Source organism: Saccopteryx leptura, chromosome 3 (genome assembly GCF_036850995.1).
Source record: "Saccopteryx leptura isolate mSacLep1 chromosome 3, mSacLep1_pri_phased_curated, whole genome shotgun sequence".
In the NCBI taxonomy this organism is placed as follows: Eukaryota; Metazoa; Chordata; class Mammalia; order Chiroptera; family Emballonuridae; genus Saccopteryx; species Saccopteryx leptura.
Genome location: NC_089505.1, coordinates 323,865,953 through 324,010,131, shown reverse-complemented (window position 1 = coordinate 324,010,131; position 144,179 = coordinate 323,865,953). Strand labels below are relative to the sequence as shown.

Here is a 144,179-nt window from a genome sequence, read left to right as displayed (position 1 = left end):
TATTTATGCACCTAATATGGAAGCACCTAAGTATATAAAACAGATTTTGATGGACACAAAGGGTGAGATAAACAGCAATACTATAATAGTAGGGGATTTTAATAACCCACTAACATCAATGGATATATCTTCCAGTCAGAAAATTAATAAAGAAGCAGCAACCTTAAATGACACACTAGATCAACTGGATTTAATTGACATCTTTACAACTTTCACTCCGAAGCAGCAGAATATACAGTCTTTTCAAGTGCTCATGATACATTCTCTAGAATAGACCACATGTTAGGGCACAATATGAGTCTCAATATAATTAAGAAGATTGAAATCATATCAAGCATCTTCTCTGATCACAATGGCAAGAAATTAGAAATCAACTGCAATAGAAAAAGTGAAAAACATTCACTTAGCAGCTGAATGACATACTATTAAATAATAAATGGGTTAACAACAAGATCAAGGAATAAATAAAAAATTTTCTTGAAACAAATGAAAATGAACAAACAACAAATCATAATTTATGGGACACAGCAAAGGCAGTCCTGAGAGGGAAGTTTCTAGCATTACAGGCATACCTTAAGAAGCAAGAAAAACTCAAATAAACAACTAATCCCTGCTCTAAAAGAACTAGAAAAAGAACAACAAATAAAGCCTTGAGAAAGTAGAGGGAAGAAAATAAAAACCAGAGCTGAAATAAATGACAGAGAGGCTACAAAACAATACAAAAGATCAATGAAACCAAGAACTGGTTCTTTAAAAAGATAAACAAGATTGCTGAACCTTTAACCAAACTCATCAAAAAAAAAAAAAAAGAGAGAGAGAGAGAGGACTCAAAAAAATAAAATTAGAAATGAAAATGGAGAAATAACAACTGACACTGCAAAAATACAAAGGATTGTAAGAAAATACTATGACGATCTATATGTCAAAAAATTGGACAACCTAGGTGAAATGGATAAATTCCTAGAAACATACAATCTTCCAAAAGTCATTCTGGAAGAATCAGAAAACCTAAACAGACCATTTACAACAAATGAAATTGAAATAGTTATCAAAAGACTCCCAGCAAAGAGAAGTCCTGGACTGAATGGCTTCACAGGCGAATATTACCAAACATTCAAAGTAGAACTAACACCTATCCCTCTCAAGCTGTTTCAAAAAATTTAAGAAGGAAGACTCACATGCTCATTTTATAAGGTAGGCATTCTCCTCATTTCAAAACCAAGTAAAGACACTACAAAAGAAGAAAACTATAGGCCAATATCCTTGATAAACATAGATCCTAAAATTCTCAACAAAATATTAGAAAACTGAATCTAGCAAATACATAAAAAAGATTGTAAATCATGATCAAGTGGGATTTATTCTGGGGAAGCAAGTCTGGTACAACATTTACAAATCAATAAATATAATTCATCACGTAAACAAAAGGAAGGATAAAAATCACATGATTATATCAATAGATGCAGAAAAAGCATTTGATAAAACCCAGCACCCATTTATGATCAAAACTCTCAGCAAAGTGTGAATACAGGGAACATACCTCAACATGATAAAGGTTAAATATGACAAACCCACAGCCAACATCATACTTTGTGGGCAAAAATTAAAAGCAATTTTCTTAAGATCAAGAACAAGGTAGGGTTGCCCTCTTTCATCACTCTTTTTTTTTGGGGGGGGTCTTTTTCTGAGGTGAGAAACTGGGAGACAGAGAGATGGATTCCCACATGCTCCAAACCAAGATTTATCTGGCAAACCCATGAGGTGGTGATGCTCTGCCTATCTGGGGCATTTCTCCATTGCAACTGAAGCCATTCTAGTGCCTGAGGCAGGGACTATGGTGTGATTTTAGCACCCAGGCAAACTTTGCACCAACTCAGCCTTGGCTGTGGGAGAGAAAGAAAGAGATAAAGAGGGGGAAAGGTGGAGAAGCAGATGGGCACTTCTCTTGTGTGCCTGGCTGGGAATTGTACCCGGGACTTCCACACACCTGGCTGACACTCTACCAGTGAGCCAACTGGCCAGGGCCCCTTTCACCAGTCTTATTTAACATAGTTCTGTAAGTGCTTGCCACAGCAATCAAACAACAAGAAGAAATAAAAAGCATCCAAATTGGAAAAGAAGTAAAACTATTATTATTTCCTGATGACATGATACTATACATAGAAAACCCTAAAGTCTCAGTCAAAAAACTACAAGACCTGATAAATGAATTTGGCAAGGTGGCAGCACATAAAATTAATATTCAGAAGTCATTGGCATTTTTATACACCAACAATAAACTGTCTGAAAGAGAAATTAAGAAAATAATCCCTTTTACTATTGCAACAACCAAAAAATAAAGTACCTAGGAGTAAATTTAACCAAGGAGGTAAAAGACTTGTACTCAGAAAATTGTAAGACATTGAAAAAAGAAATCAAGGAATATACGAACAAGTGGAAGTATATACCATGTTCATGGATAGAAAGAATAAACATCTTTAAAATATCTATACTACCCAAAGCAATCTGTAAATTCAATGCAGTTCCTATCAAGATACAAATGTCCTACTTCAAAGATATAAAACAAATATTCAAAAATTTATATGGAACCGAAAAAGAACATGAATAGTCTCAGCAATTTTGAAAATAAAGAATAAAGTGATATGTATCACACTTCCTGACATCAAATTATACTACAAGGACATTGTAATCAAAACAGCCTGATACTGGCATAAGAACAGGCATACAGATCAATGAAACAGTACAGAGAACCCAGAAATAAATTCACTCCTTTAAGGTCAATTCATATTTGACAAAGAACAAGAACATAAGAGCATACAATGGAGTAAAGACAGTCTCTTTAATAATAAATGGTGTTGGAAAAATTGAACAGGTACATGCAAAAAAAATAAAACTAGCTCACCAACTTACACCATTCTCAAAAATAAACTCAAAATGGATAAAAAACTTAAATGTAAGTTGCAAAACCAAAAACATCTTGGAAGAATACATAGGCAGTAAACTCTCTAATATCTCTTGTAGGATATTTTTGCTTATTTATCTCCATGGGCAAGTTAAATAAAGAACAAGATAAACAAACGAGACTATATCAAACTAAAAAGCTTTTGCATAGCAAAAGAAACCATTAACAAAATAGAAAGACAACGTATACAATGGGAGAATGTATTTGCCAAGATTCCAACACATCTGATAAGGGGTTAATAACCAAAATTTATAAAGAACTTTTGAAACTCAACATCAGGAAGGTAAACAATCCAATCAAAAATTGAGCAAAAGAACTGAATAGATGCTTCTCCAAAGAGGACATACAAAGGACCAATAGGCATATGAAAAACTGTTCAATGTCACCAATCATCAGAGAAATGCAAATTAAAACCACAATGAGATACCACCTCACACCTGTCAGAATGGCACTCATTAACAAATCAACACACGGTAAGTGTTGGCGAGAGTGTGGAGAAAAGGAAACCCTCCTGCACTGCTGGTGGGAATGCAGACTTGTGCAGTCACTGTGGAAAACGATATGGAGTTTCCTCAAAAAATTAAAAGTAAAACTATCTTTTGACCCAGCTATCCCACTTTTAGCAATATATCCTAAGAATATAAAATCACTGCTTCAGAAGAAGATATGCACTCCCATGTTTATTGCAGCATTGTTTACAATAGCCAATATTTGGAAATAGCCCAAGTGTCCGTCAGTGGATGAGTGGAATAAATAGCTGTGGTACATATACATGATGGAATACTATGTAGCCATGAAAAAGAAGGAAATTTTCTTTTTGCAATGGCATGGATGGACCTGGAGTTTATTATGCTAAGTGAAATAAGTCAGACAGAGAAAGACAAATATCAAATGACTTCACTTATATGTGGAATCTAATGAACAAAGTAAATTGAGGAATGGAATATAGGCAAAGGCGGGGTCACAGGGAGCAGAGGGACAGCTGTCAGAGGGAAGGGAATGTGGGGAAGGGATCAGAGAAGGTGAAGGGATTAGTGAAAATATATATCCATAATTCAGATACAGATAACAGGACAGGAAATCCCAGAGGGAAGGGGGGAGGGAGTTAGAGGCAGGAGGGCAAAATGGTGTAATGGGAGACATGAGGGTGTTATATTAAGTGAGACACTTGAATCCATGTTAACACAATAAATTAAAATTTTTTTTAATTTATTTATTCATTTTTAGAGAGGACAGAGAGAGGGAGAGAGAGAGACAGAGAGAGAGAGAGAGAAAGGGGGAGGAGCTGGAAGCATCAACTCCCATATGTGCCTTGACCAGGCAAGCCCAGGGTTTCAAACCGGCGACCTCAGCATTTCCAGGTCAACGTGATTTTATCCACTGCGCCACCACAGGTCAGGCCAATAAATTAAAATTAATAAAAAAAAATTTTAAAGTCTTCAGATTTAGCAAAATATAATCCTGAAGATTCAAGGAGTTGGGCAGATTTCAAACAGGATAAACCCAAAGAAATTTGTACCAAAAGACCTTATCGTCCAGTACTAAAATGTAAGGATACAGAAAAAGAAATCTTGAAAATAGCAATTGAAAAAGAATACTTTTTTTCTAGGGATAGACAGTTTAAATAAGAGTGAAATTATCTTCAGAAAATAGAGAATTCACAATAATTTTCCAAGGTCAAAAATAAGAACTATTAACTCAGAGTCCTAAGTCAAAAATTACCCTTCAATGAAGAGAGTTCAGTACATATCAGTTGAAGAAAAAGAACTTGCTACCAGAGAAACCTAGAAGAATGTATAAAAAAAATCTCTAAATAGAAAGGAAATGCTAAAAGAAGGAAACTTGGAACATCAGGAAATAAGAATGAACAATAGAAGAAGTAAAAATACATACATAGACAATATATTTTCCTTCTCCACCTGTTGAGTTTTCCAAATTATATTTAATGATTGAAACAAAATCATAACACTTTCTGATGCATATCCAAAGTATGTAGAGAACATATTTCATACAATTATATTTTAAACAAGGTTAAAAATAGCATATAAAGAAGGTGAAGTTTCTGTTAGTGAAACTAGAACATACTGATATTAATAGACTGATTTAAAAAGGAAAGCTTTAGAAAGAGGTACATTAAAAAACAGTCTTAAATCAAAATCAAACCAAAAATTTTAAGTAACTCACAGAAAGCCATAAAAGAAGAGAAATGAAAAATGGATTCAATATAAAAAGATAAAATGGTACACTTAATAATTTAATAATTACATTAAATTCAGTGGTCTAAATTGATTACTTAAAAGACAAAGACTGGCATAGTGATTTGACTGTCATGATACATCTATATATTGCTTAAAACAAACTCATTTCAAATGTGATGTCATAGATAAGTAGAAAGAAAAAAGATAAGAAAAGCTATGTCATTCAAACAATAATCAAAAGACAGGATGAAGGCTATCTTAATACGGGATAAAGTAGACTTCAGTGACAAAGAGTAAAAGTACATAACAATTAAAGGCTCAAGCCAACAAGAAGATATACAGTCACAAAGGAATATGCAGCAAACAACAGGGTTTATATTATATAAAGTAAAACCTGATATAACTAAAAAGAGAAATAGCAAATCCACTTGAATTTACATCTTTAATATCCCTGTCTCTGCACTTGATAGACAGAAAACCACCAAAAGAATATGGAAGAACTGAGCAACACCATTAACCAGTAGGATCTAGTCAACATATTATGCAACACCATATTCTGGCTGAGAAAACAAAACTAACAAATTTAAAAGAATTGAAATTATGCAGAATGTATTTACTACCCTCAATGGAATCAAACTAGAAATGCAAACTAAAAAAAATTTCTAAACCATTGGAAACTAACCAATGCACTTTTATTCCATTGGTGAAGGAGAAAATCTCAGGAGAAATAAAATAATATACATTGAACCTAATAAAAATTAAAATAAAACGTATAAAAATTTGTGGGGCCTGGCTAAAATGCTCAGAGGGAAACTTAGAGTACTAAATGTTTAAATCAGGAAAGAGAAAAATGTTCAAGTAAAAAACCTCAGTATCCACCTCAGTAAGTAGACAAGTAAACACAAAGAAAACCAAGGAAGGAAAATAATAAAAAAAGAATAGAAATAAAGAAATAGAGAAAAATTAACTGAAATTTGAAAAGGCCAAGAAAACTGGCATACCTCTAGCAAGACATAAAGAAAAAAAAGAGAAAGAAAAAACACAAATTACCAATTTCAGGAATAAAACAGAGGATATTACTATAAATCCTACAGATAACAAAATTATTATAAAGAAATAAAATGGACAATTAGACTCACAAATTAGTTAATTTAGTTAAAATAGAAAAATATGTTGAAAAGCACAAACTAACAAAATTTATACATTATAAGATATGTAATTTGAATAGCATTTTAACTAGTAAAGCAAACATCTGAAAAAATATAATCTCCAGACACAAATTGTTTCCAGGAAGAATGCTACCAAATCTTTAAGGAATAATTAACATTAACTGTATAAAATATGTATAAGAAAATAGAAGCTCCAAGTTACCCCTGCAGAGGAGAGGGAACAGCAAAGTCTAAGCAAATGTCAGGCCCATGAAGACACAGTTCTTTCTGAGTCTTATAGCTTCAGGAAACACTATGCTAAGGGATTTTGCATAACAGAAACTAATCTCAGTGTTTATTGAAAAAGACAGGTAAAAAGAAATTTAAGTAATATAGAATCTGATAAACATTTTTTAAAATTTTATTTATAAAATTAAATTTAACAGTGTGACATTGATCAATAAGAGTACATAGATTTTTGGTAAACATTTCCATAACATTTGAACTGTTGCTGTTGTACACCCATCACCCAAAGTCAAATCATTTTCTGTCACCACATATTTGTTCATCTTTACATCCTTCCCTCTAATCCCTTCCCCCAAATTCCCCTCTTCCTGGTAACCACTTCACTTTTATCTATGTCCGTGAGTCTCAGTTTTATATGCCACTTATGTGTGAAATCATATAGTTCTTAGCTATTCCTGATTTACTTATTTACTCAGTAAAATGTTCTCAAGGTCCATCATGTTGTTATAAATGTCATTATGTCATCATTTCTTATGGCTGAGGAGTACTTTGTTATAGTTAGGTACAATAACTGTTTTATCCAGTCCTTTATCAAGGGACCATTTGATGGTTTCCATGTCTTGGCCACTGTGAATAAGTTGTGATGAATGTAGGGGTGCATGTGTCTTTACATACCAATGTTTTTGAGTTTTGGGGGTAGAAACCCAGTAGAGGGATTGCTGAGTCATATGGTAGTTCTCTTCCTAATGTTTTGTGGAGTCACCATGCTTTCTTCCACAATGGTTGTAATAGCTAGCATTCTCAATAGCGGAAAATGAGGGTACCTTTTTTTCCACAACCTCTTTAACACCTGTTATTACCTGTCTTGTTGATAACAGGCAATCTAACAAGTATGAGGTAGTATCTCTGTAGTTTGATTTGCATTTCTCAAATAACTAGTGAAGATGAGCAACTTTTAATATATGTTGGCCATTTGTATGTACTCTTGGGAGAAATGTCTGTTCCCGTCCTCTCCCCATTTTCTTTTTGTATTTTTCTAAAGCTGGAAATGGGGAGGCAGTCAGACAGACTCCTGCATGCGCCCAACCGGGATCCACCCGGCATGCCCACCAGGGGTGATGCTCTGCCCCTCTGGGGCATCGCTCTGTTGCATCCAGAGCCATCCTAGCTCCTGAGGCAGAGGCCACAGAGCCATTCTCAGCGCCCGGCCATCTTTGCTCCAATGGAGCCTCGGCTGCGGGAGGGGAAGAGAGAGACAGAGAGGAAGGAGAGGGGGAGGGGTGGAGAAGCAGATGGGCACTTCTCCTGTGTGCCCTGGCTGGGAATCGAACCCTGGAGTCCTGCATGCCAGGCCGACACTCTACCACTGAGCCAACCGGCTAGGGCAGCCTCTCCCCATTTTTTAATTGTATTATTTGCCTGCTTGTTGCTGAGCTTTGTGTGTTCTTTATATATTTTGGATATTAACCCTTAATTGAAGCTGTTGTTAGCAAATTTTATCTCCCATTTAGTTGATTGCTTATTTGTTTGTTGTCAGTTTCTTTTGCTGTGCAGAAGCTTTTTAGTTTGATATAGTCTTATTCATTTATTATTGCCTTTACTTCCCTTGCATTGAGGTCAAATTCATAAATTGTTTTCTACAGCAAGGTCCATGAGTTTAGTACCTATGTTTTCTTCTATGTAATTTATTGTTTTTGATCTTATTCTCTTTTGATTCATTCTGAATTAATTTTTATGAAGGAAAACAAACTGTAATCATGTTTAATTCTTTTGCATGTGACTTCCCAATTTTCCCAGCACCATTTATTGAAGAGGCTTTCTTTTCTCATTGTTGTTTTTGGCTCCTTGTTGAAGATTATTTGTACATATATATGTGGTTTTATTTCTGGGTTCTCAATTCTGTTTCATTGGTCTTCCTTCTGTTTCTCTGCCAACACCATGCTGTTTTGATTATCATGACTCTATGGCAGGGGTCCCCAAACTTTTTAAATAGGAGGCCAGTTCACTGTCCCTCAGACCATTGGAGGGCCGGACTATAAAAAAACAACAACTATGAACAAATCCCTATGCACACTGCACATATCTTATTTTAAAGTAAAAAAACAAAACAGGAACAAATACAATATTTAAAATAAAGAACAAGTAAATTTAAATCAACAAACTGACCAGTATTTCAATGGGAACTACGCTCCTCTCACTGACCACCAATGAAAGAGGTGCCCCTTCCGGAAATGCAGCGGGGGCGGTTTCAGGGGTTTTTATGGTTCCATACAAACCTGGTGATTTTTAAATTTTTTTTAATGACATTGGGATTTTGATGGAGATTGCATTAAATTTGTATATTGCTTTGGGCAATATGGTCATTTTAACTATGTTTATATATACTTACGATCCATGAACATGAACTATTTTTTCATTTCATTTTGGTTTTTTAAAAATTTTTTTCAATAATGTTTAGTATTTTTAAGTATATGTGTCCTTTCCGTTCTTTGTTAATTTTATTCCTAAGTATTTTTGTTGTTGCAATTTTAAAGAAATTGTCGTTTTGAGTTAGTTTTTGAAGTTTCATCACTGGCATATAGGAAAGAAATAGATTTTTTTATATTGATTTTGTAGCCTGAAATTTTACTGTTTTGGTTTATTGTTTCTAAGAGATTTTTGGCAGCATCTTTTGGGTTTTCTATGTACAGAATCATGTCATCTGAAAAAAGTGATACTTTTTCTTTCCCAATTGGATGCCTTTTATTTCTTTCTCTTGACTGATTGCTCTAGCAAAAACCAACAGAAATGTGTTGAATGAGAGTGGAGAGAGTGGGCAGCTTTGTCTCATTCCTGATTTTAGAGAAAAAGCCATCATTACTTTTCACCATTTAATGTGATATTAGCTGGTGGTTTGTCATATGTGGCCTTTATTATGTTGAGGTACTTTCCTTCTATTCTGATTTTATTGAGTGTTTTAAACATCAAGGGATGTTGTGTCTAATCAATTGCCTTTTCTGCATCTATTGATTTGCTCATATGATTTTTGTTTTTTGTTTTGTCGATGTAATGTATTATGTTGATCAATTTACATATGTTGAACCATTCTTGTTCTCTTGGAATGAATCCCACTTGATTGTGATGTGTTAGTTTTTAATGTGTTATTGTATTTGATTTGCTAGTATTTTGTTTAGAATTTTTGCATCTGTGTTCTCCTTGCCAGGTTTTGGTATCAGGGTTATGTTGACCTCATAAAATATGCTAGGGGCTATTGCTTCTTCTATATTTTGGAAGACTTTGAGAAGGATAGGTACCAAATCTTCTTTCAGTGTTGGATAGCATTTGCTAGTGTAGTCATCTGGTCCAGGACTTCCATTCTGGGGGAGATTTCTGATACTTGTTTCTATTTCCTTTCTTCTATGTGTCTATTTAAGTTTTCCTCTTCTTTGTGACAGTCTAGAAAGATTGTATCATTCTAGGAATTTATCCATTTTAAAGTGAGTATATGAATGATACTAATGGGGACATAGCAGGTAAGGATAAGTTCTGGAATAGAAAACATTCTGGATTATAATAAATTTTAAACAATTTTAGTGTCTGTTCTTTTAAGTAATTTCACATGTAATAATTTGAACTGTTTAAATGTTGAATAATGTTAATGAATAAACAGCTCATATTGTCATTAACATTAATTTGCATATAAATATGTACTAAAGAACCAGAGACATTGTCCTTAATATACTCTATATAAGCCCCAAACCCTGTTTGTTTTATTCATTTTAAACAAAAAATTATTCATGCATATTACAAATTTTAATTGTAGCCAAGCTAAGATAAGATATGTGATATTGTGAAGTCTGACTTGATGAGGTTTTGCTATAAACAAATGATTTTTGGCTGTTTCAAAGAAGATGACTTCTTGTGATCAAGTGTAGTCAAGTCTAATACATAATATACTATGATGAAGCATACAAAGTATTAAAGTAAGCTCATATACAGGGATGTGAACAAATATAGATTTATTTCTCAGTTACCTAGGTTTTACTCTTCACCTTTAACTTATCTTTGCAGAAATAAGTCTGCTTTCTATTATATATAATATTATTCTGCTCACAAAAATTTAAAGATATTTTATTGCTTCATATTCATTTTGAAATATCCCCTAATTTTTGTGAGCAGTATATAAACTAAATCTGTTCCTGAGACAAGAAGTCAAATCAGTCTACAAAGCAGACTCATGCAGAATCTGGTGCTCAAATCACAACATATCCAAATCTGCTGAAAACACTCAGCAGTGAGGCCTGTGACAATTGAACATTCCCTATCCCCTTAAAGCACTGTCCACACCCATCTTCCAAGAGAAATAGCTTTCTAAGTACTGCAGGATGATAAGAAATGGTAAGTGATAAATTAAGCACTAGTGTCAAAAATAAATAACTCCATGAGGTTGGGAAAGCAAATTAAATTTTAACAAGAGTTATGCAGGCAAATGATACCTGCCAAAATCATAACACATACACACACATATGTGCAGACATATATGCACAATTATGCATATACATAAGCATACATGTACACATGCACTCACTTGTGGCACAGAAACAACCAACAGTCCACTTGGAAAGAAAACTAAAGCCCCTCTTAAGTTTAACCCTACCCTTTGGTTTACAATACTGAGCAACTTTTAAAAAATTCTCTGAGCATTAATTTTCTCAAATAAAGAAGAGAGAAAATAATATTGCCTAATTCATAAGAATCACATTAAGCTAGATGTTTTAATATATGTAAAATTTTAAGATTTACCTAGCATATAATAATTTTAACTTATTCTTACAAAACAAGATGTAGATTTTTCATCGCCTCCTTTCTGGTGTCCACACTGTACCTCCAAATTCTACCTGTTAAACAAGCACTCCTGATTTAAAAGCTGGTAAATTTTAAATAGGAAAGCTCAAAATTTGTTCTTAGGACAAATCTTTATCCTTAATGAACTTGTTCAGTCATTTTAGCTGTGTTTTTAGATGCTTACTTAACACTAGCAATTCCAACTTAAGGAAATAAAAGGGAAAACCCTCCCTTCCTCCAGATCTCTTTGTTCCCTCTAGCTCCAGGCATAAATATCTAGGCACCAACAGGAATAAGGAAACTCTTTCCTGGCAGTTTCAGAGATCAGCAGGCCAGGTCCTGCATTCTACAGGTTCTAGGATAGTAGCTTGCCTCTCTCCCAGCCTGCAGGAGCAATGCATCTTAGGCATGAGGTGAATGTCTAACAGGTCCAAGTCTCCCCTTGGAAAAGCATCAGCTATTTTTGAAACAAAGTACTTCCTCAAAACCAAAGAAGTCCATATTAGTAAAAAACACTGAGGAAGTGCCTCTCTGTTTCTTCCTTTAGAATCTCTCTACTGGTTATTTATAGTAGTTCCTTTCTCCCCAACCAAATTGTAAAAAGTGAGGAAGTAGAGAGTATTCCCAGGGTAATACCTCTGACTTCACAATTTCTGGTAGCTCAGAGTCATGACAGGATTTCAGTGGTCACAGATCACAATGGAAAGCTCAGACTCTATAGTCTGATAGGTGTGAAGATCTCAGCTTTGCCACCTGTGCCATCTTAGGAAAGTAACTTATCCTCTCTGGACATTGGTGTACACACCAATGAAGTGACATAATGAATAAAAGGTCTTAATTCAGTGCCAGTAAGTCCTAAATATAGGTTATATATTTAGTAGTAGCAGCAGTCATAGTGGTAGTATTCTGCTTGGCTAATAGATAGTTTCCAGTTATATAATACTTATTTAAGCACTCTATTTCTAATGATAGTTGGCCAAAATCTGAAGTATAAAGTATATCTTGACAAAGTCAGTAGAACCTACAAGATCCACATGATCAGGCCCCAGTTACTTTTTAAAAAAAAAAAAAAAATTATAATTTACTTTATTTATTTATTTGTTTGTTTGTTTATTTGTTTGTTTACTTAGAGAGGAGAGAGAGAGAGAGAGAGAAGGAGGGGGGTTGGACCAGGAAACATCAACTCCCATATGTGCTTAACCTGGGCAAGCCCAGGGTTTCAAACCAGCAACCTCAGCATTCCAGGTCGACGCTTGATCCGCTGTACCACCACAGGCCAGGCAAGCCCCACTTATTTTTAACCTTGTCTTTCTTAATTACCCTTGCAACGGAAAACTTGTATAGATGGCCACAATGATTACTCCAACCGCTCTAAAATGTTCTTTGTAGTATGACTTGGCCATACCTCCTAAAAAGAGCTGCAACTCACTTCTCCAGTCCTTGAGTTTGTACTGGCTTAGTGACTTGCTGATAGTAGAAAGTGGCAAAGGAGTGCGAGAGGTTGCACGGTAATGGCTTCGGGTAGCTGGCAGCAACCACACTAACTCTTTCTGTTGCTGGTGATGTTTGTGCCAAGAAATCACCTTCCTTGAAGGTGAGAGACCACCTGATGAGAGAGACCCAGCAAACAGCCAGTCCCAGTCCCAGAGTAAAACCATTTTAGACTATCTCATTTCTTCTGAGCCATCAGTTCCCATAAGACTGTTCAGCTGAGCCAAGCCCACATTGCTAAACCACAGAATTGAGAGCTAACAATTAATTATGGTTTCAGGCCAATAAGATTTGGAGTAATTTATTCCATAAAAACAGACAGCTATTGACTTCCTCCTACTTTCTCAGGCATGTCAGTCTTGGTCTTAACTAAGGCCTTTGCATTGGCTGTTCCTTGTCCCATTTACAGATATATATATAGTAAAAAAGAGAATATATCGAGAAAAAAAGAACAACAACAAAAAACAAACAAACAAACAAACAACAAATATATCCAAGCAGTCTCAACAAATCGGGACAGGAAGGGAGTCAGCTGCAGTGAAGCTCCCTTCAGGGAAGTTTAGATTGTCCTTGGCGGTTCTCATTAAATAACAGTTTTTCAGCACTGTTAAGGGAATAATCCCCAAACTGATTCCAAATATATTTGTTTAAATGAAATTTCAAATTTTACTACTAAAGTTGGCATTATATTTATTTTTATTGTTTTGGAGCTTTTTTGTGACAGAGACAGAGACAGACAGACAGGAAGGGAGAGAGACAAGAAGCATCAATTCTTCGTTGTGGCACCTTAGTTGCTCATTGATTGCTTTCTCATATGTGCCTTGATCAGGAGGCTACAGCAGACTGAGTAACCCCTTGCTCAAGCCAGCGACCTTGGGCTCAAGCTGCTGAGCCTTGCTCAAACCAGATGAGCCCATGCTCAAGCCAGCAACCTTGGAGTTTCAAACCTGGGTCCTCCATGTCCCAATCCGACGCTCTATCCACTGTGCACCTCCTGGTTAGGCAGCTGGCATTATATTTAAAATGAAGCCTTACAAAAGATTTTATGTGAAGCCCAAAGCAGAAAATGAGAATACTTTCATTATATACTGTTAGGAGAAACAACATCAGCCTGTGTACATTGACCTATTTTTTTTTTCCTAATGTGACTTTTGAACAGCCATGTATATGCAATCATAATTTTAATAAGAGACACTTAAATTTGCAAAAGAAAAAACTTTGTCTTAATCAACAACTGATTTCACAGGGATGAATAAAGAAGAAAAATGTATTCAATTCTCTCTAAGCTCTCTCTAAATAAAACAAAGTCAAGTGTGTAAAATCAATACTTTATTAAATTAAAGAAGCTCTTGGCTTTAAATCTTCAAGTGTAGCTAAACTGTGAATGGAAGCAGAAGGCCAGTAACACTACTTCTATTCATTGTAAAATTCAATATTCAATGAAAAAGAGAAAGTGAAGATCTGGCTAAACTTGAGGCTGAATTGCCACTGGGGCTTATGGAATAGATGATGAACAGTCAGAAACTGTAAGAAATTAATTATTTACAAATTCAAACCAAACTTTGTCATGTCAAATGATGTTATTATAACTAAAGGTCTAATTGGGTTTTTATTGTTTAACATTATATCTCTTTAGCACAAGATATGATATCACCTAGTCAAGTACAATACAATTCAAAGCAAGCAGATTCTCAAAAACAATAGAATTTTAAAAACAGGAAATTTATTTCCTAAGTCTCAAAGACATCATTGAAAAGTACATTGAATATGAGCTAAAAACTAAAAGAAACTTAATGTATTTTTTTGGAAATATTATTAAGATTACTCTTTCTGTCAGGGAGAAATCACTTCTTCCACTAAAATAGGGAAGGATGGTAGATGGAGTTGCTCAGGATAGGAGGAAACAATTAGCAATTTAGATGCTTCAAATAGGATGGCCTGCATTTTCTGTCTAAAGCAGAAGACAAGGCTATGAGCTTAAGGGTGTGATGCCTACAGGGTATTGTGATGGATAAACAAATGTAGCAATAGATCTCACAAATTACCAAGATTAAGAATTTCCTTACCATGGATTTTTAATTTAGAATGAGGGTTTTTTGTTTTGTTTTCTTTTGTTTTTGCTATGAAGTGCATTGTAAGTCAGGCTCTCAAAATAATGTATTTTCTTCTTCCTAGAATACTGTAAAGCCAGTAGCCACGGCCGCCATCACAGCCACCTGGCTTTTGCAGTTTCACATTTAATTCGGGCAGATGGTAATGAAACTGTGAAGCCAAGAACTGGTGGTCTATTACCTTTATTCCTAGCTTGGATTCGGCAAGTGAGTAAATACAAACACACTGGGCTCCAAAACCCACTCATTCAGCACTCACAAAGCTACTGGCACATCCGAGTTTTCCTAGAATCAAAGGCCCCCACCAGTCTTATCCCCTCCGGTTCCTCATTTCCCTTCTCCTCTCTGCACAAACTGGCTTAGCCTTCAGCACCCGGCCATCTTAACCACCTCCTCTCCTCCAACCACGTGGCCTCTCTCCTCTCTACAATAGCGTGGTCACCTCTTCCTCAAAATGGCCTCCTAGCTCCTCCTTTTAAAATTTTTCTGTGGGACAACCCCTTCCTCCAGCACACATTAGCATAACCAAACCTCTTCCCATCATAAAGGTAATTAATATTATCACCTAGGCCAGAGTTCGGGAACCTATGGCTCGCGAGCCACATGTAGCTCTTTTGATGGCTGCATCTGTCTCGCAGACAAACCTTTAATAAAAAAAATAATAACGTTAAAAATATAAAACATTCTCATGTATTACAATCCATTCATTTCCTACTGCTTATGTTCATGATTGCGGGTGGCTGGAGCCAATCACAGCTGTCCTCCGGGACAACACCAAATTTTTATTGGATAATGCATAACATACACTGGTCGTTGTATGGCTCTCACGGAATTACATTTTAAAATATGTGGCGTTCATGGCTCTCTCAGCCAAAAAGTTTCACAACCTCTGACCTAGGCAATGGACATTCACATGGGTAGCACCATTTTTAACAATCAAAGTGAGCAAAACCAAATAGCACAAATTTTACAAATTATTTGCCCAACAGTCATAAATGTATCCTAAGATCAGTATTCTGAGAAAGTGTGGGAGGTGATGGTAACCTCTTCACCTATTTATTTGTTTTCAGACTGTAATGAGTAATGCAGTTAACATGTGTTCAGTTAAGTGGATTTACAAATTAAATTACCTGGTTTTACTAAACTATCCTTGAACAAAAAGGACAAGTAGGTTAAAAGCATTCCTTCACAAAAAACCTGAATTCAGGGTTACACTAATACAGAAGGCACAAGCCAACAAGAGAATTGCATGGCCCTGGCTGGCTGGCTCAGTGGTAGATCTTGCCCTACGCGTGGAAGTTCCTGGTTCAATTCCTGGTCAGGACGCATAGAAGAAGTGACCATCTGCCTCTCCACCATTTCCCCACCCCTTCTCTTTTCAATGTTTCTTTCTCCTTCCCTTCTGCAACCATGGGTAGGATGGTTGAAGCAAAGTTGGCCCCAGGCACTGAGAATGGCTCCAGGGCCTCACCTCAGGCGCTAAAATAGCTCAGTTGCCAAGCAACGGAGTAGCGGCCCCGATGGGCAGAGCATTGCCGGGGGCTTGCCAGGTGGGTTCTGGTTTGAACTCATATGGGCAGTTGTCTCTATTTCCCTGCTTCTCATTTAATAAAAAGAAAGAGAGAGAGCTGCTCCTTCTTCCTCTCCTGTTAACCTCTCCCATCAACAATACAATGTACAGTCAGAGATAATCTAGTCATATCTGAAAGAAGATGGCTTCCAAAATTAAATTATTAATTAAAAAGATTAGTTGATATATGAGATTACAAATGAATCTTTTTTTTGTTACTTTTAATGAGGTGACATTGATTAATCAAGGTACATGGGTTCAGAGAAAACATCTCCAGGTTATTATTTTTTTTAATAATTTTATTTTTTTAATGGGGTGACATCGATAAATCAGGATACATATATTCAAAGATAACAAGTCCAGGTTATCTTGTCATTCAATTACGTTGCATACCCATCACCCAAAGTCAGATTGTCCTCTGTCACCTTCTATCTAGTTTTCTTTGTGCCCCTCCTCCTCCCCCTTTCCCTCTCCCTCTCCCCCCTCCCCCCCCCCCCCGTAACCACCACACTCCTATCAATGTCTCTTAGTCTCACTTTTATGTCCCACCTACATATGGAATAATGCAGTTCCTGTTTTTTTCTGATTTACTTATTTCACTTCGTATAATGTTATCAAGATCTCACCATTTTGCTGTAAATAATCTAATGTCATCATTTCTTTTTTTTGTGTATTTTTCTGAAGCTGGAAACGGGGAGAGACAGTCAGACAGACTCCCGCATGCGCCCGACCGGGATCCACCCGGCTCGCCCACCAGGGGGCGATGCTCTGCCCCTCCGGGGCGTTGCTCTCCCGCGACCAGAGCCACTCTAGTGCCTGGGGCAGAGGCCAAGGAGCCATCCCCAGCGCCCCGGCCATCTTTGCTCCAATAGAGCCTTGGCTGCGGGAGGGGAAGAGAGAGACAGAGAGGAAGGAGGGGGAGGGGGGTGGAGAAGCAAATGGGCACTTCTCCTATGTGCCCTGGCCAGGAATCGAACCCGGGTCCCCCACATGCCAGGCCGACGCTCTACCGCTGAGCCAACCGGCCAGGGCTGATATCATCATTTCTTATGGCTGAGTAGTATTCCATAGTGCAGGGGTCCCTAAACTTTTTACACAGGGGGCCAGTTCACTGTCCCTCAGACCGTTGGAGGGCTGGACTATAAAAAAAACTATGAACAAATCCCTATGCATACTGCACATATCTTATTTTAAAGTAAAAAAACAAAACGGGAACAAATACAAATATTTAAAATAAAGAACAAGTAAATTTAAATCAACAAACTGACCAGTATTTCAGTGGGAACTACGGGCCTGCTTTTGGCTAATGAGATGGTCAATGTGCTCCTCTCACTGACCACCAATGAAAGAGGTGCCCCTTCTGGAAGTGCGGTGGGGGCCAGATAAATGGCCTCAGGGGGCCGCATGCGGCCCGCGGGCCGTAGTTTGGGGACCCTTGCCATAGGGTACATGTGCCACATCTTCCTTATCCAGTCATCTATTGACGGGCTTTTTGGTTGTTTCCATGTCCTGGCCACTGTGAACAATGCTGCAATAAACATGGGGCTGCATGTGTCTTTACATATCAACGTTTCTGAGTTTTTAGGGTATATACCCGGTAGAAGGATTGCTGAGTCATAAGGTAGTTCTATTTTCAGTTTTTTGAGGAACCACTATACTTTCTTCCATAATGGTTGTACTACTTTACATTCCCACCAACAGTATATGAGGGTTCCTTTTTCTCCACAGCCTCTCCAACATTTGCTATTACCTGTCTTGTTAATAATCGCTAATCTAACAGGTGTGAGGTGGTATCTCATTGCAGTTTTGATTTGCATTTCTCTAATAACTAATGAAGATAAGCATCTTTTCATTTATCTGTTGGCCATTTGTATTTCTTCCTTCTCCAGGTTATTTTGACATTTGATTATGTTGCATACCCATCACCCAAAGTCATATAGTCTTCTGTCACATTCTATCTGGTTTCCTTTGTGCCCCTCTTCTGCCCCTACCTCCTCTCTTCCCCTCCCCCTCTCATAATCACCACACTCTTGTCCATGTCCCTGAGTCTCATTTTTATGTCCCACCTATGTATGGAATCATATAGTTCTTAGTTTTTTCAGATTAACTTATTTCACTCAGTATAATGTTATCAAGGTCCATCCATGTTGTTGTAAATGATCTAATATTATCATTTCTTATGGCTGAGTAGTATTCCATATGTACCACATCTTTTTTATCCAATCATCTATTAAAGGGCTTTTTGGTTGTTTCCATGTCTTGGCCACTGTGAACAATGCTGCAATGAACATGGGGCTGCATGTGTCATTACGTAGCAGTGTTTTTGAGTTATGGGGGTATATTCCCAGTAGAGGGATTGCTGGGTCATATGATAGTTCTATTTTTAATTTTTTGAAGAACCACCATACTATCTTCCATGCTGGTTATACTACTTTACATTCCCACCAACAGTGGATGAGGGTTCCTTTTTCTCCACAGCCTCTCCAACATTTGTTATTACCTGTCTTGTTGATAATAGCTCATCTACAGGTATCTCATTGTAGTTTTGATTTGCATTTCTCTAATAACTAATGAAGATGAGCATCTTTTCATATATCTGTTAGCCATTTGTATTTCTTCCCAGGAGAAGTGTCAGTTATGTCATCTTCCCATTTTTTTATTGGATTGTTTGCTTGTTTGTTGTTGAGTTTTATGAGTTCTTTGTACATTTTGGATATTAGGCCCTTATCTGTGCTATTGTTTGAAAATATCATATCCCATTTAATTGGCTGTCTGTTTGTTTTGTTGTCAGTTTCTTTTGCTGTGCAAAAACTTCTTAGTCTGATGTAGTCCCATTCATTTATCTTTGCCTTCACTTCCCTTGCCTTTGGAGTAAAATTCATAAACTGCTTTTTGTAACCAAGGTCCATGAGTTTAGTATCTATGTTTTCTTCTATGTAATTTATTGGTTCAGGTCTTATATTTAGGCCTTTGATCCATTTTGGATTAATTTTAGTACAAGGGGACAAACTGTAGTCAAGTTTCATTCTTTTGCATGTGGCTTTCCAATTTACCCAGCACCAACAAATGAATCTTTGAAGAGAAAATTTGAACATTGTACTGTGACTTGAAATATAAATTAATGATAACATGATTAGTAATATGAATAAAATAAATATGTAGAATATGAAAAAATATTTACAATTTTCAAAAAACAACTTTAAAACTATGAATATTCAATAAAGTACTTTATAAATTTAATGAACTTAATGAGAAATATTTATGTCTTGTTTGTGGCCTCTTCCTTAATAGTAAAAAAAAGAAGCTAAAGAGCTTTGAGAATATACTTCTTATACTGTAAAAACTGTTGAAGTCATACATGAAAACAAATATGTCAACAATATATGCAACATTCATTCTTTAGCAAGTGCTACTAGAAGATGAATAAAAATAGTTATGTTCATTTAAACTTCAAAAGAGAAAGTCAATCTTATTACATAAGTGAGAGATTCATGACATCATTTTGCTATATAGATAAGTGTTAGTAAGGATAAGCAATCTTTAAAGTACAACCTCCATTTCCCAATGTTGTAAAGTAAAGATCTATTTCTTACTCATCCAATGTCCACCAAAGGTCCTATTGACCAGAACACTCTACTGAATAGCTGTCATTCAATAATTAATTGCAGAGACTCAGACTCCCTAACATCATGTGCCTTTATCATACAAAGCCCTTTGCTTCCAGCTTCACAAGGGAGCTACCACATAGAAGATTATGTGAGATACTGTGCAGCCAGGCCTAGATGCAGCTCCTATCACTTCCATGTTCCACTGGCCAGAGCCCAGTTATGTGGTCTCATCTTGATGCAAAGGGCAGAGAAGTGTAGTCTCTTTGTGTGATTAGGATGAAAATTAAAGGTTTGTTTCAAACTGTTATGATAGTATTTCTAACAAATTTAAGCTATGGTATTTAATCAATTCAGTTTTATAAATAAAATTTTGTGAGCTTCTAAAGAGCAAAGATGCATGCATTCTAACACAAGATAAAGAAGTAAATAAAAGTATTTTATTGAAATACTGTGAAGCTTTGACTCTAATAAAAAGAGCAATCCACTGAGGAAGGCTAAAGAGATAGCACCAGACATAAAATGAATTTTTTACAATTCATAGGCAAAGTATTTGCATAAGAAAGTTATATTTAAAGTGAAAAAAGTCAGTAATATAATTGATTTTATAAAAACATCAGATGTTTATTATGAAACCTTGATAATAGTTTATAATGAGTGGGGAGAGTGATTTGAACCCTCTGTGCTACATTGTTATTTACTGATCAAAAGGTGTCAGATTTCAGCATGAGCTATGAATTATTTCTTTTTACTAAAAATACAAGAATTTCTAATCTGTTGATGTTTTCTGTGATATGTAGCTCTCATCTAATAGATATTTGTGCCACTGTCAGCAATGGTGAATGAGGAAAAAAAACAACAATCCATTGCTAATAAAAACTGTTAGAAAATTTGGTATATAAGACAACTTATTAATCTGATATAAAACATTTATAAAAAATCTACAGGCAACATCATAATTAAAGGTGAAATACTGGTCACATTCTCTCTAACACAAGGCACAAAGCAAAGATATCTACTTTACCAATTCTCTTCAGCAATACACGGAAATAGTGAAAGTGGAAATCCTTGCTTTGTTTCTAATTAAATTTCATGTACTATCAGATGACAACTGCAAATTTATATTACATTCATATTAGTATAGAAATACTTATGAACACATGGGACAAAAGATGCTCAGATATGTACACTTAAAACCTCAAATCATTGCTAAAATAACCTAATGAAGAAATTAAATGAATGGAAAGATATATGATGTCTGTGGCTCAAAAAAATCAATATTTTTAATATGTCAATTCTAGCCAAATTGCTATATAAGTATGATACAATCCCAATCAAAATCTCAGCAAGAGTGTTGTGAACACACACTTTTACATTGTGTAGTGAACAATCTGGAGTGCAAAGCTCAACAAAATATCATTAATGATCTTCACTGCATCATTCATCACTGTGTTCAATTTAGAGAAAAGTTTCTTCGCAACTCAATAGCTAAAGTAATCCTGAGAAAAAAGAATGGAACCAGAGGTATCACACCACCTGACTTCAAATTATACTTTAGAGCCACAATAATCAAAACAGCATGATATTGGCAGCAAAACAGACAGAAAGACCAATGGAACAGAATCGAGAGCCCAGTAAAACCACATATAAATGGACAGATAATCTTCAAAAAAGGAGTAAAATATACACTATGGAGAAAAGAAAGCCTCTGATAAGTGGTGCTGGGAAAATGGGAAAGCCACATAGAATAGAATGAAACTTGACAACAGTGTTTCTTGCTGTATAAAAATTAATTCAAAATGAATAAAAGACCTAAATATAATACCTGAAACTATAAATTACATAGAAGAAAACATAGGTACAAAACTCATGGACCTTGTTCATAATAAACATTTTATGAATTTGACCCCAATGCAAGGGAAGTAAAGGCAAAAATAAATGAATGGGACTATATCAAACTAAAAAGCTTTTGCACAGCAAAAGAAACTAATGACAAAACAAATAGGTAGCCAACTAAATGGGAGATGATATTCACAAACAACAGCTCCAATAAGGTGTTAATATCCAAAATATATAAGGAACACACAGAGCACAGCAACAAACAAGCAAAAAGTCCAATTAAAAAATGGGGAGAGGACCTGAATAGACACTTCTCCCAAGAAGACATACAAATGGCCAACAGATACATGAAAAGATGCTCATATTCACTAGCTATTATAGAAATGCCAATCAAAACTATGAGATACCACCTCACACTTGTTAGATTGGCTGTTATCAACAAGACAGGTAATAACAAGTGGTAGAGATGCTGTGGAGAAAAAGGAACACTTACTCAGTACTAGTGGAATGCAAACTAGTACAACCATTATGGAAGAAGTTTTGGTGGTTCCTCAAAAAATTAAGACTAGAACTACCATATGACCCAGCAACCCCTCTACTGGGTATCTATCCCCCAAACTCAAAAACATTGATACATAAAGACACATGCACTCCCATGTTCATCATAACTACTCACAGTGGCCAAGACATGGAAACCACGAAAGTGTCATTTGACAGAAGATAGGTTAAAGAAGATGTGATATACACACACACACACAATGAAATACTACTCAGCCATAAGAAATGATGACATTTACAACTACCCGGATAGACCTTGAGAACATTATACTGAGTGAAATAAGAAAATCAGGAATAGCTAAACACTGTATAATTTCACACATAAGTGGGATATAAAACTGAGACTCATGGACATAGATAAAAGTGAAGTGGTTTCCAGGGAAAGGGGCATGTGGGGAAGGGTGGAAGGAAGGGAGTAAAGAGGGACAAATATACAAAATCATTTAAATTTGAGTGATGGGTAAACAACATAATAGCACTGGGAAACATTTTTTTTCTGTTGCATGAGTTTTTTGAACTGTTTTTATGTATTTCTCCATCACTGTTTCCAAATCTAAAATCCGTTTTTTGGTGCATGCTCTAGTTTTTATGCAATTTTAATTTCTTTTTGTTACAGTTAATGGCTTGCATTAGTTTTTAAATTGGAGTTAAAGGGCAATGACTCTTGGATTGAACATAAGGCAATTAATGTTTTACAAACATCACTTTTACATAATTGTAGTTGTTTTTAAATGTAAAAAATTATTACCTGATAAAAAACGCCCTCTTATTTTGTTTTAAAATTGAATCATGACTTCTTTGAGTCGGTGTAAATGTAAGAATAGTCCTGACAACTTCTGTTATATATATGGCTGTTACACACTTCAACGTCAAAGGCACAATATTTTATAATTTATAACACGTGCATATATTGCCTATTTTTAGTGGTTCCAATTGGTTATTCAACTCATCTTCGAGAAGATTATAATGACATAAAAATTGTCCTCGACTTTCTGAAGTATGAAGAGCATAACTGGATCATTTGTGTGGATCTTAAAATGGTAAATTTCCTGCTAGGACAACACAGAGGTTTCACGAAGTATCCTTGCTTTCTGTGTTTGTAGAACAGCTGAGCTCGGGAGAAACACTGGACATAGAAAGAGTGGCCGAAACGTGAAGCTCTGGAAGTAGGGATGCCAAATATTATGAATGAACCTCCATAGTTAGTTAATCGAGACAGGATCATTTTTTCTTCACTTCACATCAAACTTGGCTTAATGAAGCAGTTTGTTCAGGCTTTGAATAGAGAAAGTGAATGCCTTCAACATATTATTTCTGCTTTTCCTGCCTTGTCTTTCAAGAAGAAAAAAACAGGTGTATTCGATGGACCTCAAATTTGAACCCTGACACATGATGAAGAATTTGCCAGGAAGGTAATAAGGAGGAAAAAGCAGCATAGCAGTCTTTTGTGGCAGTTACAAAGAACATTTTAAGCAATAAAAAAGCAGAAAACTATGAACTTCTGGTTCAAAGGATGCTGTTGGCTTTCTGAGACATTGGATGTCACCTGAGCATTAAGATTCACTTCCTGAACAGTCACCTTGATAAGTTTCCCAAAAATCTTGGAGCTGTTAGTAATGAGCAGACTACTGCTGGAGCATCAAACGAGATTGTCCTCAACAAGTACACGAACGCAAGAGCTACAAACACAAATTTTTGCCTGAATAGAATTTAAATAAGTTTTGCTCAAATTTTATGATTAAAATAAGAGTTTTTAATATGTTCTATTTTAAAATTGTAGACAAATTCTGATGCTATCATATCTTTTAGTGTATTAGTACATTTACTGCATTATATAAATTATTATATTTTCACAAAGATGATGCCAAAAAGACATTCTACTTCATTATGTTAAACTAAATGCTGAAAATTTTACAATAAGATGAAAACCTAAAATCTTGAATTGCAAAAAAAACTGTAGCTTACAGAGAAAAACTAATGACATATTTGATATCAGCACACTAAAATTAGGTAAGAACAAGTGTTTTTGTGGATACAATAAAAATTTTGTTCCCTAGTGTAGTTCAAATACTATAGAAACATTTACCTGAAATCTATATACCCTTATTGATCAATTTCACCCATTTAAATTTTATTTTCTAAATAATATAAATAAATAAATAAATAAATAAATGCTGCTAGTCAATCATACAATGTATGTACAACATTTCCAGATGTGAAACATACTTTATTTTTACAATTACCCCCAGGTGACATCCAGTCTTGTTCACAGCATCATCCATACATACTTCGACACACATTCTCCATTTAAACCCTCTCCTTGAAAGTACTCACTAAGACCTTTAAATATCTCTGAACTAGTGTTTTGACCAGGTATATCAATACAGTAATGTAATTCTCTAAATTCTCTACCATCATTATAACTCAAGAAGCAAATTAGAATATCACCGTTACCCTCATCGGTTGATTCATAGAGTTGAATGGCAAAACATTTCAATTTCTCTATCCACACTACAATTTGTTTTTAAATATCATTGGCTGTATCAACAATTCTTCTCTGAATAGTATTGTCTAAAAGCGGTATAGCCTCAACTTCTTTTTGTGTTTTGTTTTAAGTGAAACGACAAAAGATAGACAGACTCCCAGATGTGCCCTGACCAGGATCTACGCTGCAAACCCTTTCTGAGGCTGAAGCTCTGCCCATCTGGGGCCATGCTCAGAACTGAGTAACTTTTAGCACCTGAGATGGAGGCTCCACAGAGCCATCCTCAGGTTTTGGGCTGATGCTCTCAAAGCAATCTAACCATGGCTGTGGGAGGGGGGAGAGAGAGAGACAAGGAGAGAGTGATAGAGAGAGAGAGAAAGAGAGAGAAAAGGGAGAGGAAGGATGGAGAAACAAATTATTGCTTTTCCTGTGTGCCCTGACCTGGAATTGAAGCTGGGGCATCCATACACCAGACTGATGTTCTAACACTGAGCAAATAAGCCAAGGCAGTCTCAAGTTTTTACGCAGCTTGAGAACCCAAAATTTCTCAAGTGACATCTAAGATTCAGAGCTTCATTAATTTTTCAATAATAGTGAATAATTTTTTCATTTTTGATATTCAAAAAGCAGCTAAATAAGATGCTCAAAGCAACAATTTGTTGCTAGTCATTATTATATTCATTTGAATTTTCTGACTTTTCTTTTGGTTTTCTGATCTTTCAAAAAGAAATTCAGTGGCTTCTCAATAAGATCCCTGTGTTTTGAATGCAAATAAAGAGTAAGTCTGGTGAAGGTTTCATTGCATCATTTGACAAAATTTTAGAACAAACTACACACACGGCTGTGGTGATAATTTACTACCAAGCAAAGTTTCCTTTAATTTTTCCGGTTTCTATTGCACCTTCCAAATTATCAACATGTTTCTTTTTCACTGTTTCTTTTAAACTTGAAACACTAGTGCTTGGTTTAAATTTTGATGTCATCACTATGTTTATTTTGACTGTTTTTTTTTTTTTTTTTTTTTTTTTTTTTTTGCTTTTGAAGAATATTAAAATGTTTTCTTCTTCTGCTGGCTAGTTCAGTGAAAAAAGCATTGGCCAGAAAATGTAGATGTTCCAGGTTGATCCCTGGTCAGGGCACACATGAGAAGCAACCATCTGCTTCTCTTCTTCTCCCTCTCCCTTTTCTCTTCCTCTCTTCCCCTCTCACAGTCAGTGATTCGATTGGTTCAAGTTTTTGCTCCAGGTGCCAAGGATAGCATGTCAGCCTCAGGCACTAAAAATAACTCCGTTGATTAGAGCATCAGCCACAGACAGTGGTTGTCGGGTGGATCCCGGTAGGGTTGCATGCAAGAGTCTGTCTTTCTGTATCCCTCCTCTCACTTAGAAAAAAAATGTTTTCTTGTTTCTTTCTTTCCATTTTGTAGACCTTAAAATTTACAGCAGAATGACACTAAAACACACACTATTTTTTTTTTTTGCAAACAATATGGATATGTTCTGAACAAACAAGTACATACATGACTATTTGTGCCAGCATGAAAAATAATCTTATCACTGAGAGAGCGAGCAGGCTGGAAACAGAAACACACAACAGATAAAGTTTTATTATACTGAACACGACAGTGTGTATGGTGCAAGCTGGTATTTGGTTTCTGAATACCACATGTATGATTCATTGAACACTACATAACTTTGTCAGAACACTATTTGCACAAGTGTGAAAAAAATGTACAGAGAGAGGGGGTAGGAGTTTGAGCCTGTGCATAATCTAGCAGCTAGAAATGAAAATACCTAACAAATAAAGTTTTAATTTACCGCTCATAACAGTGCAACACAGTACAAGCTGGTGCTTGATTTCTGAACTCCACACGTATGATGCATTGAATACTACATAAGTTTGTCTGAATGCTTTTTGTCTATTGTTCATGATTTGTAAATGCTCCACATAGTATAAAAGGTTGCTCAAATGAGGCTACAAGTTCAAATATATCTAAGATAACTTCAATAGTATTTTCATCAATAATACAAGCTGATAAGTCACAATCACCCTGAACATAAGCAACTTTAACTAAGATCATTGGGTCTAAAATCTTCATACAACATCAGGGTGATTAACTCATTCACAGACCAGCCCAAAATTTCTGGCAGAAGGTTACCAGTCTGTGCACCAGTGGTTGAAAAACATTGTTCTATAGCATGGTTATTGTGGATAGTTACATAAACGTGTCCATTTCAAAACTCATCAAATTATATACTTATGATTGGTGACCTTTATTTTAAGTAAATTATATCTCAGTAAAACTTTTCAATATTTCTGAGATTTGAATTTTATTATTACCATATCTGTTGATGTTTTTAAAAATAAAACTGATGGTATATTTATTTTTGATTGCTCTGATAAAAATTACCCAAAACTTAACAACTTAAAACAATAACAATAAGTTCTACTGGGTTCTCTATTCACAGTCTAATGGGCAGAAATGAAGGTGATGGCTAATGGCTCTGGGGAATGATCTGCCTCCAGGCTCAGTTAGGTTATTAGTAATATTAATTCCTTCATAGTACCTGATCTGTGGTAGGGCAGCGGATAAAGTGTCGACCTGGAATCCTGAAGTAACTGGTTCAAAACCCTAGGCTTGCCTGTTCAAAACACATATGAGAAGCAACAACCAGTTGATACTTCCCACTCCTCCCCCACCTTTCTTTCTTTTTCTCCTCTCTCTAAAATCAATAAATAAAATATTTTTTAAAAAATTTCATCATGGTTGTAGGACTGAGTTTCTCCTTTCCCTGACATGTAGCCCCCTTCATCCTCAAGCCAACAATGGCATGTGCAGTACTTCCTGAGCTTTGAATCTCTCATCTTCCCCTTGTGCTTTTAGGGGCTCATGTTATTATGTTCAACGTTCCTGAATAATCCAAGATAATCTTAGTTTAAGGTCAACTGGTATTAGTAACCTTAATGACATCTGCAATGCCTCTTTTACCATCTAAAATATCATATACACAGTCCTGGGGACTGGGGTATGAATTATCTTGGGGACCATAATATTGTCCCTACAGATATTCTACCACCACTGGTAGTGATAACAGCTAACAGGTATTGAGTGTAGCCTGCTGTGTGCCAGAAAGTGAGCTACATGCTTCAAAGTCAATGCCGAAGTTTATCTTCTCAATTGCTGTACAAGGTGTGCACCATTTCATTGGCCATTCACTGTTCAATGTGGAAAATGAACATGGAACAGTTTACAAATTGCCAGTATCACTTGGCTAGTTAATGATAGGGTAGTTACTATATTTGTATCTACCTGGTTGCAAAGCACTAAACTGATGGTGATTATATTTTGGTCACTATGGTATTGTTGTTAGTTAATTTTAATCAAAAGTAACTACCGCCTCTCACCAGCCTCTCATTCAGAATTGCTTGAATTTTTCTCTCACATATATTTAACAGCTTGTAGCTACCTGCTTTTTCAGTTATTTAATTAGCATCTGTCTTTTCACTAAATGACAACTGCCCTGAGGGGGATCATATATATATCTGCTCAGTTTGTATGTCAGTATCCCAGCTGATGTTTGCCTCATGGTAAGGGCTAAAAACATATAGTTGTTAACTGACTGAGTGAATGAAAGAATAAATAAATGAGCAAGTGAATAGCAGATAAGTATACACCCCTCTTCTGTTAATCTCTTCAAAGGCTGATCATTACACCCTGCTTTTAAGACAATGATAACAATGAAAGTATGATGCAAGCTTAAAGAATGCACTTATGTCCCAGACCTGCTGCCCCCCAGATTAAATGGGATATTTTATCAATGCACCCCTGGAAAGGATTGCTGGAAACTATAACCTCTCTCTTATTCTCACTTTAGCAGAGAGGCAATTCTTTTATAATAATTCACATTATATATATTTTACCTCATCATCATATTTGAATAAGTGAGCAAATTGAGCCCTCTCCCACTCTAGATATTAGGAAGAATTGCCTGGACATAAGAGTCCCAGGAACTAAATTTCTTTAAGGTACAACAGAGCTCAAAGTACAGTCTTCTCAGATGAGCACACACACCACTTTACCACATGACTTTATGCCAGGGATGGTCAGAGCCCATCATTATGGGGCATAATACATGGGTACATAATGTCACTCACTTGACATATAGCGAGCACCCATAATATTGGTATAATAAATAAACTAATGCAACCAGTGTGCCACATGCAAACTGATCCCATGACTTCCCTGGGATTTGTAATCTTAAAAATTTTCCTCTCTAAAGCAGAATAAAAGCATATCTGTAAATATAAATATAACAATGTTGAGCAAATCCTTTCTACAATTTTGAATGTGAAATCACCTTCTTGACTTGGCTGTGTTTCTAGTACTTCAACATCTCTAAGAAACCTCCTGTGTATAACCCCCTTTTAATGATTATATGTGAGCAGGAAGGATTTTCTTTAAGCATAGATACTTCCTCAAGTGTTAGACAAAGTGTGCTCTGAGTGGCTTTGTTGGCAATATTAATTTTAAGGAAAGGCCAGAAAGCACATCAATAGAGTTTTCTCCATTAATCATCCCTGAGCAGTGAGAACAGAGCAGCACCTGCTCCAGATACAAACTGTTCTGGGGCAGCCATTATGTATATTCCCTACCAATGTGAGGGACACTTGAAAGAAAAATATCCTAGATTCCTTTCTATAGCGTACCACAAATCTACAGTGGGAATCACAGGAAATTTGAATGACTGAAAGATAATGTTGCCACTTTAAATTTTCAGATGAAATCTTGGCTTTGCTTAGATAATTAGGAATATTGTCAAATATGAAAGGATCTCATGATATATTAGGTTGATATGGGATTGCAGTTTTTTGTCAGTCAGAAATGGTCAACTGCTGGTATTTTCATAAGGTTCGACCTAGTAAAGGAGCCATGGGAGTAGATGGTTATTATACAAAATTTAGCTTTGTTTTGAAGAATCACACCAGGGGAGGGGGTTGTGGTGAAGCATTGGGGGAAGGGGAGTAAAAAGGGACAAATATAGTGACCGAAAATAACTTTGATGATTTTGAGTGATAAATACACAACACAATCAAGAGTTCAAATGTTAAAGAAATACCTAAAACCTATGTACTCTTATTAACCAATGTCACCCCATTAAACTTAATTTTCTAAATAAAGTTTAGAAAGTAATCACAAAGCTAGAAGGACTAAAAAATAAGCTCAATTTTCACATTTTAAAGATTGAGTTAGTAAGATTAAGTGTAACTGAAAGTAATTCAAAACCCTCAAATATCAATGAGATAAATGAGATAGAAGCTTATTTCACATCCTTATGAAGGAGTGCTTGGATATGTAAGAGAAACAGTACTTTTTATTTTACCCCTCCACTCTGAATGGCTCCAAGTCCTCAGTGAACCTCATGGTCTAAGATGGCTGCAGGAGCTCCAGCCATTAAGTAAACAGGAACTGGATAAAGAAGAGCCTTAAAAGCCAGTCAGCGGCCAGTCATAGAGAACTGTGGAAGCTATGCTAAAAGGCTTGGATTTATATTTGCAAACTTGAAGAAGACATTTCAATATTAAGCAGAAGAAAGACACGGTTGACTTTGTGTTTTAGCTACATGACTTTGGCAGTCCTTTGGATTGTTTAAAGAAGCATCAGATGGAAGACAGTGAGTTAATGCCAGGAGCTAAGCAAGGACAAATGGATGGGTAAAACAGGAGGTGCAGTAGTGGAGGCAGAAGCATGCATATACTTTTTGAGAAGGTAGATGAGAAGAAAGGATAGAGCTAATACAATACTGAAATGGTGATACAAGATCAAGAGAATTTTAACTTCCTCCTGGTTATGATTGAATAATTATGAGAAAATAGGTACTCTTTTCTGTGGAGTATCTGCAGAACAGCAGTATCTTTAGGGTAAAAGCAGGCTCCAGAGAAGTAAAATGTAAAGACGTTCTGTGCAAAGATGAATCATGTAAAGTAAATGTTCAATATTGAAAAGGAATTTGTTGGGTATAGTTGAAAGGGGTTAGAGAAATGTAGACTAAGAAATAAAATCTCATAATTGGGTAAAATTATTGGAGAAAGGCAGTTCTGGGAACTTTCCTTTGTCTGGGTAATCAAAATGATGAAGGTGAGGAATGTGGTTAGGAGGTCCTGATATCAACTATTTGGACTGGTACATGTTCTTTTCTGGTTAGCATTAACTCAGGGGTATAGGCAGCGCCAGGTCTTGTCTAAGAGGATAGGCCTGGTCCAGTTTTGTATAGGAGTTATGTGATGGCTGCAGAGGACAATCATTAGTGCCAGAATGCTGCCAAGAGCTTTGGGCTCCCTTGGAAAGGGATAGGTGTCTATTGTCCCTGTAGTAGTTATGCAAATAAGACAGTTGTCATGACCTAATTCTAGATGCCCATGACTCAGTGGGAAGGAGTCCAGAGGGCCTTGTAGAATTTCTTGGTCAGCTCCTTGAGGCCTGGAAGATCAGCTTCCTTACTCAACCTGCCAACATCATTGCCATCACACTAATTACTTTTCACATGCCACATTAATTTGCATATTACATGTAAGCTATAAGAATCCAATCCTTTGTAACCTTAGGAATTTATTTACCTTACCAGCCACTTGATTAAGGTTTTAATAAAAAAATTATATAAAAATCTGTTAACACCAGTTAATATTGAGGGTATATTTTGGGAAAGACTCTTCTTTAGTATCCAGCCCCTTTTAAAGGCTCTGCTATGTATTCACAGGACTTTCCACAATGGGGTGCTGTGTGGGAGTCATCCTTGCTCAGGCGATTTCTCTAACTACTGTTTCTTAAAACAGACAACAGAAAGTAGACTGTGCTGTCAAACTTCAGAGGAATAGAAAGACAAGTGATAGACACAGGGATACAAATAGACATAAGCATAGGATGAGAGAGAATGTGAGCAAGAGAGAGAGCAGAGAGCAAGAGAGAGAACATGTAATTGACAGTCTAGTGGGGAGGAGAGATCAGAGAAAGAAATTCATCACTCACTGTGGCAAACAGAGAAAGAAAGTGGTCTTGAGGCAGAGAAAGACTATGGGATATGGAGAGATTCACTTTACATGGGAAGTCAAAAACTCTTGTAAGAGTTTTCTCTGGAGATGAGTAAAGAATATGAAGATGTCATGGGAGTGAGACAGGTAGGTGGTTGGAGGTACTGAAGCAGATTGTCATTTCAGTGTAGCAGCCAGTCAAAGGAGAAAGTGGTAAAGGAGAGCAGTGGAGCTTCAACCACCCAAATAATTGGCTAAAATCACCTTTCAATTTTTAAGTGCTATTTCTACAAAATAAAATTGGTAAAATTAAAATTAAATATGTAAACAATTAATCTTTCTATTTATCTTTTATTAAGTAATTTCATCATAGATTTATAATACACTTGGAAATCAATTCTATGATGTCATTTCCTAAACAGCTTGCAAATGCCTTTATCACAAAAGATCCACATTAAATAAAACACTTTCATCAATTCAACTTCCAAATTATTTATCATGGCAAGATTCAAATTAATCATGAGTCAAAAGAAAAACTGTTTTGCATACAAAATTAAAGGAAACATTTATAGCTTTAATAGTCACTTTTATGTACTTGTTATATATAAAAGTATCTATCTCAAAGTTGCTTGAATTTTGGAAAGTTCTATAATCATTTCATGCACAGTGAAAATGTGTACAGTACAAATTAAATATAGTTTTTATTATTCCATTGTTGATTAATGTGATATGAGGTAACTGTTCTGACTTAATTACCTTACTCTGAAAAAGCCCTTAGGGGAAAGTAATCCTATTTCTCCTTAACACAAACAACTAGAAACCCCAAATAAAAATTTCAATTTGCTTTGAAATGTGATTAGCTGACTCTACCAGTCCTACACCATGCTGATAAAGTATAAAAATACTAAATTTTAAAACTTCACAAAAATGTAAGGAATGCTCTAAACTTTATCAATATGCTGACAAACATGCCCTTAATAAATTCTTTGTTTTTTCTGAGAAAGATTTTCAAGATCTTAAAGGAAGGTTAACTCTGTAGGCCACTCTCTCAAAGAAGTGAGTTTTATACAACAATGTGTTTGGAAATTTTCTGCTGAAAGAATAAGAATAGAATGGAAGAATAAACCTGTGAATGAGGAGGAATGAAAAGAGGGTAACTCACATTTTCTTGTCAGATTAAATAATTTTTGCCTGTTAGAACAGATTTGACTCTTAATTTCAACCTTTTGTGGTATTGTCTTTATTTTTTCCACTTTAAGATAGCATAGTTGATGAGTCCTAGGCCTGAAGCTTATGAATTAAGAACTGTTTAGTTCATACATAGGTGTTCCCCCAACAAGCTACCAGTGTATCTACAAAGATGCCTAGACAGGCCCATCAAGGAAGTCCCCACCAGTGGTATCCAGCTCCCCACTATGTGCCAGCAGGCCTAGGAGAAGGTTCTTAATAGACCTCCCAGCAGACACATGTGGGGCCCATGGCTTCTCTTATTAACTACTGACAACCACATATTTCAGTGAGCACTGAAACAATTTCTATAAACAAAATATTTGCTAAAATTTTGTCATCTATCAAAAGCCACTAGGGTTTCACAGGAGAGTATAATTAGACTGTGTCCAGTCCCTCCCACTAGTTCTCTACACTCTCATTAAAAATGTCACAGCTGCTAGACAAGAAGACATATAGGAATACTATTCAACAAGAAAACTGTCAGAAACTCATAAATACTATCATTTTATAGTGGTTAACTATTCTCAGAAAGTTTTCTTGTGGATAATACAGTCCCTGCTTTCACCAAGCATCCCTGACTCTGGTTTCAAACATCATCCTAATTCTTTATTTAACAAACAAATGAAACAAAGAACATCAGAGACCTCAACACTGAAACTATTCTTTTTATTGGATTATTACTCATGGTTGGCAGAATCTTTTTGTTTTCAGCCTAATAACGACAATGTATATACTATAAAATAATTTTATTCAAAGGTATTTTCTCCTCTAAAGTTAAATAAGTAGACACATTAGAGAATACTGTAGGTTTTGTACTCCCAGCTGAGCTAACCCATTTTATTGTTGTCCTAATTCAAATAAGATGTCCCTTTTGTGGTTAAAAAAAAAAAATCTTCACACATTAAAGATGTAAGAACTATTCTTTGTTTCCAATCACCACAGGATCTATCTTTCAAGTAAGTTAAGGATAACTTTTACTTAAAGAGATATTTTTCAGAAAAGCAAGGTTGAGTTATACCCTACAGCCAAGTGGCAGCTGTTAGCGTATTAATTAGGAAGGCTGCCTCTTTAGCTTAAAAATTACCAGTGGCTTTTCCTAGATTCTACTGACAATCCCACTCCAACACCCACGAATGAATTGAAGGGAGGAGGAAGAGTTCTTCTCTCCCTTCTGTACCTCATAAAACAATCAATAGTCTGGATAACACACCTACTAATTGTCGAAGCTCCTCCAAGTTCCCCCAAATATCCCTGAAGATCTTAAACTTCCCTGGGTGCAACATTCAGCAATCCAAACACTTTTCATATAGCGTACACTCTTTACATAGCGTGCACAACATAATTTTAGAGTTTGATGCTTCACATTGCAGTCCATCAAAAAAGGGGCTTTATTTATTTATTTGCTTATTTATTTATTTATTTATTTATTTATTTATTTATTTATTGGTGAACCCAAAAGACAGCAATAACTGAAAAATTAGAATTCCGTCGTCAACCGGACACAGTTTTCAATGTGCTTCTCCGGTATCCTCCAAGCGTGACTGTGTGCTTGATCCCAGGAGTGAATCCGCGGCTGACCCAGCTGTTGCCATGGTCACGTTGTGTGCTAGGACAGCGCACGCACGCCGCGCGCCCGGGAACCAATCAGCGGCCGGCCATGGCGTTGCCATGGCCACTTTGTATATTAGGGTGGAGCACGCACTGGGAGATGGAGACTAGGCCGCTTTCCCCAAGCCCAGGGCTTGCTAGGGTCCCGGCAGCCGCGCGCTCAAGAAACCCACCGCTGTCCAATTCTCCCAGCGCCCGGCATGAACCGCAAGAAGCTGCAGAAGTTGACGGAAACCTTAACTAAAAACTCCAAGCATTGTAAGTAAGACTCAAGTGCTGGACTAGTAGTGGCACCTGGTCCAAGTCTTGTGTCCTACCCGGTACTAAAATTCCCTTCTCAACCCACTTTCTACCTTTGAGCCTTAGGGCTATTTGAGGTCCCTCCACCCCAACCCCTAAAGAGAAGTCTGGAAGGGAATACCAGGGTGTTAGCTTTTGGGGGCAGGCATCCACACCTGTCAGTAATCTTAAGGACCAGTATCCAGGTGTCCAGACATCTAGTACTGCATTCCCACAAATATATTTATTTGCTTGTCAAGCACTTTTCTTAATTTATCTTTACATTATAGAAATATAATTTATATACCCATGAGACATGTGGTTTTACCCTCAGACATAGGTGTAAAATAAGTACTAAACACCATGGACCAAAGAAAAGTAGCACAACCAACACACACCTGCATTCTAGCTTTCTAGAGCAAATTAACTGGTAAAGTTCAAGTTCTGGAACCTTAACAAGATCCATATGGGGAAATGGTTATCAACAAATGAACACTCTTAGGAAAAACAACCTGTATCAGAGCAGGGAAGAAAGTGAAACCAAAGAGCTCATTAAAGCTGAACATATGGTAAAAAATGCTCCCAGCTCTAGACTTCTACTTTTCAGTTGCTGGTGGTCTTGCAAGGTAAAAAAGACTTTGCAGGTGACAAGATGAGCACTTATCAATGGTATTGACTCCAATAGCACATTCTCAAAGTGGTCCTAGCATTTCATTGGTAACTTTAGAATCTTATTCAGACTGAAGAACTAAACTGTACCTGAAACAAGAAGCTAAGACTATGGTTTAAGTGAAAATGTTGTTAAATGAGCAAGCTTATAAATTGCAAAACTACTGGCCACTTGAGGAAATAGAAGCTATAATCACAAGACCCCCCCCAGATATGCAAAGAAAGAAAAACAAACATGTTTTAATGTATTTCTAGAGATGATAAGATCTATTGCCTTTTAATTATTTAGTATCTAATGCAATAAGTGACAAGAAAGACTCTCTTAATAAAGCGGTGCTGTGAATAAAAGTTAGGGTGTGTATAAGCATCTTAAACTTCTTAGAAAATAAAGTCATCCTCTAGTTTAAGGCATTATTATGGTTATTCTATAATCTAATAGGAGCTTATTTTTTTAATACCTAAAATTCTGGAAAAAGATTTTCTAATAACCATCTAGTAAACATATTGAATAAAAATAACATCATGCCTGACCAGGCAGTAGCACAGTGGATAGATAGAGCATTGAACTAGAACACAGAGGACCCAGGTTCGAAACCCCAAGGTCGCTGGCTTGAGCAGGGCTCATCCAGCTTGAGCACGGGCTCACCAGCTTGAGTGTAGGATCATAGACATGACCCCATGGTCGCTGGCTTGAGCCCAAAGGTCACTGACTTGAAGCCCAAGGTTGCTGGCTTGACCAAGGGGGTCACTCATTATGCTCTAGCCCCCTGGTCCAGGCACATATGAGAAAGCAGTCAATGAACAACTAAGGTGCCACAATGAAGTGATGCTCTCATCTCTCTCCCTTTCTGTCTATCTGTCTCTGTCTCTCTTTCTGTCATTCTCTTTCTCAGTCTCTATCATGCACACACACACAAATACAATAACTTCAATATACAATGCTGAATTTAATTTACTCTCTGCTCAATAAGTTTACAATGTATTGTAAACATATTCTGTGAATAGTCAAAAGGAGAATGTATTAAAAGATAAGTGAATACATGGGAGAGGAAACTTTTGCTTTTTGTACTTACATACAAATTCTAAAGTGAGCCTTTAAAACCTTGATGATTACTAGTTAAATTCTACAGCAATAGTTACAATTCATGGTCATTATAATAATTTAAAATTTCTTTAAGCAGAGAACCTTTCACCTAAAGTCATGTTTTCTTTTAGTTGCCAGATAATAATCCCACTAGAATGAAATGGATAAATATTGTAGAATCAGAGAAGAGGAAATTACCTTAAGTGATTATCTAGTTAATCCACCATTCTACAGATATGATCTGAAAAACAAACCAATCAAAAAAATGAAAAGCCATCATTGAATTTTTCTTATTCTTTTTAGTATTGTATTCTAGAATTTAAGAAAAAATTCACCAAGACAAGTTTTCTTATCGTTAATCATGAATCCTGTTGTTAATAAATTAAGCTAATATTTTTTAATTTTTATTTCAGCCGAGATAGAAAAGATGAAACATAAAAATCTACAAAGGAAATGTTCAGTAGTCATTCTTTTTGTACACTTTCCTTCCCAACCAACTAAGTTTATTCAGATTGTTGCACAACTCTTACCACCATTCGCCTCCAGAACATTTTCGTATTTATCAACTAAAACTCTATACCCATTATAGAATAATTCCCCATTTCCCCCACCCCAAACCCATGGCAACTATAATTCTATTTTCTGTCTCTATGAATTTTACCACTCTAGTTACATTATATAAGTGAAATCATACAATATTGGTCCTTTTTTGTTTGGCTTGTTTTACTCATCATAATGTTTTCAGGGTTCATCCATATTATAACATGTGTCAAAACTTCTTTTTAAAGCTAAATAATATTCCATAGTATGCATATACTGTATTTTGTTTATCCATTCATTCATCCATCAGTGGACAATTGTTTGCTTCCACTTTTGACTACTATGAATAATGTTGCTATGAGCATTTTTGTACAAGTAATCTGAGTTCCTGCTTTCAATTCTTTTGAGTATACAGCCAAAATTGGCATCATTAGATTACATAGTATTTCTGTGTTTATTTTTTTTTCTACAAACTGACATTACCTTTTTCTAGAGCAACTAACAGCTCTTTGAAAAATTATAATCATTATATTCTTGTCTACTATTTTTTTTACTAAGTCATTTGTTTTTCAAGGTTTTCAATATTCTTCTTACATTCTGGTACCCCAAACCAGAAGTTATGTGAAGCGTGTTCTGATCTATAACATTAGATGTGATTACTCTATTTCTATGTTCTGTCTTTTTTTTTTTTTACATGCACACAGGTTTCATTCTTGTTTTTAAAAACACTCTCTCATGTTTTGAAATAAAGTCATCCCTATCTTCCACCTATAATTTGTATTTAAACTCCCTTTTATTTTCTTAATTCTAGATAATAACCCTTCCACTTACATATCTAAAATGGAGATCAGAACACAAACAATTAACTCGGTGTTGCCCTGGCCGGATAAGTTAGTTGGTTAGAGTGTCACTCTGAAACACAGAGGTTGCCCTTTTGAACCCCAGTCAGGGAACATACTGGAGCAGATCAATGTTCCTGTTTCTCTCTCTCGCTTCCTCTTTCTCTAAAATCAATAAATAATATTGATAATAATAAGCTCAGTATTTATAAATACCACCCTTTATACAGTCATGTGTGTGGACAGATATGAATATGTCTGCATATCTTTTCAATAAAAATTGCTTTTATCCAAAGTGCTGTTGAATAGTTTCATGTTAATTGTTATATCATCTGCAACAAGAACCAAAAAAGCCTAACCAGGCAGTGGCACAGTGGATAGAGTGTCGAACTGGGATGCGGAGGACCCAGGTTCGAGACCCTGAGGTCACCAGCTTGAGCGCGGGCTCATCTGGTTTGAGCAAAGCTCACCAGCTTGGACCCGAGGTCACTGGCGTGAGCAAGGAGTTACTCGGTCTGCTGTAGCCCAACGGTCAAGGCACATATGAGAAAGCAATCAATGAACAACTAAAGCACCACAGCAAAAAATTGATGATTGATGCTTCTCATCTCTCTCCATTCCTGTCTGTCCCTATCTATCCCTCCCTCTCTCTGTCTCTGTAAAAAAAAAAAAAAAAGAACAAGAACAAGAACCACAAGAATGCTAAAATATGCTTAAACACTTTATTTTATTGGAAAATAAGTGATTTTAATTTTTAAAATCTGGCTTATGGCTTTACTAAGGCTAATATGAAATGAAAATGGTTTCCTGACTTTCAGGAACCTGGTATCTGTTTTCAGGAAAAGGCTGAGTTACAAATCTCTTCACTGCCTATAATTAAAATGCTGGAGGAAAAGTTACCATTCTTAAACATTACCAAACTTACTTTGAATCATATGTTTACGGCCTGTAAAGTTTAGGATCTGACCCCATAATCATTATTCAGCTAACTTGGCTAATATGATCATCTTTTTTCCTAAGTGTGACGGAACTTGCATCTGTTTAATATTAGAGGGAAAGCTGTTTCTTGCGTTTTAGTGGAAACTCCCCTGTAGTAGCTATCCTCTCTTAAAGGTCATGAATCCCAAAACAGGATTGTTTTCTACTGATAACTATATATTTGATGTTTTTGATAGTGTTTGTCTATAAATTCATTAGTGAGAATTTAAGTTAGAAATTAAAAATGAAAATACATTTTGCTATATCTTAATTTTATTCTTTCACAGTTAATAAATTTGAAGTGAAATGTCTTATAAAGCTTTTTTACAACTTGGTGGGAGATGTAACAGAGCGTCAAGGTGTGGTCAATGGACTGGATCGTAATGCATTTCGAAACATCTTGCATGTGACATTTGGAATGACAGATGACATGATTATGGACAGAGGTAAGAAGACATACAAAGCTAGCCATAACTGGAAAAACAAAAGTGTTTGTAGTTTGGATAACTATTGGTAAAAAGTTTAATATTTTGTATTCTCAATTGCACAAAAATGTAAAATTTAAATTTTTATATTTAAGAAAAAGATAATAAGGACAAAAATAGCATTCATTCTGCTTTGTGTATTTAAGAAGAGGACAAATCTGAATGATGGTGGCATAGTAGGTAAAACATCAACCTGGGATGCTGAGGTCCCAGGTTCAAAATCCCAAGGTCACCAGCTTAAGCAGTGGCTCATCACCTTGTGCTCAGGGTCACTGGCTCAAGCATGGGATCATCAACATCATTCCAAGATCGCTGGCTTGAGCAAGGAGTCACTGGCTTAGCTTGAGCCCCCGGTCAAGGCACATAAGGGAAGCAATCAGTGAACAACTAAAATACTGCAACTGCGAGTTGATGCTTCTCATCTCTCTCCTCCCTCTCTCTTTCCCTCCTCCACCACCCCCCTCAAAAACACACACACACACAAGAAGTCACCATACTTTATATCAGAAAACCTAAGATATTTCTATTTTTACTTAGTAAATATAATAATAAAAAGCTTTATTTTTTAATTTTAAACTTTTAAAATTAGATTTATTGGGTTGACACTAGTTACCATAATTATACAGGTTTCAGCTACCCAATTCCACGATACATCTCTGTACACTGTATTGTGTATTCTCCTCCTCAAGTCAAGTCTTTGTCCATCACCATTTATACCCTCTTCCACCACACTGTTGTCTGTGTTCATGAGTATTTTCTTTTGTTTTTGTCCTTTTTTTCTCAATCCATCCACTCCACCTTACCCAGTCCTCTGCCACCAGACAGCTATGAGCTCTATGTATGAATCTGTCTCTATAATATTTTGCTTGATAGTTCATTTTGTTCATTATATTCCATAAAAGAGTGAAATCATATGGTTCTTATCTTTTTCTAACTGGTTTATTTTACTTATCATAATGCTCTCCATGTCCATCTATGCTGTCACAAAAGGTAAGATTTCCTTCTTTTATATTGCTGTGTAGTATTCTATTATGTAAATGTACCACCGCTTTTTTATCCACTCATCTACTGATGGACACTTGGACTGTTTCCAGGTCTTGGTCAGTGCAGTGAGCAGAGGTTGCATATATTCTTTCAAATTAATATTTCAAGATTCTTAATATATATTCTCAGAAGTGGGATTGCTGGGTCAAAAAGCACTTCTATTTTTAATTTTATGAGGTAACTCCATACTGCTTTTCAAAGTGGCTGTACCAATCTATATTCCCACCAACAATAAACAAGGGTTTCTTTTCTCCACACCATTGCCAACGCTTGTTTTTTTGTTGATTATATTGATGATATACATTCCAACAGGTGTGTGGTGATAGCACATTGCGGTTTTAATTTGCATTTCTCTGATGATTAGTTACAGTATCTTTTAATATGACTGTTGGCCATCTGCATGTCCTCTTTATAAAAGTGTCTATTCAGGTCTTTTGCCCATCTTTTAATTGAATTGTTTTTTGATGTTGAGTTTTATAAGTTTTTTTTATAAATTTTAGATATTAATACCTTATTAGATGTATGACCAAACATGTTCTACCATTCAGTGGATTATGTTTTCATTGTGTTGCTGGTTTCTTTGGCTGTGCAAAAACTTTTTAGTTTCATATAGTACCAGTTTGATATAGTACCTTTTATTTTCTTTCCTTTACCCAAGGCGATAAGAGGGGGAAAATACTGCTTATGAGAAATGTCTGAGATTTTACTATTTATGTTTTCTTATAAGATTCTCAGGATTTTGGTTCTAATACTTAAGTCTTTAATCCATTTTACATTCTTGTGTATGGTGTGACAAGGTGGTCTAGTTTCATTTTTTTGCACATATCTGTCTAATTTTCCCAACACCATTGATTGAATATCTTTATTCCCTTTTATGTTCCTGCCTCCCTTGTCAAATATTAATTGATCACGTATGCATGGGTTGATTTCTGAGTTCTCTGTTCTGTTTGGTAGCTCTATATGCAAATACCATGCTATTTTAATTACAATGGCCATGTAGTTAATTTGTTTGGAATATTTGTTTTATTTCTATGAAATACACCATTGGTATCTTGATAAGAATTGTTTTGAATCTATAGATTGCTTTGGGTAATGTGGACATTGTAATGATTTAATTCTTCCTCTCCATGAACATGTTATATGCTTCCACTTATTTGTATCTTCTCAATTTCTTTCCTCCTTGTTGTTTACATCTTTGATTAAATTTATTCCTAGATATTTTACACTTTTTGAAGCAATTGTGAATGGTATTTTGTTGTAGTTTCCCTTTCTGGTATATCATTATTGGTGTATAAATATGCAACTTATTTCTGGATATTTACTTTGCATCCTGCTACTTTATTGAATTCATTTACTAGTTCTGGAAGTTTATTGATGGAATCCTTAGGGTTTTCTATATCCGGTATTATGTTCTGTGTAAATAATGGCAGCTTAACTTCTTCCTTTCCAATTTGAATGCCTTTTAATTCTACTTCTTTTCTGATTGCTGTGGCTAGAACTTCCAGTACTATATTGAAAAAGAGTGAGTGGTGACAGTGGACATCCTGATCTTAAGGGAGGTGCTTGTAGTTTTGGCCCATTTAGTATGATGTTGGCTATGGGTTTATCATAAAGGACCTTTATTACATTGAGGTATGTTCCCTCTATTCCCGCTTAGCTGAGAGTTTTTAACATAAGTGGGTGCTGGATTTTATCAAATGCTTTTTCTGCACCTATTGATGTGATTGTGATTTTTATTCTTTATTTTGTTTATGTAATGTATCATGCTTATTGATTTGTGACTGCATCCCTGAAATAAATTTCACATGATCATGGTGTATGATCTTTTTAATGTATTGATGAATGTGGTTTGCTAATATATTTTTTTTGATGATTTTAGCATCTATTTTCATCAGGGATATTGGCATATAATTTTTTTTCTTGTGTCTTTATCTGGTTTTGAAATTAGGATAATGCTGGAGTGAAATGAGCTTTGGAGTCTTTCCTCCTCTAGACATTTTAGAATAGTTGAGAAGGATACTTGTTAATTCTTCTTTGACTGGTTGGTAAAATTCACTGGTGAAGTTACTTGCCCCAGGACTCTTGTTTGTTGAGAGTTTTTTGATTACTGCTTCAATTTTACTGGCTGTAATCTATTGATTCAAATTCTCTGATTCCTCCTAATTTAGTTTTAGAAGATTATATATTTCCAGGATTTATCCATTTTGTCCAGAGTATCTAATTTGTTGGCATATAGTTGCTCATAATTTTCTTAGAATTCTTTGTATTTTTTTGGTGTTTGTTGTCACTTCTCTTTTCTTTCTAATTTTATTTATTTGGGTCCTCTTTCTCTTGATCATTCTGGTTAAAGGTTTGTCGATCTTGTTTATCTTTTCAAAGAACCAGCTCTTAATTTCATTGATCTTTTGTACTGATTTTTAAAGTCTATTTTATTTATTTCTGATCTGATCTTTATTTTTTTCCCTTCTATTACTTTGGGTTTTATTTGTTATTTTTCAAGTTTCTTTAAGTATAATGTTAAATTGTTCACTTCAGATTAATTTTTATTATTTCTTGAGGTAGACCTCTTAGGATTGCTTTTGCCTTTCCCCATAGATTTTGGATTATTGTGTTCTCATTTTCATTAGTTTCAAGGCATATTTTTATTTGTTCCTTTATCTCATTGTTAACCCATTTATTGTTTAGTAACATACTATTTAGCCTCGTTGTCTTTTTTTTTCCTTGAGATTGATTTCTAGTTTCACACACTTATGGTCAGAGAAGATGCTTGATATGATTTCAATCATCTAAAAGAATAATTTTAATTTTTTTTCAATTTTTATTTTTTTATTTATTCATTTTAGAGAGGAGAGAGAGGGAAATAGAGAGAGACAGAGAGAGAGGAGAGACAGAGAGAGAGAGAAGGGGGGAGTAGCTGGAAGCATCAACTCCCATATATGCCTTGACCAGGCAAGCCCAGGGTTTCAAACCAGTGACCTCAGCATTTCCAGGTCAACGCTTTATCCACTGCGCCACCACAAGTCAGGCTAATAGAATAATTTTAAAAGGAAATTTATGTTTCCTTCCATCACTGGAAGTATTTCAATAAGAATTAATATATAATCTTGTCTATCATGTAAGCACATTACATGTTGAGTAACAAAAGTGTAAAATTATATATTTATGTTTATATATCAATATATTTAATATAGAAACATATTTGTATGTTAATAATTAATGATTAATATATTTAGATATTCAGAATTTACTTTGTTCCCAGAAAATCTGAAGTAAAATTTTGATAGTGTAAATAAACACTTTTCCAATGTTATGATGTCTTAGTTTCTTCCTTTGTCAAAAGAGAATATTGGACCATATATTCTGAAGTTTTGTTAAATTATAAAAGTGAGTAGAAACAGTGTAGTTATATTACTGAGACTAAAAATGCAGCACAAGTATTATATTGCACTTTTTCTTTCTTTCTTTCTTTTTTTAGTATTCCGAGGTTTTGATAAAGATAACGATGGTTGGGTAAGCGTATCAGAGTGGGTTTATGGATTATCACTGTTTCTTCGAGGAACTTTGGAAGAAAAAATTAAATGTAAGATTTCAGGTTATGCTTCTGGTTTGTACATTATATTAACATATCTAAGGAATTTAAATTGATATACTCCAGCCCAAACTGTGAAGTTAGTTGTCTATTGGTTGTTTGCTTTGAATGCCCATTAGCCTCTTTCATGGAGCAATTCAAGTCAATTTTAAAGGTTGAAAAAATTAATTAAAAGGAAAATCAAAATATTTTGAAGAGTAATTAATGTCAAGCAAGACATCAGAGGCATATACTACACATGCTAATCATGTACATATGCATTTACATATTGAGGTATTATTTTACACATTTAATTACTTGAATTGTAACCATAACTAGGGAATATTGATTCTAGTGTTCTGATTCTCAGTTAATTCTCAATTTTGATGAACTCTGTTTAAGAATTACTTTTTAATCAGTTTTCTAAAAATTTCAAGTTGAAAATGTTTAACTTATTGTTTCTTGTCATGCTTTTCCATAGCTGAATGTAATGAAACTTTTTCTAAGTATTTTTGTATATATTCAACAGGTGTATATTAAGCATTTATTATGGGAAGTAGATTGTGTTAAGGCCTGAAACATTGATAAGAATATCAATGATATAAACATTGACCCTGAAATTTTTATCAAAAAAAATGTTACCTTAATGATAATATCAAATTCATAATTGGCTATTTTTTTAAAAGATTGCTTTGAAGTGTTTGATATGAATGGTGATGGATTCATTTCAAAAGAGGAAATGTTCCACATGTTGAAAAACAGCCTTCTCAAACAGCCATCTGAAGAAGATCCTGATGAAGGAATTAAAGATTTGGTTGAAATAACACTTAAGAAAATGGTAAATATGTGTAATTTAGGAAATTTATATTAAAATTTATAAGCTAGATGTGATATGAAAATAATAATTTAAATTATAGTAACTATTAGTTTCCTGCTTGGTGTAATCAAACACTCAGATGATGCTCTTCTATTATAATACTGTATTAAAAGTTCTTTTCAATGACACTGCTTAGTCTCATTTTTATAACACCTTTTTTGACCATGAAAAGGCAGTTGTGTTTGTGATAATTATTTGACATGTTGACTAACATAAAGCTGATCTACCCTAGGATCGTGACCATGATGGGAAACTGTCCTTCTCAGATTATGAAAAATCTGTGAGAGAAGAGACGCTTTTACTGGAAGCTTTTGGACCATGTCTACCTGATCCAAAGGTAAGGAAAGATATTATTTGCATTGAACAGTGACCAAAATGTAATGTAGAATCAACAACCCAAGACATGGTTTAGTGAGTGATGGATTGGATGAATCAACTTCACCCACAGAGAAGAACTTCCACAAAGAGAAAGTCTGCTAAGAAGAACCTGATAGTTCTTTTTATAGTACTGTTTTAGCCCAATGCTATTTTTTTCACTCATTAATGCATTCACTTATGTAAGAAGCAATTATTGAAGCTCAATGGGGGCCAGAAGTGCAGATGAAAGGATTAATGAAAGCACTCAAAGCTTTTTTTAAGGAAAAATCAACATGAAAATATTCAAGAGGTTGATAAGTATTAGTATAATAATAGTTAATGACTTGTACAGTGCTTTTTCTATGCCAGACACTGTTATCAGCACTATGCCCCATATCAGCTCATTTAATTACCCTAACAATCCTATGAAGTAGGTAGTATTATTATTATCATTTTACAGATGAGGAAACTGAGGTTTGGAGAGTTTAAGCAACTTGTTTAAGCTCATGCAACAATTATGGAATACCCTGGGGCAGTCTGGTTCTCGAGTCCACAGATATATGTGTAGAATACTGTGGTAGTCATGAAGAGGGCATCAAAACCAGCCATATTAAATGACTGGTTAATGTCTGGTAGGACAAGAAAGACTAGACTTTAAGGACCCAATAGTCAGTCAGCTATGTCAAAATGGAAAAAATAATGGGTAATCTAAGCAAAGGGAATGACATAATGAGAGAAGAAGAGGGAGAGAGAAATATCTTTATTAAAGAGTATTTGGGGCCCTGGCCGGTTGGCTCAGTGGTAGAGCATTGGCCTGGTGTGCAGAAGTCCCGGTTTCTATTCCCGGCCAGGGCACACAGGAGAGGCGCCCATCTGCTTCTCCACCCCTCCCCCTCTCCTTCCTCTCTGTTTCATTCTTCCCCTCCTGCAGCCAAAGCTCCAATGGAGCAAAAGATGGCCTGGGCACTGGGGATGGCTCCATGCCCTCTGCTCCAGGCGCTAGAGTGGCTCTGGTTGCAACAGAGCGATGCCCCGGATGGGCAGAGCATCGCCCCCTGGTGGGCGTGCCGGGTGGATCCCGGTCGGGCACATGCAGGAGTCTGTCTGACTGCTTCCCAGTTTCCAGCTTCAGAAAAAAAAAAAAAAAGAAAAAAAAAAAGAGCATTTGGTGTGGTATGAAACTGATGATGAGTGATGAGGCTAGAGATGCATAGAAGTGCCAAGCCCAAGGGAGGTTAGAGCTTGGATTTTGTCTTGAAGGTCATGAGGATTCATTTTAAGCAAGTAGAATGATTTGATATATAAATATTACTATATACCTACCCCCCAAATCTAGTCCAGATCTCTAGATGCCTACCCAACATATCCAGTAGATAATCTCAATAAATTTTTGGTTTTCCCCTCAAATTCTTCCACCTTCCTGTTTTCTCTATCTCAATAAATGACATGCCCACACTCAGTTATTCAGTCAAAAACCTAGGAATCATCTTTTTCTTTTATAGTACCATTAGCTGTTCCTTTGAAATATATCCTTTAACATAACCTCTTTTTTCCACATGACTACTCACCACAAAACTAAATCAAACTGCTATCATTTGTCACCTACTCTAGATCATTAGCTTTCTTGCTTCCACCATTGTCCCTGTAAATATACAATATCCAGTATATTTTAAAATATAAATTCTATCATACCCCTCCTTGGCTCAAAACCCCTCAGTGGATTCTGAAGTCTGTACAGTGGACCCTTTCCTTCTCTCCAACCACCCCTCCTAATATAGTATATCCCAATTTATCTTAAGCCTGAGCTACTCCAACCACCTTGCTGTTTCTCCCTAGTTGTTCCATTACCACTTACCTCTGTCTAGAATGTCCTTTCCCCAGACCTTCTCATGCCTAAATCTCTCATCTCATTCAATCTCTAGTCCTCATTCTACTCAAATGTCATTGACCATATTAACTACTACACCCCTTCATCCTGTAACCTTGCTTCTTTTTTCTTCATAGTTTTCATCACTACAGAGACCATATTTACTCATTTACTTATTGTTTCTCTCACCATATAAATATAAATTCTCTGAGGGTGGGAACTTGGTCTTTTTTCCACCATAATTCTCCATATACTGTGCATAGCACAAGATAGATTCCCAGCCAATGTTGAGTGAATGGATGAATAGATGGATGGGTGGAAGGATTGATCTCAGAAGTACATAATGGAAAGTTTTGGGTCTATCCCCTTATATCTCAAAAATTACTCATCATTAACCTTTATTTTTACCTTATATCTTCAACCTTTTCTCTCACTATTAAAACCTTCTCATCAGGACTTAAGCAGATCTAAACCAGTGCCATCTGACAAAAGAATAAAAAAGAGAAGGAGAAAGATGGAGGAAAGGAAAAAAAGAAGGAAGGAAGGAAAGAAAGAAAAGAGAGATCTCACCTTAATTCCACAGATGTCCATTTCCTGTACAATGGCTTTCTTTTTTACAATCAAGTGTCTTCAAAGAATTATGAATAGTTGCAACCTATACTACCATCACTTCTTCCTGTCTGCTCTTGAAACTGCTCATTCTGAGGTCACTATACCCTCCTTGTTAATAAATCTTGAGTGTTCAGCTTTTGAGTTCTTATCTTACTGGACCACATTCCTTCTCTATTCCCTAGCTACTGGGTCACCATCTCCAGCTTTAGGAAGCATCTTTGTTACGTGTTACATCTTGGCTGTGACATAATTAGTCCTCCTGGCCTCCCCGAGTCTACTGCTCATCTGTTTCTGGCCAGTCTCTGCAAGTAGGCTAAAGGCTCCTGGAGAGTTCATCTTTGTGATCCATACCAATTATTGTTCTTGGAATATATTCTGTATTGTTGCCATCTGTGAGTGAAAAGACACATGCATCAGCATCACAAATTCTTGATTCCCTATGTTATTTTGTATCTTTTCAAAGGATATATACAGAATATTTTTCTTTGTTTTATCTTTTTTTGGAAGTCTTCACTAATTTGAGTATTTTAATTTTATAGAGCCAGATGGAATTTGAAGCCCACACTTTCAAAGATCCAAATGAATTCAATGATATATGAATATCTAAATGTCTGTGCTATCTCAAGTGAGTAAAAAAAGGAGGTGTATAAGTATTGCATATTTTTTTTTCTACTTAGCTCAGAAGATAATGTTGAATTGTGTGTTTGAGGTGGTGGATAGTATTCACTTCATATATCATTCAACTTTGGTGTAAGAACCAAGAAAAATAGATGAAAAACAAGGTCTTTCTTATTAGATGTTGCTGAGTTTGGCAAAACAAGTTAACATTGCTAGAGGTATTTTCTATTTAGACATCTGTTGAAACACTAAACTGTCATAAAATATTTGTATTAATGAAGTGAAATTAGTGAAATTAGTGAAAGCTAAGAATGATATGATTTCACACATAGGTGGGATATAAAAATGAGACTCATAGACATAGACGAAAGTGAAATGGTTACCAGAGGGAGGGGTTGGAGGAGGGGGAAGCAGAGTAAAGTTAGACAAATATATGGTGATAAAAAATTATTTGATTTTGGGTGATGGGAGCACAACACAATCAATGATTCTAATGCTATAGAAATGTTCACCTGAAACCTATGTGCCCTTATTATCAATGTCACCCTATTAAATTTAATTTTCTAAATAAAGAGTAAAAAAAGAAATGAGTAACAAGATTATATAATCATGAATTATTAAGACAAATAGTCTTCATGTCAGAAAAATTCTGGGTACAATAAATTTAAAAATCATTGAAAATACTGAATATTCTTTGGAACAATAAATAATTAAGATGGCATCAAATGATACTGGTATTTAGCATTAAAATACCTTCCTGCTAGGCACTAAGGGAGATTTAGAGAGATGAAAGAAACATGTAACCTATTTTAATATGATCTATATTATTGTTTGAGTCATAATATATCTGTCACAACAGTTAATACAATCCTTTGCACAGAATGGGCTCTCAATAAATACCCTTGATTGAAAAGTACAAAGTACAACAAAGTAAATCCAAACTCTTGGCAAGCAGAGGAAGAGGAAAGTGTTGTTTCTTAGTTTAATAAATGATGTAGAGGCACAGCTTTTAATTTACCTCTGGAATCACCCCTGTTGCCCCCCTCCCCTGTCATTGTACTCAGCTGGAAAGACTGTTCTGACTCTGTTTTGCTGCCACATCTCCACTCTTTGTCCCCATAAAAGTGTGTACCCCAGTGGCATCCCTCCACTGCCTAGGGTTCCCCTTCTGTACACCCTTATAAGAGACCTAACTTCTCCTCTGCCCCCACTATCCAGCAGGTGTTTGTGAGCATTGGAGGGAAGCATGAGAAAGATGGGGCCTTGTTACGTTTATGAGTTGCTGTCTATCTCTTTAGTAAGCATGTGCAAGCAGCTGATATCTTTTCTGTCAGTATACAAATATGTATATTTAGAACCTACTTGGATATTAAATACCTTTTACTATATATACACTGCTCACAAAATTTAAGGGATATTTCAAAATGAATATGAAGTGATAAGAAAAACAAGCATTTGATTCTTTTTTATCAAACAAGAACATCAGAAAAGCAAACGACAAGTCAAAAAAAGTTGTTCAATCAAGCAAATGAGATGCAAAGCCAACTTGTATTTCATTGGTGAAAATGCACTATACAGAAGGCTGAAAGTACTGGAGTATCTGCATGTTCCTTGATCTTGAAAGTGCACATCCTGCAATTTTTCAGCCTTTGCAATGCCCCTGCAACACAATTTGCCCAAATGTGAAGCCTGGAGAGGCATAGGACGTCTTGAAGCTGGTCAAACACAGATGACTGGCAAGAGTACTTGGAACATTCCAATGTGTGATTAGCAAACTGTAGAATTGCTTTCAAGAGACTGGCACAGTACGAAGAAGACAAGGGCAGGGTCACCCATCTGCCATAATAGCAAGAAATGACTGCTACCTGAGTTTATTGGCAAGAAGGAACAGGTACAGTAAAGCAACAGAGCTGTGGGGACAGTTTCTTGCTGCCACTAGATGACGAATATGCACCCAGACCATACAAAATTAGCTCCATCATGTTGGACTGCACACCCAGCAACCTATGATATGCATTCCATTATCTGCTGAGCATTGTAGAACCTGTAGAAGGTGGGCTGATGAGCATCATCACTGGACCCATGATGAGTGGTCAACTGTCCTCTTCTCTGATGAGTCACAGTTCAGTCTGCAGCCTGACAATCATCGTGTCCTGATCTGGCATGAACAAGGAACATGGGAGAAGCCATGTTTCATGTGAGAAAGGGACTCCTTTGGTGGTGGTGGAATCATGGTGTGGGCTGGCATCAGCATTGGTGGTTATACCTACCTCCACGTCATCAGAAACAGATCACTGACTGCTGTCAGATATCAAGATGAGGTCCTGCACCCTATAGTGGTACCCTATGCTGGAGCAGTTGGAAACAACTTTCTTTTCATGGACAATAATGCAAGGCCCCAAGATGTGCATCTCATCAACAATATGCTTCAGGAGGCAGGAATTGAACACATAGACTGGCCTTCATGTTCTCCAGACCTGAATCCCATTAAACATGCTTAGAATGCACTGGGAAGATGTCTAGCAAACCGTCCAATGCCTCCCACAATACTTCTTGAGCTGGAAGTTGCCCTGGAGCAAGTGTGGCAGAGGATCCCACAAGAGCTGCTGGACAATTTGATCCTGTCCATGCCCCATCGCTGTCAGTGTGGTTTGGCAGTGTTGGGTGACCATATACCATACTGAACAGTCAGTGTGTGGCACTCTTGTCCAGTTTGACATGCTTCTGTTCACACCCACCGAAATGTCACTTGCTACTCAATCACAATAATTGAGCTTGCATCTCATTTGCATAATAGAACAACTTTCTTTGACTTGTAATTTGTTTTTCTGATGTTCTTGTTTAATAAAAAAATCAAATACTTCTTTTTTACTGACTCATATTCATTTTGAAATATCCCCTAATTTTTGTAAGCAGTATATTTATACCCTTTAAGCAACTGCTCCCTATTTCCCCTACTTTCCCATTTTCTACAACCACTTTTTTACTTTCTATGATAAAGTCTTAAAATGGAAGGAAAATAATCCATGAGATGCAAACAAATTGAATAGTTGTTTTCAGATAAAGTATAAGAAACAGTTATGTTTAGAGACTTTATATTGTTAATAAAATAGAAATTTCTGTTTACTAAGAATAAACTTCTCCAACTTTATGTATTTTTTAAACTATCAGCCATCATTTGCTATTATAAACCCCATAAATTTGGGAAGGGCTGGTAAATATAATCCACCAGCTAAAATTGCATTATAATAATATAAACATTACATTGTACTATATTTTTTAAAAGATATAGGCCCTGGCCGGTTGGCTCAGGCGGTAGAGCGTCAGCCTGGCGTGCGAGGGACCCGGGTTCGACTCCCCGCCAGGGCACATAGGAGAAGCGCCCATTTGCTTCTCCACCCCCCACCCTCCCCTCCTTCCTCTCAGTCTCTCTCTTTCCCTCCCGCAGCCAAGGCTCCATTGGAGCAAAGATGGCCCGGGTGCTGGGGATGGCTCCTTGGCCTCTGCCCCAGGCACTAGAGTGGCTCTGGTCGCGGCAGAGCGACGCCCCGGAGGGGCAGAGCATCGCCCCCTGGTGGGCATGCCGGGTGGATCCTGGTCAGGCGCATGCGGGAGTCTGTCTGACTGTCTCTCCCCGTTTCCAGCTTCAGAAAAATACAAAAAAAAAAAGAAAAAAAAAAGATATAGATAGAGCCAGGACTTGAACCTAGATCTATTACTGTCTTTATTGCAATACAACCCATTGCCTTTCTCAGTCAACATATTGTAACAAATTGTTCTACTCAAAATAAATGACCAGTTTCAGATTGTGAATGTTTTCTGGTAGATTGCCTTAGAGATCCTGGTCTATACTCAATATTCTGCCCACCTCAGCTTCTTGACACCTCTTGCCCACCATGAAAAACATCCAGCCATTAGAGCCCGTGTCCCCCCACTGCTGCTTTTTGGTGCTAAATCCTGTCCACAGCATGTTCTCAATTACTATTGCTCTGCTTAATAACCAGTTGGCACACAATTCTAAAGTAAATTACAATTAAATGAAAGGCACTCAATGTTTAATGTAAGCTTTATATTTGCCTATACTGGATATATAAAACTTACTGTAAATTTGAGGTTCTGAATTATTTTTTAAACTAGTAAAAAATTGCTAGTTAACCAAAAGGTATTTAATAGAAATTGTAAGAATGGATCTGATGCTATAGATTGGCTTAACCTGAAGTTAAATGTACTGCTTGAATTGAATCATTAACTACTATGGACCACAATGACAATCTGTGAAAAGACACAATGGATGGTGACTTTTTAATCAAGTTAGTGGCAAAAACAAAAATCAAAAAACATCTATATCCAAAAAATGGGAGAAAAATACCAAATTTCTCAGAGTAATTGGTGCAATGAAATTTTGCAGAACAATTCTAGGATCCCTGCCTCAGATATTTTGAAGTAAAACAGTAGGAAAACTATCTTTTAACTTTTTAAATAATTTTGAGGCAAATAATTTATGGATTAATATATATAATATATATTTAGCTATAAGACAAAGAGGATCTGAAGATCTAATGTATAACATGATAACACTGTATTTTATAATTGAAATTTACTAATAGAGTGGAACTTAAATGTTTTCATCAATAAATAAATAAAATAAAAAGTATAAAAAGGTGATGTGGTGGATATGTTAAAGTGGGGGGAATACTCTCACAATGTGTACACATAGAGGGTACTTGGGTTATGACAAAGTTCCATTCCTATGACAGTGAATTTTGGTATAAGTCAAATAGCACCCTAGCCTATGTCATTTACTTATCCTAACATAATTGTAAAATCCTCTGAAGTTTTGTTTTCTGTGGACAGAGCCAAAGTAGCAAGCACTGGGAAACAGACAAGCACTGGGAACCCTTGCCAGAGAAGGCCTCTCTTAGCCCATCACTCAGTCCAAACATTGACGGAAAACCTGTTTCTTTGCCACTTCTTCCTCTCTCTGTTTTCAAGCTCTGTGTTAAGTACTTCTTATGTTCTTCCTTCTTTAATTCAAGAAGTTTTCACCATTTGTTACTTTCTACACTTATTTTTCTACTGACTTTTATCTCCTGGACTCAGTAATATGAGTATAGAAAATAGAAGAAAGAGCACATGTAAAGATTTTACAAACATCATTTACTTAAAAAACAAACCCTCAGAATATAACGTACTTTGCTGTTACTGTAAAAGTTTGTGATACAGTCAATTGATATTATTTAATTTATAAGATTTTAATTAATTAATAGATTGTTTTTTAAAATTTAGACCCCTTGATGGCTTATGTGATTATGGGAGATTGCTCAAGAAAATAGTAATAGATTAACTTTAAAATACTGTGTAAGGTTCTTTTGGTAAAAGCTCAGTAAATGCTACCAAGCATGGTATCCTTTGGTGGTGTTTAAATGCCTGTGCACTCAAATATATATTTTCTACTGTGCAACAGAAGAAATACTTGAAAATTCACATTTAATTTGAAGGGGGACTACAAAATGGAAATTATATATAACAGTTGCTCTTATGCAACCATAAAGGTTTTGGATCACTATTTCATAACGTTCTATTTTTTGGGTCCAGAATACAGTCTCTGGTAAGGGAATCATAAAATAAAAAACAACATAAAGTCGATGTGTTTATTTTTGTGTAATACAATAAGTTCAACAATAATTCTTAACCACTGTGTAAAATGTGTCTAGTATTTACTTCTTCTCCAAGTCTTCACTTTAGGAGCTGTGCTTCTTATCCAGCTGATAATTTTATATACTGAAAGACTTTTGGTGAGTAATCACATATTCTTTGGAATGTTCTAATTCACTCAGACTTTGACTGACTTGTTCATGCATTTGTGTACCCTTTGTGCACCCAAGTAGTAGCCAGGAGGCAGGGAGAGCCCTGTTCTTTGCAACCTCCACCCCTACCCCCAGAACAGTTTCTCGTGCACCAAGAGTTTCCTTAGCATTTCCTCAATCCTGTAATTTAATCAAGGAGCTTTGTGAACATGCTATAGTTACAGTTACTTGTTCAGTCTAAATCAAAAAGGCTTTCCACATCCTGTCATCTCTGTATTCCCCTTTGGAAACTCTTCGGCCTCGCCCAGCCTCAAGCTTTCTTGAATGGCCTGACAATAAACTGTTAGCTGGGCTGCCTCTCCTGGATATGATTTGTGCAGCAGCCTGCTGGCAAGGTTCATTTAAAGCCAAAGTCTTAATACTAGAGTGTGGTCTTACGTAAAGCTCTTGCCTGAAAGATGCAGGGAGCAGGCATCTGAGCAGGCAGAGTTACTGGATATTCATTCTACTCATCTCTTAAAATAAAAAGACCCATTTGGAATATTCAGACTGCATGAATTTTTGCTGGAATAAGATCTAGTAAGTTGATAGAAACTCTCAGTATAGAGTTTTGATTTTTAGTGTGGCTTGATGAAGAGAAAGGAGTTGTCCAATCTAGGCAGATTGTGAAAGGACAGTGTCAAGTGCTGGCAGCCCTAAGGGCTGGGATCTAACTGCCTGAGGGTGGAAGAAAGCTGCCTCTACCCTGAGGCATGAGAAGAGAGGGCAGTCAACCAAGGGGGGTAGCTCTGAACATAAATGGGATAACTTCGTGATGTTTCTCTAGGCCTCCTGGTGTTCTCAGGATTGATCTACCTCCCCAGAGCCCCACCCACCTAGCAGATAAAATTTATGAGCTATAGTAAGAATTCAATGTTTGCATTTGAGGACTGCATTAAGCGTTTTTTAAGCCATGATGTTTGTCTTTCAAAGGCTAAATAGCAAAGAGAACCTATGGCATGAATAGAATGTAACACTGCTTCACAGAGACTGTGGAATCTAAGTGATTTGCCAATGTCAGGGGGAAAATATTGTAGCTAAATGAGAAATGCACAAAGATTTGCCTGTGGAGCTCTGTTACAGTGAGGAAGCAAATTTATTTCATGCTCTTAATTCCTCATTTTACTGTAGTACCTCTTCTCCTTGCCCCATGATGATAAGATCTAGTCATAGTTATGTTTTCCTAGCATATCAGTGCTTGGAGTGAAATTACACATAGTATTACATGGAAACTGTAGATTTTTCATTTGATAAACTTCGACTTATAAGAAAGACTATTATTTTGCTGAAAAAGCTAGATAATTTCTGAAATACTGTCTTTTCTGTCCTAATCAGAGGCAATTGGTCTTTAGGAAGATACAAGAGACATCAATAAGTTTTATTCACCAGATAGGGCTGAGCAGTATTCAACGATTTCATGTCTTGGCAGCTATATTTGCATCTTAGCTTGTGTAAAACCAGTATTACTTTTCATGCCACAGCTCTTTTCTAAGTCAGTGTTATTATTGACTTCCATCCAGCTTCATAATCGTGCTGCTAATTTTAAAGAAACATCCATTTTGGAAATAATGCATTTGAAAACTTAGAAGTCAAAGAAAATGTGCAAAAGATAAAGCAGCTGATTTGGATTTTTCTAAGAAAAACATTATACTCTGTTGATGAGAATATCCAGTGTTGTAATCATAATATGGACAAAGACTTTGATTCCAAGATTTAAAATATAAATTGCATATTCTGAATCTAACAGCAGACATTTAATCTGAATTTAGACTTGTCTAACAGGCCAACAACTGCATGTCTAAATTTACTATTGCCAATATATTATCCTGTCTTTCAAGAGACAAGTATGTGTGCATTCTTTTCATTTGTGGAAGCTACAGAATAAGTCTTCATTTTTTTTTTTTTGGAGATTTACAAATAAAAAAAGTAGGGTTTCTCTCCTTGTCACAGAAAAACACTGCCAACATAAGACTTTTAGAAGTTGGATTCAGTACAATTAACAGAGGTAAAATGAATTAAACTGAAAGATTTTTTGGCCTTTATCCCACCTGAGCAATTAAAACATTTTTTTCTAATATTAACAATAATCCACTAACTACATGAAAATTCAACCAGTTATAAGATTTATGGAATTGTTAGAAAACAAATACATCATATCCCTTCTTCAATGTTATCTCACTTCCAGAGTCTTTTGTTTTTAATGATTTTTTATAGATTTTTATTTATTCATTTTTAGAGAAACAGGAGAGAAAGTGTGTGTGTGTGTGTGTGACAGAGAGAGGCGGGGAGGGAGAGAGAAAAGGGGGAGGAGTAGGAAGCATCAACTCCCATATGTGCCTTGACTAGGCAAGTCCAGGGTTTCGACCTGGTGACCTCAGTGTTCCAGGTTGACGCTTTTTTCATTGTGCCACTACAGGCCAGAATTTTTTTTTCTTTCAAAGGAGACTTCTGAGTGACCCATACAAATATATTTGCACTTTCTTATATTGCATGCAGTCTCTTCTCCAGCTCTTAGCCTTGTGGAACATTATAATTCACTTTCAAATGCAATACATTATAATTTTTCTCTTATTAAAATTTTATTTACCTTTTGCAATTTTACTGTGTTGTGTCTCTGATATTTCTAGCATTTCTCAAATTAATACTCTTAGAAAACAGCTTGCATATAAACTTATTTAATATCACAGTTATATTTCTACTTTAAATGGAACTCTTATCCATTGAAACATCTCTATCTCCTCTGGAGAGAAAACTTGAAAATCTATGGGTCTGTATAAAATAGGAAACCTAGTGCTAAACATTTACGTATGAGTCTTTAGTAAAAATACCTCAAAGAAGAATCTCTCAAAGCTCTTTATAACATTACAAAAATCATTTATTTAAGTCACTAAGGCAAATTGTGTTCAAAGTTCCTCATAATTATTATAGACAAGAAAAATCTCTTTAATAGCTATGGAGGGAAACTCACACAGAGGACTCTGATTGGAAAGAACTCTCATTTGGAAAGACTCAATAAAAGATTGACAGCATAAATCTGGTTATATGGTGAAATTCAGCAGGAAATGTATGCCAGCTTTGTCTGTGTACCTTTCATCCATCTATCCATGTGCCCTATTATGTTTGTTTAATAATATATTTTTTGTTAGCCCATATGGAATAACAAAAGTAATGAGGAGGACTTTACCAATATGGTAAAGCAGGTACAGAAGAGTCTAAGAAGTTGGCTGCTTATGTCCAGTTACATTAAACATTATGTTTTAGTCCTTGTAAGACTGGACTCTTGGCTGAAGTCACAATGATTACAGAAACATAATGAAACCAGTGATGATGACAAAATTGAGACCCTCCCTTGACATCCATCAACATCCACAGCAGAAACAGAACTCTGAGTTGATTTATTTTTTAATTTTATTTATTTTTTATTAAGTGAGAGGTGGGGAAGCAGAGAGACAGATACCAGCATGCACCCCAACCAGGATCTACCCTGCAAACCCCCTACCAGTGGATGCTCTGCCCAACTGCTGATCCGTTGCTTGGCAACTGAGCTATTTTAGTACACCAGGCAAGGCCATTGAGCCATCCTCAATGCCCTGGGGCCAACTTGCTCAAACCATTCAAGCCATGGCTGCACCAAGATAAGAGAGAAAGAGACAGAGAAAGAGAGAGAAGGGCGAGTGATGGGGTGGAGAAGCCTCTCCTGTGTGCCCTGACCAGAATCAAACCCAGGACTTCCACATGCCAGCAGAGGCTCTACCACTGTGATAACCAGCCAGGGTCAGAGTTGATTTTTCAGCTCTCACCGTTTCATATCTTAAGAATTTTTGAACAAAGACTGAGAGAAAAGTGTGATCAACATTTATTTTGCTTTTCCCCACGAAGGTTTTTCTTGTTTTTTCGCATTGTGTATTTAATTCAGGGGAAGTATATGTAAAACTTTTATGAGATATTTTATTATATAATATGCCAATAAATCATATATTCTTTTCTGGTTAAAGTGCTTACATAGCCCACAATTATTTTAAGAGTTTACAACTAATGTATCTATAACTACATAGTTTTAAATATGTATATATGCATGTGTACTTATCATGTCGACATATTATTTCAAAGAAAAACACTTTCTAATCACATTTGCAAATTAAAGTCAGTAAAAGAACATAACCTAGCTAAGTTATCAGAGTATCTTGCTCCTGATGTAGAGATCACTTTAGAAGTATTTATTGAAAGAATACATAAAATCGTTGGTGGAGATGTAACTATTAGCATTTCTGTTCTCAATTGAAATTATTTCATGATATTTATTTGATAACATAGGAAAGCTTTTATACTAGAATAAACAGTTAAGGCATATATTTGCAGAAAGAAAAACTACTTATTAAAAAGATTTTCAAGGATCTGGAATTTCACAGTGTGACATAAGATAAAATATGCAGACCCAAACACTTTTTCTAAACAGCTGATTTTTGATCTTAGAACAAAAGAAAGCAGCACTCTTCAGAAAAAAAAAATTGAAAGGCAAGGAGAGAACTAAAAACTGATCTATTACTTAAGAAACTATTTCTGTGTATCCATTTTAGTGTACTTCCACTGAGATTTGATTGCCAATGACAAAAATTAGAGGCAATTTAATTGCCTTCTTGGTATAACTTTTACAAATGTACTATTTTTATTGAAATCTAAAATTTTTGCACAAAAAAGTTTAAAATGTGAAAGAGAAGGTTTGACATTGGAAGCACGTCTGGCAAAATGCTTAGTGCCTTCAAGCATTAATTAAATATTTTCCAAGTGAATAAACGAACGGCCACATTGCCAGGCCATTGCATCTCAATGCCGTCCATCCACAGTATACTTCTGAAACCGAGCAGTCATTTTTGTCACCTTCTGCATCCTTACACCCTCTACCCAATATGCCACTTTGTAAATTTCTCCAGCATTTTCCTCTCCTTAGATCACTTAACCAATTTCAGGAGCTCCTAAACACTTTGCTTTTTCTTCTTAGCTCTTGAAGCTTCATAGCACAGATCACATTTTATAAAAATATACTGTTTTTTATATTATTTGAATAATGACATTTTACTAGAGTATAAGTTCCATGAAAGTGTCAAAAAAAATAATAGTGGAGCCACTTTAAAATGGAGCTGGAGCTAACATGTCAGAGAAGAACTGCCTTACATGTCTTATGCCTAAAACCTTTGGAATGTTAAACAGGACAGAATGACCTTTGAACTGGGCGTAAAGCAGCATTGTGCCCCGAAGAACTGTGGATAACAAGAAAGCTGTTATGATTAGTGAACTGATGACTATAGGACTCAAAACTGAAAAGCAGAATTATGTTATCTACACCAATAGAAATAAATACCTTCCTTCTTTTAATGTAATTGTTCCCCTTCCCATAAATACCCATTGCCTTTCTCTCCAAACCCAAACATTATTTGGGTTTCTGTTTGCATTAATTATTCTCAAATAGCTATTCTTATTGATCTCAGTAAATATTTGTTGCCTCAGTTTGAAAGGCTTTAATTTTTTAGGTTAACAAGGGAAAATTTGATTTGCTCATTATTATATCTCTAGCACATGAGATTATGGTAAAACATTTACATTATGCTAAGTACCTAGTTTAAAATGGGTGAATGAATAAAATCATTGCAACATCAATGGTCAAACTAGAGTGGCTCTTGGCTCTTACTTCCTCAGGCCACTTCTAGAGATGCCTAAGCTCAAAGGACTGCCTCTGGTGGGTCTCAGCCCTCTCTAGTCAGCACAGAAAACCCTGCACCCACACATATTTGCCACACTTTGTCTTCCCATCATAGCTGCAGGAGGGCACGTTAGCCTTTCACTGTTTTGTAGGACTCATGGTGAAAAAGCAAGCCTGATGTCAAGGACAGTACTTCCCGATATTCTTCAACTGCAGGTAGATACTGTACTAATGAAGGAGTCCCTCTCCCCACTCTGCATACACTGAATCTGCTTTTGCCCAGAAACAAATCTTCTTTCAGACAATTTCTTTGCTGATTAGATGTAAACCCAATCTCACAGCTGTTATCATCACACTCTCTTTTATTTTTTTATTATTAGGAAAAAATAATAGTAGAAAAACGTCCTCCTTCTATAACAACAACAACAACAACAAAAACAACTCCACATTCATGTCCATGTTTATAAACTGACCCCAGAGAACCTGCTTCTCATTCATTCTAGTTTTTTAAACCATCACATAAATGATAATGCCACACTGAATTTTGATGTAGGCCCAGCTGAAGTACACTGTAACTCCAGTAAGATAGGCAAAATTCCATCACATTTTTTGATTGTTAACTCCGTCTCCACATTCTCCAAGTACTAAGTGAAATAGTTGAAGCCAAGCATTGGCTGAAGAAGCTTTGCATATTTCCCTATTTACTATCTGGTGAACAATATTAATGTCATTTCACTGTCTATGAATTGTGACATATTTCTATCTTGTTCCTGTTTTTTGTTTGTTTGTTTGTAAATGCAGTGCAGTAGAGAGGAGATATTAAAGTTAGAACTATTTCTGCTAGTGAAAGAGTTAATAACCGTCATCCTTAGTTATTGTGAGGATTCAGTCCTGTTGCACAGGGAAAGAATATGGCACATGGCAGGCCCTCAATGTCCCACGATAATCAGTGAGCAGCCTTCTTTTCCTTAATTGATATTTTTGGAAAATTTATGCAGCATCTTCTCCAAAATTTCCTTGAGCTTTATGCCTTTCTTTTTTATTATATCTATATGTCCATTTTAAATACCATTCTTTATTTCTTTAGTAAAATTAAGAAACCAATTTATTGTATGAAAAAAAAACTACTTTCTAAGAATCCTAAATTGTATGCCTCTTTATGTCAGGCTATTAAAGATACATGGACTAGGTATAGACAATATCAGATCAATACCATATAAAATGTTAAAAATATAGTCTGCTTTTAAAATTTGGTACCTTCCTCCAAAGCCAGTACAAGTATGCTACCTGACGATAGCTATCACTGTCTTATTATCTCGTCCCAGAAACCAGATCATACCAGGGCAGATCTGAGGAGAAAACGCAGAAACTTTGGAAAAGGGTATTTTTGAGTAGTTCTTTCCATCTTGGCTCATCTCCCCATTCGGTAGCAGAAGAGCTATTGATATGAAAGGACAGCATGACATTGTTTTGGGTGGAAGAGGCCACATAAACTTATTTACAAGGTTGGTTTATTCAATCTAAAGGACAAATAGACATTTCTTAATAGCTAACAAAGTGACCTGAAATTACTTTACTTTTAAAGACTGTGAAAATAAATGCTTATAGTCTATCTCTTGTTCTGATGACCCAAAATGATAGAAAAAAATTTTATTTACTTTAAAAAAGGTAATCTGATGTTCTAGCTTTTTAAGATTCTAAGAATTGGGGAATATAATGTTTATCTTTCATCAGAGAAGATAATGATGTTAACACACTGAATTTCTAAGTCATTAAATTAGAGTGATTTTTTGCTAAAATTTCAAAACAGGTGCTAATTTTAATGAAACTTCATGAGGTAGTCTAGAGTTGAGAGTTCTATTTCTGCTAATGTTGGAGAATATTACAGACTGATGTCTCTCTGGAACATAGATGCAATAATTCTAAACAAAAATAAGAAAATGAGACTAGCAATATAACAACAGGATAGTACATTATATGACTAAGCTGGGTTTACTCCAAAAATGCAGAGTTGGTTTATATTTAAATATTAATCAGTATAATGTATCATACTAACAGATTAAATAAAAAAATTATATGTTCAGACCTGTACATATAGAAAAATTATTCATTAAAATGTATAATAATTCATAATAAAAATATTCTGTATACTAAGAATAGAAACTTCTTTAATCTTTAAAAAATATGGACTACAAAAAAGTACAGCTAATACAATACTTAATGGTGAAATAATAAACACCTTTCTTCAAAGACCAAGACCAACATGATATTCACTCTTATTACATTTGCTCAATATATAACTGGAGGTTTTAGCCAGTGAAATAAGGTAACAGATATACATAAAAGCCATAGTGATTGGAAAAAAAGTAAAATTATAATATTTGTAGATAGTGTGAGGATTTATATAAATATGTTAAGACATTTCCAAAGCAATTGTTTGAACTTGTAGTAAATTCAGCAAGGCCACAGGATACATGGTTATATCTATATACTAGTAGGAAATAATTAGAAAAAAAATATTTTATCACAAACACAAAATAAAATACTTAAGTTTTGAAAAAGGTATGCAAGCCTACTGCACTGAAAACTATAAAATATAGATGAGATTTCAGAAGCTCTAAATAAGTGGAGAATAATAATCATGCTCAAGAATTAGAGGACACACTATTGCCAATGTGTTGATTTTTCTTAATTGATTTATTGATTCAATGTAATTTTAATAAAAATTCCAGTGCACAATTTTTAAAAGAAATAAGACATAAAATTTTAAAATATGTTTGGGGAAGCAAAGCATAAAAACAAAACAAAACAATACAATGCTAAAAAATGTAGGAAGGCTTAAAATATATATTTTTTGACAGTTTCATGAAGTGTTTGTCAAAATTTTTTAATGATGTTTCTCTTTAGAGATGTTTGATGTTTTTCTCGTGATTACATTGGGATTTTGATATTAAATACAAAAGCCACAGCAGTTCCATTTTCATTAGATAATATTAAAGGTCCATACTACCAACATGACATCATTGCTAATGTTAACCTTCATTCCACAGCTAAGGTAGTGTTTGTTATTTTTTTACACTACAAAGTTTCACTTTTTCTTCCTTTGCAAACTGTATTCTCTGTGGAAAAAATTACTATGCATAGCCCACACTTAAGGATGAGGAATTATGCTTCCCTTTCTTAACAGGGTTTGTCAGCATAAATTTTTAGGAATTATTGTGCATTGGAGATTTGTCTATCCCCCTCCTCACCTTGTTCCTCCTATTTATTTTATTTATTAACTAGGTTCTTTATTTATATAAATGTGCACCCATGGATATTTATTTTATATTCCCTGTTTGATACTAATTTTTTCATAGATCTGCATTAGTCATAATAAGGTGGTATTGGTTTTAGAATATACATCTAAATCAGTGGAAAAGTATAGCAAGTTTAGAAATAGACTACAAACCCATGTGTTGTTAATTTATTTTTTATTTTTTAAGTATTAATTTTTTATTTTAAAAATTCTCTTTATACATGTCGTCTAAACAATTGAGTAAATGGAAATCGCAGCAAGAATCCTTCCTCTAACTTTTTATTTATTCTCTTTTTTAATGCTGTCTCATTTTTATTTTTTGTTAATTTTCAAGTTTTATTGCAATATAGTTGACATATAGCTTAATGATCTGACGTTTATTGTGAAATGATTACCACAATGTATTTAATTAACATGTATCATCTTGAATACATACAAAGAAAAATAAGGTTTTTTTTCCTTGTGATGAGAACTCTTAGGATTTGCGCTCCTAAAACATTTCAAATACGCCGTGCAATAGTGTTAATCATAGTCATCATGTTGTATATTATACCCCTTATACTTAAACAGTTTAAAACTGGAAGTTTGTACTTTTTGACTACCTTCGTCTAATTTCCCCTCCACCAACTTTTCATTTCTGGTAATCACAAATCTTATTGCTTTTCTATAAATTTAGGTTTTTAAAGATTTCTTTTTTAAGATCACACATATAAATTAAATCACAGTATTTTCTTTCTCTGTGTGACTTATTTCATTTAGTGTAATGCCTTCAAGATTCATCAATGCTATTGTAAATTCCAGGATTTTTTTTTTGTTTTTTAATGACTGAATAATATCACACATCTTCTTTATCCACTCATCCACTGATGAACACTTAGGTTGTTTTCATATCTTGGCTATTGTAAACAATACTGCTATTAACTTGGGGCACAGATATCTTTTCACCATAGTGTTTTCATTTCCTTTGGATATATTTCCAGAAGTAGACTTGCTGGAACTTATGGTAATTCTATTTTTAATTTTTTTGACAGAAGTTTTAAGGCTATTCAGTGGTGGAAATAAAAATCTTGTCATCAAAATATGCAAAACATCTTTTAAGCTATATAAATATATGGAAAAAATGACTCAACTTTTATCATTCATAAACACTCAAAATTAATTTGAGACATGTAGTTTTAATTATAAAATCTAAGAACCTACAACTTATAAAGATAATAATGAAAAATATCTTTGTAACTTTGAAGTCCACAAATGTTTTTAGGGAAGACAGAAAGGCACTAAATAAAGTAAAAAAATAAATTAGCTTTTATCAAAGTTAAAAGAGACCATTAGAAACACGCAAACACAGCCGCAAATTAAAAGAAAGCTATTTACAATATATATTGTAAATATATATATATATACACAAAAGCTGTAAAAATATATATACACAAAAGCTCTATATAAAATGATAATAATCAGAAAAAATAGGCCAAAGACTTGAACAGATATTTCACTGAAATTGTATTCTTGTAATCCTTGAATTATACTGTATGTACATTTACATCAATAAAATAAAAACATGACATTGGAAGTTTAAATTTGATAAATTGATCTTCAGTGTTTGCTTCAATAGAAATCAGAGCTCTGAATTCTCAAGCAAAAGTGAGAAAACAAATCCCAACGGACACGTGATGTGCTGTTGGGAAAGGATGTTCTCCTGGATGAAAGGTTCTATTTTTCTCTCTTTTCCAAATTTACTCCTACTTGCCTTTTCTTACTCATTCTAATTATCTGGCCTGTTTTTGAGGTTTTGGATGAGGTAAGTAAGCATTAAAGGAGGCAAATTGAAATATCAGACTAATTTTATCTTTTTCTTTCTATTTTGATGAAATGTTGATAATCATTTTATCAGGATCAAAAGAAACCAGGACATGTTGCTACTGTTTTTTTTTTTTAATTTTTAATAATATTAATTAGATTTAAAAACTTTTCAGTTATGTATCTAACTCTATCTGTAGAAATAGATATAGATAGATATAGATATAGCTAGATATGCATTTGATCTATACTATATGTGTACATCTCATGTAGTTCCATAACTCTTTTTGCTCAGCATTTTTTATCCTGCTTTCCCCTTAAAAAACTATTTTAAATCTAAATACAACTCAAAGTATCATGTTTGTCAAACCCACTTAATTAGAAGGCAAGAATCTGTATCTATTGCTTACTACTTTGCTTCTAGTACCTCAAACAGAGCCTGACACACAGAAGGTGGTAAATAACTCCTTCCCACATTTACTCATTCATTCATTCAGTCATTTATTCATTCAGTTATTTTATACTCATTATTGCAGGTTGAGAAATATCAAAACAGACCATCCAAACCTGCTTGGACCTAACTTTCTAGGCAGAGTTAATTGTTCTACCCTTTCTATTCACATAGCACAGTCATTACTTATTTACCTGTGTGTGTGTGTGTGTTTTCCCTTTGTGAAATCGAATCTTCCTGAGAGTAGTCCGAGCCTTGACTATTTTTTGTTGGAATAGTACGTACAATGCCTGTCACAGTACAACCACAACAAATTTTCATTGAAGCAAAGAAGAAAGAAAGGAAGGAAAATTGTACTCACAAGAAGCCAATAGCAGTGACTTTTAGAAAAGTTACAGCGTCTTACCATGTGTATTTGAAATGTGTTGTCCCTCTTTTGCATCTTTTAGAGATAGCACTTTATTATTTTGAAAGGATGGAGATTCATCATTGCATGTCACATTCACTTGGGAGAATGGCATAGCATTGGTCTCTAAGTGGAGCTGGTACACTCTGTCCAGCTCAGGGAAGATGGAAGTTGACTCAGTAGGAGGGTGGTCTCTTTCACCTGAAGCACACTAGTAGATCTGACATGACTTCGGCCATTCTCATGTGATGTAGGCCAGTTCCAGGGTTCTTGGGGGAACAGTGGCAGAATCTATGGTAAGCCCATGAACCTAATATGATGTGAACTATTTTTCCAGAAGTAAATGCCAACTGTGTGTGTCACATTGAGATTAGCTTGACATCCTGGGTGGGGAGAAAAGTGGTGCTGATCACCAGCCACCTTTTAGGTAGCACAGAGAATAGTTGGTGTTGAGCAAATAAGTTTGTAAAATCTATAAATCTATATTTTCTGGGTTTTCTCACTTTTATTGTTAAAAATGGCCGCTTCCCATGTAAATTGTGCTGCCAGGTGAAACTGCTAATTACCTTCCTGCTTGGGAAGGCGCTTTGTTATGCTAATGTCCTAGAGGAGGGGTTTCTCACCACAAATTTTTAAGAAAGGAGAAAAAGAAGGAGGCCATTTTTTTTTTTTTTTTACAGTAAAGGCAGTCAAGATGGAGGGGAAGGAGAAAGAAGCCAGTTTGTGCAGAGTAAAAAAACATTTTGGCCTGACCAGGTGGAGTGTCAGACTGGGATGCGGAAGACCCAGGTTCGAAACCCTGAGATCGCCAGCTTGAGCATGGGCTTATCAGCTTTGAGCAAAGCTCACCACCTTGGACCCAGGGTCGCTGGCTCCAGCAAGGTGTTACTCGGTCTGCTGAAGGCTCGTGGTCAAGGCACATATGAGAAAACAATCAATGAACAACTAAGGTGTTGCTACAAAAAACTGATGATTGATGCTTCTCATCTCTCTCTGTTCCTGTCTGTCTGTCCCTATCTATCCCTCTCTCTGACTCTCTCTGTCTCTGTAAAAAACAAAATAAAAACAAAAACAAAAAATAAACAAAAAAAAACCATTTTGGCAGATAGGGAACCAGAGGTGACTGAGCTGATAGAGGCCTTTGATTCTAAGAAAAAGTGGAAAAGATTCTCCTGGTTGTGGAACCAGAGAATGTGTGAGTGGGTTTTGGTGCCCTCTGTGTTTGTGTTTTTACTCACCTGCCAGTTGTGAGGCTAGAATAAAGAGATGGCCCACCAGTTTTCAGCTCCACTGTTACCCTCTGCCTGAATTCAATGAGAACTTGCATGTGAATGGCCACAATGGCGGCAGCCCCTGGCCTTGCAGTTGGTAAGGATTGACTAGGTAAGAAAGAAGTTAGCAAGCATTTGGTAGCAAGCTAAGCTAACATCTTGTGAGATGCCAATGAAAACTTTTAAAAAAACAATGGAATTTTTCAAGAAGATTTGGTGACACATGTAGCCTATTAGATTGGACCACATAAAATGAGGATATTTGCTCATTTTTGACTTACCAAATATGTACCTTTGGGAGTACTAATCTGTTTTAAGATTTAAGGAGTATGATTTCCTTCATCTTAAAAGAAAGAGAACAACAGAAATAAAAAAAAAATAGAGAAAGAGGTAAATCATAAAAACAAAAAGTGAGTTTTATTACATGTGATTAAGAGAGAGTTATAAGCATGAAACACATGCTTATATGTGTAACTTTTATGATGTATGAATTAAAACACAGACTTAAAAATTTCTGAGTGCTTGTAGATGTCCTTCCCCTTTTCTTGCTTTCCTTCCAGGCACTCTAGCAGTCCTATTTTTATATCTAAACTCTTTTATTTCTAAATTATTTCCTTGAGTCAAACTGATCATCACAGCATGGAAGCTAGGAGTGGTAAGAAGTGAGAGGCTCAGCCAGGAAAAGTCTCTTAGTCACTGCGTGTTGGAAAAACCCCGGAGTGTGCCTGGAGTGTTCACTTGAGTGACTTCCAAGACAAAGGTGGGCAGATGCATGACAGACAGGTCTGATCACAGCAGGTTACAATGAACTGTGTCATCCCAGCACACCAGGCAATTTCCTTTTTGAGTCATATTTTACCTCTCAATGAAACTTCAGCCTTGCTTTCCTGTGGCCCAAGTGAGAGAAAGACAATTTCTCCGTGGAGAATGAATTCCAGCAAAGGAGCTTTATAATATGCAGTCTCTGCCTCAGTGAGCAAGGATCTGCAGGAGAATTCCCTGTCCCTGTGTAATAGGACTCCATTTAGGCTCAGGGGTGGTCAATTGAAATCCTTCCAGGGCCTGGGGCCTGGAGGTAGTGCATGGGAAGTGAGAGGCCCAGCAAGTCCATTTGCTAACAGAGGAATGCACTTTCCTTTTCTGTTTGGGAAAAAAAAAAGTCAGAAGCTTGTGTTCTGAGGTTTCAGGAAAGGAGAAATTTTAGTGTCACTGGGTCCTTGGGTTTGTGCTCTATCGTCAGAAAAAGAAGATATACCTAAAATCACTGGTCACTGGGTTTGACTATAAGAACTTCTGAAAGGCTTTTCATCTTTCTCACAGTTTTTGTAAAGCATGTACTTACCCAGAATTTGGCATTGAGTTTTGTTGTTTCCAGCTTCCTTCTTCTTTTTTCTCTCTTTCTTTTCTTTTTTACTTACAGACAATGGTCAAAAATTAAATCACTATTTCTGCAAGGGAATTGAAGAAAGCATGAGCAACAGACCTGGAAACTCCACAACAGACCTGAAAACAACACCTGAGGGTGGTGTAAGGAAGTGAAGGCAGATGGTCCTTACTCATTCCTCCTCCTTTGAGGCCTGCAGAGCTCCTAGATCAGAATAGGCTTTTGCAGCTCCACTCTTACAAGAACTTCCAAAACTGAGCCTTGCTAGAAGCAGAAAAGCTGCAACCTCAATCCTGAGAAAAATATATGATTAATTGGATTTAAAAGCTGGTGCCTGTAACTTGTTTTCAGGCCAGTTTAAGTGCCTTTTGAGTCACTGCTAAAAGGGAAGCATTTTTCTTGTACCCATTCTCCTTCACTTTCTCCTTCAGGTCACTACATCTGCATCTGGAGGGAGGCCTCCTGTGCAGTTTCTCTCTGTGACATACTGAAGGACTGGGCAGGGGCCACAGATAACACGGTCTTCAATACCCCACCCATCATTCCTTCCACTGCACCAGTGTTCTTTTGGGTCTTAGGATATTTTAGTTTTTAGGAGTCTGCGATTTAAAGTATCTTTAAAATAGATTAATACACTACTTCAGGAGGGGTTGTTTGCATTAGAGTGAGGAGGGTTATAGCAAATGGAGGAATAAGGGAGCAAATGAACTGAAAATTGACATGGAAAAGCCCAGTAGCAAAACATTTGGGACCTCAGAGACTCTTGTTCACTCACCCATGCTGCCAAATCTTCTTTCCATACAGTGTCCAGAATTACCTTGAGCATCTCACTCTCTTGCTCAGACATTTTCAGTCACTTTCCATTGCTGGAAAAACAAAGTCCAAACTCATTAGCTTGGTGGTTGAGGTGTCCACAATCCACCTTTCTTCTGCTTTTACAAACTATAATTCACTCTATTCTTGTCCCTTAATGTATCTGGGCTCAACCTTACTCTTTGTTATATCCAGAACACAACCTGCACAGCCTCACTTCTCCTTTGCTGAATTTATTCTTTTAGCCTACGATTGTCTTTCTGGTTATTTCTATTTTTTTCTTTCCTTTAGCAGTTTTTTGAAATTTTAATAATTTTTCAAAAACCATATACTTAACACAACTGTCCCCAGTCACTTAAATCAGTATAAATCTCATATTTATTTATTTTCCTGTTTTTCTCATGCTTACAATATCTAACACATGTACCACAGTCAGTTATTTGAGTTAAGGCCCTGAGTAGTCACCTTTGAATAATGTCTGGAACATTAACAGAACTCAATAAATGAGCATCAGAATGTTGGTTCAGGTTGCAATATTCCCCAATATTAATCTAAGAAGTGAGTACATTTTTAATTATTTTTTATCTTCTTAAATTTATTGGGATGACATGCTTTGCCAAACCATACAGGTTACAAGTGTACAACCCAATATAATATAATCTACATTCCACATCGTGTGCTCTTCATCCCAACAAAGTTCCTTTATGTCCTCTTTTCCCCTCCTTTGCCTTCATCCTCTTACCTTTTGGCTAACCCTTTTACTTTATTTAATCCAATCCTGTCTCAGCCCTCCCACACAACAGCTTTTCATCGATTTCATGTGTCGATGCTTCTGTTTATATTTTGTTTAGCAGTTTATCATGCTCATTAGATTCCACATATAAATGGAAGCATATGGTATTTTTCTTTCTCTGACTGGCTTATTTCACTTAACATAATAATCTTCAAGTCCATCCATGCTGTCACAAAAAGTAAGATTTCCTTCTTTTTTTTTTACAGCCATGTAATATTCCACTATGAAAATGTATCACAGCTTTTTAATCACTCACACACTGATGGACATTTGGGCTATTTCTAGATCTTGGCTATTGTAAATAATACTGCTGTGAACATAGGGGTACATATATTCTTAAGAGAACAATCCAACAGGAGGATATAACCGTTGTAAACATTTATGTACCCAATGTAGAACACCTAAATACTTAAAGCAGTTATTAATGAATATAAATAGAGAGATCAATAGCAATACAGTCATAGTAGGGGATTTTAACACACCATTGACATTAATAAATATATCTTTTAGACAGAAATTTAACAATAAAATGACAGCCTTAAATCGCTTGATTTAATTGATATCATCAGAGCATTTCACCCCCAAATAGCAGAACATACTTTTTTCAAGTGCACATAGAATAATTACTAGGGAAGACCACATATTAGAACATAAAACAAGTCTCAATAAATTTAAGAAGACTGAAATCATCAAGCGTCTTCTCTGACCACAGTGATATGAAATTGGAAATCAACTACAGTAAAAAAAATATTCAAACACATGGCAGTTAAAAAGCATATTATTAAACAACAAATGGGTTAACAGTGAGATCAAGGAAGAAATCAAAAGTTATCTTGAAACAAATGAAAGTAAACATACAACAATCTTAAATCTATGGGATACAGCAAAGGCAGTCCTGAGAGAGACATTCATAGCATGACAAGTTTATCTCAAGAAGCAAGAAAAATCTTAATTAATCTAACCCTGAAACTAAAAGACTAAAAAAACAACAAACAAAAAAGTCTTAAGTAAGTAGAAGGAAGGAAATAATAAAGATCAGAGTGGATATAAATAACATAGAATCTAGGAAAAAACAATACAAAAGATTAATGAATCCAAGCTGGTTCTTTGAAAAGATAAACAAAACTGATGAACCTTTAATCAGATTCACTCAGAAGAAAAGAGAGAGGATACAAATAAATAAAATTAGAAATAAAAGAGAAGTAAAAAGTGACATCATAGAAATACAAAGGATTGAAAGAAAATACTATGAAGAACTATATGCCAACAAATTGGACAATTTGGGTGAAATAAATTCCTAAAACCATGCAATCTTTCAAAACTGAATCCCGTAGAGTCAGAAAACCAGAAGAAACAGACCAAATACAACCAACAAAATCATATATCATTAAAACAACAAACAAATAAACAGAAAAAAAAAAAACACTCCTAGCAAACAAAGTTCTGGACCAGATGGCTTTACAGGAAAGTTTTATCAAACATTCAAAGAAGAATTAACACCTATACTTCTCAAACTATTCCAAAAATTCAAGAGCAAAGATGTTTATACTCATTTTACGAGACAATCATTATCCTAATTTCAAAACCAGGTAAAGACACTACAAAGAAAGAAAATTATAGGCCAATATTCTTGATGAACATAGATGATAAAACCATAAAATATTAGCAAATTGGATCCAGCAATACATTAAAAAGATTCAGCCCTGGCTGGTTGGCTCAGTGGTAGAGCATCGGCCTGGCGTGCGGAAGTCCCGGGTTCGATTCCCGGCCAGGACACACAGGAGAGGTGCCCATCTGCTTCTCCACTCCTCCCCTTCTCCTTCCTCTCTGTCTCTTTCTTCTCCTCCTGCAGCCGAGGCTCCATTGGAGCAAAAGATGGCCTGGGCACTGGGGATGGCTCCATGGCCTCTGCCCCAGGTGCTAGAGTGACTCTGGTCGCAACAGAGCGACGCCCCTGATGGGCAGAGCATCGCCCCCTGGTGGGCATGCTGGGTGGATCCTGGTCAGGGGCATGCAGGAGTCTGTCTGACTGCCTCCCCATTTCCAGCTTTAGAAAAATACAAAAAAAAAAAAAAGATTACACATCGTGATTAAGGGGAATTTATTCTGGGAATGCAAGGCTGGTACAATATACACAAATCAATAAATGTGATTCATCACATAAACAAAATAACAGCTAAAAATCACATGATTATATCAGTAGATGCAAGAAAAGCATTTGATAAAATCCAGCACCGCTTTATGATAAAAACCACCAGCAAAGTGGAAATAGAGGGAACATACCTCAACATAATAAAGGTCATATATGACAAGCCTACAACCAACATCATACTCAATGGGAAAAAACTAAAAACATTTTCTTTTAGGTTAGGAACAAGACAGAGATGTTCACTTATACCACTCCTATTTGACACAGTACTGAAAATTCTCACCACAGCAATCAGACAAGAATAAAAAATAAAAGGCATTCAAATTGGAAAGGAGAAAATAGAACTATTATTTGCAAATGACCTGATACTATATAGAGAACCCTAAAGATTTTACCAATAACTACTAGAACTCATGAATGAATTCAATAAACCAGCAAGATACAAAATTAATATTCAGAAATTAGTGGAAATTTTATATACCAATAATGATCTATCAGAAAGAGATATTAAGGAAACAATCCAATTTACTATTGGAACAACAAAAATATAAAATATCTAGCCATAAATTTAACCAAGGAGTTAAAGGACTTGTACTTGGAAAATTACAGAACATTGGAAAAAGAAATTGAGAAAGGTACAAATAAGTGGAAGCATATACTGTATTCATGGATTGGAAGAATTTACATCATTAAAATATTGAAACTACCCAAAGAAATTTATAGATTTAATGCAATTCCTATTAAAATATCAATGACATACTTCACAAATCTAAAATAAATATTCTAAAAATTTATATGGAATCAAAAAAGAATCCAAAGAACTTCAGCAATCTTGAGAATGAAGAACAACATGGAGAATATCACATTACTTGATATGAAACTATTCTACAAGTCTATTGTATTCAAAACAACCTGATACTGGCATAAGAACTGGTATATAGATCAATGGAATGGGACAGAGAATCCAGAGATAAACCCACATTTGTGTGTTTTAATATTTGACAAAAGAGGCAAAAGCATACAATGCAATAAAGACAGTTTCTTCAATAAATGGTGTTGGAATAATTGGACAGCTACATCTATAAATAACCAGGTTTTTAATCATTGAACAGAAACCCAGAAGTAAAATAGACTTTATGGTACTAATAGAAAGGTTCAAGGTGGCATTTGATAACATTACAACATCTTCCTCTTGGCCAGAGGTGGAGAGCTTGGTTTCTGTGGAAAAAAGAACTCAGAGATGAGTCCATACATGACTGTCTTGAGCTGCTTTGTAGAAAATGAAGAAGTAGTCATTATTCAGATAGTTTTCAGTCCATGAGCATTAGACAAAACCTACTAGTGATCTCATATATGGACCGAGGGATGACACTTTACTAATCCAACATTTACTTAGTTTTAGAATAGCAGAATTTTAAGAGTTGTAGAAGACTATGGATTTTATATTTTTTATTTTCTAACCAATTCATCCCATTCATTCTTCTGGGGTCCGTCCTGTAATCTTTGCAGTCAATTGTCTTCCAAAGAGGGGCCTATATACATAGGAGGTAACAAGATTATATCCCTTGCCCCTCAGCAGCCCTCATGCACTAGGGCCTTGCAGAGAATGTGAAGGGAACTTTCACATGTGAAATCCTATGAGAGGCATGAAAATAGTCATACAACTTGGTAAAGGCACTCTAAAAACATCCCTGCACCAGTCAGTATATTTGTTCTTAAGAAATGGCTAAAATGCTAGAAACCATGCATCAAGACTCAAAAATGACTAAAAATGTAAAGCAACCTTAATTTATGTTGCCATTCCAAAAAAAATTTTGGGATCTTCAATTTTCTCATCAATAACCTTGGGTTAAAAATTTTCAATCAGACTACTGGAAGTTTAACATATGGTTAAACATACATAGTAGTTTATGTCAATGCAAGAGCATATAGAATTTAAAGAATTACTTCTTGATGATCCTGTGGTTGACTGAGGTGCTTTTCACACAGAGGAGGATCGATGAAGAAAGATCTTTACAATGAGAGGGTGAAGTCAGCACATCCTAGTGTTATTTGTTTATTGGCATTAAAAACTGATCTAGCACTCAAATATAACCAATTCATCAGGAAATCATAATGATAATGTCTTTTTAAAAATGTAATATTACCCTTTGATATAAATATATTCATTGAGTATATACTGTATATTGAGTTTTCAGAGAATTTAAGTAAGACATTTTTCAAATATTTTTGTTTTAGGAGACCTGACCACTATTTATAATTCCTTAGTGAGAAATAAAGGAGATTGTTATGATTAACTTTTAGACTATGGAATCCTTATTCTATCTCTCCTACATCATGAGGTCAGATATCAAAGCAGACACCTTGTATGTGTGAATCCTTGCAGAATTCTTTGAGCCCTTGATTCTGACTATTAATTGCCACTTCAATCAGGTTGCTAAGAACCCTCATGATAAAGCTCACAATAAAAACAAAATGTATATCAAACTAAGCATACAGGCAGGCGGAATTGTGTTTATAAGGGAAGGCACAAATGTTGAACTGAACAGCACCTGCTCTGTATGACCTGTGATCTGCCATTTGTTTTGGAGGGGGCAATGAGAATGAGGCCTGAGTCACTGAACTTTTGGAGAACTCCAAAGAACTGGGGCATCTGGTAGAACAAAAAACCTCCTGGCATATGTGAGGGCTGTATTTTTTCAACTGAGTATCATATTCTGCCCACAGCATAATATACAAATGCCAAGCCAGATGAAGAGATACAATCTACTCAATCTGATGCATCTGTACCTGGATCATGTGATGGCAGCATATGCTGATTCAATATGGATGCAGGTGCAGAAAAAAGGGAAAAAGGCCTAAACACTGAAGCAAAGTCCTACAAAAGTTAGAGCCTCTAAGTGAGGCTCGGTTATCATGTTAATGCTTTGAATATTTATGTGGCAAAAATTTTTGTCTATGTGGTACTGTGTTGAGACTTTCAGGCAGAGGAAGCCTGAGAGTACCTTTTATACCTGGAAACTAAAGGTTTCTAAAGGAACACTAATCTTTTTACTCTTCTCTTCATGACATGGAATGGAAGTTTCTCCATTTCTTGAAGTCGTGTTCACCCTCGATGATGGAACTAATCTTGATGCTGCTAGCTGTGCCTGGAAAGATCATGAGAGGCAGGGTTGCTGAGCTTGTTACTTCTTGCCTGTCTCACAAGCACAGAAAATTTGATATTGCATATTAAGGAAGTCATGCCTGTGTCAAACAAAAGGTTTAATGCTCTACCATTATCTTTGAGAGAGCTCAATGTCAACAATACTGAATAATTATTGAAATCAGAGTTCAAATTTTCTAATTATGTCTCTAGCTGTTTTTATTAACTTATTTATTGGGGCTCTTTTTAGTTTTAATTTTTTATTGTGAAATTAAATTTAATGAGGTGACATTGATCAATGATAGTACATAGGTTTCTGGTGAACATTTCTATACTATTTGAATTGTTGATTGCCTGTGCGCCCATCACCCAAAGTCAAATTATTTTTTGTCACCATATCTTTGTCACTCGTTACTCCCCTCTCCCTAACTCCTTCCTCCATATAACCATTTCACTTTTATCTATGTTCATGAATCTCTGTTTTATATCTCACCTATGTGTGGAATCATACATTCTTAGCTCTTTCTAATTTACTTATTTCATTCAGTATATTGTTTTCAAGGTCCATTCAAGTTGTCATAAATGGCCATATGTCTTCATTTATTATGACTATTATTCCATTGTATATATGTACGACATCTTCATTGTCCTATCCACTGTCAAAGGATGCTTTTGTTGTTACCATGCCATGGCCACTATGAATAATGCTGCAATAAACATGGGGATGTATGTGTCTTTACATACCAGCGTTTTTGAATTTTGGTGGTAGATACCCAGTACAGGGATTGCTGGGTCACATGGCAGTTCTATTTTTGGTTTTTTGAGAACCCATCATACTTTCTTGCATAATGGCTGTACCATCATACTCCAGGGCTTTTCTTATTTCAGGAAAGAAATTACACCTGCTACTTCTTTGAGGTTTAATACAATCTGCATATCAATATTTAGGCTTCTATTGATATAGCAAGAGATCTCAATTAAGTCAAAGTTATAGCTGTCACTCTGGAAAGAAAATCTATGGGTCTGTGATGCATTATATAACCACACCAACTTACATAACAAACCTATCCTGACCCTTAACAGGGATTTATTAAGAAATTAGTTGGGTTTTGTTCTGGGAATTGTCAGATTTTAACTGAATGGTCATGTTCAAGAATTCCAGACATTAGCCAAGATTAAAAAATAAATTTACTCTACACGGTCTTGAGTTCATTTACAGGAATGTGTCACTTGTGTTTTTAGATTTTTTTAAAGTCACATCAAGGATATGGTGCTCTTCCCTCCCATACACACTGGTTATAATAACCCTGCTTACTCTGTCCTGACAACAAGGACAATTATTTTTCTTCTTTTCACTATGCCTTTCTGTTATCATCATTGACCCATATCTTGTACATTATAAAAAGACAAGAGGAAAGACAAAAAACCACCACACACTGCCCAGGTGTTAACAGGGAGAACATGAGCCTAAAGAGCTAGAATTGACCTGACAGACTCTGGCTTTCAGTGAGTACATACTTGTCATCATGCTACAAAGAAAGCCATTTTCAGAAAAGCCTTGTAGGAATATGATTCCTGCAACCTTAGTTACTAAATTTATGATGATAGAATCTCAGCAATATACACAGTCATAAAGTGGCATGAAGTTTAGAACAAATGTTTGCTATGGATATTATTCATGTACAAGTCCTAAATTCCTTAATCAGTGTGAAAGAGCAGCAGATAGTTTGTAAATCTCTAAAATTCGTACGTGCTTCACCTCTCTACCCCAAGAAGATGTCAGCTTTCATAAGTTAAATCCAATTTTCTGGAGTTTGTCTTCTATCCAAAATTCTAAATGATCAAAGGCAAGTACAGTAAATCAGGAAACATCAAGAAAAGATCTTTAATGTTCAGCATCTTGATTTGTGTCAAATCTTCCTAGATTACATGATCATGAAATAAAATAAAATGAAAAAGAAAAAGGGGACTTTGTTTCAAGTCCAAGAGCTACTTGTCATTGCAATTGTATTTCCTTTCTGTGGTTGGGTGAATCACAACACTTTACAAGGTTTTCAAATGGATTTCCCTAAAAAAAATTAAAATGAGGTTATAATACTATTTTCTTTGGAAAATGTCAAGTTAGGAGTTCTAGTCAACTCCAGTTATTTTCCTTAAACAAGAGATATGCATTCTATTTTGCAAGAGATCCTTGCCTTTAGCAAAGCCAGCAATATCTTCTAATTAATATATAACTGTTTTCATTTTCTCTGAAAATCTATGATCGAATTCAATCATTTTGACATAATTGACTATACAACTGATTTTCTTAACCTTTTTTAAAAAAGAAATTTAAATTGTTTGCCCTATGGTGACACAGTGGATAAAGCATTGACCTGGAATCCTCAGGCCACTGGTTCAAAACCCCAGGCTTGCCCAGTCAAGGCACATAGTAGAAGCAACTACTGTAAGTTGATGCTTCCTGCTCCCCCTGTATATCTCTCTCTCTCTAAAATCAATAAGTAAACTCTTAAAAATAAATAAAAATAAGTTTAAATTAAGCAGCCAATTTTGAAAAGTAAAATCCATCAATTAAACAATTAGAACTTGTTTGTACATGGGACCAAGCCTCAGTGTTAGCAAAGAAATTTTATGCATGGATTTTTTTCTTACTTTATTCACAAGGGACTTAGAATATCAATTAAAATGTTACTTTAAATTCCTTCAAAAATAGATGATTCTGGGCCCAAAAATGCTCTTTAAGGCCAATTTAAATAACTTGAGAGGTAATCTGAATGGCTTGTGTCTCCCAACATTAACTAAATGTCAGTTTTTGAATGTGTATTTATAGAAATTCCAGTAAGCTACTCCTGCATTTTAGTTCTCTACTTCAAGCAATGGCAGTTAGCTTACCTCTCAGTTCGTTTGCTTGTCTATGCTTGCTCATCTTGTGCGTGTATAAACTAAAAATGGTTAGTTAAAAATGAACACATCATCCCAGAAAACATTTAATATTTTTTTGAATGTTGCTTAATTGTGGCTTTCAGAAATATCTATTTCATAAAGTTAAATGATATGAAATTTGTCTTTCTCTGTCTGACTCATATCACTTAACATAATACCCTCTAGCTCCATCCATACCATTGCAAGTGATAAGATTTCATTTTCTATGGTTGAGTAATATTTTGTTGATTATATTTATCGCCTTTTCTTTATCCACTAGTGCATGGATGGGCACTTGTGTTGTTTCTATATCTTGGCTGTTGAAAATAACACTGTAATGATCATAGGTGTGTACTTATTCTTTTGAATTAGCGCTTTGTATTTCTTCTAATACATACCCAGATGTGGAACTGCTGGGTTGCAAGGCAGTTCCATTTTTTAACTTTTTTGAAGAACCTCCACACTGTTTTCCATGTGGCTGTACCAATCTGCATTCCCAAAAATATATTTAGTTTCCCTTTTCTCCACATCTGGAATTTACACTTCTTGACTTACTGATTGATGATAGCTAATCTCACAAGTTATGAGGTGATATCTTTTGTGGCTTTACTTTGTATTTTGCTGATGAATAGTGACATTGACATTTTTTCATGTCTATTGACCATCTTTAGGTTCTCTTTGGAGAAATGTCTATTCAGGTCCTCTGCCCACTTTGTGATTGGATTATTTTTATTTGGTGTTAAGTTGTACAAGCTCTTTATAAATTTAGATATTAATCCCTTATTATATTTATCATTTATGGATAATTTCTCCCATTCAATGGCTTTTCTTTTTGTTTTGTTGATGGTTTGCTGTGTAAAAACATTTTAGTAAGCTCATTTGTTTTTTTTTTCTTTTATTTCCCTAGCCAGAGAGGATATGTCAAGAAACTATTGCTTAGAGTAATGTCAAAGATTTAACTGCTTATGATTTGACTGCTTCAAGAAGTTTTATAGTTTGACTCTTACATGTAGGTCTTCAATTTATTTTTTAGTTTATTCTTATATATGATATAAGAAGGTAGGCTAGTTTTATTTTTATTTTTTGCATGTATCTGTTCAGTTTTTCCAACAACACTTATTGAATAGACTGTCTTTACTTCACTGCACCTTTTTGCATTTTTGTCATATGTAAATTGACCAAAAATGTGGGTATATTCCTAGACCTTCTATTCTGTTTCATTGATCTCTGTGTTTGTTTTATTCTTCCTTCTTTTTTCCTTCCTTCCTTCCTTCCTTCCTTCCTTCCTTCCTTCCTTCCTTCCTTCCTTCCTTCCTTCCTTCCTTCCTTCCTTCCTTCCATCCTTCCTTCCTTCCTTCCTTCTTTCCTTCCTTCCTTCCTTCCTTCCTTCCTTCCTTCCTTCCTTCCTTCCTTCCTTCCTTCCTTCCTTCCTTCCTTCCTTCCTTCCTTCCTTCCTTCCTTCCTCCCTTCCCTTCCCTTCCCTTCCCTTCCCTTCCCTTCCCTTCCTTCTTGGTATCATGTAGCATAATAGTTCAAGTTTGATCTTTTTTTCAAGATTGTTGTGGCTTTTTGGGCTTTTGTGGTTACATATAAACTTTAAGCATTATTTGCTCTAGCTCTGTAAAAAATGCCATTAATATTTTGATAAGAATTGCACTGACCCTAAATTTCTATGTATAGTATGGACATTTAAAAAATGTTAATTCTATTTATGAGCATGGTATATGCTTCCATTTACTTGCATCTCTTTTTCAATTTCTTTTTTTGATGTCTTATAATTTTCTGTGTACAAGTCTTTTACTTTCTTAGTTAAATTTATCTATATGCATTTTTTGATGCAAGAGTAAATGAATTTTTTTTTAGTTTCTTTTTTTGACATTTAAGTATTGGCATATAATATGCAACTGATTCCTGACTGTTTATTTGGTATTCTGCTACTTTATTGAATTCATTTATCAGTCTTAGTAGTTTTTTGGTGGAATTTTTAGAGTTCTCTGTATAGTATCATGTCATCTATAATGACAGTTTTCCTTCTTCCTTTCCAATTTGGATATCTTTTTTCTGTCTGATTGCTGTGTCTAGGACTTCTAGTACTATGTTGAGTAAGAGTGTTAAAAGTGAACATTCCTCTCTTTTTCTTGATCTTCAGGGAAACACCTTTAATTTTTCTCCATTGAGTATAATAATAGTTATGGTTTTGTCATACATGACCTTAATTGTGTTGAACTACATTCTCCCAATTTCCATTTTGCTGAGAGTTTTTAAATCATAAATAGGTGCTAGATTTTGTCATATGTTTTGCATCTATTGATATCATCATGTAATTTTTATTTTTTAAATTTTGTTTATGTGGTCCACCACATTAATTAATTTGTGGATATAGCACCTTCTTTGCACTTCAGAAATAAATCCCACTTAACCATGGTGTATAATCTTATTAGTGTTTTGATGAATTAATTTTGCTAATATTTTGTTGAAGATTTTTGTATCTCTGTTCATCAAGGATATTGAGATATAATTTTTTTTGTAGTGTCTTTACCTGGTTTTGGAATCAGGATAATGCTGACCAAATAAAAGGAGCTTGGGAGTCTTCCTTCTTCTTGAGGTTTTCTAAAATACTTTGAGAAGAATAAGTGTTAGTTATACTTTTAATATTTGGTAAGTTTCACCTGTAAAGCCATACAGTCAAGAACTTTTGTTTATGGAGAGTTTTGGGTTACTGCTTAAATTTAATTGTTATAATTAGGCTGTTTAGATACTTTATTTCTTCTAGATTCAGTCTTGGAAGATGTATATTTCTAGAAATTTAACTACTTTTTTGATTACCCAATTTGTTAACAAATTACTTGTATTTTCATGGTGATAGTTTTTATTTCTCCTCTATCATTTATGATTTTACTTGTTTGAATCCTCTCTTTTTCTTGGTGAGTGTAGTTAAAGGTTTGTCAATCTTGTTTTTATTTTCAAAGTACCAGCTCTTGGTTTAATTGATTTTTTTGTATTGTTAGTTTTAGACTCTATTTTTGTTCATTTCTGTTCTGAGCTTAATTATTTTCTCCCTTCTACTCACTTTGGCCTTTTATTGTCCTCCCCCCTTTTTTTCCATGTGTAAGGTTAAACTATTTATTTAAGATTTTTCTTGTTTCTTGAGGTACATTTGCCCTGGTATGAATTTCTCTATTAGGATTGTTTTTGTATTTTCATTTGTCTCAAAATATTTTGATTTTATTCTTAATTTTTTAAACCATTAATTGTTCAGTAACATGTTATTTAGCTTCCATGTGTTCATGTATCTTTATTTTTATTTTATTTCTTAATTGATTTTAAAGAGAGAATAGAGAGAGAGAGAGACATAAATTTGTTGTTCCACTTATTTTTGCACTCATTGGTTGTTTCTTATATGTGTCCAGACCAAGAACAAAACCCACAACCATGGTATGTTAAGATGACTTTGCAACAAACTGAGGTATTTGGCTAGGACTTGTTTGTGCATTTTTTTAGTATTTCCCTTATAATTGATTTCTAGTTATTACTATTGTGGCCAGAGAAGATGCTTGAAATGATTTCAATCTGAAATTTATTGAGATTTGTTTTAATATGTGTTCTATCCTAAAAATTGTTCCTTGTGCACTTGAAAAGAATGTATATTCTGCTGTTTCTTTAGGTAAAACATTCTGAAAATATAAATTCCATCTGGTCTAATATGTCATTTAAAGACACTGCACTGTTTCCTTAAATTTTAGACCATAATATCTGTACATTGATGTCAAGGGGGTGTTAAAGTCTCCTACTATTACTCTATTACAACTTACTTCTCTTTTTATGTCCATCAATACTTTCTTTATATATTTAAGTGTTTCTATGTTAAGTGTACAGATTTTTACAAGGGTTATATCCTCTTTTGGGTTGATCCTTTTATCATTATATAAGGTCATTCTTTGTTTCTTATTATAGCTTTGTTTAAAGATTATTTTATCTGACATAGGTAGACTCATTATTTTTCATTCCATTTGCATAAAATATATTTTTTCATTTCTTAACTTTTAGTCTGTATATATTTTTCAATCTGAAATGGGTCTTTTGTAGAAAAAATATATGTAGGTCTTGTTTTCTTATCCGAATGTGGTTATCCTTTGGATTAGAACACTTAATCAGTTTACTTTTTAAATTATTTTTGATATGTAGATATTCATTGCCAATTTTTTATTTATATTTGTTTCTTTTTTTCTTTCTTTTTCTAAAGAAGTCCCTTTGACATTTCTTGTAATAATATCTTGATGATGATGAATCTCTTTAACTTTAAAATGTTTAATTTTAATTTCTAAATAAAAAAAAAGATAAATTTTTCAGGTACCAGAAGGTATTGGCAGGAAATATTCAAAGTCACATAAAACAAGAACCAACAACCAAAACTGCTCCACACAGCAAGGCTAGCATTTAAAATTAAAAAGAAAATAAAGAACTTCCCAGACAAGAAAAAGTTAAAAGATTTCATCACCATTTAAATAGTGCAGAGACTCAAGGAGTCATAGTGAGACTATTATTGTTCATTAAGCTAAAACAGATTAGGATTTGGCTACTGTGGAGAAAAAGCTTTGTACATGAACTCTGGTGTCTGTCAGTATGCGGGGAAAAATGGCTCTCGACCTAAAGTCACAACGCCGTCTCTTCCTGTGTATCTCTGGCACATACTGAGCTTGCCCAGAATTTTCAAAAAATTTTCAAGAAAAGTTGCAATACAGGCCCAGGCAGGCTGTAGCTAGCAGATTCTTCTACTAAGTGTAAGCTTAGCAGGGAGGGGCCTCAAGGACTCAGCAAAATGTGGCTAATGTGTCTCCCCAGACTAATGCCATATGGAGGGGAGTGCTCAGCCCACATAAAACAGCAGCTGTGGGTAGTGTGGGAGAGGGACTCAGTTAAGAAACAATTGGAAAAATGGTGAGATATGAGCTGAAGAATATGGGTCCCAAAGAATGGTGAATGAGGTAAAGATCAATTTAGAGAGCAGTTTCAAATATAAACTTAGGCCTGTCCTTATCTGGGCCCAGTACCCCTTTTATCTCAAGAAAAAATGTATCAAATTACTGAGCTATGAGAAGCTAGTTGGATACTGAACCCTAAGGATAGCAATATAAAGATATCAAAGAACTTAAATATCCAGAATAATTTAATAATTAAACTTTAACACAAATTAATATAATATTTTACATTTGGTTAAAATTTTGAAAACAATAAAATTGGAATGGAAGGAAATTACCTCAACATAATAAAGTCCATTTATGACAAACCATCAGTTAATATCATACTAAATGGTGGAAAAATAAAGGCATTTCCTCTAAAATCAGGAACAAGACAAGGCTGCCCACTCTCTCCATTCTTAACATAATTCTGGAAGTTTTAGCCAGAGTAATCAGGGAAGAGAAAGAAATAAAAGACATCCATATTGAGAAAGAAAAAAAGGTATCACTTTATGCAGATGTTCAAAATCATGTATATAGAAACCCCCAAAGACTCCACACACAAAAAAACAACCGATTAGAAACAATAAACCAATAAAGTGAAGTTTCAGGATAAAAAAATCAATATATACAAATCTACCACTTTTCTATATGCCAGCAGTGAAACTTTGGAAAACGAACTAAAAAAAAAACACACAAAACAATTCCTTTTACAATTGTGACCAAAAAAAGTATCTAGAAATAAACTTAACAAAGTATGTGAAGGACTGATATACTGAAAACTACAAAACATTATTGAAGGAAATTAAAAGAGACATAATGAAATTTTTATAATTCCATGTTTATGGAAAGGAAGAATCAACATATTTAAAATGGCCATTTTACCCAAAGCAAAGAACAAATTTAATGCAATCTCCATCAAAATCCCAGTCAGTTTTTAAAGAAATAGAACAAAAAATTACCAGGTTTGTATGGAACCATAAAAAACCTGAATAGCCAAAGCAATTCTGAGGAAAATGAATAAGGCTGGAGGTATCACACTACCTAACTTCTAATTATACTATAGAGCCACAATAATCAAAACATCATAATATTGGCAAAAAAAAAAAAAAAAAAAAAAAACCAGACAGAGAGACAAATTAAACAGAATTGAGAGCCCAGAAATAAAACCACATATATATAGACAAATTATCTTTGAATAAGAAGCTAAAAACATACAATGGAGAAAAGAAAGCCTCTTCAATAAATAGTGCCGAGAAAATTGGAAAGCCACATGCAAAAAAATGAAAGTTGACTCCAGTTTGTTTCCCTGCACAAAAATTAATTTAAAATGAATCAAAAGCCTAAATATGAGACCTGAAACTATAAATGACACAGAAGAAAACATTAGGTGCTAAGCTCATGGACCTTGGCTATAGAGAACAATTTATGGATTTGATCCCAAAGGAAAGGGAAGTAGAGGCAAAAATAAATGAATGGGATTATATCAAACTAAGCAGCTTCTGCAGAATAAAAGAAACTGAGAATAAAACAAATAGGTGGCCAACTAAATGAGAGATAATATTTGCAAACAACAGCTCCAATATGGGGTCAATATCCAAAACATATGAAGAACTCACAAAACTCAGCAATGAACAAGCAAACAATCCAGTAAAAAATGGGAAGAGGACTTGAACAGACACATCTCTTAAGAGTACATGCAAATGGCTAACAAGTATATGAAAAAACGCTCATCTTCACTAGGTATTTGAGAAATGCAAATCAAAACTATAAAAGATACCACCTCACACCAGTTACAGTGGCTACAATCAATGTAATAAGAAGTGTTGAAGAGGCTGGATGGAAAGAAATGCTCATTCACTGCTGGTGGGAATGCAAATTAGTATAACTATTATGGAAGAAAGTATGGTGGTTCTTAAAAAGTTAAGAATGAATTACCATGTGACCCAGCAATCCCTCTACTGGATATCTACCCCCAAAACTCAAAATAATTGGTACATAAAGACACATGTGCCCTCATGTTCATCGAAGCATTATTCACAATGGCCAAGACAGGGAAACAACAAAAGTGACCCTCCATAGAGGACTGCATAAAGAAGATGTGGTACATATATACAATGGAATGCTACTCAGCCATAAGAAATGATGACATAATGACATTTATGACAATATGGATGGAACTTGAGAACATTATACTGAGTGAACAAGTAAATCATAAAAAGGTAAGAATTGTATGATTTCACACATAGATGGGATATATAAAACTGAGACTCATGGACGTAGATAAAAATAAATTGGTTACTGGGGAGGGGAAGGTAGGGAAGGGGGAAGGGGAATTGAGTGAATAGGAAGGCAAGGGAAGAGAATAATGCAAAGAGGTACAAATATAAGGTGATGAAAAATGATTTGACTCTGGATGATAGGTATGCAACATAACAGTTTCAGTGTTATAGAATTGTTCACCTGAAACCTGTGTACTCTTATTGATTAATGTCACCCTGTTAAAATTAATTTTCTAAATAAAATAAAAAAATTATCTGAAGAACATTTTAAGTATATTATGATAAAAATTCTTCAAGGAACAATTGCAAAAATGTTTAAAAACAATGACAAGGTAGAAAATTTTAGAAAAAAGTAAAAAGTCTAGCAAAGAAGATATAAATAATATTCAAAATACTAATTTTATATCTCAAAATTTTAATGTCTGAAATGGATGTGGTCAAGAGCAGCGAAAAGGAGACAGAGAAAAGCATCATGAAACTTGAAGATAAAATGACAGAGATTACTTGATTTAGACAAAATATAGATAATAAACTGATAAAAAGTAAATATAATCTAAGAGACCTGTAGTACAGAAGTGGATTTAATGGCAGGTGCATCAGGCACGCACCCTGGACCCCAACTTCTGAAGGGCCTGTAAACCCCCAAATTTACGCATTTTTCTCTTGACACCAAGTTTGGTTTCATATGTACAATTTTAACATTAATAGTACATAATATTTAATTTTTTTCAAAATATGATTAGCATGTATTTTTATTTTCCCTGTCTCATTTTTTTAAGGGGCTAAATATTTTCTTCTGCATCCAGGGCCTCAACTGACCTTAATCCACCTCTGCTGTAGGAGTATAATAAAAGATGTGATATTTATGTTGTCAGTCTTAGAAGGAGAGGAGAAAAAGTATGGGTCTCTAAAACACACAAAGAAATAATATCTGGAAACTTCTCATATTTGGGAAAAATATTAATCTACCAATTCAAGAAGATGAACATACCCAAAAGAGAATAAATGCAGGCCATTCCATACTAAGATATCTTAAAATTAAACTTCTAAAAAGATAGACAAAACAATTTTCAAAATTCTTAAGATAAATGACACATGACATGCAGGAAGAAAACAATTCAGATGACAGCAGATATCTCATTAGAACCATAAAGGCCAGAAGTGATTAGTAAATTATTTTTTTATTAATAAACTTTACTTTTTAAAGCATTTTTATATTTACAGCAAAATCAGCAGAAAGTGAAGAAAGTTCTCATATACCAGTATCTCTTATCTCTGCATACACACAACCTCATTCATTATCAATATTCCCCATTGAAGTGGTACATTTGTTAAAATGAAGATACATTGACACAGCACTATCAACCAGGCTATAGTTTACATTAGGGTTTGTGCAAATGTATAATATATACCACCATTGTAGAATCATATAGAATGGCTTCAAGGCAAAAAAAATCTGTGCTCCACATATTTATTCCTTTTTCCCTCCAACTCCCAAAATCATTGATATTTTTACTGTCTGTATAGTTTTGACTTCTAGAATGTCATATGGTTGGAATCATATAGTATGTAGTTTTGCATGGCTTCACAGTTTCTTTCTTCTTAGTGCTAAATAATAGTCCATTGTCTAGACGTACATGGTTTATTCATTCATTTATAAAAACCATCTTTGTTAATTTCAGGTCTTGGCAGTTATAAGAAAACCAACTATAAATATCTGCATGCAGATTTTATGTGGGCACACATTTTCAATTCACTCAGGTATATATCACAAAGTGCCACTGCTGAATTGTATGGCAAGACTATGTTTAATTTTATAAGAAACCTTCAAACTGTATTCCAAAGTGGCTCAACAATGTTATGTTTTCATCAGAAGTGAAAGTGAGTTTTTGTTGTTTTACTTCCCCATTAGCATTTGCTGTTGGAAGTATTTTGAATTTTCAATTTTATAATGACATAAGAGGTGGAACATCTTTTCATATGTTCATTTGCCATCTGCATCTTTTTCATGACTTGTTTGTTCCATACATTGCCCATTATATTTCTGATACCTCATATTTTAAAATTATGGTATAATGCACATAACAATATTTACCATCTTAACCATTTTAAATGTACCGTTCAATGTACACGACTTTTACATTTTTGTGTGATCATCACCAACATCTATCCCTGTAACTCTTTATATCTTGTAAACTAAACTCTATATTTATTAAATAATAACTTCACATTTCCCTCTCTCTCCAACCTCTATAACCACCTAATCACCATTATATACTCTTTCTTTCTTTCTTTCTTTCTTTCTTTCTTTCTTTCTTTCTTTCTTTCTTTCTTTCTTTCTTTCTTTCTTTCTTTCTTTCTTTCTTTCTCTCTCTTCTTTCTTTCTCTCTCTCTCTCTTTCTTTCTCTTTCTTTCTTTCTTTCTTTCTTTCTTTCTTTCTTTCTTTCTTTCTTTTCTTTCTCTTTTTTTTCTTCTTTTCTTTCTCTCATTAACTGAGAGGAAGGGAAGCAGAGAGATAGACTCCTGCATGACCCCTACTGGGACTCACCCGGGCCAGCCCCCTATGAGGTAGTACTCAGCCTATCCGGGGTGTTGCTCCATTGCTCAGCAACCGAGCTATTTTTAGCCCCTGAGAGGATGTCAGGGAGCCATCCTCAGCCCCAGGGGCAAACTCACTGGAAGCAATTGAGCCATGGCTGTGGGAAAGGAAGGGAGAGAGAGAGAGAGAGAGGGAGGGAGAAAGAGAGAGAGAGAGAGAGAGAGAGAGAGAGAGAGAGAGAAGGCGTGGGGGAGAGGTGAATAAGCAGATGGTCGCTTCTCTAGTGTACTCTGACTGGAATTGAACTGGGACATCCAGACTCTGGGCCAGCACTCTATCATTGAGCCAACTGGCCAGGCAACCATTATATTTCTGGTTTTATTATTTTATTGTTCTAAGTACCTCATCTAAGTGTAATCATCAGTATTTGTGCATATTTTTGTGACTGGGTTAGTTCAGTAGTATAGTATCTTTCAGATTCAACATATTACAACATATTGCAGAACTTCTCTCCTTTTTGAAGCTGAATAATATTTCATTGTATCTATATAACACAGTTTTCCTATTCATTCATCCTTTGATGTGAACTTGGGTTGCTTCTACATTTTAATGTTGGTTGCACAAATATCTTTTCAAGACCATGTTTTAAATTTCTCTGAGCATATACACAAAAGTGGAATTGCAGGATCATATGATAATTTTATTTTTAATTTTGATAAACTTCCATATTTCTTCCCACAGCAGTTGCACTATTTTACATTTCCACCAATACTGAATAAAGGTTTCAATTTCTCCACATCCTCATAAATGCTTTTTTCCTTTATTTTGATAGTAGTTACCTAATGAGTGTGAGGTGGTATCTCATTCTAGTTTTTATTTTTAATTCCCTAATGATTAGTGATATTGTCTTTTTGTGTGTTTATTGGCCATTTATATATCTTCTTTGAAGAAATATCTGTCTTTTGTCTATTTTTTGAATCTAGTTTTTTTATGTTGTTGAGTTTAAGAATTTTCTATATTTTCTTGATATTAATATCTATCAGATATATGATCTAAAAATATGTTTTCTCATTCTGTGGATTGGCTTTTGATTCAATTGATAGTGTTTATAAATTCACCAAACTTTGGAATTTTTTAAAGTCCAATTAAAAAATATTTTTTTAACCTGTGTCTCTGGTTTTATATAAAAGGAAGCATTGCCAAACCCAACATCATGAAGCTTTAATCGTATGGTTTTTCTAAGAGTTTTATTGCTTTAGGTCCTTGACCCACTTTGAGTTTAATTTTTTATGATATTAGGCAAGGGTCCAGCTATAGTCATGTGGCTATCCACTTCCTCCAACATTATTTCTTGGAAAAAAATCTTTTTCCCATTGAATAGTGTTGGTACTTTGTTGTTGTATTTTCTAAAGTGAGAAACCAGGAGGCAGAGAGACAGACTCCTGCATGCACCCAACCAGGATCCACCTGGCATACCCACCAGGGGGCTATGCTCTGCCTATCTGGGGTGTCACTTGTTGCAACCAGAGCCATTCTAGTGCCTGAACAGAAGGCTATGGAGCCATCCTCAGTGCCCGGGGCAACTTTGCTCCAATGGAGCCTTGGCTGAGGGAAGGGTGATGAAGCAGATAAGCACTTCTCCTGTGTGCCCTGGCTGGGATTCGAACCCAGGACTTCCACACGCCAGGCAGATGCTCTACCACTGAGCCAGCCGGCCAGGTCCAGTGTTGTTACTCTTGCAAGAATCATTTGACCTTATATGTAAAGATCGATTTCTGGGCTCTCTACTTAATTTTCTTTTTAGTCTATTCTATTTATATGTCTGTATTTCTACTTTTTAAAGATTGTTATGACTAGGATATTTTGGGATTCCATAAAAATTTTAAAATAAAAAATTCAATTTCTGCAAAAAAAGTCACTTTTTGGTAGGGATTGCATTAAATCTATAGAGAGCTTTGGATAACATTGCCATTTTAATAACAGTAAGTCTTTCAATTCTTAAACACAGATGTTTTTCCATTTACTTATGTCTTCTTTAATTTCTTTCAGCAATAAAATTTTGTACTATTGTAAATGGAATTGTTTTTGTAATTTTCTATTCAGATTGTCATTGTTCATGTATAGAAATGCAAATGATTTTTGTATGTTGACTTAAAATTCTGCTATTTTATTGGGTTTATTCATTAGTTTTAATAGTATATAGTGAAATCTGTATGGTTTTCTGCATAAAAGATCACATATGCAGAGATCATTTGCCCTTTCCCAATTCTAATGTGTTTTATTTCTTTTTCTTGCCTAATTGCTCTGTCTAGAACTTCCAGTACTCTGTTTAATAGAAGTGGTGAAAGTGAGCATCCTTGCCTTCATTTTCAACATTGTATATGCTGGTCATTATGAGTTTTCAATATATGGTTTTTATTATGGTCAGGTAGTTTCCTTCTACTCTTATTTGTTGAGTGTTTTTATCATGAAAGAATATGAACTTTTGTCAGATGCCTTTTTTGCATCAATCAATATAATTATTTTTGTTCTTCATTCCATTGATGTAGCATATTGTATAAATAAGTTTTTGTATGTTGAACAATACTTGCAATCCAGAAATAAAGACTAACTGGTTATGGTATATAATCATTTTAACATGATATTAAATTATGTTTGCTAGTATTTTTGTTCATAATTTTTTATTCAATGTTTATAATAAACATTGGTCTGTAGTAGGGGTAGTCAACCTTTTTATGTTTATCATCCACTTTTGTATCTCTGTTAGTAGTAAAATTTTCTAACCGCCCACTAGTTCCACAGTAATGGTGATTTATAAAGTAGGGAAGTAACTTTACTTTATAAAATTTATAAAGCAAGTTAAAGGATATAATAATAATTACTTATCAAGTACTTTATGTTGGATTTTCGCCAAGTTTGGCAGAATAAATCTTTATAAAACAACTTACTATAGTTAAATCTATCTTTTTATTTATACTTTGATTGCTCCGCAATCGCCCACCATAAAAGCTGGGACACCCACAAGCGGGCGGTAAGGACGAGGTTGACTACTAATGGTCTGTAATTTTTTTCTTATATTTTCTTTATCTGACTTTAGTATCACAGTAATCTGGTTTTGTAGAATGAATTAGAAGTTGTTTTCCTTCTTTTCCATTTCTTTAAAAATATTGAGAAGGATTTGTATTAGTTCTTTTTTAAATGTTTGACAGAATTGATTAGTGAAACCATCAAACTTTTCTTTGTTGGGAGGTATTTTTTTTTTTTTTTTTTACTGATTCAATTTCCCTTCTATTTATAAATCTATTTGGATTTTCTAGTTCTTTATAATTTAGTCTTGGTAGGTTTATATTTTTAAGAAATTGTCTATCACATCTAAGTTATTTAATTTTTTGGTATACAGTTGTTCACAGTACCCTTTTATATCCTTTTTATTTCTGTAAAATCTGTAGTACTATCACTGATTTTATTTGTTTGAGTCTTCTTTCTTTTTCTGTAGTCCATTTAGTTAAAAAAATATCAATTTTGTCAATTGTTAATAAACATTAAAAAAAATTTAAAGTACCATATGTAGTTTAATTCTCACAATTTTGTGAATTTAATGGTTTTTCTTTTGTTATTTGTTTCTCACTTTATTCTGTCCTAATCAGTAAAGGTGCTTTAGTATCTATCTTTTAAAATCTATTACCACACAATTTTTGGCCTAATATGTGCTCTATATTGGAAAATGTCTCATGCACTTGAAAAGAATGGGTATTTTGTTGCTATCTGGTGTAATGTTTTGTATATATCTACTATATCTAGATGATTGAAGTCCTCTATTTCATTAATCAGCTTCTGTCTGTTTACTTTATTCATTATTAGGAGTTGGGTATTGAGATCTCCAATTATTATTTGCAGACTTGTTTCTCCCTTCAAGTCTGTCAGTTTTGGATTTATATATTTTGATGGTCTGTCATTAGGTGTATATAGGTTTCTTATTGTTACATGTTTTTGTGTATTTAACCTTTTATTAATATATAATATCCTTCTTATCTCTTTTAAACTTTTTAAAAAATTTTTTTTAATATTTTATTTATTCATTATAGAGAGGGGAGAGAGAGAGAGAGAGAGAGAGAGAGAGAGAAGGTGGGAGGAGCAGGAAGCATCAACTCCCATATGTGCCTTGACCAGGCAAGCCCAGGGTTTTGAACCAGCAACCTCAGCGTTTCCAGGTTGATGCTTTATCCACTGCGCCACCAAAGGCAGGCATTATAACATTTAATTTAATTAAAAATCTCTCCCCAACATAGATCTCTGGACCAGATGGTTTCACCTGAGAATTCTACCAAGGTTATAATTAACACCTATTTTATACATTCTCTTACTTGAAAATAGAATGATGAACACTTTCCAATTTATCTTATCAAGTCAATGTTACCTTAATACCACAGCAAACAAAGGTAGTACAAAACAGAAAACTAAAGACCAGTGCACTCTAGGCAATTTTATCTATTTATTTTAATGATAAGGAATAATAATAAATGATAGTGGTTAGAGGATTTGCTGTTATTTTGCTTAACAAGGGCTTGAATTCATGATCTTTGAATTGTGATGACTAACAACCACCTTTCCTCTACTAGGGGTTGTGTGGATTTTCTTTCTTAGCTCTTAATTGTTCTCTTTTTTCTAAATATTCTTCTATCTATATTAAACATGAATCACAGCATCACCACTTAACTGGAGAAGCATGGGCAAGTCACTTATTTTTCAGAGCTTAAGTTTCCTTATCTGGTCGATATGGATATGTTGGTACTGTTCTCATGAGGCTGTTGTGAAAATTAAATAAATGCTTGATAGAGTGCCTAGTGAGAGAGATTTGTTAACATCATCACTTTTTATTAAATTCTCTAAGTTGATATTTTCCAAAGGTTGTTATGTTGTACTTCAGTAAATTTATCTATTTAAGTCATTTATCAATAGAATTGAAAAGTTTATGACTTTGGTATTTTTTCTTTTTTTTTTTGAAAGAGAAAATGTTTCAGGTCATGAATGTAGCTATGCCTTAAAGAATCCATTCAGTGCTTCAGGGTTTTGTGAATTAACAAGGTAGGTGAACACATTTTCATGTTAGTGGGCTGAAACACATTCTACAGGGTATTCCCATGGAACCTGGGTTTTAAACATTTTATTGGCCTGAAAATAATGTGGTATATATAAAAGTAAGAAGAATAAAGGAAAAAGAGGAGGACACAAAAAAGGCAAAGTGGATGGAAATGGTAGACAAATGTTTTTGCAAAATCTTAGAATTCATACAATTTGGGGCAAAACAGATATCAGATAAAGTTGGAGAAATGAAAAATCAAAATTTGAGTTTCAAATTTGGCTATATAAACAAAATTTAAGCAAAAGGCATTTGTTGATTGCAATAAGATGAAAATGAACTGTGGAGTAGAATCAATTTGGTGGTCTCAAGCTTTTTGGTCAATGAATTAATCTGTCTTTGATTTAAACATCTTAACATTTCTTATTCTTGTTTGTTAAAAAAAATCTTTTAAATCATGAATTCCTTGTGGCAAATGTCTGAGGTTTAACTCAGCCACCTTATTTAAACTCTTTTATTGTCTTTAATAGTAGCAGATGTAATAGTGTCTCATATTTACTATATTGAAACAGAAAATAGAAGTGTTGGGACCCTTAAATTTCACAGAATAATATATTTCTATTTTTAAGAGTTTGTGCAGCTTGCAGGGTTTGGGGCAAATCAGTTCACTTCCTTGAACCTTGAACCTTTTCAGAGTCTCAACTCTGAAAAGAAGATGATGAGGACTTTCCTGCTAACCTCACAAGTTTTGAGTTGTTTGGGTGTTACTAAATGAAAAAAATATATTTAAAATGCTTTGTAAATTGTTCAGCAATTTACATTATTGTTTATATCATTTGATATAGACAAAAATGAGCCTGACCAGGTGGTGGCACAGTGGATAGAGCGTTGGACTGAGATGCAGAGATCCCAGGTTCAAGACCCCGAGGTCGCCAGCTTGAGTGCGGGCTCATCTGGTTTGAGCAAAGCTCACCAGCTTGGACCCAAGGTCACTGGCTTGAGCAAGGGGTTATTCCGTCTGCTGTAGCCCCACAGTCAAGGCACAAATGAGAAAGCAATCAATGAACAACTAAAAAGTGCCACGACAATAATGAGCAGTAGTAAAATACATTTTGAAATTTATTTTCAGTTTCACTACCATATTGCTAATAATCACACAGTGTTCTTTTTTCTTGTCTAGGAATTTATCTGAAGAAACCAGAAAAAAATAATTCAAAAGAAAAAATGCATCCCGATATTCATTGCAACATTACTTACCATAGCCAAGCCATAGAAGCAACCCAAGTGCCCATCAATAGACAAGTGGATAAAATAGTCATGGTACATATATACAATGGAATGTTACTCAACCATAAGAAAAAAAAAATGTGATAGCATGGATGGACCTAGCATATACTATGTGAAATAAGTCAGCCAGAGAAAGACAATTTAAAGAACAATATAAATGAACAAACAAAACAGAAACAGACTCATAGATACAGAGAACAGACATAAGGATGCCAGAAGGACAAGAGGTTGGAGGAGTGTGTGAAAAAGGTGAAGGGATTGAGGAGTACACATCAGTAGTTCCAAAATAGTCTTGAGGATGTAAACAACAGCATAGAAAACATAACCAATAATATTGTAATAACTATATGGTGCCAGTTGAGTACTACAGATATCAGGAAAAACACTTTATAAAATATATGAATGGCTAATTATTATGTCTACCTGAAACTAATAGAAAATAATATTGAATATAAACTTTGAATAAAGTAATTTAAAAATTAAAATATTAAAAAGTCAATAAAGGAGAAATAAAAGTGGAAAGAATATTTCTTCTTTTATATTTTGAGAAGATGATATTAAATTGTAGTGTAACACTAATGTTGGAATTGAAAGAACTATGTTCAAGAATTTCTTTTCCCTTTTATTAACTGGATTACCTTGGGTACGTTACCTGACTCTAGAAGTTTCAAATAATAGCAACTAGAAAGTGCGATAAGATTGTGACGAGGACTAAGAGATATGTAGCAACCATGGTTGTCGTTACTGCTATTATCACTTTGAGATGTGCAAAAACTGGTTTGTCTCTTACCTCTGTACCAAAGCAAAAAATCTCAATTTATGTTTTATTTTCCCAGTGATGTTACTGATCTTGGTGTTTCAGCATTTTTACCTAATTCATGGTCAGTTATATCTGATTATATTCCATAGTTCCGTAGATTTGTAATTTTTATTTTGTGTACTGATTGCTTATTCTTGACCTTTTAAGCTTAGCCTTGCATTTAATTTCTATCTTATTGGAAACAAAAAAAAATTAGCTAGGGAATGAAAAGTCAAACAGTGAAGAGACTGAATTTCTACTTTGTTCATATAATTTCATATTTTCTTAAGACACATAATACTTTCATTTTATAGACTGTTAAAAAATGTGCTTCCAACTCAGAAAATTTCAGGTATTCATTTGTGCAAACTTATGGTTTATGGCCATATAGAGCTGTCTGTCATTTTTCTGTGAAGTTTCACATGTGTAAATTGAGATTTGTTGCTATTCATGGAAAATTTATCAGGCCTATCAAAGGGGTGATAAGCAAGTGGGAAAGATGAGGGTCTGAAATCCTCTATTCTTATAACAAAATATAATTTCACATAAAGTATAACAATCCATCCTGGGATGAATTTAAACTTTGCTATTTGTGAAAAAGAGGAAAAATAACCACGGCAAGCGCATAAAGTTTTTGTGTTTTCCAGACAAAGCTGAGATTCCCGGCTTTACCTGGAGTATGGTTTATTTTCCCCTTTAACTATATTCTATAGAAAAAATAAAGAATGTAGTGTGTTCTTTATTTACAATCATTCAAGATTATAATAAGAATTTTCTTCCTTCTCTAGTACCATCTCTATAGAAATGGTGCAAGAAAAAATTTTAACTAGCCAGCTGCCAGTTTGAAAGGGTTGAGTAAGCAGAACTATTATGGACAGTGCGTGCTTGTCTGAAACAGCTCCTAAATGAATCTATGTAAATAAAATTCATATATCTAGAATCATATGTGACACACATTGGTAGGAAACATATATTTATTCTGTGGATTCATATATTTTTTTTTTGGTGTAAACACTGGGTATAATGTTAAATACTGGATTGAAAAAATGCAGGAGATTTGTTTTCTTCCTATATTTCCTCAAGAAACATAATTAAAATAAAATTAGAATTTAGGGACCAGTACCACAATAATTCTTTCCAAGAAACTTATCCATTTATTAGAAATATAATACTAATGCGATTAGTTTGAGAATATAATTACTGATCAATGGTTTGAGATCTTCACATTTTAAAACCTTAAATCCTTAGCCTAGACAAATGAGGCTATGGTAAACATTGCTAATTGGCAAAGTCAGCTCCATGAAAATACCCTTCTCCTTATATGTCTTCCCTGAGTAAAGGTTTCAGGTAAACACGTGACTCCTGAAGAAAAAAAGTGCAGAATGGGCTGGGTGGCCACAATCCTATCTCCTGTGTTACACTTTTTACTTATCTGAAACAAAGGAGTGATGCTGAAGGTACAGAAGCCAACTTGATACCACAGAGAAAAGGTCAGTCTGCCTCTGACAGTAGAATGGAGAAAGCAGGGAGTGATGGCATTGTTGAGCCAGCCCAGAATAGCTTAACTCCAACCATTTTTATGTGACAAACAAATTTATATTTGTATAGGTCACCTTTTCTTGATATTCTCTTCCTTGCAACTAAACCATTTTTAAAAAATTATTTTTATTTATTTATTCATTTTAGAGAAGAGAGACGAAGAGAGAGATACAGAGAGAGAAGGAGGGAGAAGCAGGAAGCATCAACTCCGTATGTGCCTTGATCAGGCAAGCCCAGGGTTTTGAACCAGCGACCTCAGTGTTCCAGGTCGATGCTTGATCCACTGTACCACCACAGATCAGGAGCAACTAAACCATTTTTAAGGGACACAGAGATCTTTCTCTCCTGCCCTCATGATATTTTTTTAATTTTTATTAATTTTTAATTTATTGTGTTTACATGGATTCAAGTGTCCCACTGAATATAACTCCCTCACCCCCACTCCTGGGCTGCTTTTTATATTCCCTATGTCCCCCTCCTCCTAACTCCCTCCCCCCTTCCCTCTAAGATTTTCTGTCCTGTTATCTATACCTCTGTTTTATATATATATATATATATATATATATATATATATATAGTTTCACTGATCTCTTGACCTTCTCTGATCTCATCTCCTCATCCACCTTCCCTCTGACTGCTGTCCCTCTGGTCCCTGTGACCCTGTCTGTGACTCTATTCTGTTTCTCAGTTCACTTTGTTCATTAGATTCCACATATATGTAAGATCTTATGACATTTTTCTTTCAGAGATCTTGCATAACCTGGCTCTTGCGTTCTTTTTCATTCCATTCTAACTGCACTCTAATCTGCTGCTCAGGGTGCCATTCCCAATGTAGACAACGCAGGTAGTACAAAGCCCCTGACTGATGATATCTGGTGTCATTCCTGCTGGCTTTTGTTCTGTGCTTGTTTCCTTTCCATCTCTGTGTCTTTATAGTGTTTCTCTGTATTTTTGGAAAGTTTTATTCTTTCCCACCTGACTCTAGCACCCCAAATTGCCTGGCTGGCTGATTCCTCATTCTGACTCTTAGTTTCAATGTCACCAACCAGGGAAGCCTTTCACAGACCTATCAATGCCAAGTGTGAACCCTCTGGTTTATGCTCTCACAACAGCCTTTATTTTCTCTAAACTATTCATCAAAATTGTAAGAAAATGATTATTTGGGTTATGAAGAAGCTATGTTTTCCATCTGCTTGATTGCAAGAGACTAAGTTCATGTGCTTATTCCAGAACCTGGCAAAGTGCATAGCAAGTGACAGAAATTCAATAAATGCTTGTTAAATGAATACACAAAAAAGAGTGGATTAATTTATTTTTAATAAACTCAGTTATATATTTCTTAAAAGCAGAGGACTCTTAGGCATATCTAAAGGCAGGAATTACCGAGGATTTATTAAAACTGTGGAATTCTTAGTCTGCCACCAACAATGGACAGCTGACCTCACCAAGAGGCCCGCAGCCTGGGCGCGTCCAGACAGTGGGACTCTGGCCAACAGGCAAGAACAGGATAGGTACCGAGCACAAGAGGCTCATCAATGCAGATCTTCCATTTATGAGATAGCCATGTCTTAGTTCTGTGTCACTGCTTCCTGACTAGGCCCCCTACTTCCCTCCAGGTTCCTTTTAGAAAAGGAGTAAAAGCCCTATCACAAGATGAGGGCAGCTAGTCTATCTACCTCAAGAGCTTTGAAAGGAGAGCTCCAGGTTGCTCAGAACTGAAAAACATGATTTACCATCACAGTGCCATTTATTTTCATCTTTGGGGAAAAATAAGATATGATGAGACATAAAGAATCATTATTTTTCAAAGGTGGATTTTATTTCTTTAACCATTTATAAGTCTCAAAAATAATTTATGACTATTTTGGGATTCATATTATATTTCAATGACTTCTGCAGCTGCTGTTCTCTTGTATACATTCTGGAGCATTCTTTCATCCAGCTAAAAGCCTGCTATTCACACACAACAGTGATGATAAAGCCAGTAGTTGGTTGATTCTGTGTGTAGCTTAGGCAGGGTGATGCATGCACATGCTGGGTGAGTGTCAAGACTCACTGCATGGGAGTGAAGAAAACCAATTACATTCTCTTTGTTCTTGTGATTGATTAAATTCTGCTTTTGTGAGCCCTGAAAAAGCTAGGCAGTATGGTGACTCTGAGTTCAGTGCTAATGTGAACAAGTATTGGCAGATACTCTCACCCCTTAGAAACATTCTGCTCATTTAGTGTATAAAGAACAACTTTGTGGTTTTTCTCAAAGTTGTGTCTCTGTTAAGATGCTTCTGTCCTTGGCCACAGTAACAAAGAATGGAGCAACCAGGAGTGTCTAAATATCCATAAGGGCAAACACTGCAAGACCTTTCTTTACTCATCCACATGTGCACAGAGTTAACATAAAATCACATGTTTACTCTATATTAAAAGATACCAAAGACTAATCCCTGGCCAGATAGCTTGGTTAGTTGGAGTGTCATCTTGGGGCATGGAGGTTGCTGGTTTGATTCCCTGGTCAGGTCACATAGGGGAGCAGCTCGATATTCCTGTCTCTCTCTCTCTCTCTCTCTCTCTCTCTCTCTCCTTGCCTCTCTCAAAAACAAAACAAAACAAAGACTTACTAGTTATATTTTTTTAACTACAATATAGACATATCATTTAGCATATATCAGCTTATTCAAAGTTTTCTCACATTTTCTGATTTAAATTACATTGGAAATGGGAAATCTTTTGAAATGTATTAATTTTACTTTAAAATAACCTTATCCCCTATGTAATCCTTTTTATTTAGCCATATCTCTTCCTTCTCACTATTGCTTTGTACATCACCATACGTCATAGCTTCTTTCTTATAGCCTTTCCCTTTCCTTTCTCTACAGGGCACCAAACTAGGCTCTCCTTCCATCAACCAAGAGACTGGGATTTTTCACAGGCACCTTCTAAGTGAACAGAAGACAGCCCAGACTCTGCTTTGGAAGCTCTGAGGATTGAGGTGTGCAAAGGGAAATTATGTCATAAAACTCTAAGTGTTCTACACTTTATCTTATTTTCACAGAATACTAAACATCACCTGGCTTTGGATTTAAGTGTGAGCCACAGCCTTGACATAAGAGATTATACACTGTGATAATGGGCAGAAAATTTCGTTCGAAACAGACTCATGATTTCTAAGCAGATGGAGCAAACAGCTGACTGGGAAGTTCAAGACTAAAGCAGGTGGCAGGATCCTCCAAACAGCACCAAATCCCCGGGTCAGGGTGCACAGTGAGAGCAGTGGCAGGGGTGAGGAACTGGAGTGCAGCCAGTATAGAGTCCGTGGATGAAAGTGTCAGTGGAGCCCAGCCAGGGCAATGACTGCCAGAAAAAAAAAGCAGATGAATCAGTCCCGAAAACAATCCTGGTCATGACCTAGTGGGAGAGGAGAGAACAGAAGGAACAGTCAGGAACCAACAGGTGGGCTGGCTGACAGGAAAGGGTCACATACTCACAGCAGGTGGCACAACAGATGAAGGAGAAATATGGGCATGGGCAGGTGCTCAGGGCACCATCAAGAGGCTGGGTCTGTGGGATAGGCAGACTGGAATCTTTTGATCCCCTCTGACTGCAGGTGCTGTTCCTAGTATGTAAAAATCAGAGGAGCCAAAGTACAACTTGTTAATTCAGGTTATTGATCTGTTTTTAAAGGAAACGGCTTGGGATGACTGGAACAATATTTATTTTTAAATGAACAGAGTAGAACTTCTTTCTCTTTGTGTAATTTTTGAAGTGCCAAAGGGAACTGAAGAGGACCAGATCGTTCTAAAGAATTTTAGTAAAACAGTGTTGTAGATGATAAAACGAATAGAAAGAAATGTTTCATTTAGCATTTACTTAAATGGTGGTGGTAGAGAGATAAACACTATTATTAGGTCAGGTGGAAAGAACTGGGTGGGAGCCAGAAGACCTTCCAGTAATCAAGCTCTGCAGTGACATACTGCTGGAGTAGGTGACTCACCTGTCCCCCAAGTCAAGTTCCAAAATCTGTACCTGGGACAATACTGATTCCCATGATTGTAGGGTGCAAAGGGGTCATCAGTCTGAAAAAGTAGATCACCTCCTGAAACAAATGAGACTCCGTCCTCAATAAGCACTGGTTCAGTTAAAGTTGAGGAACAGACTTTGGAGCCACACAGCGTTGGCCTGTGCTCCCTACTTCACTCAATTTTTGTTTCCAAAATCAAATTCATGTGTTACTGTGAAGAAGAGTGGATTTAAAAACTAATTCCAGCACAGTTATCATGCTCATAATTTGTAGTGTACTTCCTCATTCATGTTCTTATTCCATCTTTATACTAACTTAGGGACAGAGAAAGGTCTGGTATTATAAGAGGCACTTTATAGATGCAGAATTTCAGTTTAGGAATGACAAATGCCTGATGTCAATGTCAGGAGTGTGAAGGATGTGCTTCATATCAGTCTCCAATTCCAGGTCTGGTGCTCTTTCTTCTGCTTCCAGTTTCCTGTCTACTTTAGAGCAGTGGATCCCAGGAGTTTTCCCAGCCCCTCCTGGCTTTGTTTCAGCATCATGGACTTATACACTGTCAGAGAGAAATGACAGAAAGGACCATGAGCAAACTGAAAGAGGTGAGCAGGGAAAAATGAGGTTGGGGTGGGATTTAGTGAAGGGAGATATAAACATTTGCCATAAATCCATGTTTTCTTCTTCTACATACAATTTATTCCAGTTTTACAGATATGAAAACTCAAAGCCCTGGCCTATTGGCTCAGTGGTAGAGTCTCAGCCCTGTGTGTAGAAGTCCCAGGTTCAATTTCTGTCCAGGGCACACAGGAGAAATGACCATCTGCTTCTACATCCCTCTTCCTCCCCCTTCTCTCTTTTTCTCTTTCTCTCTCTCTTCCTCCACCACAGCCATGGCTCAATTGGTTTGAGCAAGTTGGCTCCAGCCACTTAGGATGACTCATGGTCTCTCCTCAGGCACAAAAATAGCTTGGTTGCCAAGCAACAGAGCAATGACCCCACATAGACATAGCATTACCTGGTAGGGGGCTTGCCTGGTGGATTCTGGTCAGGGCACATGTGGGAGTCTGTCTCTCTGCCTCCCTGCCTCTTAATAAGTAAATGAATGAATGAATGAATGAATGAATGAATGAATGTAAAAACTCAGACTTGTCACACAGAATGGGAAAGAACTAAGATTCTAAAGATTCTAACTTCAGGTACCACTCTTGTAGGGGTCTGAGGGATACTCCGGGCCCAGCGGAAAGAGGTCAGTTTTTGAAGGAAGATTTGGACCTATGTGAATAGCAGGATAAGGGACCTCAGAGATAGCAGCAACCATTCAGACTTAAAGGGGAGTGCTGGACATGAACCCAGGGACCTAGTGGGGAGGATTGTTGACCTTGTTGTTAAATAGTCTCCCTGAGAACTCCTGGCAGACTGTGTCTATCTTAGGCCATCTTTTTTTTTTCCTTTTTAAATTTTATTTAGAAAATTAAATTTAACAGATGACTTTGATCAATAAGAGTCTATAAGTTTCAGGTGACCGTTATTATAGCATTTGAACTGTTGATTATGTGGTATACCCATCACCCAAAGCAAAATCATTTTCTAGTCACAGTATATTTGTCCCGCTTTACTCCCTTTCCCCAACCCCATCACCCACATTCCCTTCTCCCTGGTAACCACTTCACTTTTATCTAGGTCTATGAGTCTCAGTTTTATATCCCACTTATGTGTGAAATCATAAAGTTCTTAGCTTTTTCTGATTTACTTATTTACCTGTAATGTTCTCAAGGTTCATCCATGGTGTTGTAACTGGAAATATATCATAATTTCTTATGGCTGAATAGTATTCCACTGTACATATATACCACATCTTCTTTATCTCATCCTCTATTGAGGAACACTTTGGTTGTTTCCATGTCTTGGCCACTGTGAAAAATGCTGCAGTAAACATGGGTGTGCATTTGTCTTTACATATCAATTTTTTCGAGTCTTTTTTGGGTAGATGATACTCAGTAAAGGGATTGCTGGGTCATATGGTACTTCTTTCTATTCTTAATTTTTTGAGGAACCATCATACTTTCTTTCATAATGGTTGTACAGTACTAATTTGCATTTCCACCAGCAGTGAATAAGGGTTCCTTTTTCTCCACAGCCTCTCCAACACTTGTTATTACTATTCTTGTTGATAATAAGCAATTTAACAGGTGAGAGGTGGTATCACAATATAGTTTTGATTAAAATTATTTCCATAGATAGTTAAGATGAGCATCTTTTCATGTATCTGATGGCCATTTGTATGTCCTCTTGGGAGTAGTGTCTGTTCAGTCCTCTCCCCATTTTTTAAATTCAATTGTTTGCTTATTTGTTGCTGAGTTTTGTGAGTTCTTTATATATTTTGGATATTGTCCCTTATTGGAGATGTTGTTTGCAAATATCATATCCCATTTAGTTAGCCATTTGTTCTGTTGTTGATTTCTTTTGCTATGCAGAAACTTTTTAGTTTGATATAGTCCCATTCATTTATTTTGTCTTTACTTCCCTTGCCTTTGGGGTGAAATTCATAAATTATTTTCTACATCCACGGTCCATGAGTTGAGTACTATGTTTTTTCTATGTAATTTATTATTTCAGATCTTATACTTAGGTCTTTGATCCAGTTCAAATTAGTTTTGTACAGGGAGACAAACTGTAGTCAAGTTTCATTCTTTTGCATGTGGCTTTTCAATTTTCCCAGCACAATTTATCAAAGAGGCTTTCTTTTCTCTATTCTTTATTTTTTTGTTCCTTTGTTGAAGATTTTTTTTGTCCATATATGTTTGGTTTATTTCTGGCCTCTCAATTCTGTTCCATTGGTTTATATATCTGTATTTTGGTCAATACTGTGCTATTTTCATTATTGTGTCTCTATAGTATAATTTGAAGTCAGATAGAGTGATATCTCTGGCTTCATTCTTTTTCCTCAGGATTCCTTTGGCTTTTGGGGATATTTTATGGCGATTTTTTGTTCTATTTCTTTAAAAAATGACATTGGATTTTGATGGGATTACATTAAATCTGTATATTGCCTTAGGTAATATGGTCATTTTCACTATGTTGACTCTTCCAATTCATAAAATATTTTTTCATTTCATTTTGTCTTTTTCAATTTCTTTCAATAATGCTTTATAGTTTTTAGTATATAGGTCTTATATATCTTTTTTTGTTTATTTTTACATTGTTTTTGTTGTTGTGATTGTAAAAGGAATTTTTTTAGTTCATTTTATGAAGTTTTCTTGTTGGCATATAGGAAAGCAATAGACTTTTGTATATTAATTTTTGCATTCTGTGAGTCTACAGTATTGGTTTATTGATTCTAATAGTTTTTTGTGGAATCTTTGGGGTTTTCTATATACAGGATCATGTTGTTTTATGAGCTCATTAAAATATCTATCATTGTTTTCTTGCATGTCTTTGAGTATTTTCATAACTTCAGTTATGAATTCTCTATTAATTAACTCCAAGGTTTCCATGTGATTAAGTTGACTTATGGAGATTTTTCATTTTCTTTCTGAACTATGTCTCTTTCTTTTGTAGCAATGGTATTCAATTTTATCTTCCTTGATGGCATTTGAAAGTGGTATTGTTAAAAACTCTAATAAAAACATTTTAAAAAATGAAATATAGAAATTAAAAATACAATTAAAAATATAAAAATTTTAGAAATAACGACAAATAAAAAAGAAAAATCCCCAAAACAAAGAGCAAAAACCAAAAAAAAAAAAAAAAAACAAAGAAAACTCTCACAAAAAATAATAAGAAATATAAAAATTAATTAAAATAAAATTTAAAAGAAGCTAAAAAGAGAAGTAAAAGAAAAATGAAAGATTTTTGTTTTGAGAGTTTTTCTGTTTTCTTCCAGATTTGGCACTGTATTATTTCTAGGCTGACCTCTTTAGGATGTTGCTGTTGCAATGAATGAAGCAGGACTGCTGCTTTGGTTGGTGTGGCATGTTGTGAGGGTTTTATGTCTTTTTTAATGATGAACTCAGTCCTCCAGGTACTCCTCCCTACTTCTCAACAGACCTGGGAACCAGACACGAATCACCTCTGTTTTTCAGGGGAGAAAGAACTCTAGATCAGTGGTCCCCAACCTTTTTTGGGCCACGGGCTGGTTTAATGTCAGAAAATATTTTCACGGACCCACTTTTAGGGTGGAACGGATAAATGTATCACGTGACCAAGACAAGCATCAAGAGTGAGTCTTAGACAGATGTAACAGAGGCAATCTGGTCATTTTTTAAAAATAAATCATCATTCAGACTTAAATATAAATAAAACGGAAATAATGTAAGTTATTTATTCTTTCTCTTGAGGACTGGTACCAAATGGCCCACAGACCAGCACTGGTTCGCGGCCCGGGGATTGGGGTCCACTGCTCTAGATAGTTAGCTGTAGTTTCTGTTTCTGCCACTCTCCATACCTCACAAAGTGAGGGAGGAGGGATCTAGGAGACTGGCTGGTGCAATCTGGCTTTCTCTGTCTCTGCACCAAGTATGGCTGCAGGCAGACTGCAGGCACATTGGTCATGAGCGCATGTACTACCGCTGCTTTGATTCAGTATCTCTCCCTCTGCACCTCAACCTCCCTGCTCCTCTCGTCAGAAGGAGACTTGGTCACTCTGGGTTTCTCCCTTCTCTGGATCTCCAGCAGATAAAAACACAGACAGTTTGGGCCTCTCTTCTCTCTGGAGTCAACAGGAAGTGTATATTATCTTCCACCCTTTTTCTCAACCCTTCCCACCTTTAGTCCTTTCAGCAGGCAGATATTTCAAGCTTAAAAACAAAAAAAAAAGAAAAAAAGAAAGAGAAAAGAAAAAAAATCCATTGCATAACTAAGTTCTTTTCATTTTTCCCTAATTTTGTCTTCTAGGAATTTTATAGTTTGTGTTTTTACATTTAGGTCTGAGATTCATTAAGAGTTAATTTTTTTGAATCATGTACAATCTCTGTATAGATAATGTTTTTTGCATGTGAATATCTAGTTTTTCTAGGACCATTTGTTGAAAAGACAGTCTTTATTCTATTGTATTGTCATTGCTTTTTTGTCAAAGATCAGATTATTTATGTGGGTCTATTTTTGTGTTCTCTAGTTCATTCTATTGTTTTATTTGCATATTCTTTCACTAATACCTCACTGGTTTGATTATTGTAGCTTTAGTAAATTTTGAAGTTAGGTGGTAATAGTTCTCCAACTTTGTTTCTCCCCCTCAGTATTATACTAGTTATTCAGAATTTTTTGCTTCTCTATATAAACTTTAGAGTCAACTTGTCAATATCAACAGAATAACTTGCTAAGATTTTTTAGAATTACAATGAATCTATACATACCTTTGGGAAGTACTGGCATCTTGAGAATATTGAGTCTTCTTATCCATAAACATGGAAATATCTCTCCATTTATCTAATTCTTTTTAAATTTCTTTTATCAGAGTTTTGTAGTCTTCCTCATATAGATTTTGTACAAATTTTATCCAAATTATACTTAAATATTTAATTTTTTTGAGACCTAATGTAAATGGTATTGTTTTTTCAAATTCTTCTTGTTCTTTGTTAGTATATAAGAAAGTAATTGACTTTTGCATATTACCTTATATCCTGCTACCTTACTGAAATTGCTTACTAGTTCTAGAAATACTTCTTTTATTTTTGTTTTCATATTTTTTGCATAGATGACTTTGTCATTTGTGAATAAGGACAGTTTTATTTCTTCCTTTCCACCTATATCTTATTTTCTTCAATCTATTAAATGGAACAAGATAGCTAGAATGGGATGGAATTGATTTTTTTGTTTCTGCAGTTTAGTTAGACTCTTGATAATACCACAGCAGCTTAGGCTCTGGTTAACTAGTTTCTCCTGAAGGCAGGCTTTAAAAAGAATGGAGAGCTCTAGTTTATTTCAAACAGGCCCCTTTTATTCTCCCCTTGCTGGAAGCACAGAGCTTTGTTTTCTCTGATATTTACTATGGGTACCTGGTTGAGCAGTTGGAGGTAAATCACACAATATTGTGGAAGGCCTTCCACCATGATAAGGTTCTCTGGAGTTTTGCACTCTCAGATTTGTTCAGCAATTCATCAGTTGAGGTGGAGGTTTTACTACTTCATAACTGTAATTTTGCTACAGTTATGATTCAGAATGTAAATACCTGATATGCATTATGTATTTTCCGATGGCTTTAGGCGACTCCGCCAGGGTCACGACCCACAGGTTATGAACTGCTGGACTAGAGCTTTTACCACAGAATTGTGATAACAAGTTTGGTTAATAAAATACTACCCATGGATATTAATTAGTTCATAAATAGGCTTCGAAATGCCAGGCATCATTCTATATTCTGGGGTAATAGTAAGCAAAACAAACAATAAAGCCCTCATAAAACTGACATTCTAGTGGGTGAGACAGACAATAATACAATAAATAAGAAAATGTATACAGGCTACTAAATAGTGATACATGCTATGAAGAAAAATGAAACATAGAGGGATAAAGAAGTGTTAGAGATATTATAGATAAGATGTTAGAAAGATTTACTGAGAAGGTAAAATCAAAGTAAAGACATATGGAAAGTAGAGATTGATTGTTACACAATTCCTATGAGTATTTGGTAGCGGGGTGTCAAGTACAAAGTTCATGAGGCATGAAGTACAGTAGGTGATCAATGCCCTTGAAACAGCATGGTGGAGTGAGGGAGTGGCTAGTGAAAGATAAAGTAAAAGAAACAAAACAAAACAATTTCATATCATGTAAGACCTAGGTGTGTTTGTAAGGCACTGGATATTTACTTTGCATAAAATGCAGTGTATAAGTAAAATGAGGTGGAACTGGATACTCCCGTACAGAGAAATGTAACATTATTTTCAGAATTTTAATATTTTTGAAACTTTTATTTTGGATTGCTTTAAGATTTATAGAGGACTTACAAAGAAAAGAATAGAGAGTCCTTATAAACCCTTCACTTAACTTCCTCTAATATTAAACATGTTGCATAAACATGGTACATTTTTCAAAATTAAGAAGTTAACATCGGTACAATATGAGTAACTAGTTTATAGACGTTATCTGGATTTCACTAGTTATTCCAGTGATGTCTCTTTCTGTGTTCTAGCATCAATCTAGAATACCACATTGCATTCAGTGACACGTTTTTAGCTCTGTTGAGAATAGCCTGAGGAGAGGCAAATTAGAGGAAAGAGACTATTTCACAAGGCTCAGGAACTAGTATCAACCAAAGAAATGTTGGCTTGAACCAAAGTGGAAGCAGTGAAGGTGGTAGGAAGTATAATAATTCTACTGGATAAATGCTGAAGATGAAAATGGTGACATCAGAGATGTAAGAGACCGAGAGGCATCAAGGATGGCCTCAGAGGTTTTGCTTGAGCATCTAGGAGGAAGAGCTGTTGTTAACTGAGATGGGACAGACTGAAAGGGGCATTCACAAGGTCTATTAAGCAAGCAGTTAAGGATAGATTAGGAATGAGCTGGTTTGTTTATTTTATCTGGTGCATATAGAACTTTGGATGAATTTAGTTTTTAAATAGCTTTTCAGTTTATGCAAACTCTTTAATATCATGTCTATTCCTTGGACTTACACAGAGTATTATTTAAGATGACTTTACCAGCAAGTCACAAGATATTCTCATTCCAGCTGGCTTAAACATAAGAAAAGCCATCACCTTCCATAGTTGAGTATTGTACTTAAGCACAGTGTCTTGGTTTTGCACATTCTGCTGTTCTCTGTTTTTGCATCACAACCTAGCAGAGTTGGTTGTTTTGTTTGGACTGATAGAATGACTACTGGTAGCACTGCAGGCTGCAACCACCTTCTTCACTTTAAGGTCAGGATTCAGAGGGAGTGATCTATCTCTACAACATTGTGTCAAGGTCAACATAAATCAGGTGACTATGCCCATATTCATACAGCCCTTAATATGTATTAATATTTTCAGAATAATGTGAAGAGCTGGAGTAGCTGTTACGATAACTCAGACCAAATATGTGTTTGCCTCAGAGTTGGCATTTGGCCTTCAGTCAGTGGTTACTCACAGTCACTACTATGTGTGCAAGTCACTGCAGTGACATCAGAGAAACACCCTGTGCATGCTGGTTCATACCAGAGGTTCTCTTTCTTTCTTTTTATTAAATTTAAGTGAGAGTCAGGGAGGCAAGCAAACAGACTCCCACATGCACCTGGACCAGAATCCACTCAGCAAACCCCCTATGGGGTGATGCTCTGCCCATCTGGGTTGCTAGTCTATTGCTCAGCAACCAAGCCACTTTAGTGTCTGAGGCAAGGCCATGGAGCCATCTTTAGCACCTGGGACCAACTTTCTCCAACTGAACTATGGCTGTGGGAAGGGAAAAAAAGAAGAGAGAGAGAGAGAGAGAAAAAGAGAGAGAGAGAGAGAGAGAGAGAGAGAGAATATGGGGAAGAGTGGAGGAGCAGATGGTCTCTCCTGTGTGCCCTGACTGGAATCAAACTTGGTATTTCCACATGCTGGGCCAATATTCTACTGCTAAGCCAACTGACCAAGGCCAGGGATTCTCAACCAGAGAAATTATGCCTTCTAAGCACATTTGGCTATGTCTAAACACATTTTGGTTTGTCACAACTGGTGAGAGTTGGGTGTTAACTGGAAACTAATATACCAGAGTCAAAGATGTTGTTAAACAAAGATGCTTCAATGCACTGGACAGCTCCCAACACAAAGCATTACCCACCTTCAAATGTCAGAGCACTAAAGTAAAATCAGGATTGATCTGTGATGAGGTTAACTTTCTGTGATCCTCTTGGAGGAAAGATGGACACCTAAAGGAACTAAATATTTTCTGGGAGAAAGAAGAAGGCAAATTTTGTGGTTTAATTCTCCCTTAAAGCTCCCTTTTGTTACTGCTGAACACATTGACAATAGTTCTCTTCAAATTCCTGGCATGACCTTTGTGTCCTTATTTCTGCCTTATGATTGCCTCCTGTACATGACTCATATCTGTCTATGTATGAGGCAGTGGGAAAAATCACTCAGATTTATCTGAAAGAAATTTACATATATTTTCTTTAAAGCTTCTTTTAATTTCTACTTTGAAAAAGTGCAAGAAAAATATTATTTAAAGAATTAAAAATATCTGTGGAGGTCCTCAAGTTTATTCTCTCTTACTTACCAGTCCAGTAAAACCATGATAATTCTAGAGGGTTATTTTTCATTCAACTCTAAGTGTGAGTTCTCCAAACACAGGAAATGAGCACTGTTTATCTTGATCTTCTAGTGGCTGGAAATTTTTTTGGCCATACAATGTAAAGTTAAGTTTTTGAATTGGCTTTTTTGCTTCTTCAGTATCACTTAAAATACTTAAATAGCAAGACTTTAAAAAATATTTTATCAGTAGTGTTTTATTTTTTGGAATAATATTGTAATCCAAAGCCTAGTGCACTGATTGACACATAGTAGGAACTTGTGACTACTGACAGAAAGGTCAAATGCCATTTCTGATGAAAACACATATTTAGCCTGAGATACCTGAACAGCTACTCCAACTCTTCACATTATTTTACAAATATCAATGTAGATGCAGAACAGTATACATTTGTTTGTTGTCCTCTATTTTTGTTTTTACTTTCTCATTCTTTATTTTCTGTTCTGATGCAGATATAAAAGTCCTACCCTTCCAAAATGAAAGGAAACTATATAGGAGACATTTTATCCATTGTCTCTTCTAAAGTTATCTTGTATTCAGCTGAAATCATTTTCCATTGGTCTTATTTTCTTAACTTAGAGAAACCCAACACTCCACGCTCCTCTGGGCTCAAAACACCCGATCCCCTTTTCTTCATATCCAAAAATAATGAATAATTCCTCTCTAAGATTAAGATAAATAAAGTGAAAACAATTTAATTTTGGAGACTCTGAGTTTGTATGAATAATACAAAGAAAAATACTATACTTGGACATTTCTTTTTTCTTTTGTTCTTCAGGATTTAATGATAGTTTTCTCTTTTGTTTCTTAAGAATTCCTATTATACTGCTTGCTCACTGTCAAATAATAATAATAACTTTTCTCATGAAAATGAGATTATATATTCAGTTTAGTTAAAACTCACAAATCAGTTGCAAATGAAGATATAGTCCAAATAAAAATAGATACAAAATGTAATTAGGATGAAAAGGATAATATCTCAAAGACAGAAAGAAAGAATGCAAAAGGATACAGTGAGAAAAGACCTTTAGAGATGTTATGTAAAATTCTGTTTTTTATTATCAAATCATAATTGCTGACAGATGAAGAAAAACTCTTGTTTAGAGATTTATGGATCTTGCTCGTCTTTTTTATTAAACAAATAATTTAAAGGAACTTGAAATGACATTTTCCTTAAATATTTTTTATTTGTGAAGTGGATTTGAAAAAGAAATGCTGACTAAACCAAAATTGAACAGAATTTTGTAACAGGTGGCAATGCCTGTAAAAGAAAGAGGGCATGTGCAAAGGCAATTTGATAGTGTGCAACAGTGTGACACTCCTTCAGGAAAGAAATAAGGATGAATTGTTTAACATTCCAAGAAAGAAAATAAACCTGCTTATCTCAGGGGGTTCACGACAACTATTTCTATTAAACTTTTTATACAAAACTATTCCTCTCTCAGTTTTATTTCCATCTCTTTATATTTGTTGAAATTTGAAAAAATCCACTGATTCTAGGTGCAGAGAAATGCAGCAGAGCTGTATGTACTCAAGATCCTGAGATACTGAAATTTATTTTTCTCTGTTACAGTGGTACCTTGAGATACAAGTTTAATTCGTTCTGTAACCGAGTTCGTAAGTCAGTCAACTCATATATCAAACAAATTTCTCCCATTTAAAATAACTGAAATAGATTTAATCCGTTCCAACCCTTTGAAACATCCCCAAACCATCCTAAATTATGAAAAAGACATGTTTTTAATTCAGAAACACACATGTATACTTTACCAATGCATAACAAAATATATGAAATAAAAGAAAAAGTGTTATTTAGTACTGTATTCTTACCTTGGAGACAGACGAGTGAGGCTAACGGAGGTGAATGGCAGAGGAGAAGGGAGGGAGGAAGGGATGCAGGCATTGTAGACATGTAAACTAAAACTGCACTTTCTTAACACTAAGTGTAAACTACTACTGCATTTTCTTTACTTTAAACAAAACTAAAACTGCACTTTCTTTACTTAAAATGAAACCACAAAAACTTAATTGTAAAAAAAATGCACTTTATTAACTTTAAACTTAACCTAAACTTAACATTGTGTATTTTTCATTTAATCATCACCTGTTTTTGCCTTTTTGGCTGCACTTTCGGCACTTTCACTTGCAAGACTTTTGAATAAAAATCTATTCAAAGAGGTTTGCTTTTGCCTGCCTTTTTTTTAAATTTATTTTTATTTATTCATTTTTAGAGAGGAGAGAGAGAAGGAGAGAGAGAGACAGAGAGAGAGAAGGGGGGAGGAGCTGGAAGCATCAATTCCCATATGTGCCTTGACCAGGCAAGCCCAGGGATTCGAACTGGCGACCTCAGCATTTCCAGGTCAATGCTTTATCCACTGCACCACCACAGGTCAGGCTTGCCTGCCTTTTAAAATGTGACAAATAAGTGTCATTACAAAGTGCCGACTCTACCTCCTCCTCACTACAAATCTCTTGCAGAAGCTCCTTCAACTCCTCAGTTGAAAGTTCCTCATGTTCCTCGATGAGCTCATTTATGTCACCCTCATCTACCTCCAGACCCATCGACTTTCCAAGGGACACAATGTCCTCCAATGCTTCTACCTCAGTCTTGGTCTCTGGTTCGAATCCTTCAAAGTCCCTGTCTGCAACAACATCAGGCCATAACTTTTTTCATGCTGAGTTCAAGGTTCTTCTTGTAACATCTTGCCATGCCAAGTCAATAATGCATAAACATATCATGATGTTGTAGTGATCTTTCTAAAACTCTCAAAGGGTTAGATTTGTATTCTCGTCACCTCAAAGCAGCGGCAGGACAAGTGCTTTGTGTAAAGCTTTTTAAAGTTGGAAATGACCTGCTGATCCATAGGTTACAAGATTGAAGTCATGTTGGGTGGGAGGTAGAGGACTTTCGCAAATTTGAACTCATCGAGAATGTCATCTTCAAGACCAGGTGGGTGGGCTGGAGCATTTCCAAGGATAAGTAATGATTTCATTGGGAGTTTATTTTCTTGAAGATATTTCTTCACTTCAGGACCAAAGATGAGAATTACCCATTCAATAAAACACTGCTGTGTAACCAATACCCTAGCGTTGGCACGCCACATAACATGCAGTTTTTCTTTAAGAATTTTGTGAGTCTTAAAGGCTCAAGGATTTTCGGAATAATACACTAGCAGTGGCTTTACTTTATAGTAACGCTAGCATTTGCACACAATGCAAGGGTCAGATGGTCTATCATGAATTTATGGCCTGGCAGCTTCTTCTCCTCTGCGGTGATGAAAGTCCTCTGGGGCATTTTTTTCCAAAACAATACTGTTTCATCACAGTTGAACACTTGTTGGGGGATGTAGCTTTCTTTTGCAATAAGTGCAGCAGAACGTGCAATGTACTCCTCAGCTGCCTTAACGTCAGCACTCGCAGCTTCACCATGCTTCACCACTGAGTGCAGGGGTTCCCAAACTATGGACCACGGGCTGCATGTGGCCCCCTGAGGCCATTTATTCGGCCCCCACCGCACTTCCGGAAGGGGCACCTCTTTCATTGGTGGTCAGTGAGAGTACTGTATGTGGCAGCCCTCCAACAGTCTGAGGGACAGTGAATTGGCCCCTGTGTAAAAAGTTTAGGGACCCCTGATTGAGTGGATGCCAGATCTCTTCTTGAAATTTTCAAACCAGCTGTGACTTGCCTTAAACATATCTTCTGCTGTCTCTTTTGAGATTGATGGTTCTTTCTTTTTCAAGTCGCCTTAAAATATGTGCCTTTTCACATATTACAGTCTCCATCACTGTATCTCCTGCCAGCTCTTTCTCTTTCACCCACACCAGCATAAGCTTTTCTATTTCTTCATGAATATTTGTCCTTAATTGAGACAGATTTGTAGTTCCTTTCACTGAATTTGTACTTTTGATGGCATCCTTTTGTTTAAGGATGGTACAAATTGTAGATGCATTGCGGTTGTACATTCTTCGGCCCCATGATAGCACACAAAAAAGTTAGTAAAAAATGCAAAAATGATGCAAGAACAAGTACAGTACAGGAGATTCGACTTGATACTGCGGGTAACACGTGAGAAAGAACGAATGCTGGTGTTGTGCTGCCAATACTGGATCCATGTGCCAATGCACCAACTAGCGGCAGCTTCCTGAATCACAACTTGTATATGAGAATTTCACTCGGATCTTGAACAAAAATACAAACTAAGTCGCAGCTTGTATCTTAAAAAAAGTATGTTGGTCTGCTCGTATCTCAAGGTACCACTGTATTTAATTGTTAAAAAGAACATTTACACAGAATTCAGTAGGTTGCTGTGAATGATGGGGCATGAGAACCAATGAGAAAGATTCCTTGACAGAGCCACATGATTACTGGATTACAAATGTTCTTTTTTTTAAAAAAAAAAAGGAAGTTTTTTAAAAGAGGATTTTATTTAATAACTATGATTATAATTAAATATCCAATAACATTGAAATAATTTTCTAAAAGACTCAGTTAAATGTGTGCTACATTAATTGAATACATTTAAAGTTCTGAGTGCAGAATTTTATGTGAAATTCCAGTATAAGAATTTTGGGGTGATAGTGAGTAGATATAAAAATGACATAATTTCTCCCATTGAAAGAGTTTGGATTCCAACCAAAGGAGACAGGCTTAAATGCAAGTAGTAACCAAACACATGGAAGAAAAGAAAGTGCAGGGTGTGGTCAGACATGACATTTCAGCACTCTTAAGACTGAAGATGGGTTCTATATACACAGTGCTTTCTTTCTAGCTCAATTATCATACAAGAGTTTTAGGCCTGAAGCCAGTGAATATCATGAGTAAGGACTACTTTTAACTCTAGAAAAAATCAGTTCCCTTTCAAAGTGTTTCCTATTTGGACCAGAATAATAAAGCAATAAAAATTGCTGTAAATGGATGGCCAATAAACATATGAAAAGATGCTTAACATCACTATCCTCAGAGAAATGCAAATTAAAATCACAATGAGATATCACCTCACATCTATCTGAATGGCTATCATCAATAAATCAACAAACAAGTGTTTGTGAGGATTTGGAGAAAAGGGAACCTTCATGCCCTGTTGGCAGGAATGAAGATTGGTGCAGCCACTAGGAAAATAATATGTAGGTTCCTCAAAAAATTAAAAATAAAATTGTCCTGTGACCCAGAAATTCCACTTCTGGGGATTTATCTAAGCAACCCAAAATATTAATTCAAAAGAATAAATGCTTCCCTATGTTCACTGCAGTATTATTTACAATAGTGAAGCCATAGAAGCAACCTAAGTGCCTATCAATAGACAGGAGGGTAAAAAAAGGACAAGGTACATAGATACATTGGAATGTCACTTAGCCATAAGAAAGAACAAATTTCTTACCATTTGTGACAACATGGATAGACATAGAGTATGCTAAGTGAAATGTCAGTCAGAGAAAGACAAATACCATATGATTTCACTTGTATGTGGAACGTAACGAAAAATATAAATGAACAAACAAAACAGAAACAGATTCATCGATACAGAAAACAGACTTATGGTTTCCAGAAGGAAGGAAGGTTAGAGGAATGGGTGAAAAAGATGATGAGATTGAGAAGTACACATTGGTAGTTCCAAAATAGTTATGGGGATGTAAAGGACAGCATAAGAAATATAGTCAATAAATTGCAATAACTATATGGTGCCAGTTGAGAACTGGAGATATCAAGGGGAAGATTTTGTGACTATATGACTATCTAACCACTATGCTATATACCTGAAACTGATACAAAGTGATATGGTGTGTAAACTGTAATTAAAAAATATTATTATGGCTCTGGCCAGTTGGCTCAGTGGTAGAGCATCAGCCTGGTGAAGTCCCAGGTTTGATTACTAGTCAGGGCACACAGGAGAAGCACCCATCTGCTTCTCCAACCTTACCCTTCTCCTTTCTTTCTATTTCTCTCTTCCCCTCCCACAGCCAAGGCTCCACTGGAGCAAAGTTGGCCTGGGTGCTGAGGATGGCTCCATGGCCTCTGCCTCAGGCACTAGAATGGCTCCAGTTGCAACAGAGCAATATCCCAGATGGGCAGAGCATCTCCCCCTAGTGGGCATGCCAGGTGGATCCCAGTCAGACGTATACAGGAATCTGTCTCTCTGTCTCTGCATTTCTCACTTCAGAAAAATTTTAAAAAATGGAAAAAAATAATAAAAAGAGAAAAAAAATTACTATAAATGAATACTTGCTATTGGACTGAATAAGAAAACTATTTAAGTATTTTAATTTTTCTCATAATGAAAATACTAAATCATAATGAATGTTTTTTCATTGCATATATTAGTGAAAAACAAATTGGTAGAGACTGATATAATAAACAAGCAATTGATGAGGAAAAGATTGAGTAGAAAATTTGACAGGACCCAAGGTGAGGAAATAGTTCTGTGCAAACACTGCAGACTTACATATTTTGATTGATACAATATTTTAAATATGTTTAAAAAACGATAACTTCAAATTTATGTAAAGCAGGCACATTGTCATGTGAGTTTGTATTTTTTAATTTGATTAATTAATTAACTTAATTTGAATTTATTAGGGTGACACTGGTTAACGTAATTATACAAGTTTCAGGTGCCAAATTTCATGGTATCTAATATCAATCTATACTACAAGGTTATAGTAATCAAGTAAATCTTTTAATAATTTTTTGTGAACTATCAGTAAAATAGCAAAAAAAGAGAAAAAAATGATGGTTGCAAGGAAATACCCTCCATTTACCTGGTGTTTTTTTTTTTTCAGGTGTGGTGATGTGGCTTAAAATATTTCCTTAATATAAGGTGACCAACTTTTTTACAATGGAAAGGAGGACAAAAATAAATTGAAGAAAACAATATCATAAATAAAAGAAACATTTTATTCTTTGCAATAAAAATACACTCTAATATGATAAATGCATAATAAAAACACTTGTAATATTTTATGTTGTAATTATGCTTAAATGCCTATTAATTTTTAATAATTTTAATAAAAAGTACTTATTTAGTAAAACTAAATATCATACAAAACCACTAATTTGGAGTGATATTCAGATATATTTATCATTTTCTAATTAAAAAAACATCTGTTTTATGCAACTATTTAAGCAAAATGCATTTTAATAGATATGGTTTGAGATTAGACTTCCACTTTAAAACTCGAATTTTGAGAAAATACTTGTAAATAAAATTATATGTATTTGGAAATTATTAAATAGATAATGAATTAATAAAACATGAATTGTGCTTACCTGTCTAGGATTAAATATTCACTGAGAAAGAAATAATCGTGAGTCTACAATGTTGTATGTGCTGTGTCATGCTTCAGTAAGAAGTATACAAAGCCGTTTGCACACTTGGTATATTGCTCTCTCAAGGTCTCCTGTGCAGATCGCATGTGTCTCAGAATTGTGTCTCACTGCACTGTACTGATCCTTGACGAATAATCATGTCAAATACAAATATGTCACATCACATGCAATAGATCAGCTCTGCATTGATCAAATATGGACATTTACAGATTAGGCTTCCAATATCAAAAAGAAGGACATATAGAAGGACACTTTTTGAGGGAGGATGGAACTTACAAAAGGAGGACTCTCCTCCCTAAAGGAGGGCAATTGATCACCTTACTTGATACTATATATAGATGTTAGACAATATTTCCAATATGATTTAGATTTATTTATGTATTCTTTCTTAGTTTTTATGAGAATCTGTGTATGTAGAAAAATACATTATAAAAAAGGTAAGCATGTTAATTATTTGAGTTTTCTATCTCCATTCTCTAAACCAGTGGTTCTCATCCTGTGGGTCGCGACGCCGGCGGGGGTCAAACAACCAAAACACAGGGGTCGCCTAAAGCCATCGGAAATACATATTTTATTTAAAAATGTATTGTATAATAAATATGTATTTTCCGATGGCTTTAGGCGACCCCTGTGTTTTGGTCATTCGACTCCCGCGGGGGTCGCGACCCACAGATTGAGAACCGCTGCTCTAAACTGTTTTTATTAACTATAAGATTAAAGGTGGGGAGCAACGAAACACTAGGCAGATTTCTAAACAAGAAAGTAAAAAGTTTCCAAATGTAGACTCGACTTGAGATTCTTCCTAGACTACTTTGCTGGCTTTTCCTAACAAGCATTCTACCTGGTCTTTAGAATATCACATTGTACAAATTAAGACCTGTGACAATGTTCTAAAAGCCTGAGAACTCTTAACTTTGGATGTTTCTCAGAAAAGCAATGCATAGCCCCTTTCCAGAAAGGTCCCTAAAAATTTGGGACAAACCTTAACTCAACAGGAACCCATTCTACTTCTTAATCAGGCTAGACACTGATAGGTAACCTTAGGCATTTTTGATGCAGAAAAGGTGAGCTAATTGAGATCAGTGTCTTCTGACTAAATAATACAATCCCTGTGATTCAGGGTCACCCACCAAGAGGCAACTACAGTAGACCCTTGAACAACACAGGTTTGAATGCTGTTTTGGTTGAATGCTGAGTCTGCTTATATTATACATGGATTTCTTTCAATAAATGCATGGTTGCCCTTAGTATTGCCAGTTTCTCATAGTTCCAAGGTTGGGACTCCTCAAATGCATGAGGCCGACTGTATGCATTTTTCCACACCATTTTATATAAGTGAATATAGAACTGCAGATTTTAGAGTCCACAGGGGTTCTTGAATTAACCCCACAAATACCAAGGAACAATTGTAGTTAAGTATTTAAAAAGTCAAAAGTTATACATGGACGTTCCGCTGTGAGGGACTCAGCTTCCCCAACCCATACCTTGTTCAAGGACAACTTTACTTCTTTTATATATTGCATACTTCCCTATCCTTAGCTTCTCCATCTCTAGAATAACTCTTCACAAGCTTTCCCAAGTGTCATCCTTGAATCTCATCTAATATAATCAGCTAGAGTAACTAATCTAATTTTACTTTAATTGAAATTTTCATTGTATCAATTATAGATTCAAATTCACTTGTGATAAATAGTACAGAGTAATTTTTTCCGCACTTTGCTCTTTTTTCCACCCAATGCAAACATTTTGGGAAACTAGTATTTTATCACAACCAGTATATTGACATAGATACAATTCACCAATCTTACTCAAATTTTCTTAGCTGAACTTGTATTCATTGTATATGTAGTTCTATACAATCTTCCTTTGTGCAGTTTTCTGCATACACCACCACAATGAAGAACCGAAGATGTTCAGTCCCCTTCTAGTACTCTTATAAAACCCTGTATGATACCATCTCCCTCTTGCACCCCTCTCTCACTTCTGGACTGAAACCCTGGCAACCAGGCTTCTGTTCCCATTTCTAATATTTTAAAAAGTTATATACAATGGAATATATAAAAGGCTTATTTAACCAATTACCTGCTGAAGGATAGCTGAACTATTTCCAGATTTGGACTATTAATAATAAACTGCTATAAACATTTGTGAAACGGTTTTTATAAACACAAGTTTGAATTTCTCTGGTATAAATGACCAAGTGTGTTGCTATACTGTAAATATGATAATTTAATGCTTGGTTTTCTAAGAAACTGCCAAGCTGTTTTCCAGAATGATTATACAATTTTACAATCCACAAACAATGTCTGAGTTTTTTCACAGTCTCATCAGGATTTGTTGTCAATTTTTTCTTCTTATTTTTTTTTTTTAGTGATAGTCAGAGGGATAGATAGGGACAGACAGACAGGAACAAAGAGAGATGAGAAGCATCAATCATTAGTTTTTTTCCTTGCAACACCTTAGTTGTTCATTGATTGCTTTCTCATATGTGCCTTGACCATGGGGCTACAGCAGACCAAGTAACCCTTGCTCAAGCCAGCGACCTTGGGTCCAAGCTGGTGAGCTTTGCTCAAACCAGATGAGCCCACGCTCAAGCTGGTGACCTCGGGGTCTCAAACCTGGGTCCTCCACATCCCAGTTGATGCTCTATCCACTACGCCACCGCCTGGTCAGGCAATTTTTTTTTTTTTTAATTTTAGCATTCTGATAGGTCATATCTTATTATGCTTTTAATTTTCTTTTCTTTAAAGGCTAAAGATGTATTTATTTGCCATCTGTGTATCTTCTTCAGTGAAATGTCTGTTTACTGTATTTTAACCATCATCTAATTGGGTTTTTAGTTTTGATTATTGAGTTTTCAGAATTCTTTATATATTCTAAATACTAGTCCTTTGTTTGATATATGTAAATATTTTTTCCCAGTCTCTAGCCTCTTATTTCATTTTCACTTGGTTTTATAAAATGAAGGTTTTTTTAATTTTGATGAGGTCCACTTTATCATGTTTTTCTCTTTATGGATCATGCTTTTGTGTCATTTTAATATTTTTTTTCTAAGTTGTATGCTTTTACACTTAATATTCTTAACTATATAATTATGTTAATCAGTGTCACCCCAATAAAATAATTCAATGCAAAAAAATCTTTTTCAGCTGATATTATCCATTTTCAGCTAATTTTTGTATAAATATGATCTTTGGATCAAGGGATAAATTTTTTATACATGAATGTCCAATTGTTACAGAAACACTTAAGAGACTTTGCATGGCACATGGGGGGAGCATGATGCAATGTGTAGAGGGTGTTATATTGAATGGAACACTTAAAACCATGTCAACACAGTACATTAACAGTAAGAAAAAGAAATAACAAGCAAGTAACATTCTCATTAATACTTGCTTCTCACTCATTAAATATTGGTTTCCATCTTTTAAAAAATGTCTTCCTGCCATTGAATTGCTTTTGCATCTTTGTCAAAGATCAATTCATCATATTGTGTGTATCACTTTTGGCTTCTTATTCACTGCATTTGTCAGTGTCTCTATCACTCTGACAATGCCCTACTGTCTTGATTATTGTTCTACATTGTAAGTCTTAATATTGGGTAAACTGATTTCTTTCATTTTATTCGTCATTATCAAGATTGTTTTATGTACCCTATAACTTATGTTCTTCTATATAAAACTTAAAATAAACTTGTCTATGTCTATAAAAATCCTTACTGAGATTCAATAGAAATTACATGGAATTATATTAAATCTGTACCTTGTGTATATTTATATTTATGGAATATTTTATGATATATCAATATGTAAAATATATAAATAATACTTATGTATTTATCTGTATATCTATATAGAGTATATAACTTTAAAATTAATTGACATCTTTAGTGTGTTGAATCTTTCAATCCATGAATATTATAGTAACACAGGAGGGCCATACCCAGAAAATGGATCTGGTGTTGTTGCAGAATCCCAAACAAAATACAAAAAGGGCCAGATGGACTGGCAAGGTATGTCAGGATAGGCAGGAGAGCCTCAGACCCTTTGTGATAGAGTGTTACCAATAGGCCCGTGCTGTGCCAGGTTCCTTCTCTGGTTCCACACCTGACTAGGTGTGTATACTTAAGCAAAATAAAGGGGCATTTCAGGCCCAGTGAGTAGGAGAACCATCTGGCCATTGATTTTTGGTGGGGCCTGCTGATGGCTCACCTGCAAGTTGTTGGAGGAGCATGGTCACATCCAGAGGGTGAGACTACCTGGGTGCCCACTGTTGCTGGGTGGAGGTTGTAAAGTGCCACACCTGGTGGCCTTCATTCAGTCAGGACTGAAACCAAGCACAGAGCTGCTCCTTCAGACCTGGATCCCAGGTTTGCCGACCTTCCTCTCATCTCCTCCAGAGTTCTAGAGTTTACCTGTGCACCATAATGAAGTATGTTGTTGTGTTTAGTTGGGGGTAGGTACAGGAAGAATGGGTCTACCAATATTTTAGGGATCAGAAGTCCAAAAAGTTACTTTAATCCCTCAATGTTTATATCCAACAAATCATCTTGTGAAAATTCTATTTTTTATAAGCTATTTAATTTGTCTTTTCACTTTCATCTGTATTATGCTTTTGTGAACTCTTTCTGGTACTTTAGCAACAGCAATGCAACTGAGCTTTCTTCCTACAGATTTTAGTCTGTTTTTTGTCTTCCTCACTGATACAGTGGTGTGATCTAGGACCTTCCATATTTTACCCTAAGACCATCAGATGTTGCTCTATAAACCTACTGCCTTGGAATTGCTTTTCACTTCTTCCTAACTAATACATCTTGTTGCTGGAAGTTCCCCTAAATGACACACTCTGTTTTATTTTAATGCCTTGTTAATTCTGTTTTCCTCTATCTAATTTGTTCATTCTTCACCTTTTTTGCCTGGTTAATTTTAGCTCACACTTACACACTGAGGTAGGCATGACTTCTCCAGAGAAGCCTTTTTTAATTCCTCCAGGTTGATAAGAGACTGTTTTTTCAGGACTTTCTCAATGCCTTACACATTTTTTTTTTTGTTTCTGATCTCTATTTTTGTGGCTATTTCTCATAAAGCTGGTACAACATTCATCTCACTATTGCAATTGACTGTTTACTTGCTTATTTTCTCAGTTAGATTGTGCAATTGTGTTTACTGAAGGGATGGCAGAAATTATGTTTTATTTATCTTTGTATCTTCAGAACCTTCAAAATGTTAAATATTTAACTTTTGTTGAGTGGCTTACTGAATGAATCATCTCTCATTTATGTCTTTTTATGAATATTTTCTTTTTTAATTTGAAAGTAATCACTGTTTTTGTTATTGAATAAGGAATTCAAGAAAAGTCTGAGATACAATGTAGTTTGCAAACCATTTTTTTTCTATAGACATAAATATGTCTAATTTTCTAACACAGTATGCTAGTTTTTATTAGTGACATAGCTTTTTAAAAAGTAATAAAAGTTTGTCTCACTCAATAAATTCAGTGGTTAAGTTGTTTTTTTGTTCTCAGTTAAGTCAGAGAACACTGATTTTGATTTCTTCCATCACTTAAGTATTCCTTTCATCTATGAAAATAATCTATAAAATTATTACAGCAGATAATTTAGGACATTTTTGGATGGTTTGTGTTAATATAAACAAAAAATTGCTTAGTAAACTTTGGAATATAATATTGATTAAAAATTTTTTTTCTTATTTTCCAAGTGAAAGGAGGGGAGATAGACATACAGATTTCAACATGCTCCCTGACCAGGATCCACCTGGCAACCCCATCTGGGGTTGACGCTCTGCCCATCTGGGGCCATGCTCACAACTAAGCTATTTTTAGCACCTGAGGTGGAGGCTTCTTTGAGCCATCTTCAGTGCCTTTGGTTAACGTGCTCAAACCAATGGAGCCATGGCTACAAGAGGGGAAAGGAGAGAGGGAGAGAGAAGGGGGAGAGGGGTGGTGAAGCAGATGGTCGCTTCTCCTGTGTGCCCTGACAGGGAATCAAACCCAGGACATCTACAAGCTGGGCTGATACTTTTTCACTGAGCCAACTGGCCAAGACCGATAAAAAAGTTTTAATCTCTATATAAAATCCATTTCATTTTGAAGTTCATCATCATTTCATTTATAACTCTTTGTGTTTATCTTGATACCCTAACATTTGTGCCACATGTAGGACTAGCAATTTGAGTGGGTTGGGGAGGCCTGAGTGGACTGTAGCAAAATGGACTTGGGTCCTGGTCTCCTAAAGATTCTCACACAGATCCAGGCTCTACTACTTGATTCAGCGGTAACTTCTGGCCATGGGTGATATCACTTAAACCTGTCCTCTCGTGTATAAGTTGAATATAATAAAATTTGACTCTCAGGTATATCCTAAACATTGAATAGAACAGCTTTTCTTAGACTTGGATCAGAACCTATTGGTTATTTTCCTGCCTGTGTTCCACCCCAGGATTTGAATGCTCTGAGAAATCATCTTTTAGACTAAAACATCTATTTCTGTAGTATGTCATTGTCAGCTTTGTGAAGTATGGTAGAGAATTGGGCTCTTCTCTTACAAGCTTACTAGCTATGTTTACAGCTTGGTTCTACCCCCAGAACCCCACCTCTATGGGTAAGTAAGCAGAGTCCAGGAGTTACTTACAGTTGCATATGCAGACCCCCCCCCCAAAAAAAACGATAGGCATAAAGCAATGCATCTTGCATAGCCTACAAACCCCTTCCCTCAATTTGAGTGGGATTTGCAGTGCTAGAATCTCCTTCTGGTTGAGAAGCCCTTCCTTTGGATAAGTTTGTTTGCCAAGTAAGAAATAGATAGATTTTCCTTTTACTGTTTTTGCCTGATGGATGTCTCTCATGAAAATAAAACAGTATTGGATTTGTTTCTAAAAAAATGTCTTTCCTCTCCTTCCTCTCCCTGTCATGTAGCATTCTGTTATTTTTCTCTTTAAAGGTTTGAATAATTAAACCTAAAAGTTACTGTTTTGGAATTTTTGAAAATTCTGCTAAAAGACTATATTTCAATGTTAGTCTTTAAAAATAATAATAACGGTAGCATTGCTTACCTTATATTTAAAAAAAAATCACTTATTTTTTTCTATTAATTTTTCCACTAGAATTTTATTAGATCTAAGTAATTAACAATAAGTAAAGCCACTGAGTTTTATATAGTCTTTTTTTTTTAAAAGAGATATGGAGAGACAGACAGACAGGAAGGGAGAGACATGAGAAGCATCAACTCATAGTCATGGCATCTTAGTTGTTCACTGATGCTTTTACATATGTGCCTTGGACACAAGGCTGCAGCTGAGTCAGTGACCTTTTGTTCAAGTGAGCGACCTTGGGCTTCAGCTGGTGACTTTGCGCTTAAGCTGGTGGGCCCACACTCAAGCTGGATGAAACTGCGCTCAAGCTGGTGACCTTGGGGGTTTCAAACCTGGGTTCTCAGCATCCCAGGCCGATGCTGTATCCACTGAAACACTGCCTGCCCAAATTATATATTTTTTAAAGTTTAATGGGGAGCTTTTTAAAATTCCTTTTAGTAGAAATGTTATTATGAAGCATCTGACATTATCTTGCCATTAAACAAGAAATGAGCAATAATATTTAAGCCACTATAGTTACAAAACTTTGAACAGTTTAAGATTCGGAGTGGGGAGGAACTAGTTATAGAATGGGTGGTTTCTGCAGAGGGTTCCCTGTGTTGATGAATTTACACTGAGGATAAATCTGTGTATTTACTGTAGGCATGACATGCAAACATGGTGGATGGGGTCTCAATGCAAATCAATGACTATTCACTGACTACTTGTTGTAGTATGTTCTACATGACAGTTGACTATGATAGAGTCTTGTTTTTCAGGGGTATTTTATTATTCCTTAGGGATATCATGCCTCAGATGACAATAACAGAAGACTTTGCATAATCAAATACTAGAGAGTAAACTCATTCATTCATTCATTCAATGCTTATTAATTGCCTCCAATGTACTAGGCAATTACAATTATTTGATGATAGGAAACAGGATAATGCCAATTATGGGAGTAGGAAACAGAGAGTAAAAGTCAGTAAGTGGGCACAAGAATGGTTGAATATTTGAAAGATGGGAAAAATGCTATCTAATCTAATAGCATCTTCTTTCAAACTTTTACAGTGTCTCAATTTGCATTATGCTGTTGTAATGTTTCAGTCAGGATATTCTAAATTCTGTTCTAATAGCATACCATGTGAAAATCTCAAGGGCATAAAACAATATAGTTTGTTTGTTACAAAGAGTGATGTTCAAGGCAGATCAGCAGGGGATCTGGCCATTGCTACCAGGCAACAGTGGCTACATGTGGAAAGGTGCACACATATTTAGAAACACTTATGTGATGTGAGGGGTGGAAGAAAGGCCTTTAAGCTCCCACTTCTTTTTGTATACTGAAATATTGAATAGAAAGCTGCAGGTTGTGGCTTGAATCCAAATTATTTTTGAAATCTGTCTTAGTTTTTTATAAATAAGATTTTTTATCTTAAAATTATACTCAACATACATTAAAGATAACATAGTGATAAATCATTGTCAACTTAATCCTGTAGGATACTATGATCTTGAAATGGGGAAAATATTTATTTTGGTATTCTTGAAAATCTTTTACATTAGAACTGCCATTAAGCATGTATCAATTAATTATATAAATTAATTGAACATTCTCTGTTTAATATATCCATTGGGTATTCTGTAGATGCTTAGAGACTATATATATTTATACAAACTAGAATTTTGGAGGACTCATCTCTTTCTTCTATTTTGCAGGTGGAAGTATTTTGCAAACTTAATTTAAAACTAAGAAATAAGTTATTCTTTCCTAGCATTTGTAAAACTATGCTGCTCCAGGAAATATAGAATTCCACTAATTATAGAGGACTTCTCATATCACTTACAGTATTTTTCAGACTTTTAGACTTAGTGGGAATTTCTAAAATTTGCTAGCTTATTGATTATTTGCATATTGCTGTTCATAAAATAAATCCTACAAGAACACTGCTCCTGTCAATCAGTATAACAGAGACAAAGATAATGTTTATATAGTACAGTATTTGTCTTTATTGCTATTATTCATTACCAGTGAACCAGTTCCTAAATTTACCCTTGCACCAGTTTCCACAGTCCCACCTGTTTCCTTTGGAAGTGTTCTTGGTGAGAAGTACCCCTTTGACATATACGATAAGGTCCACCTGGCATTTTCTCCTTGCAGAGCACCATTCAATATAATTAACCTTGTAAGCTTCAACGAGAAAAAGCCTGATCCAAACTGTCAGGTCTGTTTGCAGATCATGGCACCGGTTCTAATACACACTTTTAAATGATGCCCTGACATGGGGTTCTCATAATGGAATGTGATCAAATAATTACTAATTTAAATAGCAATGTAAATGACTGCAAAGGTCAAAATTCAGCAGAGGTATTAAAAAAACATTCCAAACTGAGTAGCAAAATCAAATGAGATTCTACCTCTTGTGTTATTGAAATGATTAGTCTTTCAATAGTGCACTTTAATAGTGCATGTGGAAGGCTCTGGAACCAGACAGGCAAGTGCACTAAGTATACAGAGGAAGTAAGAAGAGCTTCCCACAGCTTCCAGGGGCCTTGAGCAGGAGATGCAAATGTGCTTCTTCCTCTAGGAAATTATCAGCTGCCCAGTAAGATGTGCTCAATATGTGCTCTTGTTCAATAGTACTAAAATATCTTAAAATCATTTTATAAAGCATTGTAGTGCAACTAAATATATCATTATTGTGTTTTTACAAGATTATAGGCAATTAGAAGAAGATTCAAAGAAAGGGGTACTCATTTATTCATTCAACTGATAAATGCTGAGGGGCAATTTTATATTCAATATTGGGCTGTTGTTACTAACAGAAAAGAGAAAAGAAGGAGGTCACAGTGTATCCTTCAGAAGCTTACAGCTTGGGCAGATATGCACATCTGCAACTAGATGTACATATATATATATGTTCTGTGCTTTTTAGGTTCATGTTCCCTTCTGCTATTGAACAACTTTACTTTCTTGAAATAGGCTTTCAACTAGTAATGACAAGGGTTTCTCAAGATTCTTGGTGTGTCACATGTGCTGGGGCATGTTCTCAGGTAAGTAGTTTAAACTCTGTTAGATATCCAGGTGTTTTTTTTTTCAAAATAAGGTAGGGCAACCTATAAATTCTGAACCACAGAGCTATCCCTTGGGTTCTTATTTATTTCCTCGCAGCATTGTCTGATCTGAGACCAGCTCTGAGCCCTTGTGGGGTTTGATGATGAGGATAAGAATAAAAATGAAGATATAAAGATATTAGTGATGAGGTCAAAGAGGAGGACAGTTAGTTCCCTGAACTCTTGATAGTTAAACAGAGAGAGGTGTTAACTTTTCTAGCCCTCTAACCATCCCAGTAGCAAACAAGCAGGGCAGGCAAGCTGGGGAGATTTGGGAGAGCTAGTAAAAATGATCGGTACATAGGCTTGTGCCAGAGCCTGGGATAACAGAGGCCTAGCTGCTAGACCTTGGGATGCTGCCTATATCAGGGCAATATGCACCTAACTCTCTCAATTCACAGCCTTCTCCCTCTCTGTCCTTCTTCCTGCTGTGTTCCCTATTAGCTGTACCCCAAAACCAGAGGGCACAAATCTGGTCAAAAGCAGAGTGGGGATTAAGGCTTGAGAATGTATTTTAAGGGCCAATCAGAAAATATCAGGTACAGATTCTATAAAGATAGTGTCTTTACTAGCTCTATTTCCTTCATTTTAGAAGAAAGTAGACATTTATAGTTAATAAGTGGAGCCAGATAAGAAGCTGCTTGGTTTTAGAGCATGAAATTTAAATTACACACCCAGTACTGAGCATTTGCCCCTCTCCTGTAGAGGCCCAACCACATTACTGTCCAAACTTTTGAGCCTCACTTTCTTTCTCTCCTTTTATAAAATGTTCCTCTGAAGACTCATGGATTTCTCATGAAAGTAGACATCTGTGACCCCATAGCACTCAGCCATGTGCTGGCATCTCCAGGGCAGGGACACTTGGTTTCACTGGGCCCTTCCCTAGACATTGAAAGTCCACGGAAGTAAGGGGAGACACATGGAAGAATGAGCCCAGAATACACCTAACATAAAAACTGAGCTAAAGTGTTAAGAATGAATACAAATTTTCTCTCCTTTGCTTGCCACCCCCCACCTACTCCTGCCAGTGACTTACTAGTCTCTTTAAAACAAATACCCGGTTCTCTCTATCCCTTGGTTAAAAGTCCTCTATGCCTCCTCAAACTCCCCAGCACAGCAGACACAGCAAGCACACAGGACTCAACTTGCCTGCCTCCTAAAGTGCTTTTCCTGGCACCATCCCATACAAAGCCTGCTCTCCAGCCATGCTGAACCATTTTTATTTTCTAGAAAATAACACATCCTTCTGCATCTCTGCACCTCTATATGTATGTTCCCCTCTGTCTGTGTTGTGCATCCTCACCATAAAAATGACATACATCTTTCAAAACTCAACTCTAATGTCAGCTCTTCTGCAAATATTCCTTGCTGATCTTCAGAGAGGTTAAGACTTTTCCCTTCTATGTTTCCCAAAAGATTTTCACACACCACCATGATAGCCACTACGATAGCAACTTGATGTACTTACTTTTTATCTGTGCATTTTCCCAGCCTAGAAAGAGCACATTTTGTATATTCAACAATCATTGTACTGCTTCAACATTGAATAAAGGGAAAAATCTACATTTAATCTATATATTTTGATACTATTTAAGTTAATGTAGATTTTATAGTTTTTTAAAATTTCAAACCTGTAGAGGGCGTGAATAAACATATTTTTTTCAAAGAGGCCAGTAGATACATAAAAAGGTGCCCATCATTACTATTCATCAAAGAAATGTGAATCAAATCAACAATGAGATATCACTTCACATAACGATCATTATCAAAAATACAAGGCCCTGGCCAGTTGGCTCAGTAGTAGAGCGTTGGCGTGGTGTGCAGAAGTCCTGGGTTTGATTCCTGGCCAGGGCACACAGGAGAAGCACCCATCTGCTTCTCCACCCCTCCCCCTCTCCTTCCTCTCTGTCTCTCTCTTCTCCTCCTGCAGCTAAGGCTCCATTGGAGCAAAGTTGGCCTGGGCACTGAGGATGGCTCTGAGGCCTCTGCCTCAGGTGCTAGAATGGCTCTGGTTGCAACAGAGCAACATCCCAGATGGGCAGAGCATCGCCCCCTGGTGGGCATGCCGGGTGGATCCTGGTCGGGCGCATGCGGAGTCTGTCTGACTGCCTCCCCGTTTCGAACTTCAGAAAAAAAAAAAAAATACAAACAGTAACAAGTGTTGAAAAAGATATGCAGAAAAATAACTCTTGTGCACTGTCGGTGAGAATGTAAATGGTGCAGCCCCTATGGAAAACAGTAAGAGGTTCCTCAAAAAGTTAAAAATAGACCTTCATATGATCCAGCAATTTTACTCTTGGGTATATATCCAAAGGAAATGAAATCACTATCTTAGGGATATTTGTATCCCTATGTTCATTGCAGCATTATTCACTATAGCCAAGGCATGGAAGAAATTTAAATATTTGATAAAGTCAAATATTTTTCAAAAAACACAACTCTTGCATAGAAGTTATTTTATAAGGAATAAAATGAGTTCCCCACAGGATCACCTACTTATAAAATCATGTGTTGAATCAGTTATCTCTTGTTTATGTAGCATTTTCATAACAGTATAAATACATTTTGAAAATTAAATTAAAATAGAATCAATTATTTTGTGATCATTCAGTTATTTTACTATATCTAAATAATCTACTCTTTTTTTTACCTGTTAAGAGGAAAGTTAAAGCTAGCTCCAAGGTTTGTTTTGGTCTGGGAGAATAAGAATCACCTCGGTTGAAAAGTAGAAGACTGTGTGAAGAGTAGAAATTGGAGGTAGATAAGGGATGAATCAGGAGTTTGGCTTTAGACATGTTAAGCTTGAGTTATCTGTAGACACCTATTATGGGTTGAATTGTGTTTCCCAGAAATCCATCTGTTGTAGTCCTAATTTCTAGTACCTCAATGTGTGACCTGATTTGGAAATATAGCCATTGCTTATATAATTAGTTAAAATATGAGGGTGTTGCAGTCAAGATGTAGAATAGGTAAATGTGCTTGGCTTATTCCATGACTGCATCAGAATTAAAACTAAATTATAGAACAAAAACCCTTTAGAACCACCTAAAGACTAGCTGAACAGAGCTCCTGTAACTAAGGTTATAAAAAGAAGGCACAACAAGACTGATAAAAAAGGTGAAGATGCAAAACAATCTAATCCCACACCCCTGTGTGGCAGTTAAGAATTGACACTGCAGAGGTCCCCACTGAGAAACAAGGGATCTTAGCCTCACACCTGGCTCACCAGCCTGGGGCAGTAGTGCCAAGAAGAGGAGTACTCACAATAGATTGCTGTAAAAATCATCAGGGATTCAGTCATGGTTAGATGGAGGGCTTCGGGAAACTTAGGTGTTCCCTTAAAAGGCTGGAACACAGATTCACTCACAAACATTTTCCCTAACCTCCAGTGAAGGAACAACAGCTCAAAAAGCACAGGGGACATTTGAGGAGAAACTGAATCTTCTAGCTTTAGAATGAGGGCTGGAGGGACAGCTCTTTCAGGGGCTAAAGTGCCCACAGGTACCATAATTTCTTTATTGAACGTTCCCACCACACAGCCTGCAGGCAGAGGCAGGCACCAAACTAAATCTTCATCAACTTCACTAATACCATCTCTTACTGCTCTGGTGATTCTCTGAGAACTCACCACACCCAACTTGTGAACCAGCCTGAACCTCTTTCAGCAGCTGTCGCTCACAAGCAACAAACCCCCACCCATACTGCAGACTTTCTTAAAACTTCTCTAAGGTCCACAAGCCCCAAACAAGCAGTGGCTGGCCTCAGCATGCCCTGTACTGCTTGATAAGTGACACCAAGCCCATCACTAGTGGCAGCTGGCCTGGATTCACAGCACAGCCTTTCCAATGCACCTTCAAGCCAAGTACAGGCAGCTACAAATCCAAAGATTACTTTATAGCTCCTACTAGGTAGCTGAGGCTGCACACGGGCAGTGGCTGACCTTGGCCTGCACCTGAGCCCCTTCCAAAAGGCCCAGAACCACTACACTGGTAGCCATCTTCAGACCACAAAAGAATACTAACCAATTAGCACCATACATTATACACACAAAGGAGAGACTTGACAAGCACCAGGTACCAATACAGAAAATTCCACTCTGTGAGGTCAACCCCCACAAAGCAACTTCTTTGTTGTAGTCAAGACCAGTCTTCACAGTCAGTCAGCCTGAGAGTAAACCCTACCCAGTGATATGCTAAGTGCAACCAAATTTTACTTACAACAGAAGGGCAAACACAGCACACATTAGGGACACTCCTGGAGCACCCAGGTGACCATTAGTATGTGCAACTGTGCCCCACAGAGTACCTACAAAATAAAGCTACTCTGCCAAGAATGAGAGATGTAGCAGATCTACAATGCTTACAAAAATTAGGGGATCAGGGAATGTGCAGATACTCCAGTACTTTCAGCCTTTTGTATAGTGCATTTTCATCATTGAAATAAAAGTTGGTTTTGCATCTCCTTTGCATAATCAAACAACTTTCTTAGACTTGTTTGCTTTTCTGATGTTCTTGTTTTAAAAAAAATCAAATGTTTCTTTTTTATTACTTCATATTCACTTTGAAATATACCTTAATTTTTGTGAACAGTATATCTAATATATAGAAATAAACACAAGGAGGTAGCCTAAATGAGGAGATGAAGAAACATGTCTTAAATAATAATAATAATAAAGACACTCCAGAAAAAAGAACAAAAAAGAAATGGAGACAAGTAATCTACCATATACAAAGTTAAAAACATTGGTTACAAGGATGCTTAATGAACTTAGAGGAAGAGTAGATGAACTCAGTGATAACTTCAACAAAGAGATAGCAATAGAATATTAAATGAAATGCAGGATCAAATCAGAGATTTGGATGACAAAGTAGCAGAAAACACCCAATCAGAACAGCAAAAAGAAAAGAAAAATTAAAATGAGAATAGTTTAAGGAGCAGCTGGGACAAATAAAGGCTACAGACATTTGCATTATACAGGTGCTAAAAAGAGAAGAGGGACAGCAAGGAATCGAAAACTTATTTAAATAAATAATGACTGATATCTTCCCTAATCTAGTAAAAGAAAAGAACATATAAGACCAGGAAGCACTAAGATTCCCAAGAGAGATGAACCCCCAAAAAGCTCATACCAGGACATATTATAATTAAAATGGTAAAAGTTAAAGAAAAAGTGAGAATCTTAAAAGCAATAAGAGAAAAGCAGTTAGTTACCAACAAGAAAGTTACCATATGACTGTCAGCTGATTTCTCAACAGAAACTTTTCAGGCTGGAAGAGATTGTCATGAAATATTCCAAGTAATGAAAAGAAAGTACCTACAACCAAGACTACTTTACCCAGCAAGACTATCACTTGAAATTGAAAAAAAAAAAGGCAAAGTAGTTCAGTACCATCAAACCAGTATTATAAGAAATGTTAAAGGGACTTATTTAAGAAAATGAAGGTCAATAATTACACATCCATCAACAATTACTTTAAATGTAAATGGATTAAATGGTCCAGTCGAAAGACATAAAGTGGCTGAATAGATTAAGAAAATAAGACCTTTATGTAAGCTACAAGAGATGACAAATTGAAAGACACACACCGACTGAAAGTAAAGAAATAGAAAAAGATATTTTATAAAAATAGAGATAACAAAACAAAAGCAGGTAGAGCAATACTTATACAAAACAAAACAGACTTTAAAACAAAACTATAACAAGAGTCAAAGAAGGACCCAGCAATCCCACTTCTGGGTATTTATCTGAAAAAACCCAAAACAGTATTTTGAAAAGACATATGTATCCATATATACACTGCAGCATTATTTACAATAGCAAATATATGTAAACAATCTAAATGTCCATCACTAAATGAATACATGAATAAGAAATTGTGCATATTTACAATGAAATACAACTCAGCCCTAAAAACAAACAAACAAACAAAAACAATGAAATGTTGCCATCTGCAAGAACATGTATAGACTTAGAGAATATCATGCTGAATGAAATAAGTCAGATAAATATATAGTTTCATTTATATGTAGACTTTAAAAAGAAAGTAAAACAGAAATGAACTCATAGATACAGAGAACATTTTGAGGATTGTCAGCTGGAGAGTGGGGGAGGTAAAAAGGTGATAGATTAAGAAGCATAGACTGGTAGTTACAAAATAGTCATGAGGAGCCTGACCAGGCGGTGGCGCATTGGATAGAGCGTCGGACTGGGATGTGGAAGACCCAGGTTCAAGACCCCGATGTCGCCAGCTAGAGTGTGGGCTCATCTGGTTTGAGCAAAAATTCACCAGCTTGGACCCAAGGTCGCTGGCTCAAGCAAGGGGTTACTCGGTCTGCTGAAGGCAAGCAAGGGGTTACTCGGTCTGCTGAAGGCCCGCGGTCAAGGCACATATGAGAAAGCAATCAATGAACAAGTAAGGTATTGCAATGTGCAATGAAAAAATCTAATGATTGATGCTTCTCATCTCTCCATTCCTGTCTGTCTGTCCCTGTCTATCCTTCACTTGACTCTCTCTCTGTCTCTGTAAAAAAAAAAAAAAAAAGTCATGAGGAGGTGAAGTTCAGCTTAGGGAATATAGTCAATAAATATTGTAATAACTATGTATTGTGTCAGATGGATACAAGATTTATTGGAATGGTCACTGTAAATTATTTAAATGTCTAATCTCAATGTTGTGCACCTGAGATTAATATAATATTTATATCAACTTTGATTGAAAAAATATTTTAAATTTTAAAAACCTTGTCCTTTTTTTCAAATGGGAATATGTTAAATTTTAGATTTACTTAGAACAAATAACTTCATAGAAAACCACTTTATACATATATGTATTGTAAACCTTTTCAATGGATTTATTTTAGTCTTGAAGAAGCAATTATGATCTTTATATTTTAGAATTCTCTGTAGCTTCCTGAGTATAAGTCTCAATTTTTTTAAGAAAAACTCTGTGCTTGCCATAGTTTTTTCTATGTTCTGTGTATATGAACATTATGAAATGTTTTTATAATTATTATTGGTGGAAGAATCATTCTATGATTAATATTTATATTAGCATATCAGTAGAGAAGAGTAAAAAATTTATCAAATACTACCTTATATTCATAAATTTTATTCTTTTTTATTTTTATTTTTTATAGTGAGAGAGACAGAAACAGACAGAAGGGAGAGAAAAGAGAAAGATCAACTCTTAGCTGTGGCACTTTGGTTGTTCATTGATTGCTTTCTTGTATGTTCCTTGACTTGGGACTCCAGCAGGGCCAGTGACCTCTTGCTCAAGCCAGCAACCTTGGGCTCAAGCTAGCAACCTTGAGTTTCAAGCCAGTGATCTTTGGCCTCAAGCTAGTGACCATGAGATCATGTCCATGATCTCACGCTCAAGCCAGATGAGTCTGCACTCAAGCTGGCAACCTTAGGGTTTTGAATCTGGGTCCTCAGCATCCCAGGTTGATGCTCTATCTACTGTACCACTGTCTGGTCAGGAAGTTCATTATTTTAGAAATCCCAGCCCTGAGCAGTTGGCTCAGCAGTAGAGGGTCGGCCCAGTATATGGAAGTCCTGGGTTTGATTCTCAGTAAAGGCACAAAGAAGAAGCAATCATCTGCTTCTCCACCCCACCCTCATCGCTCTTTTTCTCTCTTTTCCCCTTCTATAGCCATGGCTTGAGTGGTTTGAGCAAAGTTGGCCCTAGGCACAGAGGATGGCTCCATGGTGCTGAAATAGCTCGGTTGCCTAGCAATGGAACAGTGGCCCAGACAGGCAGAGCATCACCTGGTAGGAGACTTGCTGGGTGGATTCTGTTTGAGGCACATGAAAGAGTCTGTCTCTATCTCTCCGCCTCTCACTTATTTTAAAAAAATAATAAAACCCATTAAGATGTCAATAAATAAGAATCAAATTACAGTAAAATAGGTTTACATATCCTTGGGGTTGATGAATTAATCAACATCATCTAAAAATAGTATATGTATTTGTTAATAAAAGTCAACATAATGGCATTAAAAAGAACAGACTACCCATGAAGGCAGACTAAAATTGTTTTATTCTGTGATAATAGTTTTATTTTGAAATATTTGATATTGGATAATCAAATACAAGAGTCTATGTTGAAGTACATTATGTCTGTATAGCTCCCATGAGTATATATTATAAATTTTCTTTTAATTAACCTAACAAAACACTTTATATCATTTTATGCATTTGAATGTAGTATTTTCTAGAGCCATTAGAAAACTGCAGCTAATACAGCAAGTTAATTTCTTCCTGCTCCTAAAAAAATGGTGTGTCCTATATTTTAAACATCAACAACATTTTAAATAATATGCAAAACTAATTCATGAGAATCAGTGTCTTTCCTTAAGGCAATGAGTGGAAGACACCTAGCTAGGCTTTTTTTTTTTTTTTTAACATTACCAACACTTATCTATGAACAAACCTGTTAATTGGGTTTGTCTTTATTAAATTTGTAAAGCATAATGGTGCATGAAAAATAGACACATGGCCCACTTTGTTGGTAAGCCAGGTGTGGATGTAGTTAAGAATGGCCAAAGGAAAGCAGAAGAGGTACCTGAGAGCTTTGTCAAAAATAAAGCAGATATAACAAAGACTCAAATTAGTGATGAACACATAGAATTTGAGTAAATGTTTGAGAAGTTTGAAGTGGACATGAAATTATATGTGTAACTTGCCACATACTGTGCTATACGTACCAAAAAAAAAAACTAAAATAAATTCAATCAGAAAAAGCTAAGAACTATATGATTTCACACATAGGTGGGATATAAAATTGAACTCATAGACATAGATAAAAGTAAAGTGGTTGCCAGGGGAGTGGAGATATTTAGAGAAAAGTAGGAGAAAAGGAATAAAGAGGGACAAATATACAGTAATGAAAAATTATTTGACTTTGAGTGATAGGTACACAACATAATCAAGAGTTTAAATACTATGAAAATGTTTACCTGAAACCTATATACTCTTATTGATTAATGTCACATGTTTAAATGTAATATTTAGATAAAATTTAAAAAAAAGAAACAAAATTAACCCCAAAATTCAAGATTTTATTCAACTTACAAGCGAAGGTTGGTTTGCATTCATTGTGTGAGAGTGCCAATCTCTTTGCAGGTTCGGTTTCATTGCATGCAATGAAGGATTTGGTTAGCATCAGAGATATAATTCAAACTTTGTCCTTAATCAAGGATACATTGTAGATTGTGAGGAATGTTGACAGAAAGGAAATGGAGATTGTGATACTTTTTAATTGTATTTTTAATTTACATTTATTGGGGTGACTATACAAGTTTCAGGTACACAATTCTATAACACATCATTTGCACATTGTATTGTGTGTTCACCACCCCAAGTCATCTCCCTTCATCACCATTTATGCCCCTCTACCCTCTTCCATTTTCTCTCACCCTTCCTTCTCTCCTGTAATCCTCACACTTTTGTCATTGTCTATGACAGTGGTCTTCAACCTTTTTGGGGCCATAGACCGGTTTAATGGCAGAAAATATTTTCACGGACCAGCCTTTAGGGTGGGACGGATAAATGTATCACGTGACCGAGACAAGCGTCAAGAGTGAGTCTTGGATGTAACAGAGGGAATCTGGTCATTTTTAAAAAATAAAACACTGTTCAGACTTAAACATAAATAAAACGGAAATAATGTAAGTTATTTATTATTTCTCTGTGGACCTGTACCAAATGGCCCATGGACCGGTACCAGTCTGTGACCCCGGAGGTTGGGAACCACTGGTCTATGAAGTTATTTTCCTTTGATTAATCCCTTCACCTTATTTATTCAGTCCCCCAACCCCCCTCCCCCCTGATAGCTGTCAGTCTGTTCTCTGCATCCATGAGTTTGTTTCTATTTTGTTTGTTAATTTTTAAAATTATATTCCACATATAAATAAAATCATATGGTACTTGTCTTTCTCTGACTGGCTTACTTCACTTAGCATAATATTCTCCAAGTCCATCAATGTTGTCCCAAAAGGTAAAATTTCCTTTTTTTATGGTCGTGTAATATTTTATTGTGTAACATACCACAGCTTTTATCCACCCATCTAATGATGGGCTCTTGGGCTGCTTTCAAATTTTGGCTATTGTAAATAATACTATAATGAACATAGGGGTGCATATATTCTTTCAAATTAGTGTTTTAGAATATGTTCCCAGAAGTGGAGTTTCTGGGTCATAAGACAGATAACATTTTTAATTTTCTGAGGTAATTTCATACTGTTTTTCACAGTAGCTGTACCAATCTGTATTCCCACCAACAGTGCATGAGGTTTTCTTTTTCTCCAAATTCTTGCCAACATTTATTGTTTGTTGATTTATTGATGATAGCCATTCTGACAGATGTGAGGTAATATCACATTTGGTTTTAACTTGCATTTCTCTGATGATTAGTGATGTCAAACATCTTTCCATAGGTCTTTTGACCATCTGTATATCTTTTCTGGAAAAGTGTCTTTTTAAGTCCTTTGCCCATATTTTAATTGGATTGTTTGTTTTTTGGTATTGAGTTTTATAAGTTCTTTATAAATTGTAGATAATAACCTCTTTTCAGATGTATCAATGAATATGTTCTACCACTCAATAGATTGTTTTTTCATTTTGTTGATTGTTTCCCTTGCTGTGCAAAAAAAAAAAGAATACTTTTTTTTATATTCAGTAAGAAAAGAAGAGGCAGAGATACAGACTCCCACCTGCGCTGCAACTGGCAAGCTCACTAGGAGGTGATGCTCTGCCCATCTGGGGCATTGCTCAGTTGGTCAGTAACTGAGCTCTTCTTAGCACCTGAAGTAGAGGCCATGGAGCCATCCTCAGTACCCAGGGCCAATTTGCTCCAATCAAGCCACGGCTGCAGGAGAGGAAGAGAAAGAGAGAGAGAGAAGCAAGAGAGGGAGGGATAGAGAAGCATATGGGGGGTTCTTCTGTGTGCTGTGACTGAGAATCAAACACAGGACATCCACATATCAAACCAATGCTCTATCATTGAGCCAACTAGTCAGGGCTACAAAAAGTTTTTAGTTTGATATAATTCTATTTGTTTATTTTTTTGTTTCTCTTGCCCAAGATTATATATTAGAAAAAAACATTTCTACAAGAAATGTCTAGACTTTACTGCCTATGTTTTCATCTAGGATTTTTATAGTTCAAGCTTAACATTTAAGTCTTTAATACACTTTGAGTTTATTCTTGTGTGTGGTGTAAGATGGCAGTCCAGTTTCTTTCTTTCTTTCTTTTATTTTGCATGTCTCTGTTTACTTTTCATAACACCATTTATTGAATGGACTATATTTACCCCATTGCATATTCTTGCTTCTTTTGTCAAATATAGATTGACCATAAAGGCATTAGTTAATTAATGGGACCTCTATTCTGTAAGAATAGATCTATATGTCTATTTTTATCCTAGTATCAAGCTGTTTTGATTACTATGGCTTTCTAGTATAGTTTGATAACAGGTAGTATGATTCCTCCAACTTTTCTCTTCTTTCTGAAGATTGCTGTTGCTATTTATGGTCTTTTGTGGTTCTGTAAACATTTTTGGAATATTTGTTTTTCTTCTGTTAAATATGCCAAAACCTTTATAGGAATTGTGTTGAATCTACAGATTACTTTGGGTAGTATAGACATTTTAATGATATTAATTCTTTCTATCCATGAACACAGTATATATGCTTCCACTTATTTGTGTCTTCTTCAATTTATAATTATTTCCTTTAGTTTATAATTTTCTAAGTACAAGTCTTTTACAACCTCGATTAAATTTATTCTTAGGCATTTTATGCTCTTTGAAGTAATTGTGAAGAGAATCCTTTTATTTTAGTTTCTTTTTTCTGGTAATTCATTATTGTTCTTTGGTCATATCATTAGATACAGAAAAAGCATTTGATAAAATCCAGCACCCACTTATGATAAAAACTCTCAGCAAAGTATGAATAAAGACAATATACCTGAACATAATAAAAGTAATTTATAACAAACCTACAGCTAACATCATACCCAATGGACAAAATCTACAAGTGGTTCCCTTAAGTTTGGGAACAAGACAGGGATGTCTGTTTTCACCACTCCTTTCAACATAGTACTGAAATTTTTAGCCAAGACAATTAGATAAGAAGAAGGAATAAAAGGCATCCAAATTGAAAAGGAATAAGAAAAGCTGTATTTTTTAATGACATTATACTTTATAAAGAGAACCTTATAGATTTCACACAAAACAAACAAACAATCAAAAAACTAATAGAACTGATAAATGAATTCAATCAAGTACCAGGATACAAAATAAATATACAGAAATTAGTTACACTTTTATACACCAATAATAAACATTTAATACTTTAAATGCATGACAAAGCTATGTGAAAAACACTCACTGATAGGTTTTAATAATCTGTTTCCTCTTATTAAGGAAGAACTTGTAAGTCCCTTAGCAGTTCATTAATGCAATAAGAAACTGACACTCACCGTTGCAGAGAAAAAAATTAAAAAATTTTAATATATTAATGAAATTTAGAGATGGAGGAAAGGAGAGAGACAGAAACATCAATTATTAATTCCATTTATATTTATATATGCATTTGTTGTTTGATTTTTGTATAAGTCCTGACTAGGGATAGAACCCTCAACCTTGGGAGTATCGAGACAAAACTTTAGCCAGTTAGAATATCTGGACAGGGCAAGAAAAACATTTTTAAAAAACACAGGTATTGTGCCTTTTATAACACAGTTTAATTGACAGTATTTTAAAAAAATATTAACATCTGTCCATGGGAAATATTGGTCTGTAAAATTCCCTTACAATGACACACTTACTAGATTTTGGTATAAAATTTATACTTGTTTAATAAATTAAATGCTGTTCTCTTGTTTCCTAATTTTGGGGGAAATTTGTACAAAATTAATATTATTTATTCCTTAAATATTTGAAAAAAAACTGTTAAATAGAACAGCCATATAGCCCTTTTTAAAAAGAATTTTTTTAAAAAAATGTATTGTTTTTAGCCAGAGACAAAGAGAGAAAGAGAGAGAGAAAAACAGGAACATCAGTCTGTTCCTGTACATGCCCTGACCAGGGATCAAACTGGCAACCTCAGCTTTTCAGGCTGATGCTCTTACCAACAGAACTATCCAGCCAGGGCAAGCCATGTAGTCTTAACAAGGACACTATTTAATTTTGAACTAAAGTAACTTACCAAAACACTTTTGCACAACAAAAGACATCATTAACAAAATAAAAAGACAACTCACACAATGGAAGAATATATTCACCAATATATCTGATAAGGAGTTAATAACCAAAATTTATAAGGAACTTCTAAAACTCAACACCAGGAAGGTAATCCAATAGAAAATAGCAAAAGAACTGAATAGACACTTCTCCAAAGAGGACATACAGATGGACAATAAGCATATGAAAAAATGTTCAACGTCACTAATCATCAGAGAAATGCAAATTAAAATCACAATGAGATTCCACCTCACATATGCCAGAATGGTGCTAGTTAACACATCAACACACAATAAATGCTGGAGAGGGTGCGGAGAAAAGGGAACACTCTTGTACTGCTGATGGGAATGCAGACTTGTGCAGTCACTGTGGAAAACAGTATGCTGTTTCCTCAAAAAATTAAAAATGGAACTGCCTTTTGACCCAGCCATTTTACTTTTAGGAATATGTCCTAAGAATACCAAATCATTGATTCAAAAGAAGATATGCATCCCCATGTTTTTTGAAGCAATAGCCAAGATCTGGAAACAGCCCAAGTGTCTGAAATGGACAAGTGGATTAAAAAACAGTGGTACATATACACACTATGTAGCCGTGAAAAAGAAGAAAATCTTACCTTTTGCAATGGCATGGGTGGACCTGGAGATTATAATACTCAGTGAAATAAGCCAGGCAGAGAAAAAAAAATCATATGATCTCACTTATATGTGGAATCTAATGAACATGGGGAACTGAGGAACAAAATAGATGCAGAGGAGGGGTCACAGAGAGCAGAGGGACAGCTGTCAGAGGGAAGGAGGATGAGGGGATGCATCAGAGAAAGTGAAGAGATTAGTGAAAGTATATATACATAACACAGAGATACAGATAACAGGACAGCAAATTCCAAATGGGAAGGGGGTAGGGAGTTGGAGGAGGGGGACAAAAGAGGTATAATGGGAGAGACAGGAGTGGGGCATGAGGTTATTATACTGAGTAGGACACTTAAATCCATGTTAACACAATAAATTAAAATTGACAAAAATTTTAAAAAATAAAATAACTTGATCAATTTCTCTGAGCCTCTGTCTGAATATCTATAAATTTAATCTCATACCTACTCAATTTATCTTTCAAATTCATAACAAAACAAGGTCCTCTTGCTTTACATTACATGTATACATGTATAAGCATGTAAAATACCATGGATAGATATAATAAACATCTTTATAAATCCTAAATTTGTTAAGTGTAGGATAGCAACTTCATGGAGAAGAATAGACAGCTGTGGTCAGAAAGTCAAATCAAAATGTAAGGCTTGACCAGGCGGTGGTACAGTGGATAGAGCATAGGACTGGGATGCGGAAGACCCAGGTTTGAGACCCCGAGGTCGCCAGCTTGAGAACGGGCTCATCTGATTTAGGCAAAGCTCACCAGCTTGGACCCAAGGTCACTGGCTTGAGCAAGGGGTTACTCAATCTGCTGAAGGCCCACCACGGTCAAGGCACATATGAGAAAGCAATCAATGAACAACTAAGGTGTTGCAATGAAAAACTGATGATTGATGCTTCTCATCTCTCTCTGTTCCTGTCTGTCTATCCCTATCTATCCCTCTCTCTGTCTCTGTAAAAAAAAAAAATGTAAGAAAGTAAATGTTTCCATTGAAGGAACTAAGAGTCATAGAAGTGATCCTTTTTAACGAATAAAGGTACACTAACAACCTCTGATACTATAGAATGGAACAACTTCGCCCCAAACAACCTGCCAGGTGTAACACCAGGAAACACTATCACTTTTCTATCTTCCATATCCATCAGCAAGCACCTATGACATATAGGTAATTATCTAGAATAAAACGTTAGCAGTTCAAATTTAAAGATGTATGTGATAATACATAGATCAAAATTGAACTTTTATTTTTGAGAGGAGACTTAACGTTCCAGAAATGAAGGGGTGAGTGAAGAAGAGGTTTACTCATCTAACTACATATTGCTTTCTTTCTGTGTCTCAGAAAATTGTACAAAATGTTTATTCATGAGGGAACCTCTAATAGCTACCTTGATCTTAGCAATTCAGCATATTTCCAGTGCATGGAGCTCCTTTAAGTCCCTATTTCAGGTTCTGCTTCTGGAGGACCACAAACTAAGACAGTGCATCTGACATATTGTCAACTGTTAGCTGCCTCCAGGGTAATGTCAGTTTTTATACCAGGGACAAGAGGGAACTCTGTTTAAACTTGTTGGTTCAGTATGTGGTATTCTTTTCTGTTCCATGATAACTTAAAAAAAAAAGTTGATTGACTTGGGTGAAGTAATGGTACTCTACTAAAGGATGTTTATATTGTTTAAATTCAATTTTAGTTTGAGTACTCCATCTTTAAACAAAATGGCAGCTGAAAAATTTCCAAATGGAATGGTTTCAATAATTTGTAAACTACATTTTACAAATGTAGTTTGCGAAGAAACTTGTTACATAGAGGACTCTTTGGTTGACTTGGATAAAGTATGGAGTTTACTAAACCGCTATATAATATAAGATCCATAAGACTGAAGCCCCCACAAGTTTCCATGCAAATAGTTGCCATTTTTAGCCACTGACTGTCATTCAGTTTAACCATGATTATTCCAAAATGTATATACTAAAGAGACTGAAGGAAATATGTCAAAACCTTTATTCAATCTTCCAATTATCCATTTATTAATAGGATATTTTTTACATATTGAGTTTATTAAAGGCATTTGTTTTATTTAAATGTGGGAAAGATTGTGTGACAATTTTGAGGATTCTGGTGGTTCGATTTAAATTTTGTGTCTTGTTTTGTTTTTCTTATTTTCTTATCTATTAGTAAGTCAAATTACAGAGAAAATGATGCTACAATTAGTCTCTGGATTAGAGAAAGGAAGATCTGTTTAGCCCATCAGTTAGTGAAAGTGTATGAAAAGTGAAATATTTGGGGGTCTGAGTAAATCTCTGCTATAAAGACAGTCTCCTTCCACTAGTAATTTTCCCCGTTTTTCTTTTCTTTTCTTTC

General features: G+C 35.4%; 1 protein-coding gene across 4 annotated transcripts; it reads left to right on the top strand.

The window, feature by feature from the left end:
* The first annotated feature begins 35,008 nt into the window (after positions 1-35,008).
* Positions 35,009-94,790, top strand: CLXN (calaxin). Of its 4 annotated transcripts, none has more exons than XM_066379079.1 (7): positions 35,009-35,159; positions 39,578-39,736; positions 44,295-44,399; positions 45,074-45,225; positions 45,497-45,601; positions 48,640-48,725; positions 94,734-94,790. In XM_066379079.1, exons 1-6 carry the CDS (start codon positions 35,102-35,104, stop codon positions 48,697-48,699), a joined length of 639 nt encoding a protein of 212 aa, XP_066235176.1. In that variant the 5' UTR covers positions 35,009-35,101; the 3' UTR covers positions 48,700-48,725; positions 94,734-94,790. The 4 variants fall into 4 exon arrangements, with proteins under 4 accessions (XP_066235176.1, XP_066235177.1, XP_066235178.1 ...); XM_066379080.1 differs by lacking the exon at positions 94,734-94,790 and adding an exon at positions 53,573-53,625; XM_066379081.1 differs by lacking the exon at positions 94,734-94,790 and adding an exon at positions 50,197-52,241.
* The last annotated feature ends 49,389 nt before the right edge of the window (positions 94,791-144,179 follow it).

Bases quoted from the DNA above. Each gene is read 5' to 3' on its own strand.
- CLXN (XM_066379079.1), top strand. From the start codon at position 35,102: ATGAACCGCAAGAAGCTGCAGAAGTTGACGGAAACCTTAACTAAAAAC. The intron at 44,400-45,073 runs GTAAGATTTCAG...TTTTTTTAAAAG, and splicing joins TTTGGAAGAAAAAATTAAAT to ATTGCTTTGAAGTGTTTGAT. The intron at 45,602-48,639 runs GTAAGGAAAGAT...TTAATTTTATAG, and splicing joins CATGTCTACCTGATCCAAAG to AGCCAGATGGAATTTGAAGC.